The 144,179-nt window shown below is 39.2% G+C and overlaps 1 protein-coding gene and 3 pseudogenes across 1 annotated transcript; 2 read left to right on the plus strand and 2 right to left on the minus strand.

Annotated features, from left to right (window-relative positions):
- Positions 1 to 35,892: 35,892 nt before the first annotated feature.
- On the minus strand, positions 35,893 to 41,384 carry LOC130707103 (protein FAM170A-like; annotated as a pseudogene).
- On the minus strand, positions 41,280 to 103,316 carry LOC130707099 (peroxisomal multifunctional enzyme type 2-like). Its single transcript, XM_057540058.1, has 19 exons — positions 103,182 to 103,316; positions 101,194 to 101,253; positions 99,894 to 99,915; positions 99,747 to 99,793; positions 98,193 to 98,277; positions 96,920 to 97,107; positions 90,359 to 90,450; positions 87,723 to 87,747; positions 86,008 to 86,136; positions 82,697 to 82,800; positions 81,016 to 81,252; positions 78,483 to 78,534; positions 71,950 to 72,021; positions 68,964 to 69,067; positions 64,507 to 64,572; positions 56,433 to 56,502; positions 55,625 to 55,731; positions 53,726 to 53,812; positions 41,280 to 41,402 (listed from the first exon to the last, which is right to left on the minus strand). The coding sequence occupies exons 1-19, from the start codon at positions 103,264 to 103,266 to the stop codon at positions 41,376 to 41,378; spliced, it is 1,659 nt and encodes a 552-aa protein (XP_057396041.1). The 5' UTR covers positions 103,267 to 103,316; the 3' UTR covers positions 41,280 to 41,375.
- Positions 52,998 to 53,482, plus strand: LOC130707102 (60S ribosomal protein L21-like; annotated as a pseudogene).
- A 9,342-nt stretch (positions 103,317 to 112,658) lies between the features above and the next one.
- LOC130707168 (transcription and mRNA export factor ENY2-like) lies at positions 112,659 to 112,969 on the plus strand (annotated as a pseudogene).
- Positions 112,970 to 144,179: the final 31,210 nt, after the last annotated feature.

The raw sequence follows: 144,179 nt of genomic DNA on the forward strand, positions 1-144,179 counted from the left end.
ACTTTCTTTTTTGTTCTGTTCCCCTTCATTCAGCATCCTCAACATATACAATCCTGTGCATCTACTCTTGTCTCCTCATGCTATATTGGTACATATTAGCCAAATCCTGCAGCAATGGCAGCACATAGTTTTCCTCATTCCTTAGCAAGCCTAATAGTTCTCCATATGGATGTTCTGGGATTTGTGCTGGTACTATCTTAGATCGGGTTTCCTGAAAATGGGGATTTTTAATGGGAAAGTTAATGGACAATGCTCTTAGGAAGTTCACCTGGAAGAATGTGAGAAAGGCAGAATCTGGCAGAAGGAGAAGCTGAATCACAATGTACAGTTGACCCTCGAACAATGAGAGAGTTGTTGAACAACCCTCCACACAGTTGAAGATCTGAGTATAACTTATAATTGGCCCTCCTTCTATGTGGTTCCTCCTTATACACAGTTCTGCATCCATGGATTCAGCAACTGCAGATCGTATACTACTGTAGTACAGTAATGACCTATTTCTGGATCTCAGTGCTGGTTACACAGTATGTTTAGTTTAAGAAAATCCACTGTGTTTTAAATGAACAATAGATGGAAATTAATGCAGCATATTGTAGTTCAGTGAGTTTTTTTATGGGTTAGAGGTTTAGAAAAAAGTTTTTAAAAATCTTTATTAAAAGATACTTTTCAGAGCCAATTGTTTTCAGAAAAAAAAGTTTTCTCAAATGAAAATAAAGATGAAAAGGCAAAACTTTAAATACTCTAAAAAATTTCCCCAGAGTTGGATTTTTTCAGTTTATATAATGCAATCTGCTTAAGCTGATCTATTCTAAACAGTCTTTCACCACTGTGACAGTCCAAAGTTAACAACTTTTATTTATATATGTAAGGTCCTTCCAGGGTACTTTTGAATCATCAAAGACAGACAAAGATGTGTTTAATTTCATTTAAGTCTATTTGGTTAAATTTTCTCTCTTTGAACATCAGTAGAGCCATGCGTGATATCTAATGGAAAATATTTCAGATTATTTGCTTAGATGGTCATGTGTGAGTCTATCGTCTATTATTTATATTTTAAAGTCATTTAATTTTAGAACTATATAATTTTGTTCTCTATTTTCTTCCTTCCTTCTTAGGTGTACACCTAATACATAGATGGATTACAAAAGTATAGGAACTAGAATGTTTATAACATCACTGTTTATAATAGGCCAAAACTGCCAACTACACTATTAATGCCTATCAATACTAGAATGGATAAATAAACTGTGGTATATGTCCATAATCGTAGTATGTAACAATGAGAATCAAAATCAAAATCCACGTACAACAATATAAATGAAACTCACAGACATATCAATTGAAAGAAGTTCAATTATTCATGAAATACTCATGAATTCAAAGTTCAATTATTCATGGCTGAATAATATTCTGATGTGTATGTGTGTGTATCACAATTTGTTTATCCATTTAGCTGTCAACACTTAGGTTGTTTCCATGTCTTGACTATGAAATAATGCTGCAATGACCATGACACTGCAGATGTCTCTTCAACATAATGATTTTGTTCTCTTTGGATATACACCCAGAAATGGAATGGCTGGATCATATGGCAGTTCTGTTTTTAATTACTTGAGGAACCTCCAAACTGTTTTTCATAGTGGCTATATTAAAACACTTCCTGATGTGAAATTCCTATACACTAGCAATGAAAGATCAGAAAGAGAAATTAAGGAAACAATCCCATTTACCATTGCAACAAAAAGAATAAAATACCCAGGAATAAATACCTAAGGAGGCAAAAGACCTGTACTCAGAAAACTATAAGATACTGATGAAAGAAATCAAAAATGACACAAACAGAAGGAGAGATATACCATGTTCTTGGATTGGAAGAATCAATATTGTGATAATAACTATACTACTAAAAGCAATCTACAGATTCAATGCAATCCCTATCAAATTATCAGTGGCATTTTTCACAGAATTAGAACAGAAAATTTTACAGTTTGTATGGAAACACAAAAGTCCCCAAATAGCCAAAGCAATCTTGAAAAAGAAGAAACGGAGCTGGAGGAATCAGGCTCCCTGACTTCAGACTATACTATAAAGCTACAGTAATCAAGACAGTATGGTACTGGCACAAAAACAGAAATATACATCAGTGGAACAGGATAGAAAGCCCAGAGATAAACCCACGCACTTATGGTCACCTTATCTATGAAAAAGGAGGCAAGAATATACAATGGAGAAAAGACAATCTCTTCAACAAGTGGTGCTGGGAAAACTGGACAGCTACATGTAAAAGAATGAAATTACAACACTCCCTAACACCATACACACAAAAAAACTCAAAATGGATTAAAGACCTAAATGTAAGGCCGGACACTATAAAACACTTACAGGAAAACATAGGCAGAACACTCTGACATAAATCACAGAAGATGTTTTCTGACCCACCTCCTACAGTAATGAAAATAAAAATAAAGAAATGGGACCTAATTAAACTTAAAAGCTTTTGCACAGCAAAGAAAACCATAAACAAGACAAAAAGACAACCCTCAGAATGGCAGAAAATATTTGTAAACAAAGCAACTGACAAGGGATTAATCTCCAAAATACACAAACAGCTCACGCAGCTCAAAATCAAAACAACAAACAACCCAATCAAAAAATGGGCAGAAGGCTGAAATAGACATTTCTCCAAAGAAGACATACAGATGGCCAACAAACACATGAAAAGATGCTCAACATCACTAATTATTAGAGAAATGCAAATCAAAACCAAAATGATGTATCACCTCACACCAGTCAGAATGGCCATCATCAAAAAATCTACAAACGGGCCTTCCTTGGTGGCGCAGTGGTTGAGAATCTGCCTGCCAATGCAGGGGACACGGGTTCGAGCCCTGGTCTGGGAAGATCCCACATGCCGCGGAGCAACTGGGCCCGTGAGCCACAACTACTGAGCCTGCGCGTCTGAAGCCTGTGCTCCGCAACAAGAGAGGCCGCGACAGTGAGAGGCCCGCGCACCGCGATGAAGAGTGGCCCCCGCTCGCCGCAACTAGAGAAAGCCCTCGCACAGAAACGAAGACCCAACACAGCCAAATAAATAAATAAATAAAATAAATTAAAAAAAAAAAAAAAAAATCTACAAACAATTAATGCTGGAGAGGGTGTGGAGAAAAGGGAACCCTCCTACACTGTTGGTGGGAATGTAAATTGATACAGCCACTATGGAGAACAGTATGGAGGTGCCTTAAAAAACTAAAAATAGAATTACCATATGAACCAGCAATTCCTCTCCTGGGCATATACCCAAAGAAAACCATAATTCCAAAAGATACATGCACCCCAATGTTCATTGCAGCACTATTTACAATAGCCAGGACATGGAAGCAACCTAAATGTCCATCAACAGAGGAATGGATAAAGAAGATGTGGTAAATATAGACAATGGAATATTACTCAGCCATAAAAAGGAACAAAACTGTGCCATTTGCAGAGATGTGGATGGACCTAGAGACTGTCATGCAGAGTGGGGTAAGTCGGAAAGAAAAAAACAAATATCATATGTTAACATATATATGTGGAATATAGAAAAATGGGACAGATGAACCTATTTGCAAAGCAGAAATAGAGACACAGATGTAGAGAACAAACGTATGGACACCAAGTGGGGAGAGGGGAGTGGGATGGATTGGGAGATTGGGATTGACACATGTACACTACTATGTATGAAGTAGATGGCTGGTGAGGGCCTACTGTATAGCACAGGGGGGTGGGGGCGGAAAGAAGGTACAATCTGTTTGCAGGACATATATTAAGTTAACCTTAAAAATGCATTCCAATATACATTAGGTGCAGACAAATACTGTTTGATTCCACTTACACAAGGTACCTAGAATAGTCAACTTCATAGAGTCAGAAAGTACATTGGTAGATACCAGGGGCCGGGAGGTGGGGGGGTGGGGGAGGGGGAATGGGGAGTTAGTGTTTAATGGGGACAGAGTTTCAGTTTAGGCAGGTGAAAAATTCAGGAGATGGATGACGGTGAGAGCTGCACAACAATGTGAATGTACTTAGTGCCACTGAACTGTATGGTTAAATAGGGTTAAAATAGTATGTTTTATACTACGTGACTTTACCACAATAAAAAAACATTAAAAAAATTAAAACAAATGTTAGATTTGTTACTTCTCAGTATTGCTGTAAAACCTGCCTAACAAATACTATCGTCTATTTGTTGAATGCAATTGATATTTGCCTAGGAAAGCTGATGTGTCCGAAATAACAATATTATATAGCCAGAGTATTCAGTGTTTACCTTTCCCACATATCTTAAGTAAGAAACTTAAGTTCAGGGAAGTGAAACAATTTGAGGGAATAATGGAATTAGTAAAAAGTAAAACAGATCTGTCTCATTTGAAGTTTTAATATTTACTCTATACCATCTCTCCAAAAGAAAAGAAACTGTATGTAGAAGCCATGTGGGTTTTTCTGTTTATATCCCACCACCCAACCAAATAAGTTATTAACATACCATATTCCAATAACAAAGAAACATGTTCCTGCAATTACCCTAATATGGGCATCAGAGCCACTATCTGAGCTAAAATCTATCGGACTTAAGAGGCCAGCATCACTCCTGTAACACGTTAAGTAGCTTCCTGGGGAGTGGAGGTTGAAGAAGTAATGATCCTCTGAGAGGAGGTATCTGGAATATGTTTGTGTCTGAACTTACCCACATTTATATGTGACATTCCAGAGTCACACCATCATAGCTCTTCTCCTTAAATCAGAGAAGTTGTCAAACTATACAGAGAGTCATTGTTGAAGTTACTTTTTAGTCCATATAAAATTACTTAGTGTTTGTCCAACAAACGAAAAACTAAACAAAGCAAACAAACAAAAAGCAAAAACAACTGAAATAAAAGTTTTTTTAAAATGTTTCATTGATAAAAGTCAAGTTCCTGGAAACAAATTTTGGTAAAAATCTATGCCTTCTCCCATGAAATGATTCACAACAAAATAAAACGAGAAGCATTGAAAAAGATAATCAGGAAATAGCAAAAATAAAATACATAAAATGACACAGGAAAATCACAAACCTTTCAACATCGTCTATAGATAAGCAGTTCTTTTTCTCTTCTCAACAAAAATTAAGAAACATTAATACTGCATCACATCAAGTTTAAATTCTAATTTCTGAGGTTAACAGAAATGTTTGCAAATGTTAAGTTATAGCTAATGAACTAACATAAATGAACCAGTATCCTAATAGTTTTCATTTATTAAACCAGGCTGATCAAAATCAGAAAAAGTAAACACAATGAGCTATGTGCTGTAGACATTGCAAATATTAAGCGCATTATTAAAGTTCTCTTTGATAATCTTTTCTAAAATTAATTTCAAAACCTTTTCTCAAGCCAGAGTCTATGCACTAACAGACAAAGCAACCCATGTATGATTTTCTTATTGTTTTGAATTTCTATTCCAGCTTTTCTCTTTCCTCTGGAACTGATAAGAAAAAGTGTAAGTACAAAGAGGTTGAGCAGAGCAAACTAAGCACATGCACATAAAAAACACCCATTAACGTATGTTGACACACAAGTTGCCCATAGGCAGTATCTTTTAATGGTTCTTAATTTTGTTGCTTCCTACGTTGATGGACTTAGAGATTCTCATACTAGGTGAAGTAAGTCAGAAAGAAAAAGACAAATGCCATATGATATCACTTATATGTGGAATCTAAAATATGACACAAATGAACCTATCAACAAAACAGAAACAGACCCACAGACATAGAGCAGACTTGTGGTTGCAAAGAGGGAGGAGGGTGGGGAGGGATGGATTGGGAGTTTGGGGTTAGTAGATGTAAACTATTATATATAAAATGGATAAACAACAAGGTTCTACTGTATAGCACAGGGAACTATACTGAATACTCTTCAGGCAACAGAAGTACTAGCTAGATTGGAGACAGGGTTGGGCACGAAAGCAAGCAGAGTCAGAGCACATTTAGGTGTTTGAATTTTGTGCTTAAAATATTTTAAGCAGGATTACTCCAGAGAAATGTTTACATCATGGAAAGATCACTCTGCCCCATAATTGAGAATTGATTGTACGTGGGCAGGGGTAACAGATAGAAACCTATTGGGAAAAATTGAGACCAGAAGTAATGCAGAGGAAATGTTGAAGAGAGGGTAATTTGGAGATTTTTTTTAAAATTAACTTTTATTGGCATATAGTTGATTTACAATGTTGTGTAGTTTCTGCTGTACAGCAAAGTGAATCAGTTATACATATACATATAGTCACTCTTTTTTAGAGTCTTTTCCCATATAGGGCATTACAGAGTATCGAGTAGAGGTCCCTATGCTATACATAGGTTCTTATCAGTTACCTATTTTTGGAAATGGAGTCAATAGGTCTTTTTGATTAATAGGATGTACGAGAAGAACGACAGAAATAACCCCCATATTTCTGGCTTGAGAATCTAGGTTATGGTGGGCCATTCATCAAAATAAGGAATAGTGGGAGAAGATCAGCTTTTGGAGGGAACACGATTTCAATTTTGGGCAAACTGCCTACAGTAAGCGAAGTGAAGCTATGGCTGGAGATGCCAAACAGACAGCTATGGTTCTACAACTCTGAAAGTTTGGTTTCAACTCTCAGGCAGAGCAAGAAAAGTCTCTCTGTAACTCAAGCCTAAATCTCCAACGCAGTCCCGTCACTGAAAGCTCGCCCCTACACCAGCCCCTTGCACTCTTAGCCCTTTGTCCACATCTGCCTTTTGACGTTGTACCCCTTAATTCTGGGGCTCACCGAAACCCCGAAAGGCTAGCCTCCAGGGCGCTGAAAGATAAGAAAGCCCTTGTAATAAGAAAGGTCACTCCTAGGCTTTGAGCCAGGACCTCGCCCCTCCCCCGCGCTGCCTCCAACCAGGGGGGTGCGTGGCCTGGAGGCGGGGCCCTCTTCTCCCGGAGGGTTGGTGCCCCTGTCACCCCGCCCCCTGCTCCCTACAAAGGCGCGTGTACCCGTGACGCTATCCTAGCACCAGGCCAACGGCGAGCTTCTTTGCTTACTGGGCACAAGGAAGTCCGCGGGCATTCCGAATGCAGACTCGAATCAAGGTGTAAAAGTGAGCCTTGGGCATGGCCATCAACGGTAAGCCAGTGAGACAACTCAGTAAACTGTGGTCTCCACGCTCCCGGTCGCTTCCGCGAAGGGTGTAGCTACGGCGACTGAGCAGCGCCAAACTTCTTCAAACGAAATCTCACGAGGGAGCCGAGCAAGCTGAGTATCGGCTCCGTCGCCAAGCTCCACCTGGCACAAGCACCCAGATCTTCATGCGGGGTATTTGCTTCAGTCTTGCGTTGTCATCTTTCCAATAATCCCGTTCTTCTGTTTACAAAAAAAAAAAAAAAAAAACTGCAAAAAGAATAAAAGAAAAAAAAGGTTGTGTGCGTTATTCTTACTTTCAGAAATGTCAGTGCAAAATCAACCCAACTGTGATCTTCCATGAGGTGTGCTCAGCCACAGGCCCACAAGAGCGAGAATGAAGGCTTTCTCAGCCATTGCTGGGAAGCTAATACACCACTTCCCAGACTCACAGCTGGGCTCTGGCTAGTCACAGAGTGAGGTGTATGATACACTGCCAAAGAGGGTTGCTTTATTCGTGTACACTGTTCTCTAATGCTCTTAGCTTGTTCTCATGTCCTCGTTCTTGTGGGGGGAGCCAGAAGAAGAGACTTAAAGGTACCAGTTAAAGGTGAGTGGTGGCGTCTAGTATCCAGCTGCAAGGAGAACGGTGTCTTCACTAGACCACCTGTGGCATGATTGGGGCGTGGTTCCTGGCTGCAGAGCCCCCGACCTCACTCACTGGCTCTCATAGTAATTCTGTCAGCTGTCACTGAGCTGCAGCTGGTTTGAGATTGCAGCTGTGCAGGGTGATTGAGCACATATAGACCACAGTAGCCAAGTTTAATACGAAAATGGATTCATTTGGGAACCAACACAGGCTTTCCAGGAACTCATACTGCATAAGTCAGAATCAAGCCTTGGACGGAGATAGAATTTTTTTCCCTGGAATCACAAGATGTTCTCTAGGGGACCCTATACTGTAAAGGCAGCTGTAATTTGCATGAACTTAAGACTCATTAATTTATCCCATACACACTACTAAATATAAAATAGATAACCAACAAGGACCTACTGTATAGCACAGAGAACTATACTCAATATTTTCTAATAACTTATAAGGGAAAAGAATCTAAAAAAAATAGATATATGTGTCTGTATAACTGAATCACTTTGCTGTACACCTGAAACTAACACAACATTGTAAATCAACTGTACTTCAATTTAAAAAAAAAGATCCATTGATAGCACCAGGAACGAAACACCTCAGACCTGGCTTTTCCTCAAGCTCAGTTTAGTAGGTAGCAATCTAATGGATTTTTTGCTAATTTTTTTTCTCTTTTATCTTGTTTCTTAGCCTTGGATAGATGACCCAGTTTGGACCTAATGCAGCAAGAAAATATCTGCAGGAAAAAAATCGTTTTTAAATGCATCTTTCAGAGTAGGAAAGTTTATGTCCATGTGGCCTTACTGGACCTCTGAAGCACCCACCATCTTGGTGGTGACAGTAGCTACAGCACAGCTGGAGAAAGCTTGGGTTTCTGCAAGAGGAGCGCATGAAAGCACAACTAACCTCTCTACAGAAGATTTTTCCCAGTAGAGTTTAGGTTCACAGACCCTGGCCAACCAGCACAGTATGACTAGTAACCTGACAGGCTTAAACAAGAACTTTTCTCTTTCCTCCATCCCGCAGATAATCCTAAATAAATTGGCTGGCAACTGCAGTACAGGTCTGGATTGTGCTGGAATCTGGGAATGTCATTTTTGCTTATGATAACTGCTGCTAGTGTTTTTCTAGCAGTGAGGCTGCTACTACACTGACCTTCTGTATGCGGTGCTCTTTGTTTTTTGTTTGTTTGTTTTTTCAGCAATAGAAACATCAATGGTTTAATGGATGGGTGATCTTGCACATCTGAAGCAAGGTCCTGGAGCTACATCCCACCATGTGCTGCGGACAGTGGGCAGGATATGTTAGCAGTCTTTGCTCTGCTGTGCTCTTTGGAAAAGTAAGACACAAGAGAGTATTGCAGCTGGGTTAGGCCTACTTTGGAGGTTAGAGGAGTTACGTCCATTTCTAGTATAACAGGGCAAGATATGGTGATAGCACTAAGTGGTGGACAGTGTATTAAAGTTAAGTTTTTAATAAAAGCAGGACCATGTTTTCCATTTTAAACTTATCTCTTGGTACTGGCCTGGCTGTCCAGTGGTTGAGATTCCGCACTTTCACTGCAAGGGGCACGGGATCAATCCTTGGTCAGGGAACTAAGATCCCACATGCAGTGAGATGCAGCCAGAAGTTAAAAAAAACAAAAAACAAAAAAACTTACCTCTTGTGCACTCAGAACCCTATGCAGGAGGTAAGATCTGAATATTCATGCATTCAGCCTTTACTTATTAAGGGTGCTATGAGTCAGGCACTCTTCTTGGCCTAAGAACAGAATGGACAAGGTCCCTGCACTTACAGATCTTACATTCTGGAGAAGGGAGAGGATAAACAGCAAAGGAAGAAATGATTTCCTCTCATTGCAAGTGCTAAGGAAAAATTGTATCAATTTATCAAACAGAGCGCATTACGTTCTAGGCAACTTGTTCATGGTTTACAAATATTAACTCATAACACCCTAAAAAGTAAGTGCATAATTATCCTCAGTTTTAGATGGGAAACCTAAAGCGCAAAAAGGTGAAGTAATTTAGCTAGCATGGAGTAAAGAGAGGATTCAAACCCCAGTGGTAGAACTCTGTTGCCTGAAACAAGGTAACAGGATTCAAAAGAGATAGAAAGTTGAGACAGAGGAGGGAAGTACTAATTTAGAGAGGGCATCCAGGAAAGGCTTATGAGCAGATGAATTTTGAGCTGAGACTTGAAAGTTGAGAAGAAACGGTCAAGCAAGGATTGTGACGGAACTCTCCAAGCAGCATGAACAGCACATGCAAAGGCCCTGTGGGGAGAACACCGTCACACCTCCTGGCACAAGAGGAGGTCACAGAGGGAGGCAGGGACCGGATTGTGTGGAATCTTGGAGGCCACAGTGGAAAGTATGGATTTTATTCTAGTTATAATGCAGAGCGTGTCAGAAGCGGGGGAGTAAAATGATCCGTTGTGCAAAACTACATATTCCCCTCTGTGCACTTATAAGAATGTAAATACGTAGAGAAAAGCCCAGGAGAACATATCACCTGATTAAGTAGTTAGTTCTGGGCATGATTTGGGACCATGGCAATGATCAAGGGGACTTTGGCTTTTTCTGTTTTTTACCTGAAAAGCTACTTGTGTAATTATACAAATGAATAACTTCTAAAAACAATTTAAGCTCCATAAAATCCCATACGTTGTGTAGCTTAAAACCCTCTCAGTTACAAGCAGCTGCATCACTCTGAATTAAGCACAATATCTGTGGAGCTTGTGAACTCTGCTTCAGACACAAACCTGAATTACAGGATGTATATCTCCCTTAGAGAAACCGCAAGCAGTCGTGTGTATCGTGCAGTGAGCAAAACCTCTTAGGGAGAAGTTGGTAAGACTGAAAAGAGGCACAGTAAGTAAAGCTGATTGTGAGGCTGAGAAAACCCAAATAGGGAGTAAGAACTTGATAAATGAACTTGTTTACAAAATAGAAAGAGACTCACAGACAGAGAAAACAAAACTTATGGTTACCAAGGTGGGTGGGGGGATAAATTAGGAGTTGAGATGAACAGATACACGCTACTGTATATAAAATAGATAAATAACAAGGACCTACTGTATAGCACAGGAAAGTATATTCAATATCCTGTAATAATCTATGATGGAAAAGAATTTGAAAAATAGATAGATATGTATAACTGAATCACTTTGCTATACACCTGAAACACAACATTGTAAATTAACTATACTTGAATTATTTAAAAGGGTTAAAAAAAAAAAAAAGAGTAAGAACTTGGCTGGTTTCTCCCAGTGGGAAGCAATTGATAATTCTATGCATTGTCTAAACTATGAAAACCAGTTTTAGTATATAGGGAGCTACAGCCAGTTTTAGTATACAGTGAGCTATTGCCAGTTTTGTCTTTCTTTGTAGAATATACCTGATGAAATGTGCTTTAAGAGTAACCTGGATTATCCTGGACACCTACTCCCATGACAGTTGAGCCACTTGGGATTTACTACCCACTTTCACATCTCATTGCTTTCAATCTTCCTCCTTCCTGTTCACAACCTCTCACTCATCACATGGCTTATTTCCTGCTACGTGACTCTTCACCTCAGCTCCTTTCATTCTGCTTGGAGACTTTAGAAGCCCTGTGCATGATCCAGCCAATGCCCTGCTTCCTAGTTGCTTAATGCCCTGACTTCCAGTGACTTTTTTATCCAGTCAGCTTTGGCAACTTTTTGCTATAGTCACACCCTGGACACGTTCGTTACCAGTTACCACTTTGGCAATCTCACATCCAAACCTTTCCAGCTCAAGTACTCCCGCTGCAGAATCCTTCCCTATCATGGCAACTTCCAATGTGTCCCTCCGTGTCTCTCTGGACACCCAGAGCCTCTTTCTGTCTTCCTCTCTGTCTTGCTTAGACACCATGACTCATCATTAGAATCCACAACCTTGCTTCTCTTTTCCTCCTAGAAAACTTTTTACTCCTAGAAAACTTTGAGATTTTCCAGCTTAAAATGTTCTCTAATTTCCATGATCATTTCTTTCTGGATGCATGAGTTATTTACAGGTATATTTCTTCATATCAAATATATGGGGATTTCCTAGTAATCTTTTTGTTGTTGATTTTGAGCTGAATGCCTTATTATCAGAGAGCATACTCTGATTTCAATCCTTTTAAACATATTGAGGTTGGCTTTATGACCCAATTTTAGTAAAATTTGATTCAATTTTAGTAAAGATTCCATGTATATTTGAAAAGAATGTGCGATTTGCAGTCTGGGGCTCAGGCTTCTATACATGGCTATTAGGTTAAGTTTGCAGATCATATTATTCAAGCCTTTTATATCCTTACTGATATTTTGCCTGCTTGTTCTATCAGTTACTGAGAAAAATGTGTATAAAATACCCCACTATGACTGTAGACTGTGAGGAAAGCCTAATGATTTAACACAGATTAGTGGAAAATATAGAATGAGAAAATGCAAGGAAAAGTTCTGGAAAGAGTGATACAAGTTATTTTTACTTGGAAGTGACACCTCGATTTTTTTTTAAATGAATTTATTTATTTATTTATTTATTTATTTATTTATTTTATTTGTTTATTTTTGGCTGCATTGGGTCTTCGTTGCTGCGTGCAGGCTTTCTCTAGTTGTGGCGAGCGGGGGCTACTCTTCGCTGCAGTGCCTGGGCTTCTGATTGCGGTGGCTTCTCTTGTTGCAGAGCAGGGGCTCTAGGTGCGCGGGCTTCAGTAGTTGTGGCGCACGGGCTCAGTTGCTCTGCAGCCTGAGGGATCTTCTCGGACCAGGGAATCGAACCCATGTCCCCTGCACTGGCAGGTGGATTCTTAACCACTGTGCCACCAGGGAGGTCCGACACCTCGATTTTAATCCCATCTTCTTCTCTTTCTATCTTCATAGACTTGGATAAATTTTTTAACTGCCCATAATCTCCTCCTAAAAGATATCATTTAAGTGCCTAGTAAGTAGTAAATGCTCAGTAAAATTTAATTTTCTTCCTTTTATGCAGAGGAACGGAAGGTTTACTCTAGAACAACACAGAGACTATAACCTGTAGTCACAGGTGGTTGGATATATTTATGCTTACCCGTGGGTAGAGTCCCTGGCGTGAACCATAGGTTCAGTACTTTCCATCTAATTCTCAGTATTAAAGAATCTCTTCAACATTTGTATATGACAGGTGGCTTAACAAGTTTATTCGTTATCTGTCATTACACAACAAATTACTACAAAACCTAGACAGTTTAAAATCACAAACATTTGTTTATTATTTCAGTTTCTATGAGTCATAAATCTGGGCCTGGTTTAACGGGGTACCTCCAACTCAGAGTTTCTCAAAATGTCTCTCACAAGGCTGTAATCAAGGTGTCGACTGGCATCAGTCATCTCAAGGCCCATTTGGGGGAGGCTCCACTCTGAGCCCACTCCTGTGGCCACGGGCAAGCCTCCGGTCTTTGCTGGCTATTGGCTGGAGACATGAGTTCCTCGCCACGTGGGCCTCTCCAGAAAGCTCCTCACAACTTGGCAGTTGTCCTCCCTCAGAGTGAGCAAATGAGAGAGCAAGAGAAGGCACCTAGACAGAAGCCATAGCCTCTTTTTTTTTTTTTTAATAGACTTCATTTGTTAGAGCAGTTTTAGGTTCACAACAAAATAGAGCAAAAAGTACAGAGGGTTCTTATATAACCCCTTCCCTGACACATGTACAACTACGCACACCGTGGACATCCCCTGCCAGAGTGGTAAATTTGTTACAAGATGAGCCTATATTGACACAACATTATCACCCAAAGTCCACGTTTAGGTATGGTACATTTTATTGGTTTTGACAAATGTATAATGACATGTATCCTCCATTATTGTACCATACAGAATAGTGTCACTGCCTTAAAAATCCTCTGTGCTCTGCCTGTTCATCCCTCCTTCTCCCTAACCCCTGGCAACCACGGATCTTTTTACTGTCTTCATTTTTTTTTTTCTTTTTTGTCCTTTCCAGAATGTCATATAGTAGGAATTATACAGTGGGGAGTCTTTTCAGATTGGTTTCTCTCACTTAGAACATGCACTTAAGGTTCCTCCATGTCTTTTCATGGCTTGATAGCTCACTTCTTTTTAGCACTAAATAATATTCCATAGTCTGGATGTACCACAGTTTATTTACCGTTCCATCTGCTGAAGGACATCTTGGTTACTTCCAAGTTTTGGCACGCCACAGTCTTTTTGAAACCTAATCTTAGAAATAACATCCCATTACTGCTGTGGAATGCAGTTCATTGGAAGCAAATCAATAAATCCAGCCCGCACTCAAAAGGGAGAGATTACACAAGGGTGTGAATATCAAGATGGGGGAGGGAGGATCACAGAAGCTATCTTGGAGCTTGCCTACCACACCAGGGAAGACGAGTGTTTACAGCTACCTTGACCATGCCCAACCAGCCACATCAGTGAAAGGATGCCCTTTATAGAGTCTGTGCCTGGAAAGAGTCTACTCTCGTTTCATTGTAGCGTAATTTACCAGAGTACTAAGACTACTGAGCAACACAAATGGATGCTCTTTTTGCTTTTTGAGAATGATCCTAAAGCAATGCACAGCACTATAAAATGTGCTGCCAGCTCGTTTTACTACAAAAATAGAATCTACTTCTGGCACATTCTCTTGTACAGCTGCCCATTCCATTCCAGTTTTTAAACGAGAGAGACCTCCCAATTACACTGTGCCATTTATCCCACTCCTCCCTGTACTGCAGAGTGGAGTATAGAATAGAGGCCAAAATATCTGATAAATAAAATAATTCCAGGATTACTGCACATATTATATCACATATATTTACTTATACTTCTGTACAGAAATGACAATGAGCTGAATAGACGGTTTTACAAAGTAGGCATCCACTTGAGAAATGTTTGGATGTCATGTTAAAGTGCAATGTGCAAAATTTAAAATAAAGAATATTTATTAACGCTCACAGTAAAATACGTATATAGGTGATATCATGTTATATACAGATTGATAAAATATCACTGGAATGGATATATGAATTCAGATTCTACATTTTTTTTTTGTAGGGAAACTTTATACTATTTACCCTCAAGTGGAATGGAAGGGTGAAATCTGGTGCTTTTTCTCATCTGCAGATTCTATTTATTTATTTATTTATTTTTGGCTGTGTTGGGTCTTCGGTTCGTGCGAGGGCTTTCTCCAGTTGCGGCAAGCGGGGGCCACTCTTCATCGCGGTGCGGGGACCGCTCTTCATCGCGGTGCGCGGGCCTTTCTCTATCGCGGCCCCTCCCGTCGCGGGGCACAGGCTCCAGACGCGCAGGCTCAGCAATTGTGGCTCACGGGCCCAGCCGCTCCGCGGCATGTGGGATCTTCCCAGACCAGGGCTCGAACCCGTGTCCCCTGCATTAGCAGGCAGATTCTCAACCACTGCGCCACCAGGGAAGCCCTCATCTGCAGATTCTAAAATCCCCATACTAGTCCAACATTTGGGGAAAAAGTATTTGTGAAACCATCTCTCGGTGGGAACAGTGGATCTACATGCTTATTTACAACTTTTAACAGATGAATCCCTTAACTCTCTGAGAGATGTGTCCAAATGTAGCATGGAACCTCTGCTCTTTGCCATATTGGATAGTTACATCCAACCTGAATATGTTAAACAATTTGGTGATTTCTGCCTCAGGTGGAAACACGAAGGTCCACGATAGTTAGAAAACAGTGGCACCACGTCGCCACAAGAGGGAGTAAAGAGCCACAAAAACATCTCATTCAGTATGTTTAGGGCTAGGCTCTAGCATTTTGGAGAAAACAGAACTTTTGCTGTTTCTATTCCCCCCACACTCTTACCTCTTCTAATAATCCAGAGAGAGACTTTCTTCTGGCCAAAGGCAGGCCCAATACCTGCAGATCTCTCTGTAGAGATGAAGAAAATAGAACCGGGAGCAGCTTACTTCTCCTGTGCTGTCCCAGGCTGACTTTCCAGAGGAGTGCTCCCAGATACCGATTCACACAGAAGTGGGTTCCTGTCTCATGGTTGAAGACACCCTTCAGTGCCTGTCTCTGCTCTCTGATTCACCACCCAGGCCCAAATATCTGGTTTATGAGAATACATGCAATGTTCAGTGATTCAAGTAGTTTTTTTTTTTTTAATTTATTTACTTATGGCTGTGTTGGGTCTTCGTTTCTGTGCGAGGGCTTTCTCTAGTTGCGGAGAGCGGGGGCCACTCTTCATCGCGGTGCGCGGGCCTCTCATTATCGCGGCCTCTCTTGTTGCGGAGCACAGGCTCCAGACGCGCAGGCTCAGTAATTGTGGCTCGTGGGCCTAGTTGCTCCGCGGCATGTGGGATCCTCCCAGACCAGGGCTCGAACCCGTGTCCCCTGCATTGGCAGGCAGATTCTCAACCACCGCGCCACCAGGGAAGCCCCTCAAGTAGTTCTTGAATTAACTTGCCACAGCACTAAAGTAACTAGGTAATACAGTGGCCAATGAGTAACTTTCAAAGGCCACCAGTAAGCGCTCAATAAGCAGAGAAAGGTCAGACTTTGAGCCTAAGAAAACACACCTTTCTTGGAATGACATAAATAGAAATCCTCAGTTATAATCCACGATCATTGCTGAGTCCTTTGCGCCTGGGGAAGTTCTAAAACTCCGAGCCTCATAAATGGTAACACATTATACCCAATTAACCATACAGGGGGTTTGGGGATTTTTTTCATTGTTAGCACAGCCTGGGAAAAAAAATGATGAATAGAGCTGAATAAGATAGCTTTCCCTCATCAGAGTTAGTCAGACGCTGCAGGCAGAATGTCAGGCAAAAAATACAGGGAAGAGTAAATACAATGGGAGATAACTTATGACTGTGACCACAGAAATGTGATTCCTTGAGTCCTGACTGATGCTTACTAATCCTGTTTGGATTCAACAGAACAGGTTTCAAAACGACGATTTAAAACTTTTCTTGAAAATAAATTATCAAATCACTGCCGCAAGAGTTCCCTCTTTTACTAGATTTCTATGATAACTCTTCTCCAAAGAGTTCAAAGTGTTGTACTGAATAGAAATGTGAATTTTTAAAAAACATTGTCAGAGGCAAAGCTTAATCTAGTCACGGTGCTGGGAGAAAGGTTGGGAGATGGGAAAAACCATAACCAAGATGTCTTAAAGACTGAAGATGACTCCAGATGGCTGAAGAAAGAGCAATGGCGAAATCTTTTGGCCTGAAAACATTCAGCTAGCTAAAGGAATGAGAATACAGCCATGGCCCTGTACAACAGCAATCTTGAAAGCTTGGGGGAGCTAATTGCAACTCGGGAGACACGTCACAACTTGAATCTTGGAATCTTCCAACAGACTTCAGATCCAGAACGTTTCATGATACAATCCCAAAACTCCTCTCCCTAACACTTTTCTGCTATGAACACTGGTCCCTCTTCTACAATGCTCATTTATTATGAAGAAATATATGCCTCCAACTCACCACATACTTGTATTCCTGCCATTGTATCAGTGTTCCTTCCTAGCTTTAGATCTGCTCAAGTCAACAAGATTTTACAGTTGGGCCCCAAAAGCTCAGAAACGCCTGAGAAGCAGGCCAGCCTGGTACACAGGCCAAGTCTCTAAGTCAAGCTCTCTCTCAGAAGCCTCAGCAAAGGAACGTGAAGTCCCGGTGGCTTGTCATGATCCATCTCTGCAGTCAGGGGAATATGAAGCTTTGATTGGTCAGACCTGGGTCACAGGCCACGTTTAGAGCTGGGGGTGAAATTAGATCTACATTGAGAGTAGGAGAAGAGTAGATTCCCAGTTAATGTGAGAAGCTATTAGAAATAGAGTAAATGGGGACTTCCCTGGTGGCACAGTGGATAAGACTCCACGCTCCCAATCCAGGGGGCCTGAGTTCAATCCCTGGTCAGGGAACTAGATCCCACATGCATGCCACAACTAAGAGTTTGCATGTCACAACTAAGGAGCCTGCCTGCTGCAACTAAGGAGGCAGCCTGCTGCAACTAAGACCTGGTGTAACCAAATAAATAAATAATTTTTTTTTTTTTTTTTTAAAGAAAGAAATAGTGTAAATGAATTCTGGGAAGCCAAGAAGTAACATGTGTCTACCTCCACCACTTTTCAGGCCTTCCCTCTCTATCATATCCTGCACAGGCCCATTTGGCTTCCAGGGAACCTTGGATGTCTGAATCTAGTGCAGATGGAGCCCTTGGTGTTGTGCAGTGTGGTGGCCCTGACTATTCACAACCACACACCAGGTCATTGCTGTGTGAGGAGGATCATTAGTATCCATTTGCTCAATACTGTGTCAGTCTCTGCTCATACCTTTTGTTAATTTCTATTGTCACCAAGTCACCCCCCCCACCATACACACACAACACACACACACACACACACACACACACATCACAGGGAGACAAGCCAAGCCAATGATAACATCTGACAGCAACAAAAATGACCTCAGATAATAGGCATCATGGTGATAGGGGAAACTTCAAGGATGGTCAGGGTGATGGAGGGTGTTCATTACCACTGTTTTAAATTCATCTTAGAACAAGGCATGTCATCTGTACAAAATTCATGTAAAATAAATCATTTGTTTCAAATAAACATCTCTGTTCCCTCCTTTCAGCATTGTATTTAAAAAAAAATAAATTAAAAGAGTCGATACTTTTTACCCACATGTGGTTCCCATATTAACCACATGTAATCAAATCAATTATTGAGTGGTTCACTAGGAAAGAGTGATTGTCCTTCCACAGTGAGACATCTTCTCCCAATTTTCAGAGCAGCAAGCAGATATAACGAGAATATAACAATTCTTCCAGGAAAGACATTCTTTTTCCTCAGAGTGATCCAGTTCTGCCCCCACAGTGTGTCATTTGCCCCTGGAACATCCCACTATCAGCCTTTTGGATGATCCTGGGGGTACTGACTCCTAGGAACTAGGTCTCCTGATGCTCTCAGACCTACCGTGAAAAAATGTGGGCTCAGGAACTGAAGGGTGAGGACTCCCATCCTGCTAGGCTGGAGAGCGCACAGGCAAGGAGCAGTGTGTGTGGTTAAAAGGGCAGCTACCACCCCAGCTCCACCACATACCAACTGTGTGCCCTTTAACAGTCCTTTCTTTCTGAGCCTGAGTTTTCTCACCTGTAAAATGGTGATAAGAGTTCCTACCCTCTAGAGTTGTGATGGAGACATGATGGTCCACAGAGAGAGTTTAGCGTAGTGCCAGGCACATGGTACTAAATAAAGATTGGTTTTGATTAGGGTTTTGATTTGTGTTATCTTTTTTTTTCTCATTTTGTTTTTAAGTGCCCAGGAGGTAAAGCTTGGCCTGAACTCTTACTTCCATCAGGAGGACTGTCATTGACAACTTAGAGCAACCTTAAACAAGAGGAACTCAGTTAGATAACTTGGTCCTTCACTAAATATAAGAAAACAACCAGTACTTAGATTTCCCTTTACTTACCAACTTGGAAGAGCTAGCAAACAAATTTTAGTCAGCCTAAGGAATGTTTAAAAACCCTAATATCCTCTTTCTAGAGAGTTTGTCCTTCTAGTTTACATTATTTTGACTCAGTTCTGGCTCAAAGATATAATATGACGCATCACACAATCCAAAAAGGAAAAGGTCAGAGCATTGTTAAGAGTGATAGCTTCTACTTAGTGAGGATATACTAGACATCCTGCTATGAATGTTTTATGTGCCTTAGTGATTATTTGAGATAGGCACTGGATATGCCCATTATATAGATGAGGAAACTGAGAAATGAAATGAAAGAAAGGAAGTTTCAAAGAAATGAAATCACATTCCCAAGCTTCAACTACGAAGCTTGTTTTCTTAACCTTAGGCCACTTTGCAGCCTTCCAAAATACTTTCAGTGATTGAAAATGCTTAAAAATAATAAACCTTAATTTGAATCAATATATTCTCATGATACTTTAGGACAGACTTTAATTCTGAGTTCTAGCCAGTCTGTCTCCACTGACCAGGTCAGGTGCCTACTAATCTGTTTCTAGGCAAAGTTTCCCGGCACTAAGTTTTCTTAGGTTCCCTCTCCCTTCTCTAAAAGAGCAAGAACTTTCCACAGGGAATATAAAACCAACCTAGAAATCATCTTGTATCAATCAGAACTCTTTCAGTTACAGTAAAGAAACTTGACTCACACTGGCTTAAGCAAAAAAATTAAATGTATTGGCTCCTGAAACTGGAGAAGTCCAGGGGAAGGTGACTGCAGGTGAGGCTGGAAGTACTGCCTCAGATGATAGCATCAGGACTCACCTTCTCTCCATCTCTCCATCCCTCCACTTTCCAGGTTCCTTCCTTTCTCAGGCTGCCTCTCTCCTCAAGGAAGCACATTGGCTGTCAGAAGCTCCAGACTCATAGCCTCATAGTTTCAAGTCCAGGGGGAAGACAGAAGAATTCTTTCCCTGTATCTCTAGCAAAAGTCCTAGGATGATTTACAGTTGAGCCTGATTGCACAGCTGCATTACATGTTCATTCTTGAATCAATCACTGGCACAAAGGGGAGGCCATGCTCCGATTGACCAGACCCAGGTCACGTGCCCAGCTGTCATCAGAGTTACCATCTGCATCTGGATAGAGAGCTGGAGAGAGGTGGTACTGCTGTCCTACAGAGAAACCAGGATGTTGTTAACAATAGAAAGAGAATGGATGCTGAGCAACAAAATGTAGATGACCACAACGTAAACGATGTTAGGTCCTAATACCCTATGAGCCTAGGGACTCAACTACACATACTCCTAACTAAACTCTGGGCCCATGAGTGACAACATGACGTAACATTAGAAATCAGAACAATTCCTAAAATCACGGCCAGATAACGATTGCCAACCTACGGGCAGAGGTCCTAAGTTCGGGCAAAATATAGATTTAAAGAGTTAATATAAAGCATCTCTCACTCAACAATTAAGTTATGCCAGAGTCAATACCTGTGAATCCAGAGCAATGTAACAAGTATCAATCATCCCTCTTTCCCCACATTCACTTTGTCATGACCTTGGAAATTCCAGGATTTAAAATAAAGGAGCCATAACAGAGACTAAAGGAGCCAGAGGCAAGCAGGCTCAGAAGCTTTCAGCTTATCCTGAAGAGCTAACACAGGAGAAAGGTTCTTCTCAGATGGTGTCCATATGGTTTACATACAGTGTACATGGAATTTGTATCAAATCTACAGCCAGGGACAAGGGTGATGCAGAAGGAACAAACCAATCACATTTCTTAGAGCTGGGATACACCGAGAACATGACCTCAGCCTGGCACCGGTGAATGAGAGGAGTCATTGTTGAAAGGAGCCAGTGAACTGCTAAGACGGAATGTGGCTCTGGTTGGATGAAACCATTAGCACAGCCCTGGTACCCTTGGTTGAATATGTTATTACATTTCAAAAGTAAAGAGAAAGGTGCAACATGATAGTAGTGAATATTTTCAAAATGAAGATCAACATTTATCTCCAAATACGAATCTTCCTCAAATATAAACTGCTAATTTAAAAGGCCTCAAGTATTAAGTCTCCTAAATAAATTCTCTGTGCATCTGATTCCTTCTTCATAAAACAGCCTGGATGATGGTTTTAGTTTCAAATCTAAAATTCAACAGCAAGCATTTTCTTAGAAAAGGCAGCTACTAACTACAGAGGTATCTTAGTCCAGCGATGTGGCCTCAGGTCACACTAAAAACCACTCCCATCACCTCCGCATCCCTGTACACATTCTCCAGGTGGTGGTGATGATGATGATGATGATGATGATGAAGGTGATGGCGGCAGCTAACAGGAATCGAGCCCTTATTATATGCTAAACACTCTTCTTTACCCAAGTGCTTTACATGGATTATTTAAGTATTGCAATTAGGTTCACTTAACAGATAAAAATAACAAGAAATGGAGAAAATAGTAACCTGCACAAGGTCACAGCTTGCAAGTGACTCCCTCACCCAGATGTTTATTAACCCAGTCATCTGATTTGTGGACATGACAGTATGGATCTCCATTTTATTGCTGTCAGTAACAAGCTAGTTGTTACTTGTAATAATTGTCAGCATTCGAATTTGGATATGCATGAACAAGCCTCACATAGGTAAGGACAGGACTTAGATGATTTAGGTAATTTTTTGACAGCAACTTTCTTTGACCCATCACAGAACATTCTGCCATTGAACATCTGAAACTAGAGAAGGAGAATCCTCAGGATTCAACTCGGCCACCTACCCATTTTCTGGGAGCTGTAGGGTGCTGTACAGTGTAGGGCTCTCGGTATCAGTCCTGGGTTCAAGTCCTGGCTCTGCCACTTACCAGCTGAGTCACTGGGAAATTTTCTTATCTTTTCAGTGTTAGTTTCTCTTCTATAAAGTAGAGGATAAACATCACATACCTCATAGTGAAAAAGTACGATATAAGACAGCTGTGTTATTTTAGCCCCAGTAAATGGTTCACGATAGAATCATATTCAGGGTGGGAAAGTCTGAATCCCAAGATGATCACTATAAGATATCTGCAGAAGGGACAGAAAATTCAGAAGAACACAGGAAAGGATTAAATTCAGAGACAGCCATTCTACCTCTGCAAGAACTAATCTTTTTTTTTAATATAAATTTATTTATTTTATTTTATTTATGGCTGTGTTGGGTCTTCGTTGCTGCACGCAGGCTTTTCTCTGGTTGCGAAGAGCAGGGGCTACTCTTCGTTGCGGTGAGCAGGCTTCTTATTGTGGTGGCTTCTTTTGTTGGGAGCACGGGCTCTAGGCATGCTGGCTTCAGTAGTTGTGGAACACGGGCTCAGTAGTTGTGGCTCGCGGGCTCTAAAGTGCAGGCTCAGTAGTTGTGGCGCACGGGCTTAGTTGCTCTGCAGCATGTGGGATCTTGACTGAAATAACCCTCAATGTGCCACTTTGTCTTTCCTGGAGCAAAGAACAGTTTTGTCATCTGTAAGAACTTCCATCAAAGTTTCCCTCATCCACTCTCACTTGTAGGTAGGGTTTTCAAATTATAACTATAGCAGCAGAGTTGCTAAGTGTGAGGAAAGGGGGGAGGGGGTTAGGAGGCACAGGTCAGGCAATTGGCCTCTACCTTTAGGAGTGCCCCTTCTTGAGATGCCAAGAAGCTGATGGTGATGGTTCAACACCTCTCAGGGAAGTATGATGCCTGCTCCAACTCATTAGTCTTGCTTTTGATAATATCTACTTCCCCACTACCAAAGCTATCCCTCCTAAAATCAGCTCTTACTCCCTTGAAAAGTGGATCAAGAAGGTGGAGAGGGTAGGAGTTTGGCTCAGTAGTTTATATTTCAGAATTCATCCCACCATCATCGTCATCCCACAATATTATTTGGTCACTGGTGTTTATCAGGCATCAGAACTACTGTTGGTTGGCTCTTTTAATTCCACAACATACTTTGGAGAGTCTCCACATGGTATTTGCTGCCTAAAGTTGGCAGTCAGTCACTCTTAGAGACGATTCAAGAGAATACTTGATGAATCTTATGAGTAAGAGAAGCCAGACACAAAGGAGTACATACTGAATGATTCCATTTATATGAAGTTCAAAAACAGGTGAAACTAATCTAGTGCTAGAAGTCAAAATACTGGATGCCTTGGGTGGGGATTTCTGGGTAATAGAAATGTTCTTCATCAGACTGCTGGTTAATAGGTGTGTTTCCTTTGTGAGAAAATTCTAGCACTGTAGCCTTATGATTTTTCTATATGTATGTTATACTTCAATAAGTTTACTGAGAAGAGGAGGAGGAGGGGGAAGTAGAGGAGGAGGAGGAGAGAATGGAATAAAATAAAGGACAGAAGGAAATGAATGAAAATTTAAAACAAAAAAGGAAACACAATATTAAGAGCTTGAAAAGATGTTCAACGTCATTAGTTAAAATCACAATGAGCTATCACTACATACCTATTAGAACAACTACAATTAAAAATAGTGATTATGACAAATGCTGACAAGGATGTGGAGAAACTTGATCTCTCATACATTGCCAGTGTGAATGTAAAACGGCATAACCACTCTGGAAAATGTTTTTTGCAGTATTTAGGATATGATTCAACAATCACAAGCTAGGGCATTTATCTCAGAGAAACAAAAACTCATTGCACACAAAAACATGTGTACAAATATTCATAGAAACTCTATTTATAGGAAAATATTGGAAACAACTCAAATGTCAATCAATGGGTGAATGGTTGAATAAACTCTAATACATCCATATAATGGAATACTACTCAGTAATAAAAAGGAATGAATTACTGATACATGCAGCATGCCCATGGATCTCAAGGGCGTTATGCTTAGTGAAAAAGAAGTCAATCTCAAATAGCTACATACTGTGTGATTCTGTTTACAAAACATTCTCAAAGATATAAAACTGTAGAGGTGGAGAACAGATGATTGGTTACTAGGGATGGGAGGGGAATGGAGTGGGAATGGGTGTGAGTACAGAGAGTCAGGTAGCATGAGAGAGTTCTTTTGTAGTGATGAGACAGTTCTGTATCTTGATCATGGTGGTGGTAACACGAATCTATAAATGGGATAAAATTACATAGAACTCACAATCCTGCAGCCTGTGTAACTAAAACCACATTCACAGAAAGATAGATGAGATGAAAAGGCAGAGGGCTATGTACGAGATGAAGGAACAAGATAAAACCCCAGAAAAACAACTAAATGAAGTGGAGATAGGCAACAATCAAGAAAAAGAATTCAGAAAAATGATAGTGAAGATGATCCAGGACCTCGGAAAAAGAATGGAGGCAAAGATCGAGAAGATGCAAGAAATGTTTAACAAAGACCTAGAAGAATTAAAGAACAAACAAACAGAGATGAACAATACAATAACTGAAATGAAAACTACACTAGAAGGAATCAATAGCAGAATAACTGAGGCAGAAGAACGGATAAGTGACCTGGAAGACAGAATGGTGGAATTCACTGCTGCGGAACAGAATAAAGAAAAAAGAAGGAAAAGAAATGAAGACAGCCTAAGAGACCTCTGGGACAACATTAAACGCAACAACATTCGCATTATAGGGGTCCCAGAAGGAGAAGAGAGAGAGAAAGGACCAGAGAAAATATTTGAAGAGATTATAGTCGAAAACTTCCCTAACATGGGAAAGGAAATAGCCACCCAAGTCCAGGAAGCACAGCGAGTCCCATACAGGATAAACCCAAGGAGAAACATGCCGAGACACATAGTAATCAACTTGGCAAAAATGAAAGACAAAGAAAAATTATTGAAAGCAGCAAGGGAAAAATGACAAATAACATACAAGGGAACTCCCATAAGGTTAACAGCTGATTTCTCAGCAGAAACTCTACAAGCCAGAAGGGAGTGGCATGATATACTTAAAGTGATGAAAGGGAAGAACCTACAACCAAGATTACGCTACCCGACAAGGATCTCATTCAGATTTGATGGAGAAATCAAAAGCTTTACAGACAAGCAACAGCTAAGAGAATTCAGCACCACCAAACCAGCTCTACAACAAATGCTAAAGGAACTGCTCTAAGTGGGAAACACAAGAGAAGAAAAGGACCTACAAAAACAAACCCAAAACAATTAAGAAAATGGTCATAGGAACATACATATCGATAATTACCTTAAACGTGAATGGATTAAATGCTCCAACCAAAAGACACAGGCTGGCTGAATGGATACAAAAACAAGACCCATCTATATGCTGTCTACAAGAGACCCACTTCACACCTAGGGACACATACAGACTGAAAGTGAGGGGATGGAAAAAGATATTCCATGCAAATGGAAATCAAAAGAAAGCTGCAGTAGCTATACTCATATCAGATAAAATAGACTTTAAAATAAAGAAGGTTACAAGAGACAAGGAAGGACACTACATAATGATCAAGGGATCGATCCAAGAAGAAGATATAACAATTATAAATATATATGCACCCAACATAGGAGCACCTCAATACATAAGGCAACTGCTAACAGCTATAAAAGAGGAAATCGACAGTAACACAATAAGAGTGGGGGACTTTAACACCTCACTTACACCAATGGACAGATCATCCATAATGAAAATAAATAAGGAAACAGAAGCTTTAAATGACACAATAGACTAGATAGATTTCACTGATATTTATAGGACATTCCACCCAAAAACAGCAGATGACACTTTCTTCTCAAGTGCGCACGGAACATTCTCCAGGATAGATCACATCTTGGGTCACAAATCAAGCCTCAGTAAATTTAAGAAAATTGAAATCATATCAAGCATCTTTTCTGACCACAACGCTATGAGATTAGAAATGAATTACAGGGAAAAAACCGTAAAAAACACAAACACATGGAGGCTAAACAATACGTTACTAAATAAAAAAGAGATCACTGAAGAAATCAAAGAGGAAATCAAAAAATACCTAGAGACAAATGACAATAAAAACACGACGATCCAAAACCTATGGGATGCAGCAAAGGCAGTTTTAAGAGAGAAGTTTACAGCTATACAAGCCTACATCAAGAAACAAGAAAAATCTCAAGTAAACAATCTAACCTTACACCTAAAGAAACTAGAGAAAGAAGAACAAACAAAACCCAAAGTTAGCAGAAAGAAAGAAATCATAAAGATCAGAGCAGAAATAAATGAAATAGAAACAAAGAAAACAATACCAAAGATCAATAAAACTAAAAGCTGGTTCTTTGAGAAGATAAACAACATTGATAAGCCATTAGCCAGACTCATCAAGAAAAAGAGGGAGAGGACTCAAATCAATAAAATTAGAAATGAAAAAGGAGAAGTTACAACAGACACCACAGAAATACAAAGCATCCTAAGAGACTACTACAAGCAACTCTATGCCAATCAAATGGACAACCTGGAAGAAATGGACAAATTCCTAGAAAGCTATAACCTTCCAAGACTGAACCAGGAAGAAACAGAAAATATGAACAGACCAATCACAAGTAATGAAACTGAAACTGTGATTAAAAATCTTCCAACAAACAAAAGTCCAGGACCAGATGGCTTCACAGGTGAATTCTATCAGACATTTAGAGAAGAGCTAACACCCATCCTTCTCAAACTCTTCCAAAAATTTGCAGAGGAAGGAACACTCCCAAACTCATTCTATGAGGCCACCATCACCCTGATACCAAAACCAGACAAAGATACTACAAAAAAAGAAAATGACAGACCAATATCACTGATGAATATAGATGCAAAAATCCTCAACAAAATACTAGCAAACAGAATCCAACAACACATTAAAAGGATCATACACCACGATCAAGTGGGATTTCTCCCAGGGATGCAGGGATTCTTCAATATATGCAAATCAATCAATGTGACACACCATAGTAACAAATTAAAGAATAAAAACCATATGATCATCTCAATAGATGCAGAAAAAGCTTTGACAAAATTGAACACCCATTTATGATAAAAACTCTCCAGAAAGTGGGCATAGAGGGAACCTACCTCAACATAATAAAGGCCATATACGACAAACCCACGGCAAACATCATTCTCCACGGTGAAAAACTGGAAGCGTTTCCTCTAAGATCAGGAACGAGACGAGGATGTCCACTCTCACCACTATTATTCAACATAGTTTTGGAAGCCCTAGCCACGGCAATCAGAGAAGAAAAAGAAATAAAGGAATACAAATTGGAAAAGAAGAAGTAAAACTGTCACTGTTTGCAGATGACATGATATTATATATGGGGAATCCTAAAGATGCCACCAGAAAACTACGAGAGCTAATCAATGAATTTGGTAAAGTTGCAGGATACAAAATTAATGCACAGAAATCTCTTGCATTCCTATACACTAATGATGAAAAATCTGAAAAAGAAATTATGGAAACACTCCCATTTACCATTGCAACCAAAAGAATAAAATACCTAGGAATAAACCTACCTAGGGAGACAAAAGACCTGTATGCAGAAAACTATAAGACACTGATGAAAGAAATTAAAGATGATACCAACAGGTGGAGGGATATACCATGTTCTTGGATTGGAAGAATCAATATTGTGAAAATGACTATACTGCCCAAAGCAATCTACAGATTCAATGCAATCCCTATCAAATTACCAATGGCATTTTCTATGGAACTAGAAAAAATCATCTTAAAATTTGTATGGAGACACAAAAGACCCCAAATAGCCAAAGCAGTCTTGAGGGAAAAAAACAGAGCTGTAGGAATCAGACTCCCTGACTTCAGACTATACTACAAAGCTACAGTAATCAAGACAATATGGTACTGGCACAAAAACAGGAACACAGATCAATGGAACAAGATAGAAAGCCCAGAGATAAACCCACGCACCTATGGTCAACTAATCTATAACAAACGAGGCAAAGATATACAATGGAGAAAAGACAGTCTCTTCAATAAGTGGTGCTGGGAAAACTGGACAGCTACATGTAAAAGAATGAAATTACAACACTCCCTAACACCATACACAAAAATGAACTCAAAATGGATTTGAGACCTAAATGTAAGACCGCACACTATAAAACTCTTAGAGGAAAACATAGGAAGAACACTCTTTGACATAAATCACAGCAAGATCTTTTTTGATCCACCTCCTAGAGTAATGGAAATACAAACAAAAATAAACAAATGGGACCTAACGAAACTTCAAAGCTTTTGCACAGCAAAGGAAACCATAAAGAAGACGAAAAGACAACCCTCAGAATGGGAGAAAATATTTGCAAACGAATCAACGGACAAAGGATTAATCTCCAAAATATATAAACAGCCCATGCAGCTCAATATTAAAGAAACAAACAACCCAATCCAAAAATGGGCAGAAGACCTAAATAGACATTTCTCCAAAGAACACATACAGATGGCCAAGAAGCACATGAAAAGATGCTCAACATCACTAATTATTAGAGAAATGCAAATCAAAACTACAGTGAGGTATCACCTCACACCAGTTAGAATGGGCATCATCAGAAAATCTACAAACAACAAACGCTGCAGAGGGTGTGGAGAAAAGGGAACCCTCTTGCACTGTTGGTGGGAATGTAAATTGATACAGCCACTATGGAGAACAATATGGAGGTTCCTTAAAAAACTAAAAATAGAATTACCATATGACCCGGCAATCCCACTACTGGGCATATACCCAGAGAAAACCGTAATTCAAAAAGACGCATGCACCCCAATGGTCATTGCAGCACTATTTACAATAGCCAGGTCTTGGAAGCAACCCAGATGCCCATCGACAGATGAATGGATAAAGAAGATGTGGCACATATATACAATGGAATATTACTCAGCCATAAACAGAAATGAAATGGAGGTATTTGTAATGAGGTGGATGGAATTAGAGTCTGTCATACAGAGTGAAGTAAGTCAGAAAGAGAAAAACAAATACAGTATGCTAACACATATATACGGAATCTAAGGGGAAAAAAAAAGGCCATGAAGAAGCTAGTGGCAAGACGGGAATAAAGACACAGACCTACTAGAGAATGGACTTGAGGATATGGGGAGCGGGTGGGGTGAGATGTGACAGGGTGCGGGAGTGTCATGGACATATATACACTACCAAATGTAAAATAGATAGCTACTGGGAAGCAGCCGCATAGCACAGGGAGATCAGCTCGGTGCTTTGTGACCACCTAGAGGGGTGGGATGGGGAGGGTGGGAGGGAGGGAGATGCAAGAGGGAAGAGATATGGGAACATATGGTATATGTGTAACTGATTCACTTTGTTATAAAGCAGAAGCTAACACACCATTCTAAGGCAATGATACTTAAATAAAGATTTTTTAAAAAAAAACAAAACAAAACAAAACAAGAAGACGCATGCACCCCAATGTTCATTGCAGCACTATTTACAATAGCCAGGTCATGGAAGCGACCCAGATGCCCATCGACGGACGAATGGATAAAGAAGATGTGGTACATATATACAATGGAATATTACTAACCCATAAAAAGGAACGAAATTGAGTCATTTGTTGAGACGTGGAGGGATCTAGAGACTGTCATACAGAGTGAAGTAAGTCAGAAAGAGAAAAACAAATATCGTATATTAACGCATGTATGTGGAACCTAGAAAAATGGTACAGATGAGCCGGTTTGCAGGGCAGAAGTTGAGACACAGATGTAGAGAACAGACATATGGACACCAAGGGGGGAAAACTGTGGTGGGGTGAGGATGGTGGTGTGCTGAATTGGGCGATTGGGATTGACATGTATACACTGATTTGTATAAAATTGATGACTAATAAGAACCTGCAGTATAAAATACAAACAAAACAACTAATACTAAACTTTCATTGGGTTAACTGTATGGAAGTATGTTAATATAAATGTTTCAGACATTACGTGAAATTTCTAAAAATCTTGTATGTTCTGGTATAATGTCATAATTCATAATTCTAGTTATTACTTTAAAACTTATATCTCAGAAAAAACTAAATTTCCTTATCAATTGCACTATTATGAAGTTTCATCAAATCTTTAACCATGGTCCTTTTGAAGTCTTTTGTCAGTTACAGACACTTCTGGGTGTACTCTGATGCTTTTGCAAATATGTTCCTATAAAAGGGTTTCATCTCCAAGGAATTCATAGAAAAGACTCTGACAAGTACAGGTTTCTGATAACTGACTGTACTGCTGAACTGAATGAATAAGCATTTTCAGAACTCTAATGAAAAACTGATGAACTCATAAAAGTGTTAACAAAAGATCAAGATGAAAAAGAAAATTAATTACATGGGACTGAGTGAACTGATGAGGATGATTATAATTTTGGTGATTTTCTGCTTCAAATTAAAAAACAAAAATCCCACAAGGACTCAGAGGCAAAGAATATAGAAATCAATTTTCACTGCAAAGTAAAGGAGCTGTTACAGTGGAGGATTACTGGACTGAATGTCAATATTATGACATAGTATGAGTGTGTTTCGTGTTTGGTAATTGCAATCATTGTTGCTTTTGTTGTGGTCATCCATTTACAATGCTTGGTGTCAGTCTATTTATCTCTTGTCAAAATAAAATACAGTGTGCCTGTGTGAAAAAAAAAAAAAAAAAGAAAGGCAAACTCATAGAAACCGAGAGTAGAAAAGTGGTTGCCAGTGGCTGGTGGTGGGGGAAATAGGGAGAGGTTGGTAAAAGTAAAAGGGTATAAATTTTCAGCTATGAGATGAATAAGGCCTGAGGATCTGATGTAAAACGTGGTGACTCTAGTTAATAGCACTGTAGAGTGTAATTGAAATTTGCTGAGAGTAGAGCTTAAATGTTCTCCCACACACAGAAAAGGTAAATACGTGAGGTGATGGATATGGTAATTAACTCACTGGGGGAGTCATTCCACAATGTATATGTATATCAAATCAGCACGTATGCTTTAAGTATCTTACGATTTTATTTGTCAACTAGACCTCCGTAAGGCTGAGGTGGAAAAGAAGAACAGACACACGGGAGGAAGCCACAGGTGAGTGGGGGAGGAGCCTTCCAGGCAGAGTCCAAAGGTGCTCTAGGTAGAGGCCTAGAGGGTTTTGAGATAAGACGTGAGAGATAACGAAGGCATCAGCCATGCAAAGAGCCAGGGCAGAGGGCCCTGGGCAGAGGGAACAGCGTGAGGTGTGTTCAAGGAACAGAGAAGGTCCAACCAGGAGAGCAGCGTGGGCAGCTCTTGGTGGGGATCCTCCTCTGCCCTCTCCCCTTGGGCGGAAAGACTCGCTCCCTCTCCAGAGTGTCCTCACTGACGGAGCTCCAGCCACATTAAATAACAGTTAGTCTAGTAAGAAAGACAGTAGTTTAATATCCCCAGCAACCGCTCAGTGCCTGGAGCTTAGTAGGTGTCTGTAAGATGAGTGTTTGTTGACTGACTGACTGATGGACTGACTGGTAGACGACAGGCTACTTCTATCTGACTACAGACAGCCTACGAGGAATAATGTCTGGCTCTAGCTTTACTCTCTGCTCTTGATATTTTCCCTTGTGAGAGCCTATTCCCCTGAGGCAGAAAGCAGCCAAGACACCAGCATATTCCTCCCTTTGAGCGTCCTGCCCGTGGCTGGAGGAAAGGCAGCAGGTGTACGCACTCCTGTGTGGAGTTTCTCTCCTGCCCAAGCGGCAGTCATGACCCCACCTCAGTCCTGCCCTTGTTCCAGGGTTTTCTGCCTTTTCCGGTCCTACCAGCCCTCAAACCGCCAGCTCCTGCCCCTTCCCTGCCTCTTACTGGTGACCAGCTTTTACTGCACAGAGGAGGCAGAAGCCACTGGAGGGAAGCCCACAGCTCCTCTCCCACCCCCTCCTCTGCGCTCTGCCTCAGTCCCCTCTCCCTCTGGTACCGGAGAGGGACCTCCGGCCCGGGTCCCCATCTCCTCTCTCAGTGCTTAACACACCAGCAACTCTCCCCTCTCCACTACAACCTTCCACCGCCACACAAACATGGTCTTATTTCTTCTCTTTAAAGGACAACGACCCTCTCCTAGCCCACTTCCCTCCCAGCTGTTGCCCCATTTCTCCTCCCCTTTGCAGCCCCGTCCTCGAAAAGCTGCGTGTAATTCTGTGAGGGAACGAAACCGCCCGCCTCGGCCCGGCACGACGATGACCACTTGCCTGAGGCGTCTCACAACAGGAGGTCCCGACACGGAACACGGTGCTGCCGAGGAAAACTAACCAGCAGGACTCGGGAGGGGCCAGAAGACGGCGGAGACGACCAACCTCGCAGAGCCCTTCGCACTGGAATCCATCTTGGCTGAGAGATGCGCGCGCCACCCGGAAGGACCCTGAGGCCGACTACAGGCCAAGCGAGGTGATGGGCCGGAGGCAACCCGGAAACTAACCCCGTTACCGTGAAGCCCGAGACTGCGAGGCACGTGGCAGAGCAGTCCGCCTGGGTTCCCTAACCCTGCTGCTCTCCGCCCGGGCGCTCCTTCCCAATAAAGCCTCTTGCTGTGTCAGCAATTAAAAAAAAAAAAAAAAAGTCACAAGACCTATATAAATTATTTAGAGTTAAGCATATGTAAAAGTAAATATAACAAACTGAGTATGACCAATTAAACTCTGCCCAACCCAAGGATTAAAAAAAGACTGTTCTTACTTTATGAGAACAGACCCTCTTCTTAAGTAGCAGATCAGAAAGTGAGAGTGAATCAAAGAAACACAGCATTTGAAAAGTCAGCTAGTCCAAGCCTCTTGATCACGCATACAGAAGCTGAAGCCCACATAGGTTGAGTTACTTGGTAAAGGGCCCAATGTCCTGACTCAAGGACTAGCATTTTTCACTAATTCATAAGACACAATCAAACTCAGTACCTTGGAAAGAGATGGGAAAAAATGAAGAAATCAATCATAGAGTTACTCATCTTTAAGTAGAGAAATAGCCATGACAAAATTACAGGTATTGAGGGAAAATTGAAGTGCAGAGTTTAAAATGTCAATATTCCACAGGGAAACGGGAGACTATTTAAAATATTAATAGTAAATCTCTATCTAAAAGACATTAAAAGATCTCCAATCAAAATATTAATTTTAGAATAGATATGGTATGATACAATTTATAAATCAAAAATACTTAGAAGAAACACAATCTGGTTAACAGGTAAAGTCACAAGGCAATTGCAGGAGAAAAAGAGTATCTTTCTCGAAATGTCCATCAATAGGGGAATAATTATATTATGATTTGTCACTAGAAGTAAATAAATAACATTGGCCTAAAAAATGGGATAGACCTACAGCAAAGATTTATACTAAATCTCTATATTAAAGACATCAAAATATCTCCAATCAAAATGTTAATTTTAGAATAGATATGGTATGATATAATTTATAAATAAAAAATCTCTGTAAAGCTATAAATCACATATAAAGCACCTACATATGTAAATTCATGGACCAAAAGTCTTGAAATCAGACAGCTAGTGATCAATAATCTCTACAAAAGGAAATAGTCTTGACAGTGGGGTTGGGGGGTTATGAAGGGAGAATTTTATTGTACTTTTATACATTGTACTCTTTAACATAATTGTTTTTTTAATTAATTTATTGATTTTTGGCTGCTTTGGGTCTTTGTTGCTGCTAGCGGGCATTCTCTAGTTGCAGTGAGCGGGGGCTACTCTTCACTGTGGTGCACGGGCTTCCCATTGCAGTGGCTTCTCTTGTTGCAGAGCACAAGCTCTAGGCATGCAGGCTTCAGTAGTTGTGGCACGGGGGCTCAGTAGTTTTGGCATGGGGGTTCTAGAGCGCAGGCTCAGTAGCTGTGGTGCACGGGCTTAGTTGCTCTGCGGCATGTGGGATCTTCCCAGACCAGGGCTCGAACCCATGTCCCCTGCATTTGCAGGCAGATTCTTAACCACTGCGCCACCAGGGAAGCCCAATAATTCAGTTTTTTTATAAAGAGAATATTCCTAATATTATTCCTAATTTTTAAAAATATATAGTTGGATAACACTATGAAAAATTAACGGATATATTTTTTATTATTTCTCTTTGCTCCCTGGATTTTTTTCCCCCATCCAGTCAGCTAGGCACTCTGAGTTCACTGCATTAGGAAGGTAAAGACTCAGCAGAAATGAGGGAGAAAAAAAGAAACTTCTCAGCTTTGGAATGTTAAAAACGGAGGCCACAGTAGAACAGGTGAGAATTCTGTGAACAAAATATAAATCTCATCTCAAATGTAAAAAGTATTCTCTGCACTAGGAGGCAGGAGAGGGAGGGAGGGAAGGACTGAAGGAGGGAGATCAGTGTGGCCAGGGACATGGAAACTGTGCTTGAGGACGACATGCCCAGGAAGAGAATCAGAATCTGGAGGAGATCCAGCCTGCACGTGAGCATTGCCTCCAGCCAGCACCCCCATCTCAGACCTCGGGCAATTCACAGAGTGAGTGGGAGTAAGTCAGGAGGGCCACGCACATAGTCTGTGTGGCAAGGGTTGTGGCCATTCCCTATTTGTGAGAAGTCCCCAGCAATTTCCAGGCCTCCTTCTGGAAAATGCTGGTGGACGTCCCTAGTGCTTATGTGAAAGCTTGTTCACGAACCCTGAAAGATACAGATGTAGATGACTGATAGATGGATGCATAGAGAGATAAATGTAATTAAATGAAACATCCAGGAAAGGTTTGGAAAATGCCCTTTATTGCCTATGATATTTAGACTGTCATATGATGTTAGACTGAGTGCTGGGCCCTTCATCCTCCTTCAGACCACTGGCACTCTGTCTGCTACTACTATCCCGAGGGTCCTTTCTTCTCCCTGGAAGGGATAAAACAAATGAGGCAGAACAGGAAGAGACAAGAAGCACTATAAGCTCTGCTGGTCGGGGTTACCCTCCAGCGTTGCCTTAAAGCTCAGAGCCACACACACCACAGTGAGCTTGGCTCCAGATCAACTACCGCACAACGAAGCTTCTGGAACATTACCATATCTCGGGGGACCTCATTTCCACCTGACTCCCTTTCACATTTCCCTTTGTCCCAGAAAGCTAGGTACACTGGTCAGGGTGAGATCTCAGCTCAGGCCACAGGCTCTCAGACCTCAAACTTCTGGTCCTGCGAGGCCCCCTGTCCTCTCTTCAGACCACCCCTGGCTCTCTCTGCCGAGAAGGAGCTGCTGGCAGTACGTCCTCTTAGAGCTGAGGTCCATCATGCAGACCCTGAGAAAACTCCTAGTCAAAACGCTCCACATTCTTGTTTAAGTCAACAGAGGTCAATTCCTTTGGAAGTGCTGGGTGTGTCCCAAGTTGATGCAACTGCAGAGCCATTAGATAAACCAGCACATCTCTGCGGCCCCTTCCCTTACACTCCTCGGGGCCCTCGTGACATAGGCTCAGAAGACTGTGCCAGCCTCAAGCCTTACCTCTTCCAACAGAAGGCCACACTGTCTTCTAGGATCTTGTCCCATGAATCTCAGTTGCTGTGTGGAAATCAAAAGAGAGAAAAACACTTCTTAGCTAAAGAGAATTTCCTGTGGAAGCTGAAAAGCTCAGGATCAATTCCCACTTACAGTCATGACTTTATTATTACATGACTGGGCCAGAAGCACGAGAGCTGGTTATCTCCCCTTCAGTTCCCCCTGAGGTGCTAAAGCCCCCAACTCTCCCTTATGGAAGCATGAGTCTGGGGTGGAGAGATGGGACTGGCTCGGAGAAGGTACAGCTCCCTCCGCAGCCCCAGCCCCTGCTCACTTCCTCTCCTTCGGAGAATGTAACACGCAGCCTGGACATTGGCTCCACGGTCTCCTCGGGCTGAGGTCTTCCCCCGTGGGCTGCTCCTCCTCATTCTCCTTTGCTCCTTGCTTCTCCTCCTCCTCTCCTCCTCCTCCACCTCCTCCTCGGTGGTGCTCTCGGATTCCACATCGCCCATCATCTGGGCCATGGTGAGATGGAAGACATGGCAGCTGAAGCCCTCCTGGACACCGTACCGCACGTGCTGCCGGAGGATCTCCAAGGTGGGGAACACCCGGCAGCAGGCCATGCACCTGAAGCCGGCCTCCATGGTCACCAGCCAGTCCGGTGTCTTGGCCCTGGGTCTCTCCTGGACTGCAGCTGACCCTGATGGGCTGTATGGCTCTGCCCTTTCCTCACACTCTTTCTCCGCCCCAGTGGGCTCACTGTCAGACAGGCGGTTTCTGGTGGACACAGCAGAGCGGGGAGAACCTACCCGCACATCCTCAGGAAGGGTCACTTCTTCTATCCTCAGCCGCTTTTCTAGCAACCCCAAGGGTTTCTCTGTCTCCCAGGAGACAGCTACACCCTTGATCGTTTTCACCCGCATGTAGTATATTTTCATGCCTCTTTCCTCTTTGTTTGTATACAGAGAGGTCTTACTGAATGAAGGGGATGAGAAGGCGACACACTGTGGTGGGGGAGCGGTCTCCCCTTGTTCCTGAACCCGGGCTAGGGCTGCTCTAGGCCGGGGAGTGTCTCGATGTAATCTCCAGATTCCTGGGAAAGGAAATTAAAAACATAATAACATGCTCGGGCCATGCTGGAAGCTGAGGGAGCAGGTGTGGTAGATGAGAGAGGGACATTTGCATGAGGTAGCTGTGTCATGAGCTTGGTGTCTGTTGGCCGTAGGATGGAGTGGTGTATCTGGTGTCATCTGTGGGCTTTTCATCTGCGTGTGGGGGGATACTGGAGCGGTGGCTATATACAGGGGTGTGGAGTATGGTGGTGAGGGCTGTGGTATGTGAGGGATGTGGGAGGATGCGTGTACTACGAGGAGTGTGAGTTTGGGAATATCGGTGGTGCATTACTTGTGGAATGGGGGTGTAGGAGAGGAGCACTGTGGATCACGTGCTTGGGGTTTACGTGTGCACTGAGAATGGCTGTGCCTGGAGAGCGGATGTATGTGTGAGCTGGGTGGACCTCAGCTGGATGGTCCTGCTCTCAGGCTGGAGGTCTATGATGAAGAACTCTGTCCTTCTCAGGAAGCAAAGGCAAAGGCAAACCCTACATTTTCCTCTGAAGATGCTTAATCTGGTCCCTCTGCCCTCCACCTCAAGCCCAGACCTTTCCGGCCCCTGCTCCTTAACTTCCCCACCATGGTGGTACCAGGATTCACACGCCCCCAGACTCAGCTGAGATCCACGCCCTCGTACAGCTCAGCCATCCTGCTCAGGCTCCTCCACAGAGCCCTCAGCCCCTCTGTTGACCCTGGGTTTCCTCTCAGCCTCCCTGGGATCTGTGTGCCTCCTGCCTCCCAGCCAAGCAGCCCCTCACCTGAGGAGCCCCGCGCCCTTACCACCACGGATGAGCTTGCGTGGAGAAGAAGCACAGAAGTATTCAGAGGCAGAGGGGACCTCCCCTGCCCCTGGGCTGCAGCCTTGGGCCACCACAGGAGATCCAAGCTGAGGGGGATCCTCTTGTGACTTCGAGATTCCTGAGGGAGGAATGAAAGGCTCAGGGTGGGTTCCTCAATCCTCTGTCCACAAATATTTACTGACGGTCTGACATGTGTCAGGTGCAGTGAATACACACAGTTGAGAGTGTGGTTCCCAGTGGATACTCCAGTATTTAATTAAAATCAATACTTATTCTGTCAGTGTCTTGTGGGTAATGTGGGCCTAGGTGGTGACTGTGAGTATGTGTGAAGAGTGAGTGATGTCTATCACTTAAGTCTGTGGTAAGTGTGGGGTTGGCGTGGGGAGCACAGTGCAGATGGGTGTATCTGTATCTGTGGCCTCTGTGTGCATGATTTCTGTTCACAAGTCAGGAATTCTGGGACATGTAACTTTTCCTCATCACACGGTGTGGCTTGTATTTATGGTGTGTGTTCATTCATTCATTCACCAAGGTTCAGTAAGCAGCTACTCCTATGTATCCGGCACTCTTCCATTGTTCTAGTCTCTGGTAAGGCTGCACATTCTAGTAGAGGAAGACAAACACTAAACAACAATACAATAAATACATAACACATCAGCTGGCGGTAAGTATATAAGGGTTGCCAGACTTAGCAAACAAAAATACAGGGCACCCGGTTAAATTTCAATTTCAGATAAACCCAGAATAATTTTGTAGTGTAAGTATTCCCATGCAGTATTTGGTCTTACTTATTTTTCGTGTAAGTATGGCCTATACAATATTTGGGACATACTCATACTGAAAAATTACTTGTTGTTTATCTGGAATTCAAATTTAACTGGACAGCCCGTATTTTATCTGGCAACCCTGACATGGGTTAGTGAGACTGTGCTTTACTGTGGTTTGTACAAAGCGGGTCTGGCATCACTAAAGAATGTGTTAGAAGTGTGGTGTGTATGACATGTGACTGGTTCTTACAGAGGTATTTAGAGATAGCTGAAGTTAGCTGTGTTTGCGAGAGTTGAGGAGATACATATATATATAGTGTGTGTGTCATATATATATAGTGTGTGTGTCTATATACATATCTCATCTCCAGCGTTTGGTGTTGGAGGAGAGGATTGTGACACAGGTGGGTTGTATGAGAACGTAGTACAGGAGTGATGCGTGTATATACCTACATGTGCTGTGTGTGGTTTAATAAGGAAGTTATATGTGGGGTGTGTGATATATTTGCTGTATCAGAGTGTACATGGGTGTATGAGTTACTGCCTCATAAAACACCCCTAACAAGAATTCTGTACACACTCTTACATACACCGAGTGTCACCCAGCTCCAGGCAGGGTGACAAGAACTTTACCATGCAGACTTTATATCTGATGAGCACTCTACCCCCATTCATCCCGCTCTTCTCTCCACTACCACACACACACACACACACTCACACTCACACACACACACACACTGGAATATAGAGAAAAATATTCTGAATGGTGAGACAGGGGCAGTCATTGCCTTCCCCAGCCTGTCCCAGCCACTGCCTGAAAATCTGCCTGCTGTCTAGACCTCCACTCCCAGGGCCCATCCTAGTCTCCAGGACCCTAGGCCTGGTAGGAGCTACTGGGCTCTAATCTGGGGCAGAGGCCTCCAGCTGGAAGTCTGGGGTAGGCTCCACTCTGCCCCCACTTCCTCACGTGGCCACCCCTCTCCCAGGGCAAGCTACTCGCCTACGTTTAAGGTTTAAGGCACGCAGGCACCAGGTGGCCCGTGGCTCTCAGAGCTCCCCGCAGGACCCTGAGGACATCTCTCACCCCCGCCCATGCGGGCTCAGTCTCTGGAAAGCCCTTCCCTTCCCTTGATCTCCTTTGGGAAATTCTTCCTGTCGAAGGAATAAAACCTCCTTGCCTTCAATGACACCATCCCTAGACAAACAATCTCCTTTCGAACTGCATTCCACTTCTCAAGATACTTTTCAACAAGGCCTTCAACTCATGGGGCTTCTCTTTCCACTTTGGCAAAAGGGGCCAAGCAGCTCATGGGTCTCTCTCAGCATCCTTGCATCCTTCACACCCCCACCTCATGACCCCAGGGGAAGATCAAAGAGAATAAGAGAGAACTCGGGGACTGAGAAAAGCTGCACCTCTAGGTCTGTGCAAGCAGGATGCAGCCTGCTGTGAGTCCGACAAAGCTCCAGGCCCGGCAGCCCCAGGAGAGGGTCCTCAGACCAGCGGAGCTGACCTCCCATCTCCCAGGGGCACCTGGCCGTTCTGTGCCGTCTCACACCACAGGGACCCTCCGCGTGGATACGGCAGCATCAGTGAGACAAGGTCTCTCGCACCCTGTTTCACAGGTGACACGTTCTCAGTACCCCCCTTCCTAGAGAAGGCTCAGTTTGGCAGAAACCCATGTGCCCCAGACAAGTTGCCCCCCACATACCTCCTCCCTTCTCGGCAGTTTCCTGGGACTCTTCACTTTCCAGATGTTTCCTCTTTTGTCGCCGTCTCATCGTACCAACTGGAAGATTCCCTCAGAAGATGCCTCACGTCCAACTCCTCCTCTTCCCTACAGGTTGGCCCTCCTTGGCTTTTGGGAAATCCGTTGAAATGATTCAATACAAATAAAAATAGTCAAGTCTCCTAAATGGCTGAACAACTTGGACCACTTAGTGAACAAGCAGTACTGCCTAGTGCTCACCAGGGCTGTTAAGTTTCAAAGGTTGCCAGGCCTACAGCAGAATTCTCTAACCTCAGTGATGACATCAGAGCATTCTGTGGACCTAGGTTCAACAGTCTCTGCAACAGCACAGACCCCATTTTCAAGAACAACTCCTTTTTCCCAGCAGAACCTTTCCCATGAATTCAACTCTCACATCTTTCAAATGTGGCAGGATACTTTGAGATGTTAATCTGTTCCTGTTCATTTTTTTCCTTTTCTTCCTTTATTTCACCCTTTCCCTTCTGCATTCAAGTGGGTAGCAGACCCATGTTCACTGGCCAGTGGAAGAGCCCGGCAGGGCATAGCAGAAATAACATGCTGATCATCTTGGCTTTTATTTCTAAAATCGCAAACTCCATGGAAAAGAGAGGATACTTGAGCAGAAACATAACAGAAGCAGGTTTTTGAAATTAGGTACTGTCTTGTTTCCCTACTGGAGTGTTGAAATGTGCTAATTAAGTCAGAGAGAGATGTCTGTAAATCCTGGAGGAGAAAAGGCCTCTCAAGTGTGGCTGGAGGGGTAAATGGAGAAAAATTCCAAAAGGAGATGGCTATAGTGTGCATACAAGCAGAATCATGGCAACCTGTCCCACGCATGGCACAGGAGCCACCAAACCTAAAGGAGGCATGGCCCCCGAGCTGATGGGCATCTACACTTACAACTGTGGGCTCCAGTCAACAATGATCATGCTTCCACCCACTCCCTCAAAACCTTGGCCCCGTATGACTTCCAAATAGGGATGGCGGAAATCCAAACAGGACACCAGCAGGATCAAGGCTTAAAATACAAATTACGTGCAGTTATAAAAAAATTTTCGTACTATTTCTTGCACACCTCTGCTTGTGGGCTGTAATTTATACCAGTTATAAGTGGCAATGCATCTGGATCCTCCTGATTCCACTCTAGAATTAGAGACACCTCATTTTGAGGTAGTGGCCAGGATCCAGTGGGAAGATTGGTGCACAGGATGAGGTAGCCTCCCAGAAGTCACTGCTTTCATTAGACATACCACATGGACAGAGGCGGGTCCCAATTTGAAAGGGCACTGCAGAATGACTTAAGGTTTCAGGCAGCGGGAGAGTGAAGAGAGGACAACTTCAGCCTTGTGAGGGTTTGCTGATGAGATTCAATCTTCCTGCTTCTTGGAGAATCCCTAGAAAAGAAGGGGCAAGGAGGAGTTTTTTTCTTAATTTTTTTGTGCTAGAAATTTTCAAACATACACAAAGTAAAGAGAATGATATAAAAGGAATGCAGCACCACTTACCCATCACCCAGTTGCAACAATGATCAAAAGTCTGCCATTCTTCTTCTGCTACACACACACACACAAACACACTCACTCACTCGCACACTTTTAGTTTTTTGTGTATTTATTTTGGTTTAGGAGTTTGGGGAGGGTGGGGGAAGTGCTGTTTTTTATTGTAAATCTCAGACATTATGTCATTTCTCCTTACATGCCACAGTATTTACCTCCAACAGATAAAAACTTGTTTCTAACATAACATCATTATCTCACCCAACAAATTTAATCATCATTTCTTTTACCACAATAACTAAGCCATACTCAATTGCCTCCAAATGTGTTTAAATGTCTTTTTTATACATGATCTATTGAAATCAAGATCTAAAGAAGGTCCACGCCTTGCAATATGTCCATGTGTCTTTTAGTCTACAACAGTTCTCCCTCCCTTTGATTTGGCACCGATTTATTGAAGAAACTAAGTAATTTATCCTGTAGAATTGTCCACAGGAGTCTGTTGATTGTATCCCTGTGATGTCATTTAAGATGTTCCCTATTACCTCTATTTCCTTATAAACAGGTAGTTATAGCTAGAGAATTAATTAGATTTAGATTCGATTTCATGTTACTACAAGATTATTTTATAAGTGATGCTGTGTACCTTCCTATTGCTTTGCAACAGTAAGTACAAAAAGTTGTCCAGTTTTTAATGAAGTTAAGATTGATCAGTGAGCTCACGGACTGTCACCTTGGTCCCTCCATCCATAATGATGAGGAACCACAATGCTCCTCACCAACCATTCAACAAAGAGTATTAACAACCGGTGATAATCACCACTTCCTTAGGAGCTGAACTTTCATTAGAAGTTCTAATGCCGTCATTCCAAGGAGGATGATTCTTAAGGCATCTTTCTTAGACCCTGAATTTCTGAAAGAAATGAACCTCTCCTCAGAAAAGGAAAGATGATTCCAAACGTACCAGCTCAGGTTCTCCAACCTAGAGCCAATGGGTTCATCACAGCAAGCCCCAGCTAGGTTGGGACATACTTTTGTCATTCCTTCATTTCTCTGTCCATTCTTCATTATAGAAACCGTTATTTAGCCCCTACTATGTGCCAGGCTCTCTAGATTCTGTACTTGAACATTTAAGAACAAAAGAGATGCAAAGAGTTTCTCTCAAGGAGCTTAATTCTAGAGGAGAAGATAGACCATTTTTTTTAAATAAGTAAAATACCTAGTAGGTTAGATATTTGCAAGTACCATGATGAAAAAGAAAACAAGCAACTGGATATGGGACTATAGGAAATAGGGCAATTTCTATGCTGAATGGGAGATCATGGAAGGCTTCACTAAAAGGGCCTCATCTCAGTAGTACCTGAGGGCAATAAGGGAGCTTAGAGCCAAGGTTACATTTTTCAGGCAAAAAGAGACTGGAGTCTGGGTCAGGGGTTGCCTGGCCTGTTTGAATACCAGGAAGAAAGCCAGTGTGGCTGAGGGAGGGAGAGAGTGGTAAGAGGGGAAGTCAGAGGGATAATGAGGAACCAAATTATATAGGGTTTTAGAGGCTACTGCTCAAACTTTGGCTTTTACTCTGAGTGACATGGGAAGCTTGGAGAGTTTTAAATGAGAAATTACATGTTAAAAGATCACTCTAATTGCTTTGTTAAGAACAGACTTTTGGGAGGCAAGGTCAGAATCAGAGAGAACAGTGGGCCTATTGCAATAAACCAGGAATGAGATGAACCATAAAAGGAAAAATAGGTAAACTAGACATTATCAAAACTAAAATCATTTGGTACGTGAAAGATTCTTTTAAGAGTATAAGAAGTCAAGCTAGAGACTGGGAGAAAATATTTACAAACTACATAGCCAACAAAGAAGTAAGTCTATAACATATAAAGAACGCTCAAACTCAACAGTAAGAAAATAAACAATTTGATTAGAAAATGGACAAGAGATATGAAGAAATGCTTCACTGAAAAGGATATACAAATCGCAAATAAGCACATGAAATGATGTTTCATATCACTAGCCATTAGGAAAATGAAAATGAAAACCATAATGAGATATCACCACTCATCTATCAGAATAGCTATGGGATTCAGGTAAAAAATTAGCTTGCTTCTCCAAACAAATTTTTCTTAGCACCTGTCAAGTCACTATGAAAGGTACAGTCAAGAAACATTTTGCTATCCACGGAAGAGCAAGTAAGTTAACACTGGAGAAAACACTTCATAAACCATACAAGCTGCACAAAGGTGAGGCGCAACAGTTACCCTCAGGAGCTGTAACTCTGAATACTTTTAACCTCAAATGGACCATGAACTTCTCTGTTCCAACCTAAGATTCTATAGCCGTTTCTCAGTAACCTCAGGGGATTGGTTCCAGGAGCCCCTGCAGACACCAAAATCCACAGATGCTCAAGTCCCTTATGTACAATGGCATAATATAGTCAGCCCTCCTTATCCACAAGTTTCGCATACGCAGACTTAACCAACCATGGATAGAAATTTTGATTCACATTTGGTTGAATCTAAGGATGTGTATTTACTGAAATAAATCCACCCATAAGTGGACCCACGCAGTTCAAACCCACGTTGTTCAAGAGTCAGCTGTAGTACCAAGTCCAATGTGGAGGGACAGGGGGTTCCCCGTATCACCAAGCCATTATCAGACACCACCTGAGTGTTGTACAAACGCAGCTCAATTCTGACACTATTTACACAAAGATAGCGTCAGATTCCACAGATTAAGGGCTCAGTCCTACAAGACTGCTCCTACCACACACACACACACACACACACACACACTCAGACACCAGTAGCAAATAATGCACGTTTCCATCCTTGCTTCTGACCAACCAGATGTTGCTTTCGGCTTGATTAATCCATTCACACAAAGCGGGTTCACAGAACTCAGAGAAACACTTTACTTACTAGATAACCATTTTACTTACTACATATTACAAGTTTTATATATATATAGACTCAGGAATAGCCAGATGGAAGAGATGCATAAGGTAAGGCATAGGGAAAGTGTCTAAATCTTTCATGGTCTCTGAGCATGCTACTCTCCTCATATCTCCACATGTTCACTGACTCAGAAGCAATCCAAACCCCCTCCTTTTGGGTTTTTATGGAGGCTTATTAACATAAGCATGATTGATTAAATCATTTGCCTTTGGTGAATGATTCAACCTCCAGCCCCTCTGACCTCTTCAGAGGGGTGGGAATGAAAGTTCCAACCCTCTAATCACTTGGTTGGCTCCACTAGCAACCAGCCTCCGTCCTTAGACACCTTTATTGCTCTCAGCACTTAGGAAATTCCAAGGGTTTTAGCAGCTCTGTGCCAGAAACATTGAAGACCAAATATCTATTTCCTATTATATCACACAACTGCCTTCAATTTCTACAGCACTGCCTTCAAGAGGTTGCCCAGTCCATATTTCAGTATTTCCAATGATAGGAAACAATTCCCCTCAAAACAGCTTTGACATTTATGTATAGAACACTTAAACTTTAATTTAGGAAAAAGAAGGATCTTCCATATCCATGGGGCTTTCCCTATGCATCCCAGTGATACTCTTTGAAGACCGTATCAATCAAGAATAGGCTTGACATTTTATTGTCACAAATAATTCCTCCAAATCTCAGGGGTTTAAAACAACAAAGGTTCATTTCCCGCTCCCTGTGCATGGGCTGCACGTGGGCTGGCTAGGCGTTCTGCTCTCCGCTCTCCTTATTCCTGCCCCCAGCTTGACGAAGCCACCTCTCTCAGTCATCTTTGTAGAGAGAAAGAATTCTGGAGCCTCACACTGGCAGTGTGAGTTCTGGCCCAAAAGTAACACACATCACTTCCACCCAAAATTGTTGACCACCATCTTATTTTTAGGGAAACCACTGCCCAAAACCGCCTGCCCTGACCAGGCCCGATAGTAACCACTTGCACGAGTTATCTTACAACAGGAGGTCCTGGTAAGGAACGCGGAACTAACAAACTACCACCAACCGGAAGAATTCAGGAAAGGTCAAAAGGAGAGAGGAGACTCCAGTCCATATGCCCTACCAACCTCCCAGAATCCTTCTCGCTGGAACCTATCTTAGCTGAGCAATGTGTGCACCACCAGAAAGGATCCTGAGGCAGAATGATCGGCCAGAGACAACCCGGAAACTAACCCCATTACCATAAAACCTGAGACTGTGAGCCACATGGCAGAGCAGTTCTCCTGGGTTCCCTTACCCTGCTGCTCTCCGCCCGGACACCCCTTCCTAATAAAGTCTCTTGCATTGTCAGCACGTGTGTCTCCTCAGAAAATTCATTTCTGAGTGGTAGACAAGAGCCCACTCTTGGGCCCTGGAAGAGGTCCCTCTTCCTGCAACATTATCATGTGTCTCTCCATTTTCTAGACTCCTTAGGCAAAAATCATTGTGAACAATACTACTGAATAGTACAGAAACCATACAGAAAAATTCTAATCCCTCCCTGTTAAATATGACACTTGACAAAACCATCAAGCTATGCATTCACAAAACTGGGTCTAGAACTCAGATCACTTAGGTCATGATTCAGAACCTTTTCCCACTATGCTATGTTAGGACTTTTATACCAAGACAATGTAGTTGGGTTAATAATGCCTTTACTTCATTTTTTTTTTCATAAATTGATTCAGGAGGGAGGCTTTGGAAGCCCCTAAAACACTTGCCTTAAACTGAAAAGCAACTGGAAAATAATCCCACTGCCTTTTGAAATGTTTGACCTAGTAAAGATGAGATGTCTGGGAGGCTTTTATGTTCTGAATATAGGGAATAAAAAGGAAACAATCTTCCTAAGACTTTAAGAAACAGGCGGAAAAACTCTTGACTCCCACTTTGCTATTTTGATTAGCTTGTTGACACTTCAGTTCTTTGAGTAATAGCAGTGGCAACAGCTAGAGTTTAGCCAAGATAAAAGTATATATAATAGTGTGGCAGCCCCTGCAGAACCACATACCACTGTAAATGCTTTAGCTCAATCCTATTTGCTCATAGGTCTGTGCAAAGTAACAAATGGTTCTGAAACACTTATTCCAAATAGCTTCCTTATTATTACTTTAAAGATAACTTGGCTGCCAAATACTTGCTCCCTGGTGAAAAAGAATGCATATATGGGAGGAGGATTTATGTATCAAGATATGCTGCTTATTTTGCTCCCGCTGATACAATGCACATCTAATGAATTAGAGATAATCTTCCTCTCTTCCCCAAATTGTAGACAAATGAGTATGTCGTTCCTCCCTCCCTTCAATTCATCCTGGTCATAGTTATTTTCTTTAAGAATATTATTCCCCTGCTCAAATCTTAAATGGCTTCTCAATGCGAGAAGAATAAAACCTAAAATATTCAACCGAACATTCACAGCCCTAGGATTGAAGACCCTGCTGAGTTTTCCAGACTAAGCATAACACTCACCTTCTCGCCTCCACTCAACTAGGCCAGACTTCCCTCCCTCCATCAGAGGACAGGCGCTTACTCAAGTCATTTCTTTCAAAAGTATAATTTTTCAAAGTTCAATTAAAATCCCACTTTCTACAGGAAGCCCTTCCAGATATCCCAGTGAGAATGGACCCAGCATTTTCCCAGCATGCTAGTTGTACCTCTGTGATAACTCTTTTCCCATTCTCCACTCGGGCAGACTCTTCATGAATGTGTCTGATTTCCCCCACAACATAGAGTAGGATCCCTTGTAAAGTAGAGGCCAAGATTCCTTATCTCTGGATTTTCCACATCTCCTTGCACTGAGTATGATCCCTAGCAGGACCCTGTGGGGTTCCTGGGCACAAAAGCCTATATCGGTGTCCCCCATTTCTTGATTACAGGAAATAGGCTTCGTTCAGCCTCCATGACCTTCCCTGAGTTCCAACGAGAAGGTTCAAATAGTTGCTGATTAGGGAAGGGAGGGGATGCAGACAAGGGAGGAATAGTCAAAAGAAACAATACTGCAGCCTTGGGGCAGGGTCCTGGTTCCCCCTCAAGGGATACACATAACAATATCTTTGAGCTGTTTTGCAGATACTGAAAGCCCCACCAGGGGGGAGAAGTCAACGGTGTGCTACCCACAAACACACAAACCCCAGAACCAGTTGGAACCGTAAGGTTGATGATGCTGACTCCCACTTACCTCACCACCAACCAATCAGAGGAATGTCCATGAGCTGATCACACCCTCCTCTCTGAACGATTACTATAAAACTCCTCACAACCCTCTCCGGGTCAGGGACACAGAGTTTTGAGGGCAATTGCCTGCTCTAGCCCCCTTTGCCTGGCAAAGCAATAAAGCTATTCTTTTCTACTTCACCCAAAACTCTGTCTTGAGATTTAATTCGGTGTTAGGGTACAGATGCCGGATTCGGCTTCAAGTATGAGCTCCCCTACTTGCTCCCCTAACCCGCAAAAAAACAAAAGCTTAAATAAATTACCAAAGTACTCGATCTTCTTCCTCCCTAGGCCAAACAATGTCCTGACCAGTGGCCTCTCTTCTTTTTCCCCATACCAGCATAGAAATGCCATCTCTGCATTTATGTTTGCCTGTCACCATGTTCATGTAACTGAACAAAAGTGACAGCCCTGTTCATCCCATGTCCTGTGTAATCCACCCAACTCCCTTCATCTCCATCTAAAACTGTTTTTTACACTGCCTAAAATTTAACCATAGAGAAGTAGTACTTTGAATATTTACCCCTCAAAGATTTTTATTAAAATACAAGGAACCTCATGAGAAGTGGTGCCTTAATTTAAACCATCATCAGCCATTGTTTTAGCAAGGACTAGGGGAAAACAGGCTGAGGATTGGGCCATTTTTGAATGGGATTGGAAATGTAGAGACAGGAAAAAGAAGAAATGGTATCTGGTCAGGAGGTAGATGTTGGGGAGGTGGTGAAAAAGTACCAAAAATAAATATTCAACTTCCTCATAAATTTGCAACAGACGAAATCTTCCTGAGCTGGTGTCCCTGTGTGAAGCAATGTATTAAGGACATAAGACATACAGATCCACTGCAAATTAAGAATGTTAATAAACTGAGCTGAGACTCAGAGAGTTCAAATAACTAGGGTTGAGAAGAATATTCGAAGTTTATTTTTAAAGGAGCCCAGAGATTGAGGTAAAACCCACAACTGTAAAGAACACCTTTCCATCAGGGACTTAGCTTCTACGTATGAATTGTAAGTAAAGCAAGCAGCCTTAGAAAGCAGAATCAGATGATTACTGGTGCCTAGGAAAACCTCTGGCCTAAAGAAGTAATCTGAAGTTAGCCCCATCTTCCTCTAAACCCATTTGGTAGGGTTTTGAAAATCTCCTGCATGAACCTAATACACTTGACATGAATTCATGGAAGTAAATGAGGTTAACAGGATCTGACCAACATCTTAGTGTCTCTTCCAAAGGATGGGCAGTGTATCCATCATGAGGAAGGGAATATGAAATGCTCACAAATCCCATGATTAAAATGCCTCTTGGTCTATAAATCATGTTTCCCTGCTATTCATAGCTCTGAAAAGGATTAGAGAGAAACCGACTCCTGGGTGTGACAACTGGGGTCACTGAAGATTCGATGTTGCCATGAGCCCACAGAGTCTGCCCTGCAGAAAGCAGTAAAATGATCAAACCCCCACTCCTTCTGCTGGAATATTTACTGTTGACACAAGAGTTCAGCTGTAGACTATGAGCAAAAACGATTCACAGGCGAATTCTATCCAACATTTAGAGAAGAGCTAATACCTATCCTTCTCAAACTCTTCCAAAATATAGCAGAGGTAGGAACACTCCCAAACTCATTCTATGAGGCCACCATCACCCTGATACCAAAACCAGACAAAGATGTCACAAAGAAAGAAAACAACAGACCAATATCACTGATGAACACAGATGCAAAAATCCTCAACAAAATACTGGCAAACAGAATCCAGCAGCACATTAAAAGGATAATACACCACGATCGAGTGGGGTTTATCCCAGTAATGCAAGGATTCTTCAATATATGCAAATCAATCAATGGGATAAACCATATTAACAAATTGAAGGAGAAAAACCATATGATCATCTAAATAGATGCAGAAAAAGCTTGTGACAAAATTCAACACCCATTTATGAAAAAAGCTCTCCAGAAACTAGGCATAGAGGGAACTTACCTCAACATAATAAAGGCCATATATGACAAACCCACAGCCAACATCATTCTCAATGGTGGAAAACTGAAACCATTTCCACTAAGATCAGGAACAAGACAAGGTTGCCTTCTCTCACCACTATTTTCCAACATAGTTTTGGAAGTTTTAGCCACAGCAATCAGAGAAGAAAAAGAAATAAAAGGAATCCAAATCGGAAAAGAAGAAGTAAAACTGTCACTGTTTGCAGATGACATGATACTATACACAGAGAATCCCAAAGATGCTACCAGAAAACTACTAGAGCTAATCAAGGAATTTGGTAAAGTAGCAGGATATAAAATTAATGCACAGAAATCTCTTGCATTCCTATACACTAATGATGAAAAAGCTGAAAGAGAAATTAAGGAAACACTCCCATCTACCATTACAACAAAAAGAATAAAATACCTAGGAATAAACCTACCTAAGGAGACACAAGACCTGCATGCAGAAAACTACAGTATACTGATGAAAGAAATTAAAGATAATACAAACAGATGGAGAGATATAACATGTTCTTGGATTGGATGAATCAATACTGGGAAAATGACTATACTACCCAAAGCAATCTACAGATTCAGTGCAATCCCTATCAAACTGCCAATGGCATTTTTCACAGAACTAGAACAAAAAATTTCACAATTTATATGGAAACACAAAAGACCCTGAATAGCCAAGGCAATCTTGAGAAAGAAAAACGGAGCTGGAGGAACAAGGCTCCCTGACTTCAGACTATACTACAAAGCTACAGTAATCAAGACAGTATGGTACTGGCACAAAAACAGAAATATAGATCAATGGAACAGGATAGAAAGCCCAGAGACAAACCCACACACATATGGTCACCTTATCGTTGATAAAGGAGGCAAGAATATACAATGGAGAAAAGACAGCCTCTTCAATAAGTGGTGCTGGGAAAACTGGACAGCTACATGTAAAAGAAGGAAATTAGAACACTCCCTAACACCATACACAAAAAGAAACTCAAAATGGATTAAAGACCTAAATGTAAGGCCAGACACTATACAACTCTTAGAGGCAAACATAGGCAGACCACTCTATGACATAAATCACAGCAAGATCCTTTTTGACCTACCTCCTAGAGTAATGGAAATAAAAACAGGAATAAACAAATGGGACCTAATGAAACTTAAAAGCTTTTGCACAGCAAAGGAAACCATAAACAAGACGAAAAGACAAACCTCAGAGTGGGAGAAAATATTTGCAAACAAAGCAACTGATAAAGGATTAATCTCCAAAATGTACAGGCAGCTCCTGTAGCTCAACATCAAAAAAACAAACAACCCAATCCAAAAATGGGCAGAAGACCTAAATAGACATTTCTCTAAATAATATATACAGATTGCAAACAAGCACATGAAAGGATGCTCAACATCACTAATCATTAGAGAAATGCTAATCAAAAACTACAATGAGGTATCCCCTCACACTGGTCAGAATGGCTATCATCAAAAAATCTACAAACAATAAATGCTGGAGAGGGTGTGGAGAAAAGGGAACCCTCTTGCCCTGTTGGTGGGAATGTAAATTGATACAGCCACTATGGAGAACAGTATGGAGGTTCCTTAAAAAACTAAAAATAGAACTACCATACGACTCAGCGATCCCACTACTGGGCATATACCCTGAGAAAACCATAATTCAAAAAGAGTCATGTACCACAATGTTCACTGCAGCACTATTTACAATAGCCAGGACGTGGAAGCGACCTAAGTGTCCATCGACAGATGAATGGATAAAGAAGATGTGGCACATATATACAATGGAATATTACTCAGCCATAAAAAGAAATGGAATTGAGTTATTTGTAGTGAGGTGGATGGACCTAGAGACTGTCATACAGAGTGAAGTATGTCAGAGAAAAACAAATACTGTATGCTGATACATATATATGGGATCTAAAAAAAAAAAAATGGTTCTGAAGAATGTAGGGGCAGGACAGGGATAAAGATGCAGATGTAGAGAATGGACTTGAGGACACGGGGAGAGGGAAGGGTAAGCTGGGATGAAGTGAGAGAGTGGCATGGACACATATACACTACCAAATGTGAAATAGATAGCTAGTGGGAAGCAGCCACATAGCACAGGGAGATCAGCTTGGTGCTTTGTGTCCACCTAGAGGGGTGGGATAGGGAGGGTGGGAGGGAGACGCAAGAGGGAGGGTATATGGGGATATATATTTATGTATAGCTGATTCACTTTGTTATACAGCAGAAACTAACACACTATTGTAAAGCAATTATACTCCAATAAAGATGTTAAAAGTAAATAAATAAATAGAATAAACGTAGGTGAAATAATTAGAAAATAAGAGGGTCCCAGAATATGTGGCACCAACATTAATTGTAGGAGGATTTCAGAGAAAGCCAGTATGTGTTTTTATATGGATGAGGGAAAGGGGAGTAGTAAGGGACTGCCTCTGAGGACAAGGTAGAGCTTCCTCTGAAGCCGAAAAGACAAAAGAAATTTGCAAAGTGAAATAGTGTGCATACATGAAGCAGGAAAATGATACTGCAAGCAGCAGGAAGTAATAAGGAGAAGGCAGCCATACAAAGAAGAGTTCTGCAAAGTTATTTATATTTATGAAAGAAATCATTATACAGTAAAAAAAAAAAAAAAAAAAAAAGTTAGGGCCTAGGAAGTAAGCCTTGAGCCAGGCAGACCTGGGTGTCTATCCCAGCTCCACCACTTTCTATGTGACCATGAGCAAGTTATTTAGGAGACCTGAACCTAGATTTTCCTAAATTAAATGTAGAGCTGTTACGCATAGTAGAAATAATGGGATAGCCTGCTTATAGGTACTCGACAACTTTAAGCTGTTATTATTGTTGGTGGTGGTATTTAAACTGCTCGACACAAACCATCAATGTAGTACAAATGATCAGGCCAAAAAGTGTCACCCTGGTCAACTGTATTAACAAAAATAATCTGTAAAAAACTTATAAAAGGCTGATTGCATGTCCTTTTAGTATTTTACTGGAGCACTGCTAACAGCCTCACCCCAAAATTACTTAACTCTATAGGGAGATATACTCTGTCTTGTTACTTACTATTAATTAAGCCCAGACTCTGTGACATAAGATGTTAATTTGTGTCACATTTTCATTTTATATCTGTCTGAGAGTCATGCCTTTAATTTTCTGAAGATTATATTCTGACAACAACTTGAATGATGGGTTGAGCCAAAAAGATATGGTTGGTTGGGTTTTCAGAAATGCTATGTAGACAGGCACCAATTTAGCTGAGAATAAAAAACAGAAAATAGCTTCTTTTCGGCCAGAACCTCCATCTTCCAGTAATTCGCCAAAATGACCAACACAAAGAGAAAGAGGAGGGGCACCCGCTACATGTTCTCTAGGCCTTTTAGAAAACATGGAGCTGCTCCTTTGGCCACACACATGCAAATCTACAAGAAAGGTGATATTGTAGATATCAAGGGAACGGGCACTGTTCAAAAAGGAATGCCCCACAAATGTTGCCATGGCGAAACTGGGAGAGTCTACAATGTTACCCAGCATGCTGTTGGCATCATTGTAAACATACAAGCTAAGGGCAAGATTCTTGCCAAGAGAATTAATGTGTGTATCGAGCATGTTACGCACTCTAAGAGCTGAGATAGCTTCCTGAAACGAGTGAAGGAAAATGATCAGAAAAAGAAGGAAGCCAAAGAGAAAGGTACTTGGGTTCAGCTGAAGCGCCAGCCTGCTCCCCCAGGGAAGCACACTTCGTGAGAACCAATGGAAAGTAGCCTGAACTGCTGGAGCCCACTCCCTATGAATTCATGGCATGATGGGGGTAAAGAAAATAAAAGACCTGGACTGTAAAAAAAAAAAAAAAAAAACAGAAAATAAAAAACAAGGTACGGAGGCATCTTATTTTCAATTAAAAGTTACCACTGATTTTTTAAAAAAAACTTTCTAAGTTTTATCTCATATCCATAATATTAACCAAAAGAATGCTAGGATGGAACATAATTATAGGATACAGTGAAGAGGGTAACGAAACAATGTACCTCTAACTACATTATCCATACCTTGGTTTGGAAATGGATTCTATTTCCTTCCTTCCACATCTCAGTTTGTAGAGTTTGTCCTGGATATACTGGTTTTGCAAAACGAACCTTTCAAAAAAATGTGTTTTGGGGTTAAGAATGTTTTGATATGAAACTTTTCCACTTTGCAGGGGGGTGGTATTTGGGGGGAAGGTTGGAGAGCATAAAAGGAAGAAACAGAGACTGGACTATACTTAAATTCATAAAAATAGTAGTATGATAAAATTAGTAGAGATATTTAGTAAAAGTTAATTCTTTGTCTTTCAAAATATAGAATCAATAAATAGTTTAATCTTGACGAATCAAAACACAGAAGAATAATCATATTAAGTAGAGTTATATAGGTAACTACCAGAACAACTTAAGAGAAGCAGTTAAAAGTAGCACTAGGGGCTTCCCTGGTGGCGCAGTGGTTGAGAGTCTGCCTGCTAATGCAGGGTACACGGGTTCGAGCCTTGGTCTGGGAGGATCCCACATGCCGTGGAGCAACTGGGCCCGTGAGCCACAACTGCTGAGCCTGTGCGTCTGGAGCCTGTGCGTCTGGAGCCTGTGCTCCGCAGCGGGAGAGGCCGCGACAGTGAGAGGCCTGCGCACCGCGATGAAGAGTGGCCCCCACTTGCCGTAACTGGAGAAAGCCCTCACACAGAAACGAAGACCCAACACAGCCATAAATAAATAAATAAATTAATTAATTAATTTAAAAAAAAAAAAGTAGCACTAATTAAGTCTGAGGAATAAGACCTGGGGTTGTTGTATAGGACAGAATAATTACATTTTTTATTTCTTAATTTTCTATACTATTTTATTTGCTCTGTGTATATATTATTCGCTGGTTTTTAAAATAATTATAATAATAACTATAAAATAGTTATAATAATGAGAATAATCAGTGTTATCAAAGGCAAGACATCAGAAAATAAATTTCCACTGCTGCATGGAGTACAAACTGATAAGAGCTTTTGGAGCTATTTGACACTGCCTTAAAGTTTTGTTTTGTTTTGTTTTAAGTGTATGTCTTTCGATTTATGCAAAACTGTGCAGAGTCAGTTTTCTTTGCAATTTATAATGGATGAAAACTAAAAGTGCAAAACTAGGGCTTCCCTGGTGGTGCAGTGGTTAAGAATCCGCCTGCCAATGCAGGGGACACGGGTTCGAGTCCTGGTCCAGGAAGATCCCACATGCTGCGGAGCAACTAAGCCCGTGTGCCACAACTACTGAGCCTGTGCTCTAGAGCCCACGAGCCACAACTACTGAGCCCGCGTGCTATAACTACTGAAGCCCGCACACCTAGAGCCTGTGCTCCGCAGCAAGAGAAGCCACCGCAATGAGAAGCCCGCACACCACAATGAAGAGTAGCCCCCACTCGCCACAACTAGAGAAAGCCTGCGCGCAGCAAGGAAGACTCAATACAGCCAAAAAATAAAGAAATTTACAGTGACCACAAAAAAAAAAGTGCAAAACTAAAATCAATATGCAACCAACATACTGATATAGGTGCATGTTTATTAGAGTTCAAATGCAGCCACTTAACATTTTCAATTAAATTAAGGCAAATTATAAAACAGTAAAACATGAATAAATAAATTTTTAAAGGTAAATCTTGAGTTTGTTAAGGCATATATGCTGATATATGTATGCTCCTAATTAATTTACAAAACAATCAAATCAATCTGTTAAAAGTATAACTGTATATAATATCCTTCATGATGCAAGTGTAATAGAGGCATTTAGAGCTACAAAAAGAGAACTTGCTGATTGCCAAGTCAATGAAATAATAAAAATAATAACTTCGGTATAGTACCTATTTTTAAGTGAAGTCACTAAGACTCCTCTAAAACTAAAAAGGAACAAGTAGTTAAATTATTAATAATTTACACATACCTTAATTGCTTTGAATCTTGACACATCATTATCTGCAAACTGCTGTAAAACATGCCTGGCAGAAAATCCAAATGTACATAATCCATGTAATATGGGCTTGTCAAAACCTAAAAATGAGAGAGAGAATTTAGTTAGATAAAGGCACATTTCATGTTTAAAAACCAAGAACAGTTCATTCAGGACTTCAAAAATACATTTTTAAACTGCATTAGCCTGACTCATACCACCTATCTTAACACATTATTGACCAGGGGGATTTTTGCAGAAACTAACGCCTATGGCGTTAATACATCTCCAGTCAATAATGTGTTAAGAAACATGGAAAATATTTTATAAATAATACTTCCTGGGAAAAAAATTATGAAATAAACAAAAAACGAAAAAAAAAAGGAAGGAATGTCAGAGATCTGGGGACACAAATAATTATTTTGTTTCGCTTTGGTTGTAACCATGAAATCATCCACAGTGATTTCAATATCCATGTATGTAGATGATCCTTCTTCAACCTTTCAGTTCTTTGCTCTCCCCTCCAATGGCCTTGACCTTCATGATAACTCAGACACCCATCCCCATGGTCCTATCCTAGACCTTGCACTAGCAGGAGCTACCTTCCACCATAATCTGAATTTCACGTACACCATTTTCTGAACACTACTTCCCACCTTTCCATGTCTTTTGCATAAACATATTAGGAGAGGGCTATTTTTAAAATGTTACTCAAACTTCCAGTCATAAGTAGCGACGTCTTTAAGTATTATTTAGATAACTGAGCTAATATTTTCATTGGCTCACATTATTAGCAACTCACCTGCTAAGTTAGCAAAGTCAGGATCAATGTGTAAGGGATTCCAGTCTCCACTGAGGCGGTATAAAGCAGCCTGTGGAGAAAGAATTATAAAAGAAACTAGCACCCAGTGCCTTCTTAGAATACATTAAAATAAAAACAGGAAATATGGCTGATTATTGCATAAGAAATGCATTATAATGTACCTAATAGTAGCTTTGATTAAAAAATAACTATTTTTAACAAAAAAAGATTAAGTGTAAACCAAATGCTTTTTGTAACACCTGCCACTGAGATCATAAGGCGTGAGGACTGTCAAATAATAGGAAGGGGAACCAAGAACTACATCTGGGAACAACACTGGTTACCACTGCCTAAGGAGAAATTCACAAAAAGGAATCCATCAATCTACTCTCGTTAAAACACAATGAAGGGCTTCCCTAGTGGCGCACTGGTTAAGAATCCGCCTGCCAATGCAGGGGACACGGGTTTGATCCTTGGTCCGGGAAGATCTCACATGCCGTGGAGCAACTAAGCCCGTGCGCCACAACTACTGAGCTTGAGCTCTAGAGCCCGCGAGCCACAACTACTGAAGCCCAAGCACCCCAACTACTGAAGCCCACATGCCCTAGAGCCCACGCTCCTCAACAAAGGGAAGCCACCACAATGAGAAGTCTGTGCACCACAACAAACAGTAGCCCCCGCTCGCCGCAACTAGAGAAAGCCCGCGCACAGCAACAAAGACCCAATGCAGCCAAAAATTAATTAATTAATTAATTAATTTTTTAAAAATAAAATAAAATAAACAAACATTTTTTAAAAAAACACAATGAAGATAAGGTGTAAATGTTTATAGCCTCTTCTAACCAAGCAAAATTTATGCCAACTTTCTTAATGGGGTGTTTTAAATTGAAGCCTGTAACCCAATACTAGACATATAAACATCACACACTTCTCACAAACTTTCATTCTACTGGGTATACTAAATCCTGAGATCAGCTCATCCTGCAAAAAAACAGACTAATAACTTGCCATTAAGATTATATTCCTGCTTACTCCAGATCTTCACATCACTTCTGTACTTAGATAAGGCACAATTAGCAGAAAGATACAGATAACAATAGGAAAAAAGTCACCATACTTCCCAGCATTTAAATTGTGCGTTGGTCAAATGAGAGAGTACTTTTCAGTACTGAAGGGAAGAAATTCACAAAAGAGCTAACAGTAAGTATTTAATGTATCTGTGTATTAACTTTGGGTCTGCCTCTAGACTTCTCTCTTATCAATTGCTAGGTTAAGCTTTCCAAGACTATTAAAATGTTGTGTAGAGACTAGCCATGTCAGCATACCTGACTTTCTTAATGAGTTTTTGTTGTTTTTAATTATTGATTATTCTTTTTTAACACATTTTATTTACAGAAAATAACATCTCCTGTAATTCATAGGAAAATGTTGTTTACTTTTTAATGTTTTGTACAATTTTCATAAGCTCTTTCTCTTTCCCATCACTCTATATGATAGTTTTCTAAATTATTCACTTTTTTAATGACTCAGTATTTTTTCCCTTTATATGGCTTCTAAAAATAATTAAATCAAATCAACAATTATCATATAGATGTGACTTAAGATTCTGTATAAGATGGCAGAAGATTAAATGATAAATTTTAGAAAGCACTTTAAAAAAATAAAACACTAGGCAAATATACATCATCATGTTGCATACAAATGGTAAAAGAATGACGAATTTCAGGGCCCAAAGAGGAAGGTGTCAAACACATAATAGATCATGGGCTTTGGCACCAGACAGACCTAGGTTCAAATCCAGCTCTGCCATTAGTGGGCAATTTTCTTTATCACCCTAGCCTCAACCTTCTCATTTAAAAAACTGAGAGGCTAATCAAACTCTTACAGAGCATTATCCTTGATAAATATTAATACCTCAATAAATGTGAACTATTATGATTATTTAAAAGATTTCAGCAACAGTATAAGACAATCAAGTTTTTAAGATTAGTGTCAGTGTTCTTACCCCACAGATATCATACCTATAAATGAAAAGAAACAACTTTTCTAAAGAAATCATATTAAAGGAATATGAAAATTTTCATATTATTTCAATGACAGCATTGCTTCCAACAGAAGGCAGAATTAGCAAAGACATAAAAGATCTATGATGAGAAATGACTAAAGTCAACTGATTGGATGTTTGACTAAATTCAATCATAATGCAAAATGACCATTCTCCAAACAATAAAGAACACTATCAAGGTTTATTTTCTGAATATCCTGAAGGACTTTCGTATTTCAGAAGAAAAGCAAAAAGCTTCGTGTTTTGGTGTTTCATTTCTGCCTAGATGTAAAAATCACTAAAATTCACACATACAAACTAAGAAAAATAGATCTATATTGTCTTACTTGAGTATTAAATGTAAGTGGGAGGATCTTCCATATATGAGTAAATTAGTTCCTAGTTTTATTTATTTAAAGTGTACCATTAGGGACTTCCCTAGTCATCCAGTGGTTAAGAATCCACCTTCCAGTGCAGGGGACATGGGTTTGATCCCTGGTCAGGGAACTAATACCCCACATGCCAAGGGGCAACTAGGCCCTTGCGCCACAACTACTGAGCGCACACCCTCTAGAGCCCGCGCACCACAACTAGAGAGCCCACGTGCCGTAACTACTGATCCCACACACCCTGGAGCCTGCGCACCAGAACTAGAGGGCCCACGTGTCTCAGTGAAAGAGTCCGCATGCCGCAACGAAGACCCTGTGTGCCACAACTAAGACCCAATGCAGCCAAATAAATAAGTAAATTTTTTTTTTAAAGTGTACATTAAGTTAAACCAAATGCTAAATAAAAAAGGTCAGGAATTAGTTCTTCCCAAATCCTCACATCCCCTAAAAAAGCAAACAGATCGACAAGAAAAACAAGTAAAACTACACAGATCCCAGGCCTACAGTGTAATTAGAAGAGAAAAACCACACACTTCAAATTCCTATAAGTAGAAAAAAAAACACCTATATCCAGCAGCACTGTCTTGTGAGCACCCTCTCAAAACTGCTAGAGAGAGTGGTAGGGGTGGGGAGGGGGAGTATAGCAGAAGCTCATGGAAGAGAAAAAAGGAAACAAAGAAAAATCACTTCGAGACACAGACAGTCTACCTCGAGGACAAAAATACTGAGAAGAATCCTGGAAGATTAGAATACTGACTACTGAGAAAAGAATTAAAAGTGCACGGGCCTCCAAACGGCAGTCCTAGAAAGGCAATACTTCTGAGGAAGAAGAGGATAAAACAAAGATGTCTCCTTCGAAGACGAATGGTGAAGAAAGAGAAGCAAGAGGGGAAATTTATGATCCTGCAGGATAAAGAGAACTACAAAAAATTTAATAAAACACTTCCCCACTATGCCTTACTCCAAAAAGCCATCCATTAAAGAAAAGGCACTTTGCTATACTGACAGATGACAATCTTGAATTTCTTTAAGAACCTTGTAAACTGTCCCAAACTACTAACTTTACCTACAAAATGCATATAGGTAAGTAATCTTCACCTGTACAAAGCTACAATAAGACTAAAAAAGAAAATAAGAACCAAAACATTATAATAAATACAATTTTCCCAAACAAAACAACTAGCAAACAGAAGAAAACGATAACACAATACTCAAGCATTTGGGGATAGGAAATAAACATCTGGAATCTGAAATTCAAAAACCAAAAATATAAATGGACAACAAACATGAAGAAATGAAGTAAGAGATGATTAAACTTGGGAAAGAAATAAAAGAAAAATCAAAGTCATACCAGAAATTGAAGACTAAATTATAATGTTCCCAAAGGAGAACATATTCAAACAAAATTTTAATAAGGGGCATAGAAGAAAAAGAAGAAAAAAACCAAGAGAATGGAAATGAGATTAATAAAGAACTACAAAAGGACAGAAAATGGTTGGAAGAAAGATAGAAAAAGATCCAATGTACATAAAGAGTACCTGAAGAAATAAAAATAAAACAATGAATAAGAACTAATATTTAAAATTATAACCCTAGAAAACTTTTTGAAAATAAAAGATCTGAACACACATATTAAAAAGGCCCACCAGGTACATGGGAAAACGGACCTGGAATGAGCAACACTGAGACTTATCCTAGTAAAACTATGAGATTTTTAAAGATGAAGGAAAAAAAAATCCTAAAGCCCTCGAGGATAAAGATCAAGTAACTTAAAGGAAGATAATGACTGGCATCAGACTTCTAAACAGCAATATAGAAAGCCAGGCAACAATGGAACACCATTTTAAGAAACTCAAGATTTCATATCCAGCCAAGCTGTCCTTTGAGTATCCAGGGTATAGAAAAATAGTTTTAAATACATAGGAACCGGACTTCCCTGGTGGCGCAGTGGTTAAGAATCCGCCTGCCAGTGCAAGGGGACATGGGTTCAAGCCCTGGTCCAGGAAGATCCCACATGCCGCAGAGCAACTAAGCCCATGTGCCACAACTACTGAGCCTGTGCTCTAGAGCCCATGAGCCACAACTACTGAGCCCATGTGCCACAACTACTGAAGCCCGCACGCCTAGAGCCCGTGCTCCGAAACAAAGAGAAACCACCACAACGAGAAGCCCGCGCACCACAATGAAGAGTAGCCCCCGATTGCTGCAACTAGAGAAAGCCCGCGCGCAGCGACGACAACCCAGTGCAGCCAAAAATAAATAAATAAATTTATTTAATAAATAAATAAAAACATAGGAACCAAAGGAATACTATACACGAGGCCTTCTTGGGGAACCTACCACAGGAGGAGCTTTATCCAACCAGGAGATATGGGAGAACCTTTGGCAAAAGGATTGATATATATTCGATTGCAAATCTAAGACTAAGACAAAGGTGGGGAAGGGGGAAGAATAATATATAAATGTTAAATTGTTCTGAAAAAGTAAAATTAATGCATTCCCCAAAATGGGAACTGTAAGGGAAAGAGAAACAAGAAAATAAAATAGGCTCTTTAATTGTTAGAAACAAGTAGGAAACAAAGCACAGCAATAAAAACTGAGAAAACAAATAGTAATAAATGAGAAAATTGGGCACTATGGGCATATAAAAAGGTATAGGACTTCCACTTTCAGCCTAGATGGAATAAGTGGAATGAACTTACTCTTCCACTGTAAACAATTAGGAAAAAAAAATTTTTTTAAGTGGGCGAGGGAGATACTGTTCTTAGACATTGGACAGTAGGCAGGACAGGATTATGATTCTTGATAGAAAAGAAACAAACAAGATGGACTCTACAATGGCCACAGCGCTCTGCCTGACAGCACTTTCTAGACTGCAGTGCAAAAAGGGAAACCGAAACATAGCAAAACAGTCTCAAAGAGTTAAAGAGATAAAGATCAGAGTTCTGGGAGAATGGGCAGCTGGAATGCAGACGTACTGAAAAGGAGGAAGCTACACAGGAAACAGCTCCAGAAATTGAAATAGAAATCCCCTTGAGGGCCAAAGAGAAAGGCCCTGGAAGATGAGACACCACCCGGAGAAGAAGCCGGGTGGAGATTAGAGGCACGCCAGCCAACAGGGAGCACTAAGACCCTGCACTTGTGAAAGAGCCATCCGGGACTTTCCTGCCCCACCCAGCCGCCGTCTGAGAACAGCCACATGAGTGACAGCCAACACCGTTTGTAGCACAAGGACCACCCAGGCGACCCAGAGTCATGCAAAATAATAAATCACTGTTTCAAAACAAAATTTTAAAAGTACTTACAATACACATGGTAATATAATAAAGAATTATACTTTAATGGATAGTATAACCAATATTCCAAAGATTAACTTTATTTAACAATGATGGTAGCTAAGGTCCTAATTGTTAGAATAAGTAGTAGGAGATATGTATCTAAGGAAACTAAAGATACTTGTTTTCATTCTCCTCAAATACAAAGCCTGACACCTGTTACCTATTTATTCTTTGGTCTTTCTGGATTATTGGAGAAGAATTTTCTCTTTATTAATTATGAAAAACCATGAAGTATACTTGTACTATATACCAGTTTGAAGATGAAGAAATTTTCCTAAAGACATGAAAAACAAAATATTCCAGAAGTGATATTGGTAGAGCTATGGTTGCCAGTTTCCCTACTGATTGAAAAGTTACTTATTTAATTTAAATACCTGGCACAAAGTTTAGGCTATAACAACATAATCTGTTCCATTTCCACTTCTCCTTAAAGGTCTGTTCGTCCACAATCATCTCCCACCACTCTCCGGTGTGAATGCTCTAATTCTTACTCCTTGTACATACATCATGCTCTTTTCTGCTATCATTACTAAGTTCTTATCCCCTTCCAGGCCATACTGCAAGCCTTATACCCCTGGCAAGACAGAAGATCTATACACCATTTTAGTTCAGAAGTCCCATCTTTCCTACCAAACTCTTCTGTATGTCATTCTCTAATGAGTAGCCCATCTCAGAATGTCTACAGCACTTACTCTATAATTCAAAGCCTTGTATTTAATCATTCGTTGCTTAGAATAGGTGCCCTAGAAATGAAGACATCTACGCCTTAAATCTAAGTGTCCTTTCAGTTCCTTGTCAATAGATCACACTTCTACTTGATTTGTATCTCCTATAGCACAGATCCAATTTAAAACAGCCCACAAATCCCCTGAAATTTATGCAAAGTTTTATGCAAAATGTTTTTGAAGAAACAGTCGGTAGTTTTTATCATATTCTCGAGTGACCATATGATACAAATGGTCAGGAACCTCTGTCAAATGATGGGTGCCCATTATTTATACAAAAAAAGATTTGTTAACTTATAAACTGTCCTTTGTCACACAGCAAAATACTCAAGTCTGCTAAAAGCTAACAAAAAGTTCTATTCATCTGAAAAAAGAAAACAAGAAAATCTTTCTGCTTACTGTATAAAGAAATTCAAGCCATGGAAACTATTCAGCTTTTCTTATCTACAGCAGATACATTTTATTATTTCAGTAACACAAGAATAATAATGGAGCATTTCTGGGTTTTCTGAACCATGAAACCATGAAGTCTTCTGTTCTTTAGTGTGCTAATAAAATTAATTTCACTATGAAGCTTTAATTAAACATAAATATGAGTGCTCTCTTAAGAAACTGATAAGAAATAGGGATGGGAAGAACAATTAAAGGCAAAAACTAATCTGAGGTAGAAAGTATTGTTCTATCACCCAATTATATAGTGTATAAAAAAATACAATTAATATGTTCCAAACTTAATTCTTTCTGGCTCATGAAATTATATTCCTATTTGCCAGCACACATAAATCCTGCAGAAGTTCTCATATCAAGTATATCAAAATTAGTATCAAAAAATAAGTGAATTTTACAAATAATGTGCTGTCATCACCTGCTTATTCACAGCATAACTTCAGAGCTTTACATATTCTGCTCTATATTTGCATGGTTAGGATTCTGGCCATCGTAGGGAAGAATCGTCAGGTCTCTCAAAAACAAAGTTGCTTTTCTCATCTTTATGGTCACCTTTTGCTTCTTAGATAAATCTTTGCATGCTTACAGAATTTGTTAACTGACAGGGCATTTTAACTCCTCCATCAGAAAACATATTATTTATGCCAAACAAATGAGATTAAATCATCTACTCCTTTCTCAGATGCTTTATTGTACCTGTCCACTAAAGTTAGCATAAAATAATCTCTCTCGAAGCAATGTAGCTCAGTTTTCTTTTCCAATAGAAGAAAGGATAACTGAAATTTACCTTTTATTTTATCCTGCTCTCTAAGGCTTTAATGAAATTCTTCACTACTAAGCTAGGCAGTCTCCTTAAGGCAAGCAATCCATTGCCAACAAAGCATGATGCTTTTTCAATTGACTAATGAAAAGCCATTTTACATTTTCTTTTGATACCTAGTGGAGAAAAAAACTGCTAAGTAAAAATTCAGAAAAAACGAATTTCAACTACAGAAATATGCCATTATTTTTATTACGTAGAAGAACACAGCCACTACTTTTGGACTCACAAAATTACAGGGTATCAGAGTTATCAATCAAAAAGTGTCAGGAGTCAGGTGGCTTTATCACTTTTCAAAAATACATTCTTACCTGATTAAGTGAGGTGGTATCTGTAAGTACAGCATCAGGAGGTCTATTAGGTATGGCTACAGCTACCTGAGATCAAAAAACATTACACGTTAAATTATAACAAAATAATTGTTATTCTCTTTACCCAAACTGATATTTGATTAACAACCATGTTTCAATATACAGTCATCCCTCAGTTTTCAAGGGTGATTGGTTCCAGGACCCCTTCATGGATACCATGATCTGCAGATGCTCAAATCCCTTATATAAAACGGTGTAGTATTTGCATATAATCTATGCACATCCGCCCATACACTTATAATACCTAATACAATGGAAATGCTGTGTAAATAGTTTGGGAAATTTCTGGAATTTTTTTTTTCTGAATATTTTTGATCCACGGTTGGTTCAATCTGCAGATGCCAAACCTGTGGATACAGAACCCACAGATATGGAGGGCTGACTGTAACAAAATCTGCAAGCTGGATAAAAAGTTTATTTTAATATTTTATTTTCAGCACATAATGACATTTAAAATTTCATAACTGCTAGCTTCACCTACATTATGATTTCCCTGAAATGACCTTGTTTAACAAAAGGAATTATATAACCAGATCCATTCTCTAGGCCACAAAGGAGAAAAAGGTAAAGACTCTTTTCCCAATGCAAAAGATGACAATAACTGTAAGAATTAGACCAACAATTCACATCTATATTGATTTAATCTTTAAATGCACTTTACTAAGGGTGTAGATCTCTTTGCATTTATTTTCTTTTTAATTTTTATTGGAGTATAGTTGATTTACAATGTTGTGTTAATTTCAGGTGTACAGCAAAGTGAATCAGTTATACATATATATATATCTATATCTATATCTCCACTCTTTTTTAGATTCTTTTCCCATATAGGTCCTTACAGAATATTGAGTAGAGTTCCCTGTGCTATACAGTTAACTCCTTATTAGTTATCTATTTTATATACAGTAGTATGTATATGTCAATCCCAATCTCCTAAATTATCACTCCCCCACCATTTCCCCCCTGGTAACTATAAGTTTGTTTTCTACATCTGTGACTCTATTTCTGTTTTGTAAAGAAGTTCATTTGTATGGTTTTTTTTCAGATTCTGCATATAAGTGATATCATATGATATTTGTCTTTATCTGACTTACTTCACTCAGTATGGCAGTCTCTAGGTCCATCCATGTTCCTGCAAATGGCATTATTTCATTCTTCTTTATGGCTGAGTAATATTCCATTGTATATATGTACCACTCTTCTTTACCCATTCCTTTTTTTTTTTTAAGTGCATAAATCTTTTTTTTTAAAATAAATTTATTTATTTTTTTTGGCTGTGTTGGATCTTTGTTGCTGTGTGCGGGCTTTCTCTAGTTGCAGTGAGCGGGGGCTCTCTTCATTGCAGTGCGCAGGCTTCTCCTTGCGGTGTCTTTTCTTGTTGCGGAGCACAGGCTCTAGGCGCACAGGCTTCAGTAGTTGTAGCACGCGGGCTCAGTAGTTGCGGCTCGTGGGTGCTACAGCACAGACTCAGTAGTTGTGCCGCACGGGCTTAGTTGCTCCACGGCATGTGGGATCTTCCCGGACTGGGACTTGAACCTGTGTCCCCTGAATTGGCAGGCGGATTCTTAACCACTGCACCACCAGGGAAGCCCCCATTCCTCTGCTGATGGACATTTAGGTTGCCTCCATGTCCTGGCTATTGTGAACAGTGCTGCTATGAACATTGGGGTGTGTGGTTTTCTCCAGATGTATGCCCAGTAGTGGGATTGCTGGATCATATGCTAACTCTATTTTTCATTTCTTAAGGAACCTCCATACTGTTCTCCGTAGTGGCTGTATCAATTTACATTCCCACCAACAGTGCAAAAGGGTTCCCTTTTCTCCACACCCTCTCCAGCATTTACTGTTTGTAGATTTTTTGATGATGGCCATTCTAACCAGTGTGAGGTGATAACTCATAGTTTTGATTTGCATTTCTCTAATAATTAGTGATGTTGAGCATGTTTTCATGTGCTTTTTGGCCATCTGTATGTCTTCTTTGGAGAAACGTCTGTCTAGATCTTCCTCTTTGCATTTATATCCTAATTGGAGCAGTTGAGCTTCTTGGATGTGTAGATCAACGTTTTTCATCCATGCCATTGTTCCTTCAATTATTTTTTTCTGCTTCTTTCTCTCTCCTCTCTGGTATGCCCATTACATAAAAGCTGGTGTACTTAATGGTATTTCACATTTCTCTGAAGCCTCTTCATTCTTTTTCTTCACCTTTTTTCTTTCTGTTCTTCAGACATAGATAGATTGATCGATCTTCAAGCTTTTTGATTTTTGATCTTCAAGATTTTTGATTCATCAACAGATGAATGGACTTTCAAGCTTTTTGATTAAAATCAAAAAGCCACTTCAAATCTACTGTTGAAGCCACTTCAAATCTACTGTTGAGACCCTCTAGTAAATTCTTCATTTCAGTTATTGTACTTTCAGTTCCAGAACTACTTCTATTTGGTTCTTTTTTAATATAATTTCTATTTATTGATTTCTTTCTCTTTTTTTTTTTTTTTTTTTTGAGCCACACCACGCAACTTGCAGGATCTTAGTTCCCCGACCAGGGACTGAACCCATGCTCCCTGCAGTGGAAGTGCGGAATGCTAACCACTGGACCACCAGGGAATTCCCCAATTTTTCTCTATTTGATGAGACATTGTCCTCATACTTTACTTTACTTCTTTACACACTTTACTTCTTTAAGCATGGTTTCCTTTAGTTCTTTGACTATATTTACAATAAATGCTTTGAAGTCTTTTCCTATTAAGTTGTCTCAAAAGCAATCTCTGTTGCCTGTTCTGTTTTGTTTTGTTTTTTCCTATCTATGGGTCATACTCTTTTATTTCTTTCAGATCTTGTAATTTTTTTGTTGATAACTGGATACTTTACATAATATATTGCAGCAACTCTGGATACTGAGACCCCTTTCCCCTTCCAGGGCTTGTTGTTATTGTTAACTTGTTCATTTGTTTAGACGATTCATTTGGCTAGACGATTTTAGTTAAGTATATTTCCCCCACAGTGTGCAGACTCTGATGTTGCTCCTCAGAGGGTACAGCCTTTGGCGAGCACAGTCAGCCTGGGATGACAGTGGTTCTAGCAGGGCGCTCTGTGACCGTCTCTCCCTGATCTCTCTGTTAAACTGTCTGTCCAGCTGTTCGGCTTCACAAATTGCCAGATGACTGTTCTATTATTTTCAACAGTGCCCTGGGGCATAAATTGTTCCACAGTCTGATCCAATTAAAGTCAGGCCTTTTGGAGGTGTAGTCTTTGAGGCCAGTCTTTGAGGTTTGTTATGATCCCATGACGACTCTTCTTAGCTGTCTCTTTCCATGGTTCTCTCTGGCAAACTTCTAGTTGGACTAGTTTAGTTTACTGCTTCCATGGAGCTACCAGCCTCCTCTTGATTATCACTAAAGTAACCTTGTTTTTGAAACCATCCTTACTTTTGAGCTTCCAAATACTTGGTACCAAAATGAGTCAGTTTCCGTGAGAAGGGCTTCAGAGCTCTCTATCATTACAGCCTGCCTTGCCCCCCAGGCAAAACCTCTGCACCACTGCCACGGACATGAGGGCAAGGATAGTGGCCCACTTCTCTCCAAGTGACATCCTCACTTTACAAGAAGAGTCCTAGGCAGAGGTCGGAGCTTCTGGTCTTCTCAGCTTGCCTCTAGCAGCAGGGGACCCCCACGCTATGAGCAGCCTGGGCAAGAGTTATCAGGGCCCTAGTGTTCTCAGCCTGCCACGGTGGAACACAGTCTCCACCCTACAAGTGGGGACAGGGTGGAGGAAGACAGCCCCGTAACTCTCAGCCACTTTTACCTGGAATTGAGCTTCTGCAACACAAGCTGGGGCCGGGGAGCCGGGGTGGGGGTAATAGGAAAAATGAGTGAGCTGCTCCTCCTAGGAAGACAGTGCAGCCCTATTCTGGGAACTGAGGGCAGAGGTAAAAGCTAGGTTAAATTGATGTAAAATCCAATTTACAAAATATTTTTAGGAAAAAAATATGTTTTTGGATAGAATTTGAGAACTAAAGAGTAACTAGAATTGTTTTATACAAGAGAAATGCTCAAGTCATTTAATGAATGATAATTTGCATTTATACAAGGATCACTTGTAAGTGTTAGGTTTTTCTAAAGAGTTTTGGATGCAGGCAAAGTTTGCATAAGAAAGTAAAGATATTCCCATAGTTACCTCAGCTACATTACACTTACGTCAGCCAGACTTTTCTATATATAACATATGTTATATATTAAAATATACAAATATAAACAGCATTTCAAATCCAAGGAACACATTCTGATTCAAAGAAGTGTGGATTACTGAAATCCTACTCTATGAAATTACACATATGGTAAGTTCAAGATACAGATAAGGATCCTTAACGACACACGTATCTCACTTATGAAGTCATAGCCTACCTTAGCTTTGTCTGATGTCCGTTTTCCACCAAAGCCTCCAGCGCCAACAACAAAGATGGAGAACTGATTATAACATATAAGTTCCTCCCCAGAATAAGAGTAGACTGAAAAGCAAATGAAAAAAAAAAAAGAGGTTATTACCAAATGACATAACTAGTTACCCAATATGTGATCAACAATCCTTTTAAAAGTTTCAGAAACAAAATCCAATTACTAAAAGGCTTTGCAATTTAAAGACACCCAAGTTTGGGATACAGAGCACTCATTTTAATCATTCACTACCAGTCTCTGGAAGGCAGAGAGAAGAGGATCTTGACAAATCCTTTCTGGACTATGAAACAGCAGTTCATCTCACCTCTTCTTAAAGTGCCCCAACTGCCTTTCATATTTCAATTCTCTCCTTCTCAAACCTTTCAAACAATTCCACTATAAAATGCAGACTAACACACATGAAAAGATGCTCATCATCGCTAATTATTAGAGAAATGCAAATCAAAACTACAACGAGGTACCACCTCACACTGGTCAGAATGACCATCATTAAAAAGTCTACAAATAACAAATGCTGGAGAGGGTGTGGAGAAAAGGGAACCCTCCTACACTGTTGGTAGGAATGTAAATTGGTGCAGCCACTATGGAAAACAGTATGGAGGTTCCTCAAAAAACGAAAAATAGAATTGCCATATGATCCAGCAATCCCACTCCTAGGCATATATCCAGACAAAACTATAATTCAAAAAGATGCATGCACCCCTATGTTCATAGCAACACTATTTACAATAGCCAAGACATGGAAACAACCTAAAAGTCCATCAACAGATGAATGGATAAAGAAGATGTGATACACAAACACACACACACTGGAATATTACTCAGCCATAAAAAAGACTGAAATAATGCCATTTGCAGCAACATGGATGCACCTAGAGATTATCATACCAAGAGAAGTCAGAAAGAGACAGACACATACCATATGATATCACTTATATGTGGAATCTAAAATATGACACAAATGAATGTATCTACGAAACAGAAACAGACTCAGAGATATAGAGAACAGACTTGTGGTTGCCTAGGGGAAGGGAAGGTGGTGGAGGGATGGATTGGGAGTTTGGGATTAGCAGATGGAAACTATTATATATAGGATGGATAAACAACAAGGTCCTACTGTATTGCACAGGGAACTATATTCAATATCCTGTGATAAGCCATAATGGAAAAGAATATGAAAAAGAATGTATATATGTATAACTAAATCACTCTGCTGTACAGCAGAATTTAACACAACATTGTAAATCCACTAAAATTCAATAATTCAATAAAATTAAAAAATTAAAATAAAATACAGATAACCACACTCCCAAATTTTCAAACATTCTTCTGAAGTCCTCAATAGAGCCTGGAATGTAAAAGAAGAAATAAGTGAGAATGAAGATATAAGCTTCAGGAGGGCAGGATCATGGCTTTTTTGCTCACCATCATATTCCCAGCAATTAGAATAGTAACTGGGACAGAAAAGGTACCTAATAAATATGTATTAAATTAATTAGTAAATCAATGAACAAACGATGTGACTGAGCAAGTTAGTGAATAAGTAAGCAAGTAATGAATGAAAGACAGCTGTCCCTCTTTCTACTGACTACTTTCCTGGTGACAGTTTGAGCATCACCTAAATCACCAGCACTATAAAACTAAGAATATGATTTTGAATTGTATAATAAGGAAAAATATAATTATAACAAAAATAAGGGAAGTCATGGTGATTTGCATTTAAAATAAGACTTTTATCCTTATTACACAGAAAATTGGATATCTAATTTCATTTATATTTTATCTACAACTTCTAATACATTATTACCCATTACCAAGCTATAGCTAAATAAATGGAGTAGATCAAGAAAGAATAGTAAAAATTAAAGCTAAGGTTACTGCAAAACTTTTTTGTGGTAGACATTTGGTAGAATGGTGAGAAGACTAAAAGAAAACCAGGAGAGTTCCAGCCAAATGTTAGCCAATATTTGGAGTGGTAAGAAAATACCAAAACCTTAAAAAAGAAAGAAGAGGGGTAAGGAGGAAGAGGGAAAGAGAGAGAACAGACACATGTTCTATGTGTCTATGATGAAATACATAGTTTACTTTGTAAACTATGAGTTAACAAAAACAATGTAGTAGAAAAATATTTAAGAGCATTAAAAATGTTCTCAATATATTATTAAGTAAAAACAAGGCAAGTTCCAAAACAACATATTCAGTATAACCTCCTATGTATTTAGAACAAAAATGATAAAGCCTATATTCCAAATACCAGACAAAAACTTTCCACTGCTATTTCCAAAATTTTTTATAATGTTTATCTATTTCTATTGTTCTTAAACTTTAAAACAAATAAATTCTAAGCAATGTATCTTTGGCTTATGTTTAGTTACTAGTATTTCAACATTCATTAAACTACTATCATCTTTTTTTCCACTGCAAATAAAATGTGGTTATGGTGTTTAAACCCCATTATAAGTTCAATAGGTTTGACTGTGCAAGGTTAAGAACCTAACTACCATTTATAAGAATGATTCAGGGGTCAAATACGTTTGAAGTTCCAAAGAGCTAACACAGAAAAGAGTATCTACAACATAGCCTAATTATCAACTGAGGGCAGTCTATGTATTCATTCCTGCCAAAAAACATACTCTAGGAAGCATAATTCTCCTCTATGTTTGCTATACCAGCCACATTTCTCACCTCTGTGCTTTGGTTATGTTGTTACAAATCTCCTGAAATGTCCCACTCTCTGGACCTCTACCCCAACCTACTCCACCCCCTCCTCCCGTATTTTCTAAAAAAGCTTATGAATTTTTAGAACACTAATCTTGCTTTCTCACAATTGGAAGATAAATAGAAACTTATTAATCAACTTCTGTGATAAAGTATTATGTTACATACAAAGCCTATGAATCTAACAATATTATTATAAGAACTAGAAATGAGTTACCATCCATAAACATTATTAAACCGGATCCTTTATCCAGGACGTCAGCAACAATTGCTTCACATTTTAATTTTCCTAAAAATGGATAGTAAAATAATAAATAAATAAATAATAAATAAATAAGGAGACTGTTTTAAAGACCATAAGTTATATGAAGACATGAGAGAAATTAACATAACTTCCACTGTAAGTTCAGTAAAACTAAAAAATCATGATTTAGAATAATTTTCAATATAATGTTGAATCATAAACATTAAAAGCAATCAGAATACCTGAGTCACCAAATTTGAAACATCAATAATTCTGATACATTAGGTTGTAAAAAGTAACAATTTTCAATCATTCAATGAACACTTGTTAAGCATACAGCCAACACCAGCTACCCCATTCCTTCTCAAATCTCTACTCTATGGGCTTCAGTTAGACAGTGTTTCTTTCTAACTACTCTGTTCTTTTAGGGACTGTTCCATTATTTAACTGGTAATGTCTTGATGGATTAACAATTATTTGGGAGTGAACTCATAATCTTTTTCTCCAACCTGTTTGTCTCTTTTGTTCCCTATACGAATGAATGGTACTATCCACCCAACTGCCAAGCCAGAAACTTCAGCATGACCCCTGCCTCATAAAATAGTGTCTAAGTATGTGGCAAGACTGGAGTATGCAGAGACTGGGAGAAGCTAGATTATATGAAAAGTTTCTGACTTCATCCTGATGTCTATGAACAGCCATCTGGGGTTTTTAACAGGGAAGTGACAAATACACTTGCATTTTGGAAATAATATTCTGGCTGCAGTGAGATGAGCAGACCTGAAGGGAGCAAGAATGGAGGCAGAGGGCTTCCCTGGTGGCGCAGTGGTTGACAATCTGCCTGCTAATGCAGGGGACACGGGTTCGAGCCCTGGTCTGGGAAGATCCCACATGCCGCGGAGCAGCTGGGCCCGTGAGCCACAATTACTGAGCCTGCACGTCTGGAGCCTGTGCTCTGCAACAGGAGGCCGCGATAGTGAGAGGCCCGTGCACCGCAATGAAGAGTGGCCCCCGCTTGCCGCAACTAGAGAAAGCCCTTGCACAGAAACGAAGACCCAACACAGCCAAAAATAAATAAATAAATAAACTCCAATCTCTTTAAAAAAAAAAAAAAAGAATGGAGGCAGAGAGAACACTTAGAAAGTGAGAGATGATGGTGGTCAAAGTGAGGGGGACAGAAATAGGATTCTAAATGTATTGAAGGGAGAGAATCAAAGAACTTGGTACCCGCCTTGGTATGAAAGATGGTAAAAGAAACGCTAAGGATAACTAGATTGCTGTCACTTTCACCTCCTAAATCTCTCTCTGCTTCTCCCACTTCTCTCCATCTCTCCACCACCACCTTAGCCTAAGCTACCATCATTTCATTTGAACTACCACAACAGACTTCTAACCAGGTACCTACATGTCTACTCTGACCAACTTTAAAACATGCTCTCCTATTATGTCTGAAGTTATTTTTTCCCAAAGTCAACCTGATTACCAACCTGATTATGCCAAATCCTTCTATTTTAAGTTCTAATGGTATCACGTATGTTTCATCTGTAATGTTTATCACATATAGTTGCAAGTGTACATTTATTTGTGTGGCTTTTTGACTATTGGCTGCCCTCCCCACCAGCTAGGTTATATGCTCCGTGAGGGCAGAGTCCAGATTTGCTTCCATTCTCCATTTATTCACAACCCTAGCAGAAAGTTTAGAAGTTAGAAAGTAATCAATAAATAATTGTCAAATTGCTGGTGACCTCCTCAGGTGATCAACTCCACATCCAATCAAACACCAAGCCCACTCCCTACGTATCTCTATAATTTCTCCACTTATATCCATCCCCATGCCCACAATCCTATTCAATCAACCACGGTCTCTAACCTAGATTATTACAACAGTCTCTTAGAAAATCTCCTTCTCTCTATCTCATTCCCTTAAAATCCAAGCATTACAAACATGAGCCAGAGTTGATGCTTTCTAAAATCCATGTTTGATCATATAATTCTCTCCTTTCAGTCCTTCAGTGGTTATCTATTGTCTTTAAAATAAAAGCCAAACTTCTTCACCTGACCACACACTGCACACTGCCTCAGATTAAAAAAAGGGCTGTGTGAAAACTTAGGCTGTAACACTAAACTGAAGACTCAAACTGAGACGGTGGAGCAGGAGGACACGGAACTCACCTCCCCACCAACAAACACATCAAAAATATATCTACATGTAGAACAATTCTCACCGAAAACTAAGTGCAGACTAACAGAAAGACCTGTACAACCAAGACTATAAGAAAGACCCACCGGTAATTGGGTAGAAAGGGAAGAAAAGCGATCAGGTCAGGACCTGTGTCCCTGAGAGGGGACTCAGAGGAAAAAGGAGATTACACGGGAAGAGACCTTCCCTGGGGAGTGAGCAGTTCAAGCCACACATTGGACGCCCCAGCCCTGGTGTCCAACAAGGGGAACACGAGTCCCCTTGGCTGGTTGGAGGGCCAGTGGGATTAACAGGAGGGCTGTGGGAAGCCTGGACTCCGGGAGCACGTGAACACTTACGTGCCCCTGAGGCAGGGCAGAGAGGGCGGACTGAAACCACTTGGGTAGCTGACTGGTTTCCTACGACTGCCCTGGTCCCCAGCCTGAGCTGAGAGAACACGCCAGCACCATGTGCCTCATGTCGCAGCTTCACACTCTGGGCTGCCATGATTGAGGAAAAGGCTCAGCCATGAGACACTGAGGAGGTTCAAACTCTACATGGCAACTGAGCAGCGAGGGGGCAGCAATTACTGGTGGCTGCACAGGGGCCCCAGATCTCTGACGGTGGCCATGCCAAACGAAACCCATGCTCCGGGAATATTACTCAGCCATAAAAAGAAACGAAATGGAGTTATTTGTAGTGAGGTGGATGGAGTTAGAGTCTGTCATACAGAGTGAAGTAAGTCAGAAAGAGAAAAACAAATACTGTATGCTAACACATATATATGGAATCTAAGGGGGAAAAAAAAAAGGGTCATGAAGAACCTAGTGGCAAGACGGGAATAAAGACACAGACCTAGGGGCTTCCCTGGTGGCGCAGTGGTTGAGAGTCTGCCTGCCAATGCAGGGGACACGGGTTCGAGCCCTGGTCTGGGAAGATCCCACATGCCGCGGAGCAGCTGGGCCCGTGAGCCACAACTGCTGAGCCTGCGCGTCTGGAGCCTGTGCTCCGCAACGGGAGAGGCCGCGATAGTGAGAGGCCCGCGCACCGCGATGAAGAGTGGCCCCCACTTGCCGCAACTGGAGAAAGCCCTCGCACAGAAATGAAGACCCAGCACAGCCATAAATAAATAAATAAATACAATTAAAAAAAAAAAAAAAAAACAAGACACAGACCTACTAGAGAATGGACTTGAGGATATGGGGAGGGGGAAGGGTAAGATGTGACAAAGTGAGAGAGTGGCATGGACATATATACACTACCAAACGTAAAATACATAGCTAGTGGGAAGTAACCGCATAGCACAGGGAGATCAGCTCTGTGTTTTGTGACCACCTAGAGAGGTGGGATAGGGAGGGTGGGAGGGAGGGAGATGCAAGAGGGAAGAGATATGGGAACATATGTATATGTATAACTGATTCACTTTGTTATAAAGCAGAAACTAACACACCATTGTAAAGCAATTATACTCCAATAAAGATGTTAAAACAAACAAACAAACAAAACAAAACCATGCTCTGACCGTCACTGATTACCCACACCCGCCCCTCTTGCTCCACCACTGCTCCCCTCTGGAGTAAGGGTGCCAGTGCTGGGAGGGGGAGGAAGCACACACTTAAAGGAAACTTAGCCAGCTCAGACCCGACCCTCAGGGCTTCTGCTCCAGCAACTTGGGACCTGCCCCCGCACCAAATAGTGGGGTAACAGCCACTAAGCAGAGGGGAAGCTCTACCTAACATCTGGCTTGGCCCTACCCCTCCATCTACAGCTCCACCCCCTACCAAGATGACAGCTGCCAGCACACCTTGAGAAAAGACATAAGTTGTGCTCACATCAAATCCAGCTCTCCCATCAATGCCACTGGGCACATGCAGACTGTATAGGGACATGCCCACGAAAGAACACCCCTTCAAGACCACCATAGGTAACTATTTCACCAAATTTCAATAGATAAAGAAATAGATAAGCAAAATGAAAAGACAGAGGAATCTGTTTCCACTGAAAGAGCAAGAGAAAACTCCTGAAAAAAACAACTAATGAAATAGAAATAAACAATTTACCAGATAAAGAATTCAAAGCATTAGTAATAAGAATGCTAACTGAATTATGGAAAAGAATAGCTGAATACAGTGAGAGTTTTAACAAGGAGCTAGAAAATTCTAAAAAGAACCAATCAGAACTGAAGAATACAACAACTGAAAAGAAAAACACACTAAAAGGAATTAACAGCACACTAGGTGATACAGAAGAACACATAAGTGATCTGGAAGATAGAAAATGGAAATCACCCAATCAGAACAGCAAAAAGAAAAAAGATGAGAACATTTTAAAGGATCTTTGGGGTAACATCATGCATTCCAACTTTCCATTATAGGGGTCCCAGAAGGAGAAGAAAGGGAGAAGGGGGTAAAAATATATTTAATGAAAATTATGGCTGAAAATTTCCCAAGTCTGAAGAAGGAAACAGCCAGGTACAGGAAACACAGAGGGTCCCAAACAAGATGAATCCAAACAGACCCGCACCAAGACATATCATAATTAAAATGGCAAAACTTAAAGAGAATTCTAGAGGCAGCAAAAGAAAAACAAAAAGCATATACAAGGGAATGCCCATAAGGCTATCAGCTGATTGTTCTGCAGAAACTTTGCAGGCCAGAAGGGAGTGGCATGGTATATTTAAAGTGCTGAAAGGGAAAAACCTACAACTTAGGATACTCTGCCCAGCAAGATTATCCTTCAGAATTGAAGGGGAGATAAAGAACTTCTTGGATAAGCATCAATACTAAAGCAACCCTAAAAGAAATGTTAAAGGGTCTTCTCTAAGTGGAAAAGAAAAAGCTGTAACAAGAATTAAGTATCTATAGAAAAGAAAAAATCCCATTAGTAAAGGCAAATATATAGGGAAGGCTGAGGCTCAACCACTTAAATAAGCTAGTACAAAGACTAAAACAAAAAAAATTGTAAAATCAAGTATAACTACAATAATCAGTAAAGGGATAAACATGAAGATGTAAACTATGACATGAAAAACACAAAGTATGGGGGCTTCCCTGGTGGCGCAGTGGTTGAGAATCTGCCTGCCAATGCAGGGGACACGGGTTCGAGCCCTGGTCTGGGAAGATCCCACATGCCGCGGAGCAGCTGGGCCCGTGAGCCACAATTACTGAGCCTGCGCGTCTGGAGCCTGTGCTCCGCAACAAGAGAGGCCGCGATAGTGAGAGGCCTGCGCACCGCGATGAAGAATGGCCCCCGCTTGCCACAACTAGAGAAAGCCCTTGCACAGAAACGAAGACCCAACACAGCCGTAAGAATTAATTAATTAAAAAAAAAAAAAAACACAAAGTACGGGGGAAGCGAGTAAAAAATGTAGAGCTTTTAAAACGTGTTTGAACTTAAGGGACTACCTGGTTTAAAACAAATAAACACAGTCATAGATCAACATCTATGAGCCCCATGGTAACCACAAATCAAAAGTCTAGAACAGATACCCAAAAACAAAAGAGAAAGGAACACAAGCAAAAGAAAAGCATGAAACCACAAAGGAAAAAACTAAAAGAAGAAAAAAAAAAACAGGGAAGAACTACAAAAACAACCAGAAACAAGTAACACTAACACTGAAACAGAACTATTCAGCATTAAGCAATAAGAATTTTTTTTTTAATTAAAATCTCAAAAAAAATTAAAGTATAATTCTAGCTATTTGCTGACCTCTACATTATATAATGTGAAATGAAAAAGACTTTTTTTTATTTTACCACCTTACATGGTCTGTATATAATTAATATTCTGACATCAGAGTAGCAACATAAAACAAACATATCAAAGTAAAGTGAAAAGATAATGAGATTTACTGAACAAGTAAGGTATTATTGAGAAAAATAAACTGATTATTAAGACAGCCTTGGTTTTACTTACTCTAAAAGAAAATAGAAAAAAGTTAATTACAAGACATTCTGTATCTTTTAACATTGTTTGCCTTATGAAAATCAGTACCAACACAAATACCTGAGAAAAGAATGAAGAATCATATTCATGGGAATCATAACTGATTATACACAATCACTAAGTTTAGGACACACACAGAATATGCTCCTTTCAATTGTTGACCAGATGTTTAGTATTTTGAAATAATTTATTAAATAAGACTATTCAAATAGGACAAAGTTTAAGGCAACCAAAATAGGTACTAGTTAACATCAATCTACTCTAATGGCTGACATGCACATAAATAACTTATAATATTGTTTATTTAGGTTGCTCTATGCCAGTTTAACACATTGACACAGTTTGGAAGGTTAGTCAGAAAATAAAACCATCAAGAACTCACCTGCTCTGGGAAGTGGTTTATATAACTCCAAGTACTGCTCCCCATGAAGAACCTACGTTAGGGTAAGCAAAATTTTATTAGTAGACTTTCTTTTTCCACAGCTTCTTCTGTGGATACCGCTAATCACAAGTGGCATTTCACTGTCCACACGTTCACGTGACTACTTCCCCCAAATTATCTGTCTCAATTTGGCTCCCACTTCTTAATTATATGATTCAGAAATAATCAGTCCCCCAATCTAAAGACTGTCAGCTCTCTAGAATAGAAAAGATACATTTGTGTTCTTTCTTGACATTCATAAATTTTTGTTGACTGATAACTGTGGATTATTTGCCAATGGAGACACTAAACTAGGCGCATTTCCAGTGCTCGTCACTGCGCCTGGAACATAGCAGGTATCCAATAAATATCTATTGAATAAAAATGAACAAATAGGTCAGTACTAGTAAAGTAATTTCAGGTCACACCTGCCAAATACAAATGACATAACCAAAACATTAATATAAATCTTACAACCACATTCAAGTAAAAGCACTGCCAATGTCAACATTTCCTTAGTGTAAGAGTAAATACTAAAGACCCCGTGCAACATCAGAGCCACTTAACTTCAATGTATCAAAGCAAGAATATAAAAATATATGTAGGAATACAATAGGACAGTAAAAACAAAACCTGACCCATATATCCGAATGACCACACTCAACTGCTATGGGACAGTTTAATTCCCAGTCTTCCTCAGAACCCAGAAGGGAAAAAGAAAAGGGGTGAGGGTAGTGATGGGAGGACAAATGAAGGACTGCCTCACTATCATACGACCTGGAAGCTCAAGGTTAGGAAGACTGGGATTCAAATCCCAAGACGGCTATCATTCCCAGTGACAGATTTTGAACACTATTCATGATTTCCAACTCCTTCCAACTCTGAGGAAGAATTCTGAAACATTTACTTTAATTGTTTGTACTGACATTACCCAAACAGAAGAACTGTATGCAACAAATACCATGGGAGAGTGACTAAAACAACAAACTGCCTGGCATCTATTCCTTGCCTCCCTCCCAACTTCATCGAATACTTTAATAAAATAACCATAGATTCTCATAGACTCAGAGCAGCAATGAGCTAATCGATCCTCCAGTAAATGGGTTCTCCAATCAGTCAAAATCACAGAAATCAGTTCAAAAGTCTACGATTCAACAGTTATCAACTGGACTCATGGCCTGACCCTCACTTCAAGAAATAAAATAACCCCAAAGCCTTCTCACAATTGTTTGCTCCTCCCTTCTTGAAACCATTTATTCACTTTGCTTCTCAAATACCACACTCTCCTGATACACCTCATACCTCATCAGCCACTCCTTCCCAGTCTCTCTTGCTCACTCCTCCTCATCTCTTCCACCTCTCACCTCTCACCAAACTCAGGCTTTTCTCTACTTACATTCACACATGGGTGATTTCACCCAGCCTCATGTCTTTAAATCTCACTTAAATGCTACGAATCCCAGTAGGGCCTCCCCCGCAAACTCTAAACTCACATATTTAACTGCCCACTGTATACCTCCACTTGAATGTAGAATAGGCATCTCAAATCTGTCTAAAACCAACTCCTGATCATCCCCACCTTAAAGTAACTGTATATATCTATTTTATTATACATAGTAATATATCATATGTAACTACTATACATGTTAAATACATTGTATGTAATTAATTCTAAATATATGGGTATATATGCATATATATCATCCCAGTTAGCCAGACCAAAAACCTTCTTCCTTGACTCCTCTTTCTGTCCATGCATATCCAGACTAGTGCTGGAATTACCATAATCAACTCCAAACTGGTTTCCCTGCTTCCATGCTTGGCTCCCATAAATCTATTCTCCACAGAGGAGCAAAAATGAGCCTGTGAGTGAACATAGCCAGATCATACCACTCCTCAGTTCAAAGCACTACAAATGGCCTCCCATGTTAATCAGAGTATGAGGTAAAATTCTTATGATGACTACAAGGCCCTCTTCTCCTACCACTGCCCCCTTGCTCATTCTATAGCTGTATCAACCCCCTTGCTGTTCCAAAAACAAGGTAAGTATGCACCTGCCTCGGGGCCTTTTACACCTGTTCTCTCTGCTTCAAATATTCTTCACTCTTGCTCCTTCATCACTATCGTCAGGTAAGGAATATCATACCCACTTTATACATAAGGAAACTGAAGCTTAGAGAAGTTATTTACCCTTGGTCAAATAGCATGTAATGGCAGAGAGAGAATTAGTAACATTATGCCAGGGTTATGGACTGTACATAATTATTGTTGTCTTCTTTTTGCTTGCCTTTTCAACTAACTCTCTACCCTTTTTTTCTTTTTAAGAAAAATCAAAAGACATGCTAAATCTTTATCCTTGAATCAACCACTATAAACTATTGTATTAAGACACCACACACACACACACACACACACACACACAGCATGTGACATTTACCAATCATATTTAAAGAAAGAGAAGAAGAGCAAAATAAAGGTTTCTTATTATGCATACCTTTGCCAAGTTGACTGAGAGCCCAGGAATCTCTGCTAATCCTCCACCCATTATAGATTTCTGAGCTAGAATAACTCCGAAGGTAGGCAAACAGGAGAAATCAGAACTCCCTTCATAAATAAATTTCAAATCTTTCGGTTCCTTGAGAGATGCTCCCACTCCAAGGGCATACATAATAGTGTCCAGTTCCGTATAAGAAGAAGAAAATGGAGGAAGTTTATGGCCAATAGCTCCAGCCTATGGAACAATTGTAGAAAGTTATTTTTTTCACTGATACTCTTGTCAAATCTTTAAATTTCTGACTTTTCAAAACTATTAACTGCTACATACTTAGCTTTGTGAATAGAATGTCATTTTACTAAATCTGATAGGGTATCATAATTGTTTCACTATATTTTTTAAATAAAATCAATTATAATGTATGGAAAAAGACTTCATTTACAAATAAGTACTTTTTTCTTGCCCGCTTCTTGTTAACAGATAGTATATCTCATTTTCAACTTTCCTGTCTCTGATGATGGAAAAGCCTATTAATACAGTGACTGTTAGCTACTCAAAATTACAAAAAATAAAAAACTTATTATAAACAGGGATAATGAATGGCTCTATAAGATCTATTTTATAAAAGTCAGTAGAAACAGATGAGCAAAACACTGCTTAATGCTTGTAAATCAGACTCCTTCATAATGGTTTTGGTTATAATTAGATTTTACCGTAAGCTCCTACCCAGGACTATCCTTTATCTAATTGGATATTGTATTTTTCTATTTAGTGATGACATGCCTAGCTAATTTGTGAAGCATATGTTAGGTTCTAAAAGAATCATGTCCAATTTTTGATCACTTTCATTCTAAAGCAAGAGTCAGCAAACAACAGCTGAGAATTAAGAATGGTTTTTACATTTTTTTAAGAGTGGTCTAAAAAAAGAAAAAGAAGATTATGTGTCAGAAACAGTACGTGGTCCATAAAGCCTAAAATATTTACCATCTGGCCCTTTACCAAAAAAGTTTGCCAACCCCTACTCTAAAGTAAAATCACATTTACAAACTGATCATATTCTCAGGGTTACAATTAGATTGTTTATTTCATCACTATGTCTCCCCTGAGTCACCAAACACCACAACTGAATGTGTCAAATGACTTATTTCTTATTATTTATGCACTATAATTTTTTTTTAAAAAAAGAAGTACTGGACATAGTTAATCAGCAAACTTCACAAGAACTATAACCACAGCTCTCTTAGAATTTCTGACACAATGGGAGACTTTTTACTTGCAGCCATGTTGAAATATTTCCAAAATACAATCTATCAATGCTTTTCCTTAAAAGAAATGACTCAAAAGAGGCACTAAGTTAAATATCCTTTTCTAAAGAGTTAGAAAGTGACTGAAGGACGATTATCAAAAATGCTCCAAAAAACAAAAAATACGCTTGTTTATTACACGGAAGAAGAGAAAGTAAAAGTTACATTTAATATTTTAGCTTTACATTCATTCAAATTTTATAAACATTCATTACATGTTCTATAAAGTTTTATGGTCACTCACCTTTCCTATTTAACAATAAATTAATAGCTTGGAAAAGCATTTTTTGCATAAAAGAAAAGAAAAATGAAAAAAAGGAAAGAAAAGAAAAAAGTCTCCAAAGAAGGCAAAGCGTTAGGCTTTCTCTTCCACTTACAAATCCTGATGTAGCTGTTGATGTCACATTACTGGTATGATTTGCCGAAACTCCTCCATCTGAATCTATTTTATTTAGAGCTTCAATTATACCGCCAATTGAGTCTAAAAAAAAGAATAAATAACAATAATAATGCTTTTTTTCCATCAACAGACGAATGGATAAAGATGTGGTACATATATACAATAGAATATTACTCAGTCATAAAAAAAGAATGAAATAATGCCATTTGCAGTGACATGGATGGACCTAGAGATTGTCATACTGAGTGAAGTCAGAAGGAGAAAGACAAATATCTATGATATCACTTATATGTGGAATCTAAAAAAAATAGTACAAATGAACTTATTTACGTAACAGAAACAGAGTTATAGATGTAGAAAACATACTTATGGTTAGCAAGTGAGAGGGAGACACGGAGGGATAAATTGGGAGACTGGGATTGACATATACACACTACTATATATAAAATAGATAACTAATAAGAACCTACTGTAGAGCACAGGGAACTCTACTCAATACTCTATAATGACCTATATGGGAAAAGAATCTAAAAAACAGTGGATATATGTATACGTATAACGGATTCACTTTGCTATACAGCAGGAACTAACACAACATTGTAAATCAACTATACTCCAATAAAAATTAATTAAAAGAAAAATCAGTCCCACTAGGGTGTGGGAAGAGCATTTGCATATGTGAAATATCTAGCCAGTTATTTTACAGTGCTATTTAAATAGTGACCCACAGGACAAACTTCAAACTTCCAGATTTTTCCTATATAGTTGAACTATATTTCATTTCTACTGAAATAAAATTTAAATCATGAATGATTCAAGTCAATCAACTTCAGGATAAATAAGGATGAACGAACTGAATTTTCTCTTTAGGATCACTGGAATTTAAATAAGACAGAGTGCTTTGGTAAACCTATTACATAAAGATCATAAAAGCATCATCTTTCAAATATCCTAAAGAGCTAATATTCTCCTGGTGAAATCCAAATAAATGTAAGCTATTTCCAAAAAAAAAAAAAAAAAAGCTTTTGTTACAGACGTGACTAAGAAAAGCTACAATGCTTTAGACAATCATTCCTATAACATCCAGCAAGCCTGCTGCAGAACCTTCGCTGGCATTCATGAACTGACTGTACGATGTCAGGCTATTGCAGGAAAAAATCGTGAGACTCTGAACAGACCAAAGATAACTGGGTGTTTCCAACATACTCTCCCCAGGTTATGATTCCAAAGAGGCTCTGAGCTTTGCAGTCTTTGAGTGATTTTTACAACTCTGTAAAGTCGGATCCTTGTCCACAGATGTGCAATTTCCATCTGGTGGAGGGACAACTAATTTTCCTTCTCTCCCCACCATCACCCCTCCTCCAGGATGCAACAATGTCAAGATTACCCCCCAGGTCTCTGTACAGGTAACTTGCTCAGAAAATATTACTGAAAATTCTTCCAGAGAAAACCACCATTATGACCAGTGACTATGGACAGAATTCAGAAGCTGCTATTCTGGGGTCTAAAAGGTTAATAAAGGAGATTCACAGAGTATCCACATATGCCATAAGGTTCCAAAAGCTCTGGGACCTTTCTAACAAACCTCCTTCTAAACTCAGACAAAAACTATAACTAAACTACAGAATGTGAGGTGACCAGGGCTCTCTGCCATTCCTGGTGACACGAGGTAGGTTTCTTGCTTACGAATCTTCCTCTTACCACCCCATTTAGGCTGCTGCCTAGATGGGAGGCTATTTAACTGAAAGTAACCTCGGTACAGGCCGGCGGTACTGCACTCAAAGACAGACCACCTGAGTTAACTCTTGGCTCAAACACTGAGAAAGCTTGGGCCACTTACTCAGCTTTTCTGGGATTTAGTTCCATCATCTGTAAAATGAGAATGATGAAATGGGTGCTTGGAAAGTCGTGATTCTACAGAAAGTGTAAGATTTTTTTTCTAACTGTACTTCAAATACTAGGGGTATCTTTTCATTTATAACTATATAGTTCATTGTTACCTTTTTCTTTATATTAGTCTAATACTTTTAAGGCAATAAAATGGAATTCTGACCTCAGAGAAGAGTTTTTAAGACACTTCTTCCTTTTTCCTTTTCCTAATTTTCATTGATAGGTGACTGCTATTCGGAGACTAAATTTATCTCAAATATCAAAAAAAAGAATACAGAAAATGCTACCGCTAATGACATAACAATCATGTTATCCTCTGATTGAGAAAAGTACAATGAATATTTCAGTGAGTGTACCAGCAGACAGGAAAGTAACATTGGGATTAAAAAAAAAAAAAGAACAGTCATTTTTCAGATATATTCTTCTATCAAACATTAAATATAACACTAGGAAGGGAAAAACAGATTTTTCTATAAAATAATCCTGATTCATGATCCTTCCCAGAAAGGTCCTTTAAAGTTCATATACTATATACATATGTGAGTTATACTAGAAAAAATAATGTGACTTTTATTGGCCATCTCTTCCTGTGGCATATCATAGATGATTCAATAATTCAAGGTAACAAGCATTTACTAAATCCTTTCTATGAGTTCAGCACTATACTAGCACCAAATACAAAAGGACATACAAGATACATTCTCTGCCTCCAAAGGAACTTACTATGCAGCTAAGAAACCACACACTTATGAAACAAAAGCAGTGGAAAGCAGTCATGATTAGACGCTCAAGTTGTAAGAGTTCAGCTAAGAAAGAGATCTTCTGAAGCCCAGAATATCTGGGGAGTTTTGTTGAACATCTGGGGCTTGAGTTTTTCTAAAGAAGCACCGAGATTAGCAGAGGTGATAAAAGGAATAAGAGGCATCTTAGAAAGGCAGAGAAACAGTAGCAAAGACAAAGTGCTAAAACAAAGCAAAATCTATTCACTAGAGAGAAAAGACCTAAGCCTAAATAATATAAGACTTAACTAAACTTTGGGGAAAATAAGGAAAAATCAGGTCAGATAAGGAGCATGTGATTAGATAAGGCAAGACTTTGAAACCAACCACCAGATGGGGAATAGATGCATTGAGCACAAATGGGTAAACACCTCCTACCGTCCTCTCAATCACACATATACCAAAAAATCAGGATCATAAGAAAACTGAAAAACTGACAGTGGGAGTAACATACATACCTTAAATTGGAGAGTTCTAATACCTACTGGAGCAGAAAATGTGCTCTAGATGATTTGAGCATCTAAGTTATCACAATTAAGAAGACAATTCCATAAGAGAAGAGAATGCTTTGTTGCCTCTGATTCTCCAACCAGGACTGAACTGACTTGGGACTCTTTACCTTGAATTCTCTGAGGCTTGGTGGCATTATCAAAGTCACAGATCTTCGTCCAGTTAGCCTTCACCGCCTCAGGAGTCAATGGCTGAGTCCTCTGTCTTACAATGGCTCCAAGGGTCCGCTCCCATCGTACTGGTTATAGAAACAAAACTAAGATACTGAACACACAGTTTAAGAGCGAGACAGAGAGCAGAATTCATGAGTCCCCTGAATTTTTTTTTTTTAACTTCAAGAAAAATGGAATTTGGATAAAAGATTCTAACTTCTAAAGATTTTTACTACAAATGTTTTTTTAAAAGAATAACAAACCCATTAGGATGTCAAATTTCTTTTTCTAATATTTGAAGCTGAAGGGAAAACCTCTCCCTCCTCTGACTATGCCAGATACTACTAAAGGTAAGATGAAATGCTGAATCAGAAAGTTAAATTATATATAATCACACCAAAAGACTGTCTTCATCACCACAGATCACTTAGATAATACACTTTAAGGTAACAGAACAGAATAGGGCTTTGTTGAATAGCAAACTGAAAACTAGTGGTGATAACAGGCCAAAGACTCCAGATAATCAAATTAATATATCAGACAACCCCACATAATTCTCCCGTTTCCTCCCTTTGCTCTTCCTCCTTGTCCATGGGAAGTCAACTAGATTGCCCAGATTCACAAAAATCATCATTGCTGCATAAGTTCCATGAAGATAATTTTTAACATTGTGTCTTTTTTAAAAAGCCTGAGGAATAAACAGAACCTTATTTAAACAGAATGGTCAGACTTTGATGATTACTAAATCGAAGATTTGTCCTGGGGAATGACAGAAGCTTCTAGAGATTTCTTATTGATAAAGTCCCATATACAGCTTTTATTGCAACAACTGATCTTCCTTTCTTAAAAGATGTCATAAGACACTTAAAAATGTTTGAATAAGTTACTTCATAACTTAGAGAACAGTCATTAATAATATTCTACAATATGTTGTAACAATGTCATCCAGTAATGGCAGCCTTTTAAATAATTCAATTAATTTTGATACCAGCATCCAACTGAAAACTTGAATTGGGATATTGGAATGTTCACAATTTTTTTTAAACACCATAAAGTAATTATCCAATCTGGAGCTCACAAGGTTTAAGAACTGGGGGAAAAGAGGACTTAAGCCAGATGAATTTACTGTTGGGCTGAAGGAGAATAATTTCTATAGATCAGCTGCAATTTCTCTTCTAGAAAGCTGTCCAGTGTGATTCCCCACTGTCTCCTTCTGATGTCTCATGCTCCAAGGAAGAAAAGAATCACTGAGAGAATTGGAGAACTTGCCTAGGACAGAGCTCTTCCCATCTTCAAAAAACGCCCTCCCTTCCACTCACTACTCTGCTGAACAAGCATGTGGGGTGCCGGAGACATGGGAAGACACACATCAATATAAAGAGAGACTGTGCTGTCTGAAAAAACAGCCAGTTCTGAATAGGACAGGACAAATATTGAATAAGCACTGCTAATAGGAAAAAAACTGAAAAGATCCTTGAAAATACCACAGGCCTGCAGGACAACTTCCATGTTTTAGAAGACCTGTTGCTATTACAATGTTTGAGTTTGATTATGCGTGCACTAAATCCAATGGTTCGGCATTTGACAAGGTCTTTACCCAGCTCTACCTGGATATGCAGGTTTAAAGATATGGAAATAATGTATGGCAAACCAAAAACCAAAAGAGACTTACATTTTCCAATCCATCCTGCTCCAACCTACCAAAAAGAGGAGGAAGAAGTTATACCATCTAATGTGAAATTACTAATAGAATTTTCATGAAATTAACAAAACAGGCAGCTATCTTTTTACGAGTATCAGAATGCTAGATGACAATGGATGAAAATAATGCAGCTCTACAAAACTCCGTTGGCCGGCATGACTTTGCACTATTCATGTTATCAGAGTAGAAAAATAAAGCAACACAATATAGCAGAAATGCATGTAGTAGAAAAGCATGACTTTGCACAGAAACCAAGGTGCGATACCAGTTCTTCTACAGACTAGCTGTCTGATTCCTGGTCAAATAGTTTGACTTCCCTAAACTCAAGATTCCCCTTATATAAAATCAGGATAATAATACACTCTTCATGAAGTAACCATGAAGGTTAAACAATATAAATACCAAATTTGCCCAGCACATCACTTGAAATACATGTCCTTCTAGAAAGACTTAATGAATCAAAAAAAAATAAAAAGCAAAGAAAAATAAAGCCAGGATTTGACTTAATGAACTACATATACTCATTTTAATGAAACACCTTTATATAGAAATGTGGCAAATGACCAAATACATTAATCACCGTACAGAAAGATGGTATTTTTTCTAGAAGCCATTCAAGGAAATCCTCAGAAGAAAATGTCTGATGTAAGAAAATCTGTTTGTCATATCTTCAAACACCACAACTACAGTGTTCCACATGCATATAACAGAAGAAACTGTACCAGCAGACAGCACACTTCTCAGTGGCTCTACGCTCAAGGGTATGGCTTTTTAATCACTCATTCCTTTACATATATTAACAGGACAATCGGCCTTGATGCTGTCAGAGTAGTTAAAGTGGCAGTGGTACTGATAACAGGCAAGAAAAATATCATCTTTTATCATATTTGGGGAGTGAAGCAACAAGCTGCAAACTCCTCGCAGGTGCTAGAAACGACAGCTCCAGTCGATCCAAAAAATCTCTATCTGCCACTCTAGATATCTATCAAAACTTGGCAAACAAAGTGTCAATTTACATTCAAGGTTTAAGTCAGGATATTACACACCGCTCTTACTGTATTTTGCACTCAATCTCACACAGCAAATGTCCCTTACTAAAACTGTTCACAATATAGTAAACTAAAAGAACAACATACAAAACTTCATCTACAGCATTATCCTAGTTATCTGTGCATGTCTGGGTATGTGTGTAAATTGTATACCTAAAATAAAAAGACTACTCGTGTAAAATGCACATCTAATAAAAGACTGGAAAAGAATATCCATAAAAATATTAATAGGAGTTATCTCTCGATAGTGGTAATGTGGGTGATTCTTATTTTCCTCTATAAACTCCCCTATATATTTGAAGTTTTCTACAAAAAGCATATATTATTTTTGGTCACAGAATTAATAACAAATATAAATGTAAAAGACAAAGAATTTTTGTTTAATTCCTTAATGAGATAAAAGACAGGCAGACCAAATTTGGAGCTCCACATGGCTTGATATTATTAAATTTCTCTTCTGTAAATCTAGAGTTGTAAAGTTCTTTCCACCTCTAATTTTCCACAATTCACAATCAACGACTGTGATTAAGAAAGCAGAGGTGCCTATCTCTGCATAGACAGGTGTAGACTGTTTTTCATTTACTAAACAGCTTTTTATTCAAATAAATCAGGCTAATATATCATTCACTTCAAACTGAGCCAGGTAATTTTGCTACCAAGAAATATCTTTGGATGTCATGTATTCTGCATGCAACAGGTTTATTATTATATTACCACAGAGAATCAAATAAAGGAGGGTGGTCTAAAATATAACAGTTTATGCTAGAAAAGAAAAAAGAGATCAAACTCAAATGAGGACCAAAAAATATATAAATCAGCATAAGGAAATCTAAAGGGACTTTGATTATAGAGTGAAAACTGAACCTCACTGGATGGTAGGATTATGTGTGGTTTTTATTTTTATAGCAAACTTGTAAAGCTTTGCAATAGGGAAACATAGCAAAGTTTATTTTTAAAGTTAATACAGATAATAAGTTGTGTTTACTGATCTATCATACCCAGACTGAATTCCTGCTATACTGATATAATAGTTAAAATTGAGGGGTGACTGCTAGGTATGCTAAGAGTTTAAAAATATGATCTCCAGTTCTCACAACAAAACCCCAAGAAAACTAAAACTCAGGGAGGTTAATCTGTACAATATTCCAGCGAGCCAGCAATTACCAGAGCAAGAAATCAAAACCTGGCCTGGCTGACTTTAAACCACCACCTCTGTCCCTTCACTTTACTACTCAGCATCTCTAACCAAATGAGACTTTCTGTATCTGACTAAACACATCAAACCAGCCAGTCACATTTTCATTTGACAAGAATATCAGAAATGAAGGACTAGGGAAGAACAATTTACAAAGTTGCTGTTACTTTCTCAAAAAAGGACATTAGTCATACTTGTTCCTTAATTATAACATATACATAATATTAAAAAATATACAAGTGATACCAACTGATGCAGATTTTTACAAATGTGAACAACTGGAAAATACTAATTTTTGAATCAGTTTTTATATTTAATTACACAAATATTGCTTTGGGAGAAAGTGCAAAGGTGCAGAATACCTCAAACAAGCCACCATTTTCCTCACAACTCTCATGGCAAAGCCAGAGGACCAGGGGTGCCACGTAATCTGGCTTCAGAGCTTCCAGAAGATCTGAAATAAATAGCCAAAAAAAGAAAAAAAATCTATCAATAAGAATATATACATATTCAATCAATCATTTTACTTTCTGAAAATTCCTCACTTATAAAATTATAGGTTCAGAGACTTTTTAAATAAATAAGAAAAAAATTAGATATACATAAATAATTAGTATTAACATCCAAGGCTTTTAGAAGAATCTTTTCATCCCAATGGATATATTCAGGCTTCTAACATACAAGGCATCAGATATACCTTTCCAAGATGGGTAACATACTGTTTAGAAGACAAGTTAAAGCTGCCTTGGCAAAGACTGGTGAGCAAAGGCATACATAGCATAATGAACTTAGGTACCATTCATTCCCAAAACTATTTTGCTCTCCCAGAAGCTAGAAAACTACAAAACAGCCTTGACAACTGTAATGGCAGTAAGATGATGGAAAATGGACCTTGCAACCGTTACTGATGAGTCACAAAGTGTTAAGAAATATTTTCCTGCTGCATACCTTCTGTGAGCAACTTAACAGAGCAGAAAGGTACTACACAAGGAGCATGAACACCTAGATTTTACTGCTGGCCCTGCCATGTAGGCAATTTAGGGCATTGAGCACAGCACTCAACTCTCTTGGACGTGTGTCTGCATCTGTAAGATGGTAATTAAAATGCGTTACCTGCCTATTCTACTAAGTTGTTGCAAGGCTCAAAGGAGACACGATTTGTAAATACATCTTATAATCTTTAAAGAATCAAATAAATGTAAATTTTAACTGTGAAGGGACAAAATACAGTTTTATATTTTAAAGTGACAAAGATGACATTTACAGTCCCTGTAAATTAAAGAGCAGCTCTAAGAACCTTTCACTTTACAGTATTCCTGACCCCAGAAACTGTGAGATAATATATACTTGTTGTTTTAATCCACAAAATTTGAAGTAATCTATTACACAGCAGTAAATAACTAATACAGCTTGGGAAGTTAGTTCATGGGTATTCATCCTAAGATTATGTTTCTTTTCATGTAAGAAACATGTAAGTCACATACATGACTTTCCATTTTTCAAATATATTTCAAAGGGGGAAATGAAATTGCAAATGTCTCCCCACATTACTCATAACACCTGGTTCTTTAACAAATAATTCCTTTGACAGCCTGTAAGTTAATATTTCAGAGGAAAAGATGAAAAACGCTGAGGCAAAATAAATTTTCGGCTTTTTCTAAACTATAAAAAAGTAATAAATACCAAAATTTAAAATAACAGGAATTCAGAATCTGAAGGGCTTTTAAAAATGATCTGTAACAACTCTCTTCCTTTACAGAAGAGAAAGCAGGTCCAGAAAGATTAAATTATTTGTCTAAAGTAGATCTTATTCTCCAAACATCTTTCACTAGGGTTTGGTGGGCATAAAAGATACTACGTTAAACAGTGACCTAACATCTCTAGAGGTCAAAATTAATGGAAGCTACATTCCCAAAGGAAAGCAAATTTAAAAGCTCAAGTTTTCAATATTTTCTTGGAAACTTGCTGCTTCCCCAAGAAAGTCTACAGCCAATGGCAAAAAGTGACTAAGGTAGGAGTCTAGCACAGAAATGATACGCATAAAATTCTAAATAGTGGTTATCTCTTGGCATGAAGCAGAGGAACAGAATAGAAGGTATAAAGTTAGATGCAAGTAATGTTCCAATTCTTGGGTTGAGCAGTGAGTTCATGACTATGCATTACATTTTGATGCTTTACTTCTTGCCAGTAACCTACACTGTTGTGCATATATGTAGCATTATACTTAAATAATCCAGTTCTTTAACAAGAATTCCTTCAATAAGATATGAGAGTATAAAGAGTTTTTAAAATAAGGGACTTTTTTAAATGGCCCTGTTGACAAAAGAAAAGGAAAAGAAAAATTAGATCTCAGGTACAAATAGCTGTTCTACACTAAAGCAAACTGGTTAGGCACAGCTCTTAGGAAAAGCTAGCAAGTACATACTTGGTATTACAAATCCCAAGTTCTAAAATGAATGTTAGCTCAAACGTGGAAAGTAAAATGGTATTGTGAATAAGCATTTGTATGCCATGAAGCAGCTAATTCTAAAGTAATTTCACTCATCAATTGTTTTGTACTGTTTCACAGAAACTACTTTTAAAGTATTATAGATATTTTCTTTTTAGAAATATGTTAAAACCAGGAGTATCAAAAACCATACAGTTTTCCACCAGTCAAGTATTCTATTTCTTATATAACTAAATAAATAAGCATTGGCTCTCAATCATACATTTAAATTTTTAAATTTAAAACTTTATATTTCATGTTTTCAAAGAACAAAGTTGGAAGACTCACATTACCTGATTTCAAGACTTACTATAAAACTACAGTAATCAAAACATCATGGTATTGGTAAAAGGACAGGCCCAGAGATCAATACAACAGAACAGACAATCCAGAAATAGACCCACACATACCTACGTGGTCAACTGATTTTCCACAAAAGTGCAAAGGCAATCCAAATCAAGAATGAGGAATAGTCTTCAGGACAAATGAACTCGCAGTTTCTTCAACAAATAATTGGCACTTTTTCAAAAAGGAGAATGAACTATCATATGTTAAATAAAACTTAAGAGATACAGTAACAAAACGACTGTGAACCTTGTTTAGATCATTGTGGAATAAACTAACTCTAAAACGATATTTTTTAGATAACGAGGAAGTTTTCATATAAATTTGGTATTAGACAATGTTAATGAATTATTTTATTTGGTGTGATATTGGTATTGTGGTTATAATGTCCATATCTGTTAGAGACACATTTCCAAGTATTTATTAGGTGAAATGCAACATCTAAGATTTGCTTTGAAATGTTACAGAGAAAAAGGGAGAGGGTAACAAAATAAATAAATCAATAAGACAAAATCATTTTGAAATATGCCCAGAGCATTCTGTTCTCCTTAACAAAGGCCTATCCTCAAGGGAAGCTACCAGAGCCTTATTTGACCTAAGGGAAGAGCAATTAGACTAGTGGAACCCCTCTAGCCTTCCTGTCTCAAATAAGGGGAGAAAAAAAAAAAAGGCTAAAAAACTCTACTGAAGCTCAGAGTCCAGAGACTTTGACCTGCTAAAAAACTTGCGGATTTAATCATAAGATTATAGAACACTTCCCCTCGCCATAATTTACAGCCACTTCAACAGGCCTCCAGTATAACAACAGTGGATTACAACTGAGAGAGCTGCAAACACAAAGAGTACCTAGGGAAACCCAAAGACAACAGGGGACACAAAAACAACGACAAAGAGGAAAATGTAGCCTCTGACACCAACAGCTACAGCAACCAATGAACGCAACCTAACTCCTAGCCAGATAAACATGAAACCTCACAATAAAGCTCTGTATACCACACTTTCTACTACCCCAATACATCATGTTCAGTTTTCAACAAAAATTTCAAGGCATGCTAAAAGACAAGAAAAGTACAGGCTGAGGAGACAAAGCAAGCCTCAGAACCAGCTTGAAATATAGCAGAGATTTTGGAATTTTCAAACTAGGAGTTTAAAATAACTGTGATTAACATGCTAAGGGCTCTAATGGAGAAAAGTGGACAACTTACAAGAACAGATGACTACTGTAAGCAGACAGAAGGAAATGCTAAAAAAATCAAAAGGAAATGCTAAAAAACAAAAACAATATAACATTTTGAAATGAAAAATCAGTAAGCTTGATTTGAATATATGTCAACAGAAACTTCCCAAACTGAAATGAAATGCAAAGAGAAAAAAGGACAAAAAAATAAAAGGGAATAGAATATCCAAGAACTGTGGTATAATTACAAAAGATACATTGAGACTTCCCTGGTGGCGCAGCGGTTAAGACTCCACGCTCCCAATGCAGGAGGCCCGGGTTCAATCCCTGGCCAGGGAACTAGATCCCGCAACTAAGAGTTTGCATGCCACAACTAAGAGTTTGCATGCCACAACTAAGGAGCCCACGTGCTGCAACTAAGGAGCTTGCGAGCCACAACTAAGGAGCCTGCGAGCTGCAACTAAATGGGCCCACCTGCTGCAACTAAGACCCGGCCCAACCAAATAAATTAATCGATTAATTAATTAAAATAAAAAGATAGAACAGGCACATAATGGGAATACCAGAAGTAGAAGAAAAAAAGAAAACAACAGAAGAAATATTTTAAGCAGTGATGGCTGAGAATTTTCCAAAGTTAATCACAGATACCAACCGCAGATCCAGGAAGCTCAGAAGACATCAAGTAGAATATTGCCAAAAATCTACACCTATTATTATGCATACTATATTCAAACTGTGGAAAAAACAAGGAGAAAACCTTGGAGGAACACAGAGGGGAAAAAATACCTTATGCATAAAGAAACAAGGAAAGAATTATGTCAGACTTTCCTTCAGAAACCATGTAAGCAAAAGAAGAGTGGAGTGAAAGATTTCAGGTGCTGAAAGAAAAAAATTACCAACCCAGAATTCTGTACCCGGTGAAATTATCCTTCAAAAGTGAAAGAGACGAAAGAGAACAAAAAAACAAGCTAAAGACTGGGAAAAAATATTTGCAAAACACATATCTGATAAAGAACTTGTTTCCAAAATATTCATGGAATCCTTTTTTTTTTTTTTTTTAATTTTTATTTATTATTTATTTACTATGTTTATTTTTGGCTGTGTTGGGTCTTCGTTTTTGTGTGAGGGCTTTCTCCAGTTGCGGCGAGTGGGGGCCACTCTTCATCGCGGCGCGCGGGCCTGTCACTATCGCGGCCTCTCTTGTTGCGGAGCAGAGGCTCCAGACGCTCAGGCTCAGCAGTTGTGGCTCACGGGCCCAGCCGCTCCGCGGCATGTGGGATCCTCCCAGACCAGGGCTCGAACCCGTGTCCCCTGCATTAGCAGGCAGATTCTCAACCACTGCGCCACCAGGGAAGCCCTCATGGAATTCTTAAAACTCAACAACAAGAAAACAAAGAACCCCCCCCCAAAAAAGAAGAAGAAAACAAAGAACCCAATTTAAAAATAAGCAAAAAATAAGAACAGACACATCACCAAGGAAGACAAATAAATGGCAAATAAGCACAGGAAAAAAATGCACAACATCATAAGTCATTAGGGAACTGCAAATTAAAACAATGAAATACCCTACACACCTATTAAAAGAACTAAAATGCAAAAGATAAACAATAATAAATGCTGGCAAAGATGTGGAGCAACAAGAACTCTCACTCACTGCTAGTAGGAATGAAAAACGATAGAGCCATTTTTGAAGACAGTTTGGAAATTTTTACAAAGCTAAAGACACTCTTACCATACAATCCAGCAATTATCCTCTTTAATATTTACCCAAATGAGTTGAAAACTTACGTCCACACAAAAACCTGCACATGAATGTTTATAGCAGCTTCACTCACAACTGTCAAAAACTGGAAACAATCAAAATGTTCCACGATAGGTGAATGAAAAAACAAATTGTGGCACCTACATACCATGTAATATTATGTAGTGATAAAAAGAAATGAGCTTCAATCCTCCCAGTCATTTGGGAAAAAGAGGAGAGGATGAAGAGATGGAACACAGGGGATTTTTAGAGTGAAACCATTCTGTATGATCTAGAATCGTGGGTACGTAACATCATGCATTTGTGAAAACGCATAAAATCATACAACCTAAAGAGTGAGCCCTAAAGTAAACTATTAACTATAGTTAATGATAATCAATCAGGGACTTCTCTGGTGGTCCAGTGATAAAGAATCTGCCTTCCAATGCAGGGATGCAGGTTCGATCCCTGGTCAGGGAACTACGATCCCACATGCCGAGGGTCAACTAAGCCCGGGTGCCACAACTACCGAGCTCACGTGCCTCAACAAGAGAGCCAGCGTGCCACAAAATATAGAGCCCACGCACCCTGAAGCCCATGCGCCGCAACTAGAGAGAGAACACCCACGTGCCACAACTTGAGAAAAGCCCACGCACCACAACGAAAGATCCCACATGCCTCAACGACCCGATGCAGCCAAATAAATAAATAAATAAATAAATAAACATTGATCAATACTGGTTCATCAACTGTAATAAATGTAGCACACTGATGTAAAACTGTGTGGGAGGAGGAGTATATGGGCACTCTCTTTACTACCTGCTCAATTCTTCTATAAACCTAAAACTGCCCTAAAAAACAATCTATTAATTGTTTTAAATAATTATTATTATAAACCAGTAAGAATGGTATTACCTCATTCTGTAAAGAAAAAATGTATGTATGTCTACCTACACAAAGAGAAAAAGTTTAGCTCAGTGTGGTAGAATTATGGGTCACATTTTGTTTGTTTGTGCTTTCCTAAATTTTCTATAATGAACATAAACTACACATTATGCTTTTTTAAATTGTAAGGAAATTTTTTTAGCTACTCAAAAAATTAAATACTTTTACAAAGCTCACGCCACACAGGTATGTGAGGAACAGCATTAAAAAAAAACTAAACTACTTACCATCAGGCAAAATGTTCTGGGTCAACCGTGATCCAGCAGTAGGGGCAATAGTGTTACAATGAATGTTGCTTTTCTCGCCTTCAACTGCAAGACAATTTGAAAGGCCCAGAAGATCCAGCTTTGCAGCACAATAATTTGCCTGGCCAAAGTTGCCATATATTCCTGAAGCCGATGAAGTCATGATGATCCTAAAAGGAAAATCAATCTCTCAACATCAACTTTTCTATATTTTGATAATGTTGCAACTCTAAGCATTTTTTTTTTCATTACTATTATACCTGTCAAAAGCAACTCTGTATACTGCCATTAGGTTCTTAAAGTCATGATTCATATATCTAAATTAATATAAATAATAAAAGTAATCTCTCAAAATTCAACTGTGAGATTTTATTGTTTTAGAAAGAATCCCTGGTCAGGATCAAATGAATTCAAGTGTAAGAATGTATATTCATTATGTACTGAAAACAATAAGTATTTATAAACATAAAATAAACTGCCAATTTACAAGTTAAAATTTTAGTAAGAAATATTAGATCATGAAGTTCTAATTCTTTAGTCCTCAGAACTTTGCTCCTTTCCCTTTCTGGATAATATTAAATGCCTCATATTAAATAATACCATCTCATAATCTGACCTAATCTCACTTACTCTACTTAGTAGAACAAGTAAATCCTATCATTGACTTTCAGAAACTGCTAGTATCAAGATATACTAGAACTCTCCAATAAGAACAGATATCACACGCAATTTACTTCTAGTAGATGTGTGTGAACCCTGAGTTAACAGGAATAACTTTTATGTTAGAGAGCATGGGGCCACTTACTAGGTCTGCCACGTCTGAGTCACACAGACGCAACTATAAGAGTCTTACCGTTCCTAGTTTACAAAGACTAACTCATGTCTGACCAGTGTTAGCCAGTAGAAAACAGCCACTCATCTCTCCCCAGTTGGTCACTGGGCACAAAAAATGATATTTTGGTTAGAGAATAAAGTACTGCTGAATCCTCAATGTTTGTACTGCTAAAATATCAGAGAATAGCAGGAGAATCATTAATAATGAAAAGTAGGAGGTGAAAAGAAATACTAAGTTGTCCACCTCGCTAATCTATGACTGACACCAATGTAACGGGGAGGCATCTTCCAAAACTACGTTTAAAAAGCCTGTGCATATCTGAAGGTGTATTTTTCAACGTCAAAGCAATTCTTTTCCTCTGGACATAAGAACCCACACACGGCATCTCCAAACCCCCTTGACAGCCACATACAACTCTACCTTCCAAATTTCTGTTTCTTCATGTGATCCCACGCTGCCCGGGTCACCAGGGATGAGCCCCGCAAATGAACTCTCTGGATGATATCTAAAACAAGACATTTTTATCATGAATATTGTCAAATTTAGACAGACCTATCTCAGAATCAACATAAGCAAAGACTTACTTATACAAAGATGTTCATTTTATACCTAGCATTCAAAATCAGCTATTGTCACATTGCACTCTGAGTAATCATTTCTGCTTTAGTTCCAGTTACATAACCAATCAATAATTCATACCTATTTTGCCGATAATTTATGATTAGATTATTATCTAATATATCTAACTTTATCACAAATATAATGCCACCTAAATACGATGCCTATGCATATCTAAGTGCAATGCCATCTTTAATTTTTGCCTATTTTATATAAAAATTCATAATACAAATAACCAAGAATTTTACATACATAATTGGGACTCAACACAAACGTTAGTTAAAGCATAATCAAAAACCACTCAGTTCTTCATCAAGAAATGTTTATAAAATGTTCAGTATATCCCTAAATCCCTATTTTTAACAGGATTTGCAAATGAGTTAGAGAGAGCTGGGGGTCGGGGCGTGGAGGTGTAGGAAAGAGGGGGAGGGAAAGAGGGAAAAAGAGAGACAGAGAAGCCTGCTTTCTGAAATGTCAATCTAATGAACAGACAACTTGGAGGATGATGCAGATAAACAAACAATTCCAGATTTAATCTTACTCTGATGAAACCAGAAGAGGACACACTCCAGCCCCATCAGAGCTCAAAGCAAAGCACCGACTTAAGTCCCCTCTGCCAACAAATTCTATCTTTCTCAGCTCCTTTTTTTCTCCAGTTATTACAAGGGAATTGGAAGCTAAAAGCCGTCTTTGCTTAATTCTAAGTCAGAAAGATATCTTCCTTCTTCCAAAAGAACTTCTGGCAATATTTCCCAGAAACACACTCTATAAACAATGATGTAATTCATCTCAGTTACCATGCCTGCCACCGTCGCAGCCACCAATGCTTGTTTTAGTTCTGATAGCCAATGAAAGTAAGGGCAAAAAAGAGCAAACAGGATAAAAAAATTTTATAACTGTGACTGTTCATCATCTAAACTCAATCTTTCCAACATGACATTCCTAATGGAAATTTTTCCTACTTATTAGAAGTTTCAAAATTATATCTAGGTTTTTCCCACCCAGTTCTCAGATCTCCATCGTTTTTAGTGCCTCAGACTCTCTTCCACAGCCTACTCTTGCTCTTGAAATAAGAATCACACAGCCAGACAAGCATGCAAAAGGCTGTTAGAAACAACTAATACTGCAAGAAAACGCTGACAATCTCTCAAAGAGAAAAAGGGAAACGAACGAAGTCACAAAAGCCTTTTCTTCCAACTGTTCATTTTCAGTTGTAAAGCTTACTCATCATCAGTTATATTAGCAGAAGCAAAAATAGGTAGAAGCAAGTTTTTCCTTAAGTGTGGAAATGTATCAAATATTAGAAGGCTAAATGGATAAGTATGTTCCAGAGAACGTATATTTAAAATAACTTACCCCAGTCTTCATCACTTATTCTACCAAAGGAACGGTCCCTCAAAATTCTAAAAAACTGATATTATATATGTTGAGAAGAGAAAGTCAACACTTAAAAAAAGTTTGCATGTACATTACTTTATTGGAAATTTAAAAAGAAATACTCACCCAGCATTTTTGATCACAACATCTACAATATAAAAATATTCAAGTCACAAATATAAAAGCAAGCATATTAATTTGCCTTTGCTTACAACACATTTCTTTCAAAAGCGTTCCCTGCCTCCCCCCCGCCCATGGAAAAGTAGATATAATAGGTAACAAGTGCTAGCAGAACACAATTTTATACCTATAGTAAAAAAAAAATCGGATTCACAAAAGCACAATAAGTACCCCATTATAGCAGTGCTTTCCTCTCAAGTCTACATACCTAAATGTTTCCACCTCTACCTCCTGCCAAATTTCTGTGAGCTTATTTACAGAATTAGCAGTCACACAACTCTTAGGTTCTTAGAATTCAGTGGTAATCGTAAACCATCCCTCAATTAACTTCAAAATTCACAGGGAAAGTTAAAAGTTTAAAAGATTTTTCCTTGCCACTCAAAAGTCAAAAGCCCAGAAAGGAAACCATTAGAGTTAGAAACTGATGGCCTGTCTTCATACATAATTGCATTCTCACTATAAAATAAAAGGGATTGTTTCTTAAGGTTCAACCACCATCTTGTGGCTATTTTCACCTTATGACTTCAGAACTTTGTGGTCTCTATCCCTGTGTCAGACACTATGTGAACAGGTCTCTCACAAGCTCAACCAAATATAGCTAGAAAAATATATATGCTAGACCAAAAAAAGGGGGGGGAAACACATTCAAACTACAAAAATTAACATTTTTCAGATTATAAACACGTTGGGCTTATCTGCAGTAGTTTCCCTCTAGTAATTCAATAACCTTTTACTAACAATGTATGGGACTAAGTCAGGAAAATTAAACAATATATTTGAAATGCTTGAAATGCTTCTTAAAAATGAAGATTTTTATTTTATATAATTCATCTTAATTAATTTGCAAGATACTGAATCATTTTCATCTGAATCATTATAATTATCTAAAATATTCCACTGGGTCCTCTATTGCCAAAATACTGATTTATTTTTTATTTTCTAAATATATTTGGGGTATGATTAAATTATTATAAAAAGGAAACTTAGAGAATACTTACAAGTTTTTTTAAAGGCTCTTAAAGTACAAAAAAATATAAAACAAACTCAACACATACATGCATAAAAACTGTCACCTCAAGCCCTTTGTGGAATAAGATTAGGGTATGTAAAAAAATTAAAATTTAAAACAAATCTAAAAATTTGATTACCAAAAAAGAGTTTTTAATAAACAAAAGTGAAATAAAAAATATTTCATTAGAAAGGTAGAAGCTACTCTGTTAGTACCATAAATGCAAAGAAACATTACCTATTCTTCCAAAAGCATCCAGTGCTGTCTTCACAACCTTCTCTCCTGCGTCCACTGAATCTGAGGGAAAGGGAAATTAGGACAAAACTTCAGTAATATCCCTTACAAAGGACTTCTAAATTCTGTGGCTCAGAGCACATGACAGATACTATTCATTCAACAGAACTCATTTCCCAGGAAAATACATTTATATTGCAGGCACGTAACAAACTAAAATATAAATGATACATGTTACAAAAGAAATTTAGTCCCTAAGGCAATCCTTTAACCTACCAAAAAAAAAAAAAGAGAGAGGGGGTAAATGAGAAGTATTTGACAAATAATATCCAAGACACCATGGTCCAACAGAACTTTCTGTGAGGATGGAAATGCTCTATTTCTGCACTAACATGGTAACCACAAACCACATGTGGCTCCTGAAGTGTGGCTAGTACGACAAATGGAATAATCTATTTTATTTCATTTCTGTTGAATTTTAAATAGCCACATAAGCACTTCCCCTTAAGGATGCAAATGAGACTTTCAGAGGGAGGGAAGGAGAAGCGTGTTTAATTTGAAAAAGCATGTTCAATTCTGTATCACTACATTTGGAAAACAAACCTACTGTTTTTGTAATACTAACTACAAAAAGAAAAGCTCAATGAAATATTACGGATTTGTGATTTTCTGCTAATCAGCCCAGGAGAAGGGCTCATATCCCCAGAGCTGTGTGTCAAATGGTCAGCTGTCAACTCAACATCACCATTGCCTCTTTCTACTTCCTCTGCAATCACAGCGGGAGCCAGGTCCCTTCCCTGGGACCCATAAGCTCCTGAGTTAGATCTGCCAAAAAGAAATACTCGCTTAAAGGGAGGAAAAGTAGGAAGAGACTGTAAACGCAGGCAATCTTGTGAGCAGGCGGCAGATGTGAGACTGACAGCACATCCAGGTGAGCTCTTGAAAACCACCTGCCACAAGCTGCGATGGTCATCGACAGTTTCCCTGACATGCACCTGCCCAGACCTTCCAATGGTAAGTCTCTAATTCTTTGTATAAAACCCTTCACACTTGGAAAACCGAGAGGGGCTTCTGTTTTCTTGACTGAATCCTGATTGATACAGGTTGAATATCAAAACTGAGGGGCAGGGAAGAGAGTCTGAAATCTTTATCTTTACAAAATAGGTTTTAAAACCCCAGAAATTTTTTTAAGTTGAAAACATTTTTCTAGACTCTCAATGTGGAAATAAGATACTAAAATGTCTGTCTCATTATTCCCTTGAACTCTCAAAACAAATCATATCCTATTTCCTTTCCTCTAAAATTTCAGAATAAAGTCACTGGCAATCTAATTTTCTCCCTGGTCCATAAAAACAATCTAATTTGCAGAAAAGTCAGTAAGCACTAGCTTTTTAAAGTAAATCTACTCAAGAGGATTCCTTACAAATACTACTAGAATCAATACATCAAACATACAGGTTGTATTTGCTGTCTTTATTTCTAATGCCTAACTTTGACTCTTACGTTTTCATAAAGATAAGAAAGTTGCATACAGCAATGATCACCTGTGCAGAATGTAATATGAAGGCTGGGTGCAGAAAGGGGGCACTTCACTTCTTACACTATATTACTTCAAGAAATGTTTTTTAAAAGCAATTTTAAAACGAAGAATTTAATGTTACTCTGTAGAAATACATAAGACCTTTTAGCTAAGGCAGGTCTTTTAAGAAAAGAGCATATTCATATTCACATCTACAGTAAGGTACTGATTATATCATGCGCTCATTATTAAAAATATTAAATAGACAACTGAATAAAAGTTAGACTCATGAAATAATCTACATCAAAAGTTTAAAAAATACGTCACTAAACATCTTTGGCAGACTTTGGTAAAATCTAATTTCATAATTATACTGGAATGCCAAGATATTTGCTCAATACTTATTAACATGAGAAACAGCATCAGTGGAGGAAATATAAAACAAGCAGTATAGTTCTCTCAAATATTGTACCATAGTTGGCCACTGCTCTTCCGCCTTTCCTTCTTATTTCTTCAACAACCTTATCAGCAGCTAAGGAGCCTTTACCAACTCCCATGAAGTCCCCTCCTAGATCATTCACTGCAATGCAAAAATAAACAAATAAGAATTCAGTTCTAGACCTTAAAAATATGAGTTGGAAATGAAATTATATTATTAGTGTATTTCTTCAGTCAACTTCCTAATTCCCTACTACTATATTCCCATCTTACTGAACACACCATGAGATACGTACTTTCAAAACATGCCTCTTTGTTTTTAAATATAGATATGAAAAAATATATATACATATATAGATATGAAGCAGAAAAATATTTAAACACAGGTTCATGTCATGAAATTTTTAACTGTGCAATGCTTCTCCTTTTTTAGAAAGAAAAAGACCATGATTCAAACCACTTTTAGCAAAAAGAAAGAAAAGAAAAAAACCTAAAGATCACTTTTAAGATTAAATACACAGGAAAACAGTATGGACATTCTTCAAAAAATTACAACTAGAAGTGCCACACGATCCAGCAATCCCACTTCCAGGTATTTATTCAAAAGAATTGAAATCAGGAACCAAAGAGACAACAGCACTCCAAATGTTCAATGCAGCACTATTCACAATAGCCAAGATGTAGAAATAATCTAAATATCAACTGACAGATAAAAATGGATAAAGAAAATGTGGTACATAAATACAATGTATTTATTCAGCCTTTAAAAAAAGAAGGAAATTTTGCAATATGTAATGAGATGGATGAGCTTTGAAGATAATATGGTAACCCAGTCACAGAAGGCCAAATGCTGCATGATTCCACTTACATCAAAGTACCTAAAATAGTCAAACTCATAGAATCAGAGAGTAGAATGGTGGTTGCAAAGATTAGGGGGAGGAGAAAATGGGGAGTTGCTAATCGGTGGGCATAAAGTTTCAATAATGCAAGATGAATAAGTTCTATAGATCTTATCTGCCATACAACATAGTGCCTGCAGTGCATAATACTGTATTGTACACTTAAAAATTTGTTAAATGTTCATATTAAATGTTCTTACCATAATTAAAAAGAAAGAAAGAAAGAAAGAAAGGTTAAATACACAATGTGAAATATCTTCTCCACGTCAAGAAGGTCTTTGTTTACAGGAATGGTGATAAAGAACAAGCACGGGGCTTCCCTGGTGGCACAGTGGTTGAGAACCTGCCTGCCAATGCAGGGGACACGGGTTCGAACCATGGTCCGGGAAGATCCCACATGCCGTGGAGCAACTGGGCCCGTGAGCCACAGCTACTGAGCCTGCGCGTCTGGAGCCTGTGCTCCGCAACAAGAGGCCGTGACAGTGACAGGCCCGCGCACCGCGATGAAGAGTGGCCCCCGCTCGCCGCAACTGGAGAAAGCCCTCGCACAGAAACGAAGACCCAACACAGCCAAAAATAAATAAATAAATAAATTTATAAAAAAAAAAAAAAAAAAAAAAGAACAAGCACAATATTAAACTCTTGGAGAAGCACACGTGAATTTTTATAAAACATAGTGTGTCATGGTCTACCAAAAAAAGAAATAAAAACTATTTATTGAAAGAGGTCAAAAATTACATACACAACTAATATGTGTTCAGTCACTAATTATAGCATATATGTAATTTATATGTTTAACAACTGACCACACTTACCACATAACATCTCCCTATATCCAATTATATAGATACAAACATTAATTGCACATTTACTATTTGCAAGGAAATCTACAGAAATCTACAGATGTATAAGAATGGTGCCTATCCTCAGAGTTTATAATCTACTGAAAGTTAAGTATGTGGTAACTACACTAATGCACTAATTGCATCATAAAGTTTATAAAAGCCAACATAACTAAATAATATGATAACGAAGGTAATTTATACAATAATTTAATTATTTACAAAATAACATGCAAAAACAAATGAAAAGATATATAGATCAATGCCAAATAACTTGGAAAAAACAGAATTTCAAACAAATACCTGGGACAAAGAATTAATTTGCATTGCAAAGTGATCATTTTTATAGGGTTATTGCACACTGTGCAGAATATAACAATTTAAAAATTACTAATTAATAAATGGCATAGAGGTATATACTAAAATTTAAAGTCTCTTAATATTACCAAATTGATAATTACCATACCTGGGGAAAAAAGAAAAACCCACAAGATCTGTTTTTCTTTTCAAGAATGGGTCTCTTTTGGTGGGGGCTGGAGTGAGGGCTGCAAGTGGGGTTGGGTGGTAAAGGGAGATACAGGGATGATACCGAGCAAAGCTAGCCTAATGTGCTTTTACTCTTAAAGGAAATGAGTTTTTCAAAATGTGGACTGGGATATATTTTTTCTAACAATATAGTCTTAACAGCCTTACTGCAAATAAAAAATGCCGCAAAGACACAAAATAATGGGGAAAAGGCTTACATTATCCCTCAGAGATTTAAAAAAAAAAGTGTTAAGATTCTCAAGACTAAATTCCTATTAATTATTCATTTCTGTACAATTACTCAAATGACAGGAAACAGTTTTTAAAAATCAAGATTTTAAAACATGCGGCTAACAGTCTATTAAGACCCTTTTTAACTAAGCAAGGGAAAGTTCAAGAGCAAACTGGCAAAGGCCATACTAACGTAAAGAAAGAATTGTTCAATTGTGAAATGAAACACTACCCCCAAGTGGAAACTGTTCAAAGTGCAACCAAGTGCAAGCAAAGGTAAGAACTGAAGACTGTATAAATAATTATTGAGATCAATGATGTGCAGTGAAACAGTTTCAGAATAGATTTATTCAAGACAAGTCTCCACCTTAGAGAGTACAAACTTAACACTGACCCCACTCAGTTATCCCACTATCACCAGAGCTAAATCACAGGGATTTCAGGCTTAACTAGAAAAGCACTGGTTACACGCTGAAGGGCTTGGATAGCAACAATGTTCACAGATTGTATACAAAGAGAAATGCATCCACACTATGTGACACTGTTCAGCTTAAATATATGACTAAAATTCTAATCACAATAATATTTTAAAATACCATTACCGCCTTATACTGGTATGTATATACTTTACATTTTCAAAGACCCATCTATGTACATTGCTGCATTTGATCTCCATACAGCTTTTTAGGAGTTTGGCCGGAACAGTTGTTCCTATTTTCGCAGAAGAGCAAAGTTTAGGAAAGGTTATGTAACTTGTTCCAGGCTCCAAAGCTTGTCCAGGCTCCAAGGCTGTATGAAATGGCAAAATTCAGACTAGAACCTGGACCTACCACAATACCACTCTGCTCCTCTAATGCTGTAAACAAGTTTCTTTTATCCTAATTATTTCCACTAAAAAAAACAAACAAACAAAAAAATCACATGTGCTTGGGGAGAATATAGAAGGAACAGTAAATCAGCCACCCCAGTCAAACAAATAGCCTTAAATTAGGGAGTAAAAATGGTTAAGATTATGATAGTTAAGGACAGAGTCTTTTCAGCTAAAACCATCAAAATATCCCCCAAAGTGATATATTTGTAAATCCTCCATATAAAATCCAGTTTATAGCTCTGAAGAGTTTTGTTTTTTTTTTTTTTAAGATGTAAAATCTTTTTCCTATTTCTGTCATTTTAAATAAATCAATGACTTGGATAGTCTACTAAAGACTACATAAGGTTTTTTACTAAAAATCCACCCCAAGATTTTACTAAATACCTGCAATATGCTAACCACTAGAGCAGGGATATAAGAATCCAGAGAATTCTAAAACACACTTGGAGCCTGTAAAAGTACTCTATTAATAGGTAAATGGATACCTAAATACAAAGTATCAAGTTATCAGCTATCCAAGCCTGAAAACAGAACCATGTTTGTGACAATGCCTGTTTCCCCATATCCTCCCAACACTGGACATCATCATTCTTTTCAGTATAACAATTAAATGATTACAAGTTGTAGCTCATTATTTAATTTACATTTCTTTGAGCACTAGTAAGGTAACATTATTTTCATGGGCTTATTGGTCATTTATACTTCTTATTGTTTTGCCTGCTTAAATCACGTTTCATTTGGGGTGTTTTTCTTTCTTACAGATGTGTACGTGTCCCTTACTTATAAAAGATTTTAATTCTTTATATGTGTTGCAGATCATAAGTTCCTTTATTGAAATGTTGAAAGAGAAACAGAGGTAACATTGGAGCATTAATATTATTTGATGAGCATTACATACATTGTTTTCCAGTGTTTTGTTACAAAAACCAGATTGAGAAATCTGGATTTGTCTTTAGCAATCCTATTTGTGTACAGGACTTTGCTCTCAGAAGTTGGTTTTCTTGTTCTTTCTTGCTATCCTTCAGCCCTGACTATTGGCTCCAAAGACTAGAGCAAGAAACATGCTTTGGGTCTCCTGATATCAGGGCTGCTAAACCAGCTGAGGGAATATACGTCACTTATAGTTTGATAGGAAAAAAAAAAAAAAGCAAAGCAAATTGATTATCATCTTCCTCAAACTGTCCCATCTTCTCAACATCAGTTTGCTGGGTGAGTTATTTCCCAGGTACTCTTTCCTTTCTCCCATTTCTGAACAGCACATGTCACTGAGCCATCAAGGCTTGACATCAATTTCATTATGACTCTTCAAATGTTCACTCTGTTCCCACTCTGTATCCAGCACTGTACTAGGTGCTTTAAGCTCGCAAGGTAGACAGTTTGTGCACTGAGGAGTTTCCAGTTCTTTCGAGGAATCGTTTACTGCCATTTCTTTCCTATTCTATAATTTCATGCCCAGATTACTACAGTTGCCTTCCCGGTGGTCTTCTGCCTCCAACCTTAATCTTTCCAGGCAATCAGCAGACTGTTGCTGGGTAATGGCCCAAAGGCAGCCTTTATACTACGTCATCCCCTTGCTCAAAATCTGCAGTGGAACCCTAATTATTCACTGCCTAACTTTCAAGATCCCTTAAAGTCTGCCCTCACTTTACTGCTTCACTTTACTATAAGTAGTTCGTCCTTTTTGCTGTAGCTCAGTGCGGGAAATTGCTTATATAGCAGTTTCTAACTTGCCACTTAATTATCAAGAGTAATAATGTTATAATGCTTTGTATTTGAAGAGTGCTTTATCACTGTGCTTACACATATTCGTGTTCATATATTTATTCAATCCAAGGGTTTGACACCAGCTGAGTCATATCCACTACCAATGACATATCTATAAACGACTTTTATTTCCAAAGTAAAATGGTGCTTCCAAATTTACAAAATCAAAATAACTTGCATATGTATTGATTCTGTGAGTGAAATCCTTTACAATGAGTAATCTGAGAAGCATATAAAAAGATGACACGGGCAATATTATACTACAAGTGTACTTATTTTTTGGAGAGGTTATTTACTTTTTTTTTTTTTTAATGCTTTCAAGAAATTCAAACCCTGCAGACTCAAAAAGTCGTTTTAATCCTTGTCTTACCCCAGAGGTAACTGCTATTAACCATCTCTTGGATGTTCTTCCAGACATTTCTGTTTTCTATGCTTGATGCCTTTCCTCCTATTTTGATAAAGTTTCCGATAGCAAACAATAGCATTAAGAATCATTTCATTGATTTTAGAGCTGTGGGCCCAATGGGGATTTCTTCCTGTATTCTGTTCATGTCCTGACTGCTACCAAAAAGTATTTGAGGTGGCTTAAATGTGCAAGGACTATTAAAAAACGGAAAAATTAAGAAAATGTACATCAGAGAAAGAGAAGCCTACTCAAAGCATATGCTAATGGTAGTTACTCTATTTGGGGACAGTGTCAGGTTTACCCTCAAGCTTCTTGACAGCCAAAGAAAAGGCGGAAAACACAGAGCTGCCATACTATTTTCACGTTTGGTAGAAAGATACAATCACCCTAGTTCATCAGAGTCTTTTCCAGAATGGCCATAAATGTATCTAAATATTTGAAGACCTCCAAAATGTTGTGACAGTTTAGAAAGCAACGTCTTAAATTAGGGCTCTTTAATTTAAGGGACTTAATCTGTCTCAACAACAAGAAGGCATCAAAGGTCTCCTTAAAGGGAGAAGAAACTGAAAATGAGAGACTGAGTCCCCTCCAGAGTTCAGTGCTGGGACCCTATCTCCTGTTTATATGCACTCACCACCTGGGTAATCTAATCCAGTCTCCTGGCTTTGAATACCACCTAGAAACTGAAAACAGATTTACACAGCTTCAACCTGTCCCCCCAACTACAGAGTCCTATGTCCCACTGCCTACCTACTATCCCCATCTGAAAGTCTACTGGGAATGTCCCCTCTCTGCGAATCCGGCCCTCCTCCAGTCTTTCCTATCTCGGTAAACCACCACTTTATCCTTCTCTCTCCCTTTCAACCCACATCAGCAAATAAGCAAATCCTGCCATACCTACCTTCAAAATATATCCAGAATTTAACTTCTTTGCACCACCTCCATCCCTACCACCTGTCTGAATCACCTCCATCTCTTATGTAGATTACTGCAATAACCTGACAGATCTCTCTGCTTCCTCTTCTTTTTTTAACAAAAAATCACAAGTGTGGACAAGAATTGTTAATAGGATAATAGACCCCAATATGCCCAACGTACTTCTCCACTTCCACGCCTGCTCCCCTAGAACCTATTCCTCACACAGCACTCAGAATGATCCACTTAAACCTTAAATGAGGTCATGTTGCTCCTCCACGCTCTCCAATGGCTTCCCATCTCAATCAGGGTAAAAGCCAGTCCTTACTCTGAACTAAATGGTCCTACATGACCTGACCTCCTGTAATCTCTCATCTCTCACTTTGTTCCCCTAGACGACTTCACGCCAGCCTGGGATGCCCCCTAAGCTCACTTTGACATAATCTTGAGCACAGTGCCCAGCACACGGTAGGCAGTCACTATTATTCGCTTTTTACCCCCTTTACAAAAGGTTTTAATTCTTGATGTCATTTAATCCCCATCATAATCCTGGAAGTTATTAGGTAAGGTGGCTACTAATATTCAGAGGTCATGTAATTAGACAGCAGAAACAGGATTTATAGCCTGACCTAACTTCAAAGACAATTCACTTTCCCCACTGCAGTTCACCTTCTGGCTATCAGGATCACACAGCGGTTAAAAACACAGGCTCTGGCATCAGACCACAGGAACTTGTAACTCATCTTTACCAGTGATTATGCAACTGCAGTACAGAAAAGAAATCATGTCGATCTTACTTCAAAAGATTGCAGTTTCAATTACCCAAAAATGCTACTCCTCCAGTTCAAGAATAGAAAGCATTCTGCCTTTCTTACTGTCCAAAAAGAGGTTCTCCTTGCTGGAACACTTCCATCTTCTTTGTGTTCACACCCTCAAGACAAAACTTAATATTCAGAGAACTCGATACAGCTCACCTACTGAGGAAATCTCAAACCTATTCCATTCCCAACATTTCCTTCAGACATGTGCGAACATTTCTTGAAAGATGTAACGTGTACGAAACCAAATGTCCCTTGTTGTAATTATCAGCCACAGGCTTAGCAGTTCTGATACCCAGATTTAAATCTCCCATAATGCTTTATATTACGGAATATAAAACATAGCAATCATATTTACATGAAGAGAATATCTTAAGTGATACCCTTAACTTTGGGCTTGGCCAGGTGATTTCCTTTGGCCAATGAAAGGTGAGTAGAAATGACATGCCACTTCTAAACAGAAGCTTTATGAGACACCAAGGGGATCCATTTTTATTTTCCCTCTGCTGGAAGAACAGCCATGATGAAAGTTGCTCCTTCAGCTGGGATCCTGAAATTAGTACGACACAAAAGCAGAGACACAGCTGACCAGAAGCTGAAAGGTCAGGTAGGTATGAAATTACCCTTTTTTTTTTTTATGAATTTATTTATTTTATTTATTTTTATTTTTGGCTGTGTTGGGTCTTCCTTCCTGTGCGTGGGCTTTCTCTAGTTGCGGCGAGCGGGGGCTACTCTTCGTTGAGGTGTGTGGGCTTCTCATTGCAGTGGCTTCTCTTGTTGCGGAGCACGGACTCTAGGCACATGGGCTTCAGTAGTTGTGGCACACGGGCTCAGTAGTTGTGGCTCGTGGGCTCTAGAGCGTAGGCTCAGTAGTTGTGGCACACGGGCTCAGTTGCTCCGTGGCATGTGGGATCTTCCCGGACCAGGGCTCGAACCTGTAACCCCTGCATTGGCAGGTGGATTCTTAACCTCTGCACCACCAGGGAAGTCCTGAAATTATCCTTTATTATTATAAACCATTGAGATTTGTCTGTTAACTCAGCATAACCTAGCAAAAGTTGACTTATATGAGAAACAAGGTACTCCATTTCTTAAGGTCTTACTTCTTACTGGCCTCTGAGCTAGTCATAGGATTAACTGATTAGTAATTTTTCCACAAACAAGATACTCTGATGTCATAAATCCTAGGTTTGCTTACTCCTCTTTACTATTTTTTGCTTACTCAGGTAAAAATATGCTGAGCAGAACAAAATTAACACAGGAGAAATGTTAGTGCACATGATACAACCTGGACTCAGGGCATCTGTGTTTTAAAAAAGTTAAAGCAGAGGGTAGTGGTGGTTAGGGAAAAACAAAACCCATTGGTAGCCCAGAAAGTTCACAGCTAGGTCACAGGCTAAAAAGTGGTAGAAAATATCAGTGAAAAGTTCTACATTTTCACAGAAACTAAACTAAACTAAATCTGGCTCTCCAGCCTAGTTTGGTAAATATTTTTCCCAAAACACTAATTTTCTGCCTTTTTGGACTCTCACAAGCACTTGCTGCGATACCATCCCTGAGGCAATGACAAAATAAACAGATACACTGTCCCTGTTTACCTTTTTCTTAGAACTGAAAAACTCCAATCTGAGTTCAACAAATTCAAAGGTAATAAATAAATACAGGAAAACTGATCCACATAAACACATACTGCTGCAAAAGGTTTTACAAAACAAGTTTATAAACTAAGATCATAACTTAGTCACAACAAAAAAAGCAGAAATTTATTCAACCAATCTCAAAGACACACCAACCACTCCCCAGCCAGCCCCACCCCCAGAAAAGGGCTACAGCAAACAATAAAGGAAGGAATGAACAAAGTCCCTTCTTTACAAAAGGCAACATTCTCAGAACTTTAGGAGATACAAAAGATAAAATGAGATACTTGCACTTACGGAATTGAGTGGAAAAGATGTAAATAAATAAAAAGTTTTAAGTATTAATAAATAAATAACAATATTTTTTTTTAAGAAAAAAAAAAAAGTAACAACATGTGCCTTTAAGCCCTGACATGAAATATTTTGGGGAAAACCTGGCAAAAAAGGCCTGAACTATACACGCCCTGACCAAATACCACAATATCAAAATTTGTCCTTGCCCCAAGAAGTAGACTGGATTAACAGCCAGTGGCTATGACCTTAAACAAGGAACATCCAAAGTCGCTGTGTCCCTTCCATAAAGATATATGCTAGGTCCGAGCAGCCGAAGAGTGTGGTTAGCAAGATGAACAAAGATGCGCAGATGAGAGCAGCAATTAACCAAAAGTTGATAGAAACTGGAGAAAGAGAAGGCCTCAAAGAGTTGCTGAGAGCTAAATTAATTGAATGTGGCTGGAAGGATCAGTTGAAGGCACACTGTAAAGGTAATTAAAGAAAAAGGACTAGAACACGTTACTGTTGATGACTTGGTGGCTGAAATCACACCAAAAGGCAGAGCCCTGGTACCTGACAGTGTAAAGAAGGAGCTCCTACAAAGAATAAGAACATTCCTTGCTCAGCATGCCAGCCGTTAAGATTGAATTAGATTGTGTTGTTTTGTGGTTTTATTTCTGAAAGTAAAACTTGCCATAAATTAGGAATTGATTTCCCAATATAAAATCCTTTTTTGTATGATGGTATACAGTTTTCAGTAATGATGTATACAATTGTATTGATATTTTTCCCGAAATGTGTTATTTTAATAAATATCTCATGAATGAAAAAAAAAAAAAAAGATATATGCTGAGGAAGAAAAGTATATTCAATATCCTGCTTAGGTCTTCTTTGTTTAGAAAACCTGGCTGCTTGTTCAGTCTTTTATTACACATCTCCGTAAACAAATTGGGAGAAATTTGGCTCTCTGTATTCCCTGATAAGATGTAGGAAAACTCTATCCTTCTCAAACTCTTCCAAAAAATTGCAGAGGAAGGAACACTCCCAAACTCATTCTATGAGGCCACCATCACCCTGATACCAAAACCAGACAAATATACTACAAAAAAAGAAAATTACAGACCAATATCACTGATGAATATAGATGCAAAAATCCTCAACAAAATACTAGCAAACAGAATCCAACAACACATTAAAAGGATCATACACCACGATCAAGTGGGATTTATCCCAGGGATGCAAGGATTCTTCAATATATGCAAATCAATCAATGTGATACACCATATTAACAAATTGAAGAATAAAAACCATATGATCGGGCTTCCCTGGTGGCGCAGTGGTTGAGAATCTGCCTGCTAATGCAGGGGACACGGGTTCGAGCCCTGGTCTGGGAAGATCCCACATGCCACGGAGCAGCTGGGCCCGTGAGCCACAACTACTGAGCCTGCGCGTCTGGAGCCTGTGCCCCGCAACGGGAGGGGCCGCGATAGTGAGAGGCCCGCGCACCGCGATGAAGAGCGGTCCCTGCACCGCGATGAAGAGTGGCCCCCACTTGCCGTAACTAGAGAAAGCCCTCGCACGAACTGAAGACCCAACACAGCCAAAAATAAAGAAATAAATAAATAAAGTAGCTATAAAATAAAAAAAAAAAAAAAAAAACAAAAACCATATGATCATCTCAATAGATGCAGAAAAAGCTTTTGACAAAATTCAACACCCAGTTATGATAAAAACTCTCCAGAAAGTGGGCATAGAGGGAACCTACCTCAACATAATAAAGGCCATATATGACAAACCCACAGCAAACATCATTCTCAATGGTGAAAAACTGAAAGCATTTCCTCTAAGATCAGGAACGAGACAAGGATGTCCACTCTCACCACTATTATTCAACATAGTTCTGGAAGTCCTAGCCACGGCAATCAGAGAAGAAAAAGAAATAAAAGGAATACAAATTGGAAAAGAAGAAGTAAAACTGTCACTGTTTGCGGATGACATGATACTATACATAGAGAATCCTAAAACTGCCACCAGAAAACTGCTAGAGCTAATTAATGAATATAGTAAAGTTGCAGGATACAAAATGAATGCACAGAAATCTCTTGCATTCCTATACAGTAATGATGAAAAATCTGAAAGAGAAATTATGGAAACACTCCCATTTACCATTGCAACAAAAAGAATAAAATACCTAGGAATAAACCTACCTAGGGAGACAAAAGACCTGTATGCAGAAAACTATAAGACACTGATGAAAGAAATTAAAGATGATACCAACAGATGGAGAGATATACCATGTTCTTGGATTGGAAGAATCAACATTGTGAAAATGAGTATACTACCCAAAGCAATATACAGGTTCAATGCAATCCCTATTAAATTACCAATGGCATTTTTTACGGAGCTAGAACAAATCATCTTAAAATTTGTATGGAGTCACAAAAGACCCCGAATAGCCAAAGCAGTCTTGAGGGAAAAAAATGGAGCTGGAGGAATCAGACTCCCTGACTTCAGACTATACTACAAAGCTACAGTAATCAAGACAATATGGTACTGGCACAAAAACAGAAACATAGATCAATGGAACAAGATAGAAAAGCCCAGAGATTAACCCACGCACCTATGGCCAACTAATCTATGACAAAGGAGGCAAAGATATACAATGGAGAAAAGACAGTCTCTTCAATAAGTGGTGCTGGGAAAACTGGACAGCTACATGTAAAAGAATGAAATTACAACACTGCCTAACACCATACACAAAAATGAACTCAAAATGGATTCGAGACCTAAATGTAAGACCGCACACTATAAAACTCTTAGAGGAAAACATAGGAAGAACACTCTTTGACATAAATCACAGCAAGATCTTTTTCGATCCACCTCCTAGAGTAATGGAAATAAAAACAAAAATAAACAAATGGGACCTAATGAAACTTCAAAGCTTTTGCACAGCAAAGGAAACCGTAAACAAGACGAAAAGACAACCCTCGGAATGGGAGAAAATATTTGCAAACGAATCAACGGACAAAGGATTAATCTGCAAAATATATAAACAGCTCATTCAGCTCAATATTAAAGAAACAAACACCCCAATCCAAAAATGGGCAGAAGACCTAAATAGACATTTCTCCAAAGAAGACAAACAGACGGCCACGAAGCACATGAAAAGATGCTCAACATCGCTAATTATTAGAGAAATGCAAATCAAAACTACAATGAGGTATCACCTCACTCCTGTTAGAATGGGCATCATCAGAAAATCTACAAACAACAAATGCTGGAGAGGGTGTGGAGAAAAGGGAACCCTCTTGCAATGTTGGTGGGAATGTAAATTGATACAGCCACTATGGAGAACAATATGGAGGTTCCTTAAAAATCTAAAAATAGAATTACCATATGACCCAGCAATCCCACTACTGAGCATACACCCAGAGAAAACCATAATTCAAAAAGACACATGCACCCGAATGTTCATTGCAGCACTATTTACAATAGCCAGGTCATGGAAGCAACCTAAATGCCCATCAACAGACGAATGGATAAAGAAGTTGTGGTACATATATACAATGGAATATTACTCAGCCATAAAAAGGAACGAAATTGAGTCATTTGTTGAGACGTGGATGGATCTAGAGACTGTCATACAGAGTGAAGTAAGTCAGAAAGAGAAAAACAAATATCGTATATTAATGCATGTATGTGGAACCTAGAAAAATGGTACAGATGAGCCGGTTTGCAGGGCAGAAGTTGAGACACAGATGTAGAGAATGGACATATGGACACCAAGGGAGGAAAACTGCGGTGGGGTGGGGATGGTGGTGTGCTGAATTGGGCGATTGGGATTGACATGTATACACTGATGTGTATAAAATTGATGCCTAATAAGAACCTGCAGTATAAAAAAACAAACAAACAAAACAACTAATACTAAACTTTCATTGGGTTATTTGTATGGAAATATGTTAATATAAATGTTTCAGACATTACATGAAATTTCTAAAAATCTTATATTTGTATTTGTATGGAAATATGTATGGAAATATGTTAATATAAATGTTTCAGACATTACATGAAATTTCTAAAAATCTTATATGTTCTGGTATAATGTTATAAGTAATAATCCTAGTTATTACTTTAAAATGTATATCTCAGAAATAACTAATTTTCTTGTCAACTGCATTATTATGAACTTTCATCAAATCTTTAACTGTGGTCATTTTTAAGTCTTTTCTCATTTACAGACAGTTCTGGGTGTACTCTGATGCTTTTGCAAATATGTTCCTATTAAAGGGTTTCATCTTCAAGAAATTCATGGAAAAGACTCTGACAAGTACAGGTTTCTGGTAACTGACTGTACTGCTGAACTGAATGAATAAGCATTTTCAGCACCCTAATGAAAAACTGATGAACTCAAAAAAGTGCTAACAAAAGATCAAGATGAAAAAAAAAATTTAATTACATGGGACTGAGTGAACTGATGAGGATGAGTATAATTTTTGTGACTTTCTGTCTGAATTTAAAAAAAAATCCCACAAGGACTCAGAGGCAAAGAATATACAAATCAATTTTCACTGCAAAGTAAAGGAGCTGTTACAGTGGAGGATTACTGGACTGAATGTCAATATTATGACAGTATGAGTGTGTTTCAGGTTTGGTAATTGCAATCATTGTTGCTTTTGTTGTGGTCATCCATGTACAATGCTTCGTGTCAGTCTATTTATCTCTTGTAAAAATAAAATACACTGTGTGTGTGTGAAAAACAAAAAACAAAACAAAAAAAAAAAAGATGTAGGAAAACTGGGATTGGGAGGACAATAATGTGGGCCAACAATTTTAGCCCAGGAAAGATATTAATAAATATTGGGCCATACATCTGCCCTATGTACCTACCTGGCATTCATTTAGATATTCCCCACAAAGACTTGACTGTAGACAAATCCACTCCTAGGTCCATACCAACTGCCAAGTACATCAGGCAAACCACTAAGATTACTAAAACCTCCCACTTTTGGTGTATTCTTCAATACACCATCTTCCAACTGATCCCCCCATAATAAAACTCATGCAAGTGCCCCTTTAATTTAAAAACTTTTTAACTGTTATAAAAGCTTCCATTTGAAAAATTTTTATGACAGAGATTAAAAAAAAAATACTTTGGATTCCCTGATTCCAAACATTTAGTTATGAAAATGCACTTATTTCTTACCTTATCAATATATTTACACTTACAAGGATTCATCTTGCACCAGTCTTCTACATCGAAAAATTACAGCCCACAATAGACCAAATTCAAGAATTTCCTTTTATATAATGAATGTCGGCTCATCGTTCTCAGTCCTATTAAGTTGCAAATTCTGTGAAACTAGTTTACTTTAAAAAGTAAGTTACAAAGTTAGCCTCAATGGGGAAAAAAATTTTGCTGGCACAAGAAAAAATTAGTGATGAAATTTGACCTTAACAAATTATTTGATGTGAATACAAAGGCCTCTGGCTTGTGAAGACTGTATTTTAGTTCCTAGCTACTGAATGAAAAGAAAAATGTATCAACTTACCAACAACTGATGCACCTCTTTCTGCAAAAGCCAGGGCATAGGCTCGGCCCAATCCTATTGAAAACAAAAGAAAAAAATCAGAAGGTTGAGCAAATGTTAGCATAATTTTTCTGGTCCACTCAACTCAATCCCTATTGCAAAGTAACTGGTGAGCAATTAATTACATTACAAAGGTAGAGCTTTCATTGGTACTCTCAGCCTCTACTTCACCTACTTCTACTTTCAGGGGTTGGAAAGCTTAAAACTGTATTTTCCACCTATTCTACCTACCATTTCCTATCATTCTACCTAGCTTCTAGGATGGACGCTAGATGTGAATTGGGTTCCACCATTAAACGCATTTGCATGAAATGTGGAAGGAGGGAATGAGGCAGAAGCCACCTTACTGTGACTTTTGGATGTTACTGTTGGTTAAGAAGCTGATTTCTTGAGGCTTCCTAGGTATTAAGCAGGTATAGTGGCAGCTTCTAGATCTAGCTCCCTAATTTCTGGATGGCAGCTTCCATTCTCTAGATCCCTGGGGCCAGTGGCTATTTGGGCTGTGGCAGTTCCAATGGTAGCCTCAGAGGTAGTGGCTCCCCTAATGGGCCAGTTTTATACTGTTCCATAAGGAATTCCAAGAGGAACTGCCTAAAACCCAACTGCTTAAATTAAGTCCTTTCTTGTTTCAAATATCTAGTGGTTTCTATATCCTGCTCTGAACCTTGACTACATAATCACCACACACAGGAAATATTTAATTCAGACTCAAAGGTATGAGGTGTAAATTTATACATCCAAAAATGGATACGTGCCCATATAAATTGTATAGGCAGAGAATATCTCAGGAAGACTATATAAGAGACTGGCAATTAGTGGTTACCTCTGGGGAACAGAATTATGTAACTAGCAACAAGGGGTGGAAAGCTTACTTCTGCATTGTTTAAATTATTTTAACATGCACACGTTTTTTTGTTTTTTTGCTTTTTTCCTTTTTGCATGGAAATTTAGTGTGCCCAGTTTTACAGAACATCCCTTACAATTGCCCAGGCCCAGGTCCTTCCCCCCAGATAAGCCTTTGATAACATTCTCCATGTCTCCCATTGTTACTGGTCAGCAGAAGGGTTTCACTTCTTCTGGTGTCAATGTGGATCATCTGAATTTCCCTGAGCAGGCTGGACACCTGAGGGGTGACCAGCACCACCAGCCTCCTGGTGGCCCTGTGGTCCCGCAATGATTGCCCCAGCACCAAGGCCCCCTGGCAGTAGACGTCATTGGTAGCCAGCGTGACAAACGCCTGGTCAGACACCGGCATAGTTTGAGGCCCAGCGCGCCCTGGGCACCGGGCGGCCAAGTGCGCCTCGGTGCGGGGGCGGGCTCGAGCAGGGCCTGGCGGAGGCGTCGTCTCCAGGCGACCCGCGCGGACTTCCAGGCCTGCGGCGCTCCGGCAGCCTCTGCCCGGGCCGGCGCCCCTGCCCTGCGCCCACCACGCGTCCCCGGCGCCCCAGCGCCTCGACCCGGCCGGCGGGGCTGCGCTCCGGAACCACGGCCCCGCCCCCGCTCTGCCGCCCCGGGCGCCGGTCCACGCGGCCGCCGCAGCCCCGCGCCAGGCCGGCACCGCCTCGTGCCCCTGACGCCCCGTGCACACGTTTTTTTAAATGTAATTGAGAAATTTAATTGGTAGTTTAAATTTAATTTGAATTAACTGATAAACAAGTAAACAAATATTGAGATGGCTAAATTATCAGGCTCTTCTAAAAAGGACCCAAACTATAAAGTTTTCCAAAACTAAAAGATCACCAAATAATTTATTTTAAAATTTAATCCACTCTGAATGGATGAGAGAGAACCCACCCAATATAATAACTCAAGTCTCCTCATATTTTATCAGATCTAGGCTGAAGCACTTGCTCGAAACATGAGGTTTTCAGAGAAATCAAATACTCATAACCAGAACGCAAAAAAAAAAAAAAGGTAACAAAGTAGAAAATCATCAGATGAAAGGAATGGGGTATGTCTCTCGTAGAGATTGATCTAAGTTAATCAGAGAATTATCTCAAAACCAAGCTATACAATTCTCTGAAAAGATATGTCAGTAATCTACTTTTACCATAAAGGCCCATGCAAACTGTACACAAATCTGTATATAAAGTTAAAAGTGACATTCTCCTCCCTGTTTCCCTGTAATACCACTCGTCCATTAACAGGTTCGTTAAGTGTCCTCCAACGTTTTTATATCTGTGCTTACATAAACATTATTTAAATACTTTATGTGTCTTTGTCTCCCCAACTAAACTAGAAGGTCCTTGTAGGTTGAGATTATGTCGTTCTTTTACATTTCCCACAATGCCCAGCACATCTTTACAGTCAAAATGCACAAAAAGGTAAAGCCAAGAGCCTCTATTTTCTCTTAATCCTCTTTTAAATCCTGTCTTAACTTTCTCCCACACCGAAGTTCATTGTCAACCGTCCTCTCTCCCCCATTTCTCTTCTGACCTTAACTTCTTTAGCACTGTCAAATATCAGTTGATTCTTTTCTCACAGTGCTTGTTCAGTGCTCTCTTCAGTGGGTTAGACTTCTCTCTGCTTCAAGCTGACAGAGCCTCTGAGATTAGCTTCCTGGACTATTTCACCTTCTAGCTTTACCAATCAAAGGAAGTCAAATGACTTCGAAACCTCTCCTGACTCCAGAATCTCCAACTACTCACACACTTCTCACTATCTCCAGAGCTACAGCTTGCTATTTTATAACCATCTCAAATTCACAATGGCCAGACTCCCTTCTTCCACGGCCCACCTCCACCACTCTCACAACTACATCCCCAGCAACTACTACAATCAGCTAATAAATACGAATTCCCGTTATACCACCCATCACGGCAAAATTGTTTCCCTTAATCCTAGACAATTCTAAACCTCTCCTTCCAGGTCTCCCATTAAACTATTCAATATTCCAAGCTAAACAACAGCACCTGAACAGTGCAAAGATATTTCTATTCATCTCTAGAACATGCGTGGGTTGGAGTCAGACTAATTCCCAGACATAGGCCTGGCAGGCATTCACGGACACCCTCCTGGGATGTTTAGCAGTGCCTCAATTCTACAGATATGTATCCTTAAATGAGAACCCCAAGACCTCAAGGACAACAGTCTTCATGAGAGGACTGGAATTAGATCTCAATCTCTCTTTCATAATGATGGCCCAGTGTAGACCTAATGACAGTCTCAACTTTACCACAAAATTATATCTGCCCCAGATCAGTATTCAAATCTAATGGCTAGTAATTGTATCATAATCCAGGCTCTTTAAAATATGAATCAGTTCATGAACAGGAGGTGCTAAATTCAGAACTGTCTAGTCACAACCCATTAATACTTCACAAAATCAATTTAGTGGGTTGTAACCTGCATTTACTTAATGAAACAGAATAGAAACGTTCAAAGTGCACTGCCTTTACTATGTACCGTGTCATGAGCTTGTTTCAAATATGGTGCGTGTGTGTGTGTGTGTGTGTGTGTGTGTGTGTGTATACCAGGTCCTGGTATAAAATGTATTTCATACTGTGAATCACTCACTGTCAAAAGAGGTTTAAAACATGAGTGCTTTACTTAATTATTTCCATCAAAAGCAAAGTGTAAACAAAATGTTTTCCCAAAAACATAATCATTTTAGAATAAATATAGCTACGGATAGAAAACATTTGGCCACCAATTAATACTAAAGATATTTTCTGAAAGGAAGCATGTGAATCCATTTTATAAATGGAGACGTGAAAATACGTATGAATTAACTGTCAGAATTCCACTGTTTGTGACTTCTAATATATAATTCATATTAATTCTGCATTAGGTCCATTCTAGGTATAAGGCACTACCAGTGGGTAATCAAAGGCCCGTAAGGTCAACATCCCTGCACTTGGAGATTACAGAGATCATGGACAGGTGGGAAATAGTGTAAAACCTCACTGCAAAGCATCCGTGTGGGTATGAGTGGTTTGTCTTAAATTTTGTCCTTTAAAAATAGGGTTATTTGGGGACTTCCCTGGTGGTGCAGTGGTTAAGAATCCGCCTGCCAATGCAGGGGACACGGGTTCGAGCCCTGGTCCGGGAAGATCCCACATGCCGTGGAGCAAGTAAACCTGCGCGCCTAGAGCCCGGCTCTGCGACAAGAGAAGCCACCGCAATGAGAGGCCCGCGCACCGCAACAAAGACCTGATGCAGCCATAAATAAATAAATAGAAATAAAAATAGGGTTATTTCACATAACCAATCTCCACTTGGCTTCTGAAATACAGGAAGATCTGGCCCACTTCTGAAAGGCCTCTGCTCTCCAGTTCCTACTGCCCCCACCCCACTCTCATTTTATTCCTCTATCACCTGCCTGAGTCCTGCAGGCATTGGAGTTTGCAATCCGCTTGATAAACACACAAAGTCCAAAAAGGAGGACTCTTATCAGATGCCTTTTTTTAAAGAAGGTCCTCTCAAGAACTTAAAATCACCTGACAGAGGGAAAGATGATTGACTTTTCAAAGGCAAGGGGCTGACATCTCTACTACTGCGGGGGTGATTCCAGCCCCCAGACGGCTTTCCCGCCACGTTTAAAACACTTGACAGAGGCCTAGGGAGTCTATTAACAGGAAGAGTCGCAATCGATACGCACAGACGGGCGTCGGGATGAATTTTACCTAGTTTTGCAACCCGCAGCCGAGCCGGGCCTCTCTCCTCTCAAGACCTGAAGCCTTGAGAAGCTCCCACAGGGTTGGGGGCGGGTGGAGAAGTGGGCTGCACCAGGAGTTTCTGGCGCCCCACTCAAGGCTGGCCAGCCCCTCCTCACCATCCTCAGCCGATTAGGCGCCCGGAGAACAATCGTTGTCCGTCCTCCCACCCTCAACCCCACCGAGTCCAGTCGCTCGCTCCCCAAGCCGCCCCGCCACCGCTGCCCGCAGCCCAGATGCTGAGATCGCAGCTACAGCTGCGTGCGGATCCCGGACCGCTGGAGGACGCCGGCCCTCTAGCCTTCGCGTACTCACCTCCCCCCGCGCCGGTGACCAGTACCACCCGCCCGTCGAACCTCAACGGCGAGGCCATAAGTCCAGCCTGCAGCGACACACATACACTAGCAGAACTACTGGAGTTCAGACTGCGGGACAAGGAGGACAGGAGGACAGGCTGGGGCAGGACGGCAACGACCTGCCAGTTTCTGCGGAGGAGAGAGATGCCGGAGTTTTCCAAGTGCGCCTGTGCAGCGATCCCTTGGAACTCTGGGAAATGTAATCCAGCATGCCTCCAGTCGCGGCGAGAGCCTGCCCAAGAGGCTTGGCTTGAAAGGGCCCGTTCTGCGGCCGTAAGTAACGGGAGCTGCTGGGACCTGTGTAGTAAAATGATTGACTCCCCTAACTTCATTCATACTTTCATCCATCGTTTTGTCATTCACTCAACAAGCGTTTTCTGGATTTAGGCGAGGATGCAGCCCCTATCCTTAAGTAGCTTTCAGAAATAGCAAGGGGTAAAAAAGATTTCTTAGAATGTAATCCTTGGACCTCTTGGATGGAAACCACCTGGAAAAATGCAGAGTCCTGGGACCCCAGGCTGACCTCCTAAATGGAACTGTTACCAAACTGGTCAACTGGACCCTCACTAAAGTCCTAGCCAGGCGCCGACACCCAGGGAGGTTCTTTTTCCGCGCAGATTCGCACAGCCAATAATGAAACCTATGCTGAGACTGGAACAGCACAAGCTTTCATTAATGGCCAAAGAATGGAGAAGCGCAAATTTAGTTCGCAAATCAACTTCACAACCCAATTGGGACAGAGACACCATATGTTTAGGAGGGCCGAGGTAAAAGGGAGGGAATTGGAAAGAGTGGGAGGCATACTCACGTCTTATCTGAGAACAGGGTTGTGGTTTGGACACAGAACTGATGCAACACTCTTTTTCAGTCCTTGTATGGGCTTTTCCAGTTGTTGTCAAGGCGATCGTCACCTGTCATGGTGCCGGTGGATGGGCCCTTTAGCATGCTAACGTATTACAATGAGCGTATAATGAGGGTCAAGGTCTACTGGAAGTCAAATCTTCTGTCATCTTGGGTCTAGTTGTTCTAACCAGTCCTTGCTTTTCTCTTTGCAGCTTCCTCCTGAACTTAGATAAGAACAACTGGTTTCCATTCGAGGGAGGGGCAGGGGTATGATTCTGGGGCAACAGCCTTGGTAACAGAATCTCAGGGGACAAAAAAGTGTCAACAGGTGCTCCTAAATGATTTTTGCTTTTGTATGGTGAGTACAGTCAAATGATGTAGGTTTTCTCAATTTTGACACTATTGAAATTTGGGGTCAATAATTTTTTTGTTATGTGGGGTTGTTCAGTGCATTGTAAGATGTCTAGAAACATCCCTGACCTCTACCCACTAGATGCCAGTAGCACCCACCCCCAAGTCACAAAAATCAAAATTGCCTCCAGACATTGCCAAATGTCCTCAGTTGGGGTGGGGTGGGGATAACCCCTGAAAGAGAACAACTAGTTTATACTAAGATAAACTAAGCCTCAGAAGTAACATTTTTGGAAACATAATTTTACTAGAATAAATAAACTTTAATGTTTATTTTCCAAGGTGAAAATAATGCTTTCTAAATAGTTACTAAATAGCTTCAGTGGTGTCCAATTTTCAAGCGTGAAATTTCATTTTGGGTATTGTCATGCACTTTAACACAACTGAATTGAACATATGAATCCTCATGTTGTATCTCATAAGTCAATATCGTAGGCAAAGAGGAATCTGAAACTTTTTGAATAATGGCTATGCTTGGTTTCCGATTAAGTCTCCATTTGTTCACACTCTCAATATACTATCTCTGTCCAAAAGACATAGTGATGATATGGGCTTCCCTAGTGGCGCAGTGGTTAAGAATCTGCATGCCAATGCAGGAGACACGGGTTCAAGCCCTGGTCCGGGAAGATCCCACAGGATGTGGAGTAACTAGGCCCGTGCGCCACAACTACTGATCCGGTGCTCTAGAGCCCACGAGCCACAAGCCACAACTACTGAGCCCACGTGCCGCAACTACTGAAGCCCTGGCACCTAGAGCCCGTGTTCCACAACAAGAGAAGCCACCACAATGAGAAGCCCGTGCATTGCAACAAAGAGTAGCCCCTGCTCACCGCAACTAGAGAAAGCCCACGTGCAGCAATGAAGACCCAACGCAGCCAAAAATAAAATAAATTTTTAAAAATAATAAATTAAAAAAAGACATAGTGATGATAAATACAAAAAGAGAATTATAAAGCTAGGATCAAACAAAAATCTGTGTATTTCCAGAGAGAAACCCAAAGCAGAGAATGGGGCTATACTCACAGACCTATCCTCACAACTTACTGGAATCCAAGTGCAGAAGCAGGAAAACATACCTGGAAGGTAAAGGTGATAAAGAAGATTGGGGCTCAGCTCTCTGAGAAGTCATCAGTTAGTGTCCTTCTGTTTATAAAAAAAAATTGTTTTAATAGCCATCCTGAAATTCTGCCTGGGGTTCAGTTGATATATAGAAAGAAACTTCCTCCATGAATGTCAGACATTCCTTATGAGATCATTTTACTTCTTCCTGAAGTTTATCCTTTAGAAAAGAGCTTCCCAGATGAGGTGTCATGAATGGGTTACAGATGTGCATGAAATATTGATAACCTTAACCCTTAGTGTGGCTGTGGAGAACAGAATGGCTAGAACCCCCTGGCTGATCTCTGGCCTGTGACCATTCTTATCTAGAGTTGACCCTTGAACAACATGAGTTTGAACTGTGCAGGACCACTTATGGGTGAATTTTTTTTCAATAGTAAATGCTACAGTACTACAAGATCTGAGGTTGGTTGAATCCATGGTGTGGCACCATGGATATGAAGGACCAACTATAAATTATATGAGGACTTTCAACTGCACAGAGGGTCAGCGCCCCAACCCCTGTGCTGTTCAAGGGGTTGTTCAACCCCTGTGTTGTTCAGCGCCCCAACCCCTGTGTACTTCTGTCAGAATACTGCAGGAATATTTTATATGTGTGATGCGATTTGAAAATATTTAGGAGTTAAAGTATTAGTACTTCTTATAAGAATCTTCATTAGCTTGCTAGGGCTGCCATAACAAATACCACAGACTACTGGCTTAAAAACTGCAATTTATTTTCTCACAGTTGGAGAGGTTGGAAGTTTAAGATCAAGGTGTCGATTGGTTTGGTTTCTTTTGAGGCCTCTCCTAATGACTGCAGATGGCTGCCTTTCACTGTGTCTTCACATGGTCTTTTCTTGCAGCAGATACCCTGGTGTCCCTTTGTACATCCAAATTTCCTCTTCTTACATGACACCAGTTAGATTGGATTAGGGCCCACTCTAACAGCCTCATTTTGACTTAATCTTCATTTTAAAGGCCCTATCTCTAAATACACTCACATTTTCTGGTCCTAGGGGTCAGGGTTTCAACAGAAGAATTTTGAGGGAACACAATGCAGCACCAACAGAGATTACTGTTGATAAACTCTTCCTATTTTACTTGAAAATATCTTCATTTCACCCTCAGTATCAAATGATAATTCAGTTGGATATAAAACTGTCAATCATAAACTATGATCAAGTGGGATTTATTCCAGGGATGCAAGGATTTTTCAATATCCTCAAATCAATCAATGTGATACAACACATTAACAAATTGGAGAATAAAAACCATATGATCATCTCAGAAAAGCATAAAAGCAGAAAAATCTTTTGATAAAATTCAACATCCATTCATGATAAAAACACTTCAGAAAGGGAGAAAAAAGGGAACATACCTCAACATAATAAAGGTCATATATGACAAACCCACAGCTAACATCATACTCAATGGTGAAAAGCTGAAAGCATTTCCTCTAAGATCAGGAAGAAGACAAGTATGACCATTCTCACCACTTTTATTGAACATAGTTTTGGAAGTCCTAGCCACAGCAATCAGAGAAGAAAAAGAAATAAAAGGAATCCAAATTGGAAAAGAAGAAGTAAAACTGTCACTGTTTGCAGATGGGATGATGCTATATGTAGAACATCCTAAAGACACTGCCAGAAAACTACTAGAGCTCATCAATGAATTTGGTAAAGTTGCTGGACACAGAACAAATACACTGAAATCTGTTGCATTTCTATACACTGACAACAAAATATCAGAAAGAGAAATTAAGGAAACAATCCCATTTACCATCACATCCAAAAGAAATACAGAGGAATAAACCTAAGGAGACAAAAGAGCTGTACTCTGAAAACTATAAGATGCTGATGAAAGAAATTAAAGACCCCACAAACAGATGGAAAGATATACTCTGTTCTTGGATTGGACGAATCAATATTGTTAAATGACCATACTACCCAAGACAATCTATAGGTTCAATGCAATCCCTATCAAATTACCAATGGCATTTTTTCACAGAACTAGAACAAAACATTTCACAATTTGTACGGAGACACAAAAGACCCCGAAGAGCCAAAACAATCCTGAGAAAGAATGGAGCTGGAGGAATCATCCTCCCTGACCTCAGACCACACTACAAAGCTACAGTAATCAAAACAATAAGGTACAGGCACAAAAGCAGACATAGAGATCAATGGAACAGGCTAGAAAGCCCAGAAATAAACCCATGCATTTATGGTCAATTAATCTATGACAAAGGAGGCAAGAATACACATTGGAGAAAAGACAGTCTCTTCAGTCAGTGGTACTGGGAAAACTGGTCATGTAAAAGAATGAAATTAGAACATTCTCTGACACCATATACAAAAATAAACTCAAAATGGATCAAAGACCTAAATGAAAGACTGGATACTATAAAACTCCTAGAGGAAAACATAGGCAGAACACTCTTTGACATAAATCGCAGCAATACTTTTTTGGATCTGTCTCCTAGAGTAATGGAAACAAAAACAGAAATAAACAAATTAAACTTAAAAGTTTTTGCACACAAAGGAAACCATAAACAAAACGAAAAGACAGCCTACAGACTGGGAGAAAACATTTGCAAAGGATGCTACTGACACAGGAGTCATTTCCGAAATATATAAGCAGCTCATACAGCTGAATATCAAAAAAACAAACAACCCAAACAAAAAATGGGAAGAAGACCCAAATACATATTTCTCCAAAGATGACATACAGATGGCCAACAGGCACATGAAAAGATGCTCAATATTGATAATTATTAGGGAAATGCAAATCAAAACTACAATGAGGTATCACCTTACACCGGTCAGAATGGCCATCATTAAAAAGTCTACAAATAATAAATACTGGAGTGGGTGTGGAGAAAAAGGAACCCTCCTACACTGTTGGTGGGAATGTAAACTGGTACAGCCACTGTGGAAAACAGTAGAGAGATTCCTTAAAAAAATAAAAGTTGAGTTACCATATGATCCTGCAATCCTACTCCTGGGCATATATCTGAAGAAAACTCTAATTCAAAAATATACATGTACCCCAATGTTCACAGCAGGACTATTTACAATAGCTAAGACATGGAAACAACCCAAATGTCCATCAATGGATAACTGGATAAAGAAGGTATGGTATATATATATATATATATATATATATATATATATATATATATACACACAATGGAATATTACTGAACCAAAAAAGGAATGAAATAATGCCATTTGCAGCAACATGGATGGACCTAGAGAATATCATATTAAGTGAAGTAAGTCAGTCAGAGAAAGACAATTATCATATGATATGACTTATATGTGGAATCTAAAAAAATGATACAATGAACTTACTTACAAAACAGAAATAGACTCACAGACATAGAAAGCAAACTTATGGTTACCAAACGGGATAGCAGGGGGCATGGGGGGAAGATAAATTAGGCGGTTGGGATTAACATATACACAATACTATATATAAAATAGATACACAATGAGGACCTACTGTATAGCACATGGAACTATATTCAATATCTTGTAACAACCTATAATGGAAAAGAATCTGAAAAAGAATAGATATATATACATATGTATAACTGAATCACTTTGCTGTACATCTGAAACTAACACAACATTGTAAATTAACTATACTTCAATTTTTAAAAATTGTTTAAAAAATGTCAGCTGGTGTTATATAAAGTCTAGCGTATTATATATTATGCTAGATAATATGAATATTATGCATATTATACTATATTAAAAACTTTAAATTATCTTTCACATATACATATATATTTAACATATGCTGAATATACATATTTAAATATACTCTAGAATATATTATATATAAAATAATATACATATGAATATATATATACATTCATATGTGTGCATGTGTATGTGTGTGTGTGTGTATATATATATATATATATATATATATATATATATATATATACACACACACATATATATTCCAGCATATAGTTTTAAATGGCCAGGCATTTGAAGAAACAAGACAATGTGAACAAAATCCAGGAGAAAACAAAGGTTATAAAACAGACACCAAGGGCTTCCAGATAATAGATTTCAAAATAATTATTCTTATTTCGTTCAAGGTAATAAAAAATGATTGAAAATTTAAGCCATGAATGGAAAATTTTAAATGATCTAATGGATTTTTTAAAATAATAATAAAAATATAATGACTAGATTAAGAATTTCAAAAATGTATTTACTATCAAATTACACATGATAGAATTAGTGACCTGAGATAGGTCAGATAAAATACGTGAAATAAGCACATGGAAAAAATAAAAACATGAAATACTGGAAAAACTTAAAGGTCAAAGAGATGTGTAAGAATTCCAAAGTAGAGAAGAGAGAACATGAAGAAAAAGCAATATTTGAGTAAATAATGACTGACAATTAACCAAAACTGATGAAAAATATATAAAGCATCTAACTTTAGAATATTCAGGTAAGATAAATACAAACAAAACTAAACCTGACTACATAATGGTAAAATTACAGAATATTGAAGAAAAGATGAAATCTTCTAGGTAGCCAGAAAGAAAATGTTCAAATGAACAAAAGTTTAATTTATGTTTGGTTTTTTATTTCGCTATTTTTTCCAGTTTTCCAATTATTGAGAAATAATTGACATACATCATAGTATAACTTTATGGTCTACAGCAGGATGGTTTGATTTTTTGATTTGCATATACTGTGAAGCAATTACCACAATAGGCTCAGCTCACATATAGATACAATAAAAAGAAAAAATAAGCAAAAAGGAAAAAAATGTTTCTCCTTGTTACGAGAACTCTCAGGGTTTACTCTCTTAACAACTTACCTATACAACACACAGCAGTGCTAGCTGTAGTCATCAAGTTGTACATTACATCCCTAATATTTATTTATCTAATAACTAGAAGTTTGTACCTTTAACCACCTTCCTCCAGTTGCCCTTCCCCCCACCCTCAGCCTCTGGTAACCACAAGTCTGATCTCTTTTTCTATGAGTTTGAATTTTTTTTTTTAGATTCCACATATAAGTGAGATGACACAGTATTTGTCATTCTCTGTCTGATTTATTTCACTTAGCATAATGCCTTTAAGGTCCATACATTGTCAGAAATAGTAGAATTTCCTCATTTTTCTGACTGAATAATATTCCATTTTGTGTATAGATACCACAACTTCTTTACTCATTTTATCTATCAATGTACACTTAGGTTGTTTCCATCTCTTGGCTATTGTAAATAATGTTGCTATGAATATGGGAGGGCAGATATCTTTTGAGTTAGAGTGTTCATTTTCTTTGTATATATTCCCAGAAGTATTAGAATTGCTGGGTAATATGGTAATCTATTTTTAATTTTTTGAGGATCCTCCATATTGTTTTGCAGTGGCTGTACCAATTTACAATCCCACCAAACCCTTTCTCCTCATCCATACCAGCATTTGTTATCTCTTGTCTTTTTTATAATAGCCATTCTAATAAGTGCGAGGTGATGTCTCATTGCAGTTTTAATGCATTTCCTTAGTTACTAGTAATGTTGAGCATTTTTTCCATGTGCCTGTTGGTCTTTCTTATATCTTCTTTGAAGAAATGTCTGTGCAGGTTCTTTGCCCATTTTTTCACTGTTTGGTTTTTTTGCTGCTGATTTGTGTAAGTTCTTTATATATTTTGGATATTAATCTCTAATCAGTTATAGGGTTTCATATATTTTTCCCATTCCATAGGTTGTCTTTTCACTTTGTTGATTGTTTCTTTTGCTGTGCAGAAGCTTTTTAGTTTGATGTAGTCCCACTTGTTTATTTTTGATTTTGTTGCTTGTGCTTTAAGTATCATATTCAAAAAATTACTACCAAGACCCATGCCAAGGAGCTTTATTCTAGGGATGGGGGGGAGGTGAAGTCAAGCTGGCAGAGTAGGAGGATGCAGAGTTCACATCTCCTCACAATTAGGGCACCTACCAGGCTCTGGTGGGGGACCTTGGACACCTAAGGGGACGGGAGGAACCCCTGCACAACCAGGTAGGACGTGGGGGGTTGGGAAGAGGGAAGCAAAAGTGGAGGCAGGATGGGACTGGTGCTCCTGAGGGGCGGCTGGGGGAGGGGAGGGGTTCCAACGCCCAGAGGGGCCCACTCACCACTAAGGGATCAGCGGGGACAGGGAGATACCTTCGGGGGATCAGAGGGGAATGTGGCCAGCATTTCCCCCACTTGCTCGGGCCCCAGCAAGCCTGCTGGGGTCCCAGGCCAGAACCTCCACCCTCTGGGGCCCCCTCCAGTCACGCATGTCCTGGGGGCATGTGAGGGAGGGGGGAGCAGAAGTAGAGGCGAGAGAGAACCAGTACCCCAAGGGGCAGCTGGGGGAGGGGAGGGGTTCCCATGCTCGGAGGGGCCCACTCATGGTGAAGGGATCAGTGGGGACGGGGAGAGAACTTCGGGGATCAGGGAATCAGAGGGGAATGCAGCCAGCATTTTCCCGACCTGCTCGGGCCCCGGCAAGCCTGCTGGGTCCCGGGCCTGAACCTCCACCCTCCAGGGCCCCCTCCAGCCACACTGAGCCTAGGCCCAGCTGCCCCCGCCTAAGCCCCGCCCCCCCCATCTAACCCCCAAAGGCCTTTTCTGGCATTTTTTTTTTTTTTTTTTGCTGTTGTGGTTCTGTTTTGCCTTCTTGTTGTTGTTTCATTCATATTATTATTTTTTTCTAATATATTTTTTATTTTTCTAACTTTATTTTATTTTTTATTCTTTGTTACTCTTCTGCTCCTTTTAGTTTGTTGCCTTCTTTTTTTTTTTTTTTTTTTTTTGCTGCACCCTGCAGCTTGCAGGATCTTGGTTCCCAGGACAAGGGTTAGGCCTGAGATCCTGTGGTGGGAGTGCGGAGTCCAAACAGCTGGACTAACAAAGAACTTCAGACCCCAGGGAATATTAATTGGTGTGAGGACTCCCAGAGGTCCTCATTCTGGCACCAAGACCTGGCTCTACACAACTGTCAGCGTTGGACTGCGAACTCCAGTGTTGGACGCCTCAGGCCAAACAACCAGTAAGACAGGAACACAGCCCCACCCATCAAAAATGTGAGATGACAAAAAAATATGTTACAGAAGAAGGAGCAAGGTAAAAACCTAAAAGACCAAATAAATGAAGAGGAAATAGGCAACCTACCTGAAAAAGAATTCAGAGTAATAGTAGTAAAGATGATCCAAAATCTCAGAAATAGAATGGAGGCATGGATTGAGAAAATACAAGAAATGTTTAACAAGGACCTAGAAGAACTAAAGAACAAACAGTGATGAACAACACAATAACTGAAATGAAAAATACACTAGAAAGAATCAGTAGCAGAATAACTGAAACAGAAGAACAAATAAGTGAGCTGGAAGATAGAATGGTGGAAATAACTGCTGAGGAGCAAAATAAAGAAAAAAGAATGAAAAGAAATGAGGACAGTCTCAGAGACCTCTGGGACAACATTAAATGAACCAACATTTAAATTATAGGGGTCCCAGAAGAAGAAGAGAAAGAGAAAGGGTCTGAGAAAATATTTGAAGAGATTATAGTTGAAAACTTCCCTAACATGGGAAAGGAAATAACCACCCAAGTCCAGGAAGCACAGAGAGTCCCATACAGGATAAACCCAAGGAGAAACACATGAAGACACATATTAATCAAACTAACAAAAATTAAATTCAAAGAAAAAATATTAAATGCAGCAAGGGAAAAGCAACAAATAACCTACAAGGGAATCCCCATAAGGTTATCAGCTGATTTTTCAGCAGAAACTCTGCAGGCCAGAAGGCAGTGGCATGATACATTTAAGGTGATGAAAAGGAAAAGCCAACAACCAAGATTACTCTACCCAGCAAGGATCTCTTTCAGATTCGATGGAGAAATCCAAAGCTTTACAGACATGCAAAAGCTAAGAGAATTCAACACAAGCAAACTAGCTTTACAACAAATGCTAAAGGAACTAGGTGGGAAGCACAAGAGAAGAAAAAAACCCACAAAAACAAACCCAAAACAATTAAGAAGATGGTAATAGGAACACATATATCAATAATTACCTTGAGTGCAAATGGATTAAATGCTCCAAACAAAAGACACAGACTGGCTGAATGGATACAAAAACAAGACCTGTATATACACTGTCTACAAGAGACCCACTTCAGACCCAGAGACACATACAGACTGAAAGTGAGGGGATGGAAAAAGATATTCCATGCAAATGGAAATCAAAAGAAAGCTGGAGTAGCAATGCTCATATCAGATAAAATAGACTTTAAAATAAAGACTGTTACAAGAGACAAAGAAGGATACTACATAATGATCAAGGGATCAATCCAAGAGGAAGAAATAATAATTGTAAATATTTATGTAGCCAACATAGAAGTACCTCAATACATAAGGCAAATGCTAACAGCCATAAAGGCAGAAATCAACAGTAACACAATAATACTTGAGGGGGAACTTCCCTGGTGGTCCAGTGGTTAAGAATCTGCCTTCCAATGCAGGGGACGCAGGTTCGATCCCTGGTCAGGGAACTAAGATCCCACATGTTGTGGGGCAACTAAGCCCATGTGCCGCAACTACAGAGCCCATACACTCTGGAGCCCATGTGCCACAACTAGAGAGACTGCGTGCCGCAACTACTGAGCCCACATGCTCTGGAGCCCTGCACCACAACTAGAGAGAAGCCCGTGCACCACAACAAAGATCCCGCATGCCACAACTAGACCCAATGCAGCCGAAAATAAATAAATAAATATTTTAAAAATAATAATAATAATAGTGGGGGACTTTAACACGCCACTTACACCAATGGACAGATCATCCAGACAGAAAATAAATAAGGAAACACAAGCTGTAAATGACACAATAGACCAGATAGATTTAATTGATATTTATAGGACATTCCACCCAGAAGTGGCAGAATACACTTTCTTCTCAAGTGCACAGGGAACATTCTCCAGGACAGATCACATCTTGGGTCACAAATCAAGGCTCAGTAAATTTAAGAAAATTGAAATCGTATCAAGCATCTTTTCTGACCACAACACTATGAGATTAGAAATCAATTACAGGAAAAAAACTGTAAAAAACACAAACACATGATAGCTGAACAGCATGTTACTAAATAACCAAGAGATCCCTGAAGAAATCAAAGAGGAAATCAAAAAATACCTAGAAACAAATGACAACAAAAACACGATGACCAAAAACCTATGGGACTCAGCAAAAGCAGTTCTAAAAGGGAAGTTTATAGCAATTCAATCTCACCTCAAGAAACTAGAAAAATCTCAAATAAACAATCTAACCTTACACCTAAAGCAACTAGAGAAAGAAGAACCAAAAAAAAAAGCCCCAAAATTAGTAGGAGGAAAGAAATCATACAGATCAGAGCAGAAATAAACTAAATAGAAATTAAGAAAACAATAGCAATAAATAAATAAGGTCAGTAAAACTAAGAGCTGGTTCTTTGAGAAAATAAACAAAATTGATAAACCTTTCGCCAGACTCATCAAGAAAAAAAGAGAGAGGACTCAAATCAATAAAATTAGAAATGAAAAAGGAAAAATTACAACTGACACCACAGAAATACAAAGGATCAAAAGAGACTACTACACGCAACTCTATGCCAATAAAATTGACAACCTGGAAGAAATGGACAAATTCTTGGAAAGGTACAACTTTCCAAGACTGAACCAGGAAGAATTAGAAAATATAAACAGACAAATCACAAGTAATGACATTGAAACTGTAATTAAAAATCTTCCAACAAACCAAAGTTCAGGACCAGATGGCTTCACAGGTGAATTCTATCAAACATTTAGAGAAGAGCTAACTCCTATCTTTCGCAAACTCTTCCAAAAAATTGCAGAGGGAGGAACACTCCCAAACTCATTCTACGAGGCCACCATCACCCTGATACCAAAACCAGACAAAGATATCACCAAAAAAGGAAATTATAGGTCAATATCAATGATGGACATAGACACAAAAACATTACAATTTGCATTTCTCTAATCATTAGTGTCAATGTTTTTCAAGTTGCCTAGGGCAAACAGGAATTCACTGAAGGGCAGAAAACTCATGTCAGTTTGCCATTCTGTGTTTTTTTTTTATATGTTGATCTTGCTGTTCCCTGAACATATTGTTCCAGACGGCAATATTAAAGGACAATCTCATAGGAGGTTGGAGCACTATATTTTCTTCATCGTGAATATGCTTTCAGGGTTCACACAGATGCAGGTTTTTTTGTTTCAACAGAAAAGAAGGAAATAATTAGTCCTTCCTAGATGCAGAATATAGGGATTTTGATCTGAAAAGAGTGTGAAGAAGTTATGGGGTATCACCTCACACTGGTCAGAATGGCCATCGTCAAAAAATCTATAAACAATGAATGCTGGAGAGGATGTGGAGAAAAGGGAACCTTCTTGCACTGTTGGTGGGAATGTAAATTGGTACAGCCACTATGGAGAACAGTATGGAGTTTCCTCAAAAAACTAAAAACAGAATTACCATATGACCCAGCAATCCCACTACTGGGCATATACCCAAGGAAAACCATAATTCAAAAAGACACATGCACCCCAATGTTCACTGCAGCACTATTTACAATAGCCAGGTCATGGAAGCAACCTAAATGTCCATCAACAGAGGAATGGGTTAAAGAAGATGTGGTACATATATACATTGGAATATTACTCAGCCATAAAAAGGAATGAAATAGTGCCATTTGCAGAGACGTGGATAGACCTAGAGTCCGTCATACAGAGTGGGGTAAGTCAGAAAGAGAAAAATATCATATAATATCTCTTATATGAAGAATCTAGAAAAGTGGTACAGATGAACTTATTTGCAAAGCAGAAATAGAGACAGAGATGTGGAGAACAAACTTATGGATACCAAGGGGTTTGGGGGGGGTGGGATGAACTGGAGATTAGGACTGACATATATACACTACTGTGTACAAAATAGATAACTAATGAGAGCCTACTGTATAGCACTATAGCACTAGGGAACTCTACTCAGTGCTCTGTGGTGACCTAAACAGGAAGGAAATCTTAAAAAGAGGGGATATATGTATACGCATAACTGATTCACTTTGCTGTACAGCAGAAACTAACACAACATTGTAAAGCAAATATACTCCAATAAGAATTCATTTTAAAAAATAACACTTTTTTAAAAAAGAAAAACATTAAGAAAAGAAATAAGGAAAAGAGACTCTGCCAACCAAATGTAAATTGGAAGAAAATCACAACGTGCTGGAGCTAAAAGCAATCTTAGCAGTTGAAATACATGGCATTAATGTCCTCAATTCTTTACCCTGCCCTTATCCACATCCTTCACATACCACCTGGCAGTACCTTCTCCCAGGAAAGAGACAGAAGATACTTCCCTACCCCTTGCTTTCGGGTTTGCCACATGATCTGCCTGGGTTAATGGACTGTTAACAGAAAACTGTTTGTGCTATTGTGCCTGCTCTCTTTCACATCTGTCAGAGCAGGAGAGTAAGCCTGGGCTAGCTGAGGAGGAGGATTAGAGACCTACAGGGCTGAGCCAGCCAGGGATGTACCCAGCCTAGAACAGGAGACCCTCAGGTGACCTATGGATTTGTGATCTAGGTAAATGCATGTTGCTGTGGGATACTGAGATTATGTGGTGGATCGTGCCATATATTAGTTGATGCCACACCCAACAACGTCAACTCCTTCAATTTATAGAGGAGAACACCAGACCCCAAAGTGGAAGCAGATGGATAGTAGTGGCAGGGCTGGAAGTTAGGCCCTGAAACAGAACCTTGACTATCTGAATATTTACTCCAGGCTCAGATATGCACTGGCCACATGGACATTGGAAAGCCAATTAGTTTGTCTGAATCTCAGTCTTTTGTTTGAAAATGAAGGTAACATGTACCCTAAATAAAAACTAGAAATTGTCTGGTCTAAATAAGGTATTCGATGTGAAGACACTTTGTGAAAAAGGGATAAAGACGCTCAAGTGGTTAGTGTTTAATGCATGCCAAGTGCGTGATGAAACTTTTGCTTACTTGATATTATTTTATCTCATTTAATCTTTTAAATACCTACCTATTAATAAGGTAGGTGTGCACTCATTTGTTGAAAATCAGGTGATTACCATGTGCTTACAGAGCCAGGTCCTGTGTACATGTAACGAATAAACAAATTCATGCTGAGGGAACTTAAGTAACTTACCCAAGTAACTTAACCTCAAAGAACCTGGCATGTTTTTATTGATCAGTAGGGAGCCTGATGATTGTAGCTCAGGAAAACTGTTAACTATTGCAAAATGACTTTCTGCTACTCGTCACCCAGAAACATGCTACAAAGTTATTCAAATTAGAGTGTCTGCTTTTAGAGCTTTGATCTGATAATTTTATTAGAAACATCTGTTTTTACTATCCAAATGTCATGATATATATGCCATGCCACCTACCATTAACAGTCACTGGGGTCTCTAATCACAACATTCCATCTGCTCTGGAAGATGACTACCCCTCTCTCTGGGGCACTCCCAAGGGCATAAGGTGCATTTCAAATGTGCCACATGGCCTATATTTTGATTCAAACTACACCCAACATACCTTTAAAACTCAACAATATGTATCTTAGGTTTAACTTCTCGGCATGAGAAGGACTGACTCTCTTTTAAGGTATCCCATAACACTTTTCAAAATTAAATACATCAATATAGGCCCCTGCAAATGTGGGGGGAAAAACATAAGAGAAAAACAGATTTGATTTGCACCAACAAATATTATTTGGGAAAACAGGAGGTCAGTGCCCTAAATTACTGGGAATGCTTATTAGCAATAGAGAATCTTGCCCTGAGTGAGACTTAAGAAAAGCCACAAAAAGAATGAAAATTGTGTAAAGGCAAATAAACTTCTTTTCTCAGCTTCAAGAGTACTGAGCTCAAACTCCATTCCTGGCTTCCTAATTGCACTGTGGTTTAACATAGGAGAATGTTCTCTGAGGTGAAATCTCATGTAATTTCTTAGGGTCTTCAGGGATTTTAGTTAATCCAGATTAAAGTAAATCGATCAGAATATGAAAGGGTTAAGAAAATATGTTTTTATTCCACCTCAAAATCTCTTTCCCAATAAAACATATTTGATATAGATTCTACTAGCAGGTCTTAAAATTTACAATATTCCAAAGAAAATGAGGGATGATGCTGGAGGAGGACAGTGGAACCCCGCCAGCATTTGAGAGGACTTCCCTCTGGGCAAGGTTTCATTCTGATTATTTTCATTGCGCTGAGTCACAAATTTCAGGACACAAAGAAATGAAGGGGCAAGGAGTAAGGGCTTCCTCTTCAACTTCCTGCAAAGCTTTAGTTTTGAATAGAAACACCTTGAAGTCATTATTGCTGAACAAAAATGTGTTGTGGACAAGAAGTCTGCAAACATTTCATATTCTTTTCCTTGTTGAAATATTTATAATGGGTATTGTGGAAAGAAGCACACATTTGGAAAGAATCTCTTTGAAAACTTGCCTAATTGTGATAGCTAAATAGCTTAATAGTAAATAACTAGTTTAATAGTAAATATATTATGTATATAAAACCACATAAATATAATAGTATATATAATTATATATAATAGTATAATAATAGTAGTGTAATATTAGTGTGTGTGTGTGTATATATATAGTATATAGGGACAGTATTCCTGTTCAGAAAGGGAATTTTAACTTAAAAGGTCTTCATTAACAGGCAAAATGCATGGAATTTTCAGCAGGCAAATATTAATACACATTGTGAAAGACAACTGTGACTTTGTGGTAGTATCCTACTTGCATTTTGTAAACTCTGTGAAGTGCTTGCTTATCCCCTGCCTGCATTTCAAGCAACACTTACCAGTGACTGTACCAGATTTAAATCATAATTTACAGTCACCAATAAAAAAGTGCTCCTGAAAAAAAATTATTCTATTTTTTAGCATTACTGAGGTATAATTGAGAAATAAAACTAAGATATTTCAAGTGTACAATGGGATGATTTGATAAAAAATATTTATTTTAAATGGAACTCATCTATGGGTAGGAAAGTGAGTTTTGTATTTGTTATGTTTAATCTCTGCCCAAATCAACTTCCATTTTATTTGAGGTTAAGGAACATAAAAAGTAGAGCTTGGGCTTTTATATCTTTTAAGTGGGTTTCTGCTTAAAGATACTAAAAGACAGCATCTACACTAAAATGCCTTCTTCAGTCAGCATGGTATTTATGTGGTGGCACAATATTTTGAAATATCAGCAGAAGTTCTCCTCTTTTAGTCTTTTTTTTTTTTTTTTTTTTGGTAAGACCGTGGCCTTTTCACCATTCACGCACCTAAACTGTGAGACATTCATAAAGAAAATAATTTTATAGCAAAAAGAAGCCATTTGGGATTCTAAAGGCAAAATCCTGAGTCTGAATAGATTTGAAGACAGAGAGTTAGAGATAGACTTCCTACCATGACACCATGACAGCCAAAGATTCTCCTGATTTGATGGTGGCAGGCAGGGGACAGGAAGGGCAGTAAAGAGCCCAAATGGAGAGGAAATAGGAAGTAGAACTTACAGTTCCCTAAGAAAGGTGAGTCCTGTTCTCTGGCCACAGTAAGCTGAATAATTGAAAACCAGATTATTTGAGGATGGTTATAGATGCACCTGGAGATCATTAAATCTATTTCTAGTTACCATTAAAGGCAGGTGGGAAGGCAGCAAAGTATTCTAAGGAGCCTCTATTCCCGAGGCCAGCATGATATTGAGATCTACTTAGGTGAAACCTGAAGAAAGAAGCACACTAAGGCTTGGCTGTTAGCCTGCACTGCTCCAGAAATAGTTCCCAGCTACAGAGACCACAGCAAATAAAAAAGAAGAGGACACAGGGTAGAAAGTGAAAGCTTTTGAGTTCTTCTTAAGGTTCTTGGCAACTGGTCTGCAATCCACAGAGACCCACCTTGGTGTGGGGTGGGTGGAAGAATAATTTAATGAGAAAGGGAGAAGCAGGCATGAATCCTCAAATAGTAAAGGAGATATTTGCATTTGAAAGTGATCGGTAGGGCAGCAAGCACAGAGCTGAAATAGGTGGAAGCACTCTAGGCTGGTGTGTGTTATGCCTCCCTTGAGGGTGACTTGGAGGCTCAAAAGTGCCTGACAACCAGGAATGTGTTGCTTACTTATGCTAATTATGAGCAAGAGCTCAGAGTTCACTGCCCCAGAGAAGCTGCTGAATAAATACAATTCATTGCCTCTCATAAAGCACAGCTGTGTGAAATACCCTGCAGAACCAGATAGAAGTTTGGGGAACTAAAAGGGAACAACTTTCTATTTTTCAATCTGTTCTTTGAAAATAGTTTTTATATTTAAAAAAGAATCCACTAAGTACTTTTCAAATGATGCCAATAAAATTTACCTGGGATTCTCTGTAAATATCAGACAACCTGTCCTTTTTTTTTATCATAGAGACAAAATAAGCCAGACTATCTAATAAATGGTCAAAGACTTTGACAGCTCAGAGGCACTTCATGTTAGGAGCATGAAATATTGTACATGCTTTAAGAGGGGTGTGAATAGAGATTGATATTGCAAAAAAAAAATGGAATTGTCAGTGTCAAAAAACTGGGACAGTGTCAAAGAAAAACTGCATTGATGGAGTTAAATAGGCAAGGAAGACTTCATTCAAGACTATTGCTTAGGGACTTGCCTGGTGGTGCAGTGGTTAAGAATCCACCTGCCAATGCAGGGGACACAGGTACGAGCCCTGGTCCGGGAAGATCCCACGTGCCGCGGAGCAACTAAGCCTGTGCGCCACAATTACTGAGCCTATGCTCTAGAGCGTATGAGCCACAACTAGTGAGCCCACGTGCCACAACTACTGAAGCCCAAGCACCTAGAGCCCGTGCTCCGCAACAAGAGAAGCCACCACAGTGAGAAGCCCACGCACCGCAATGAAGAGTAGCCCCCGCTCGCCACAACTAGAGAAAGCCCGTGTGCAGCAATGAAGACCCAATGCAGCCAAAACTAAAAATTAATTTAAAAAAAAAAAAAAAGAGTATTGCTTAGGGATCAAGACTACTGCAATCACGGAGAGAAATTGAACTCAACTCCGGAAACAAAAGGCAGGAGAGAACATTAAGGCCACCTTGATCAGAAGGTAGAGTTGAGTTTGGAGAGAATTCGGAATATATGTTCCCCTCCTAGCAGAAGCACAGTCATAGGGAAATGGGAACTCGGGACTTGTAGTGTCCTATTCTGTTATTTGGGAAAAGAAAAAAGAGGATTTTCTCTGTCTCTGCCTGGACTCTTGGCAGTGGTGTGCTAGTAAAGGGTTAACAATTTTTTTTCTCCCTCCAGAAGAAAACAGAGCCTTTTTTTGTAGTGTTTGTTAATTTCCACGCTATAAATTTTCCCAAGATGACCTATTTCAATCAATCAATTTAATGACACTGCAATGTGAATCTGGGAAGAAAGGCTCACAATCAGGTCTTCAGAGGTAGAATCAGCCAACTCAACCACATCACACTGCTTTTTAGCCATACACACTGGCAAAAAACGAGAAGCAACTGGAAATAATAATAATATATTCTAAGGATCCAACTCCTCATTAATGAGGTTTTACACACGTACATAAAGAGAAGACGTTTAGGGTAGGAATAGCTTAAGAATTATAACACAGACATTAATTTATAACGCCTTACAAATTGCAGCTGATTTAATTCCCATTACTGAATTCTGATGAGAAAACCGAGGGTCTCAGCTTCACATAACTAGTAAATGGCCAAGCTGGGAATGGACCAGAGGACTAACTGCTTCCCAAACCCTCTCTCTCCATGAGCTCAACTCTGAACAACATTCACAAATCCTTTTCTCAAGACCTACATCCTCAAAAATATGTCTTACCTAGAGCCCACAATTCTTACAGGTAGATATATCCTTTAAGGATAAACACAACCCAGGATGCTAAAAATATGAAAATTTGTCTGTGAGGGACATCCTTATTCCATGAGCATCCCTTGCACATAAGTGGGACATATTCTGACGTGATCCAATGGAAGAAGAAAGGAGTAACTTTTTGATTTGGAAGGAGACAGTTACAGAAACTTCAGTAGTTTGAAGCCCTGTTGTGATAGATGGGAAAGCAAATGTTAAGTCTAAAATGAGAAGAGAGGCAAAAATAAAAGCCCCTGGAAACAATAATCGGCTGACTTATTCATCTTTGTATCCCTCCGGGTCAGAATGTGGCTGAACTCAGAGCAGGTGCTGGCTACTCGTTTGAAGAAAGGAGAGAGAATTGGAGGGAAAGCCAGATGGAAGGAAAGGTAGAAAGACACAAAGAAAAAAGGGAAGGAGAAAATTCAGGAGGGAGCGAGGGGGACCTGGTGGGTGTACTTTTAAAAATGTGAAGAGTGTCCAAAACTGGAGTAGAAAGGCTGTCGTCACAGCTGGGAAACGTGGCCTGACTTTGACATTCACCTGAGCACTGGTTTCTGCAGGCCCACAATTGACTAAATGTTATTTGTAATCTTCACCTTGCCCACCTTGTCACAACGTGGAACTCTCTTGGTCACACCCATTTATAGGACATAGTTATTAAATATTGTGCAAGACAAAGTGGGTTCTCATGTTATGTCTTTATATTTGTCTATTTAATAATAATTAAAATGAAGTCAATAAAATATGTACATATTTTTATTTTAAATTGCATAGACAATGTACATGTGTTTTTTTATTTTTCTATGAAAAATAAGGGCAATTGTCTTATTTAAAGCACATAGTGGGCTTCCCTGGTGGCGCAGTGGTTGAGAATCTGCCTGCCAATGCAGGGGACACGGGTTCGAGCCCTGGTCTGGGAAGATCCCACATGCCGCGGAGCAACTAGGCCCGTGAGCCACAATTACTGAGCCTGCGCGTCTGGAGCCTGTGCTCCTCAACAAGAGAGGCCGCGATAGTGAGAGGCCCGCGCACCGCGATGAAGAGTGGCCCCCACTTGCCGCAACTAGAGAAAGCCCTCACACAGAAACGAAGACCCAACACAGCCATAAAATAAAAATAAATAAAAAAAAATTAAAAAAAAAAAAAAAAAAAAAAGCACATAGCAATGAGGAGTGAAATAAAAATGCTATAAAATACTCTCTTTTTATTCAGTTAAGTAAATGAACTTTCTACCTGGAAGATGATACTCTCCTTGGCATCACTGTCATAGATTAATGGCAGATTTTTGGATGCAACCATTGATAAAAGATTTTTTCTGGCTTTTAATAAAGTACTGTTCCATGAAGGATATTATAGTCTCCCAACATGGTTCTTTTGTAGAGTGGTTCAGTTTTTTTCCACTTGCATAATTTTCATTTGTTATCAGACAATAAAACATTTTGCTCAGAATATTTCTCCCCTCATCTTGCTTAATTGCAAATAAAATTAATGGGGATAGTATTAGGGGGCAGGGAAGAGAACCAGAATGTGAATACTCATATCATAATTCCTGTTACACACATACATCTTGAATGTGATTATCTAAACTGACTGAGATAGTCATCCCTGAAGGGGTCTTGCATGTCATAGATGTTGAACGTGGATTTGTGGGGAAAAAAAATGAACAGAAAATAGTTCTGTCTAGGAAGAGTTCTCCATTCACTAGACACCTCTGCCCTTCCCAAGTTATCGGCGCTACGTCACACTGTGTAGTCAGCCACGAGCATAGTCAACTATCAGAACTGGAAAAGAAACATTAATGAGCCAAATTCCTTTAGACTCACAGATGTTTGTTGCATACATTCTAGAATGGCAGTATTTTTTCCTCTTTTAACTGAATCTCCTAGGATGATAGAGTTAGTGCAAAGCTAGAGAAAAAAAAGAGCATTATTAAATTCA

This window comes from Balaenoptera acutorostrata, chromosome 2, assembly GCF_949987535.1.
Source record: "Balaenoptera acutorostrata chromosome 2, mBalAcu1.1, whole genome shotgun sequence".
NCBI lineage: Eukaryota > Metazoa > Chordata > Mammalia > Artiodactyla > Balaenopteridae > Balaenoptera > Balaenoptera acutorostrata.

Bases quoted from the DNA above. Each gene is read 5' to 3' on its own strand.
- LOC130707099 (XM_057540058.1), bottom strand. From the start codon at position 103,266: ATGGGAGTTGGTAAAGGCTCCTTAGCTGCTGATAAGGTTGTTGAAGAA. The intron at 90,451-96,919 runs GTAAGTAGTTTA...TATTTATTTCAG, and splicing joins CCAGAACATTTTGCCTGATG to ATCTTCTGGAAGCTCTGAAG. The intron at 64,573-68,963 runs GTAGGCTATGAC...TTTTGATCTCAG, and splicing joins GGACATCAGACAAAGCTAAG to GTAGCTGTAGCCATACCTAA.